Source organism: Squalius cephalus, assembly GCF_949319135.1.
Source record: "Squalius cephalus genome assembly, chromosome: 12".
Classification (NCBI taxonomy): Eukaryota; Metazoa; Chordata; class Actinopteri; order Cypriniformes; family Leuciscidae; genus Squalius; species Squalius cephalus.
Genome location: NC_137133.1, coordinates 28,933,905 through 29,037,288, shown reverse-complemented (window position 1 = coordinate 29,037,288; position 103,384 = coordinate 28,933,905). Strand labels below are relative to the sequence as shown.

General features: G+C 35.6%; 8 protein-coding genes across 13 annotated transcripts; 3 read left to right on the top strand and 5 right to left on the bottom strand.

Moving 5' to 3' along the window:
- Nucleotides 1–624: 624 nt before the first annotated feature.
- flvcr1 (FLVCR choline and heme transporter 1) lies at nt 625–13,213 on the bottom strand. The gene is made up of 10 exons (XM_079888663.1): nt 12,254–13,213; nt 11,543–11,687; nt 10,974–11,114; nt 10,195–10,262; nt 9,154–9,257; nt 8,671–8,781; nt 8,223–8,328; nt 5,264–5,375; nt 5,112–5,176; nt 625–1,828 (listed from the first exon to the last, which is right to left on the bottom strand). Exons 1-10 carry the CDS (start codon nt 12,911–12,913, stop codon nt 1,745–1,747), a joined length of 1,596 nt encoding a protein of 531 aa, XP_079744789.1. The 5' UTR covers nt 12,914–13,213; the 3' UTR covers nt 625–1,744.
- A 985-nt stretch (nt 13,214–14,198) lies between these two features.
- On the bottom strand, nt 14,199–19,353 carry tatdn3 (TatD DNase domain containing 3). 3 transcript variants are annotated; one of them, XM_079888666.1, is made up of 13 exons: nt 19,250–19,329; nt 19,131–19,190; nt 18,681–18,713; nt 18,506–18,579; nt 18,256–18,337; nt 18,095–18,157; nt 17,253–17,362; nt 15,953–16,008; nt 15,759–15,871; nt 15,239–15,319; nt 15,071–15,140; nt 14,528–14,615; nt 14,199–14,415 (listed from the first exon to the last, which is right to left on the bottom strand). In XM_079888666.1, the coding sequence occupies exons 1-13, from the start codon at nt 19,253–19,255 to the stop codon at nt 14,277–14,279; spliced, it is 975 nt and encodes a 324-aa protein (XP_079744792.1). In that variant the 5' UTR covers nt 19,256–19,329; the 3' UTR covers nt 14,199–14,276. The 3 variants fall into 3 exon arrangements, with proteins under 3 accessions (XP_079744792.1, XP_079744790.1, XP_079744791.1); XM_079888664.1 differs by having other exon boundaries at nt 19,131–19,345; XM_079888665.1 differs by having other exon boundaries at nt 14,220–14,339; nt 19,131–19,353.
- Nucleotides 19,339–23,049, top strand: nsl1 (NSL1 component of MIS12 kinetochore complex). The gene is made up of 6 exons (XM_079888667.1): nt 19,339–19,563; nt 20,012–20,090; nt 20,179–20,306; nt 21,249–21,303; nt 21,403–21,470; nt 22,408–23,049. Exons 1-6 carry the CDS (start codon nt 19,396–19,398, stop codon nt 22,645–22,647), a joined length of 738 nt encoding a protein of 245 aa, XP_079744793.1. The 5' UTR covers nt 19,339–19,395; the 3' UTR covers nt 22,648–23,049.
- A 421-nt stretch (nt 23,050–23,470) lies between these two features.
- Nucleotides 23,471–25,285, top strand: batf3 (basic leucine zipper transcription factor, ATF-like 3). The gene is made up of 3 exons (XM_079889045.1): nt 23,471–23,692; nt 23,935–24,039; nt 24,235–25,285. Exons 1-3 carry the CDS (start codon nt 23,618–23,620, stop codon nt 24,418–24,420), a joined length of 366 nt encoding a protein of 121 aa, XP_079745171.1. The 5' UTR covers nt 23,471–23,617; the 3' UTR covers nt 24,421–25,285.
- A 5,197-nt stretch (nt 25,286–30,482) lies between these two features.
- On the bottom strand, nt 30,483–34,284 carry atf3 (activating transcription factor 3). The gene is made up of 4 exons (XM_079887771.1): nt 34,171–34,284; nt 32,559–32,809; nt 32,225–32,332; nt 30,483–31,973 (listed from the first exon to the last, which is right to left on the bottom strand). Exons 2-4 carry the CDS (start codon nt 32,799–32,801, stop codon nt 31,716–31,718), a joined length of 609 nt encoding a protein of 202 aa, XP_079743897.1. The 5' UTR covers nt 32,802–32,809; nt 34,171–34,284; the 3' UTR covers nt 30,483–31,715.
- A 12,717-nt stretch (nt 34,285–47,001) lies between these two features.
- pex3 (peroxisomal biogenesis factor 3) lies at nt 47,002–55,369 on the bottom strand. The gene is made up of 12 exons (XM_079888203.1): nt 54,932–55,369; nt 54,430–54,561; nt 54,265–54,346; nt 54,132–54,175; nt 52,933–53,054; nt 52,779–52,845; nt 52,603–52,657; nt 52,346–52,496; nt 50,372–50,442; nt 49,434–49,556; nt 48,500–48,596; nt 47,002–48,401 (listed from the first exon to the last, which is right to left on the bottom strand). The coding sequence occupies exons 1-12, from the start codon at nt 55,002–55,004 to the stop codon at nt 48,318–48,320; spliced, it is 1,101 nt and encodes a 366-aa protein (XP_079744329.1). The 5' UTR covers nt 55,005–55,369; the 3' UTR covers nt 47,002–48,317.
- Nucleotides 55,303–80,034, top strand: adat2 (adenosine deaminase tRNA specific 2). Of its 4 annotated transcripts, none has more exons than XM_079888212.1 (7): nt 55,303–55,412; nt 55,699–55,803; nt 56,471–56,621; nt 57,349–57,455; nt 57,670–57,742; nt 57,838–57,899; nt 79,795–80,034. In XM_079888212.1, the coding sequence occupies exons 1-7, from the start codon at nt 55,320–55,322 to the stop codon at nt 79,894–79,896; spliced, it is 693 nt and encodes a 230-aa protein (XP_079744338.1). In that variant the 5' UTR covers nt 55,303–55,319; the 3' UTR covers nt 79,897–80,034. The 4 variants fall into 4 exon arrangements, with proteins under 4 accessions (XP_079744338.1, XP_079744337.1, XP_079744336.1 ...); XM_079888211.1 differs by lacking the exon at nt 79,795–80,034 and adding an exon at nt 58,054–58,836 and having other exon boundaries at nt 55,699–55,785; XM_079888210.1 differs by lacking the exon at nt 79,795–80,034 and adding an exon at nt 58,054–58,830.
- On the bottom strand, nt 58,832–101,874 carry aig1 (androgen-induced 1 (H. sapiens)). The gene is made up of 6 exons (XM_079888214.1): nt 101,535–101,874; nt 96,217–96,372; nt 91,253–91,354; nt 70,325–70,440; nt 67,575–67,738; nt 58,832–63,889 (listed from the first exon to the last, which is right to left on the bottom strand). Exons 1-6 carry the CDS (start codon nt 101,673–101,675, stop codon nt 63,855–63,857), a joined length of 714 nt encoding a protein of 237 aa, XP_079744340.1. The 5' UTR covers nt 101,676–101,874; the 3' UTR covers nt 58,832–63,854.
- Nucleotides 101,875–103,384: the final 1,510 nt, after the last annotated feature.

Below are 103,384 nucleotides of genomic sequence, written 5' to 3'. Positions count from 1 at the left end.
TTGATGAACGAGAAATATCCTGTATGGTCACTAGAGGGCGCTAGAATTCTAAACTCAAAATTTCTCAAATTAAAGGTCTGCATTTCATTCAACCCGCACGTGCTTAAAGACTCAACTCAAACTTTGATATGTAGATAATTTCAAGTTTATCTATTTTGATTTACTTTTTAAACATATTATTAATTGAAAACCACAATCTGTATGTTCGACTTAGTAATATCTGAATTCTGAAAAAGTTGCTTTCTAAAACGTGCTTCAAGAAATCTTATAATAGTAGCCTAGCAAGGGAGCGCTAAGAGATCCGTGAAGAAAAACAGTGTAAAAAAAAAATAGATAAAAACAAGATTAAATTAAACAATCAACAGATTAAAATAAATAAATTATTAATCTAACAGTACATTACGATAATTAGTAGGAAAATTTGAATAGGAATTTTCAGAATCATATAGTAGACATTTATATAAATAAATCCACAATATAAAGTGGGTCTTTGTAGAAGAAATTATATAGATGCCTTTTAAAAATTTGCTAGAGAATGATCATATTTGTGCGTCTGTTGCATCAAAGACTGAAAACCCATGTTTTATATAACATATTTGCAATAACAAACAAACTGCATATATTAATTTTTGCAATTTCCTTTTTATTTGAAAACAGCAGTGATGGAAACATGAGTCCCTTCCAGTCCTTTAAAGCTCAGAGTGTATTGCAAATGAGTTTTTTACTTTAGTGAATTTCCTAGCATCATTTTAATATCACATCATTTCACAATCGTGTGAAACCCCAGTCTGCACAGCTGCCTTCATTATCCAACAAGTATACCAAGTAGAAACAGTAGAAATTCAAACCAGAAATGTATAAATACGAAAACAATCCGGAAAAGGCCATCTTTCCAATAAATATGCATCAAAAGTAAAAAAGCAAATTAGTTAAAAGCAAGTAAACCTAGACATATAAACCATTAAAATAATAGTGCTCTTTCTTCCACACTTTTGAGGAATGACATATTCATTAAACCTCACTCTTATAAATATATCACATTCCATTCTTAACGTGGTACAAATGCTGAAAGGTTCATTTGTGCTTTCTGGAAAAGACTAAACAAGCCTTCTCCTAGTATATGTATGTGTTACAGGTCAAAAAAAGTTGCATTTACACATATTTGATTTTATCGTGCAATGACAGCATACGCACTTGAAAAGATGTCACAGTTTCATAATGGTAGGCGATTTTGCTAAAGCACTCACATACAGGATACACTACAATTTTGCATACAATGTCTTTTTAGTTCAAAGAACACTTCATCGTCCTGAATAAATAAGATGGGAATTGATGTTTTTTGTGGAATTATTACATGTACACGTAGACTTTAGAAACGTCCTAGCAGCGAACAGTCAGACAGGTCCTTTGAGACGAAGCAAACAAACATATGCTGTTCCAGTCACACCAACATGATTGTGCATTTGGGCCTTACAAGCCATGTTAAAATCCTAATATTTGGTCCACAATTCTTGAAACAATAAATAACTCAAATAATTAAGAGACAGATTGTATATACAATTAGCCTAGATTCAGAGAAATTCATTTACAGCATATTTGTGAACATATGTCCGTTTCCACTGAAAATGGTGCTATAACATGATTAACATCATTACATTACATCAAAATAAGGAGATTTCAAGTCATCTCAGGAGAGTCTGTAATCTCTTGGGATTTTCGATGTGCTGTTGGAAACGTTTAAGACTTATATTGAAGTCTCGCGAGGTGAGCTAGAGGACTCCAGCTTGGCATCACTGGACGCTTTATCAGAAGGCAGCTCAGTGGGAACCTTCAGGGGAGAGAAACACGTGTTCTAATTAAAATCTCATTAAGACATGGAAATCTTTTTCATGTCCCTTAAGACGGCAATTCATTGATCAAATGGTTATCTTGAACACCAGGATATCGAAGGCTAAATGCACTACCAATCAAAGGTTTGAGATCTGCAAGATTTTTTTAATGTTTTTGAAAGAAGTCTCTTATGCTGAGCAAGGCTGCATTCATATGATCAAAAATACAGTAAAACTAAATAAAATAATTATTTACCATAGTAATATATTTTACAATCATTACTCCAGTCTTCAGTGTCACATGATCCTTCAGAAATCATTCTAATATGCTGATTTGGTGCTCAAGAAACATTTCTTATTATTATCAAATGTGCTGCTTATCATTTTTGTGGTAAACCTGATTCATTTTTACAGGATTATTTGATAAATAAAAAGTTCAATAGAACAGCATTTACTTGAAACAGAAATCTTTTGTAACATTATAAATGAATGCACCATTGCTGAATAAAAGTATTCTAAGTGGCTTTAAGTAGGAATTAATCATTTGATACAATGGACTTAAAGGAGAACTCCGGTCAATTTTAACATTGAGCTCATTTTTTTGTAAATTTGGAGTGCTGTCAGTACAGAGAACAACGACAAAAATCGGTGTTGCCTACACCGTGTTATCCTCTTTTTAAAATTTGCACCCTGTTGACTTCAATGGGGCAAGTTTTAAACCTGCTTTTAGCCTCTTAACATCCTTGATGTGTCATTACAAGTGCCCAGCCATGTGAGTGATTCCTTCAGAGTGAACACGGTGAATCTGACTGCAGTAGATGTGAAAGATATGAATAAAAATGATAATAATTCAGCCAGCGCTCATACCTGTATTTACTTCCTGTTTTCGGTCGAAGTCCACAGTAGTCGATTGTCGAGTTCACGCGCGTGATAACCTATGCTCATGAACTCGACAATCGACTACTGTGGACTTTGAGGCTAAAGAGTCTAAAAGCAGGTTTAAGACTTGCCCCATTGAAGTCAACAGGGTGCAAATTTTAAAAAGAGGATAACACGGTGTAGGCAACACCGATTTTTGTCGTTGTTCTCTGTATTGACAGCACTCCAAATATACAAAAAAATGAGCTCAATGTTAAAATTGACCGGAGTTCTCCTTTATTGTGTACATGCATGTTTTTACGATGTACTTATATTTTGAAAATACCTGCATGTAATTACAGCTGTAATTAATTTATGCAATTACATTTGTAATTACACTGTTGACCCTGCCCTGGCACCTTAACCCACCCTTAAACCCACCCATACCACCACACTTGTCCTAACCTTACCCGTATCACACCTCAATAGCAGCACTAGTGTTTAACAATACAACCTGAACACAATAAGTACATTGTACTTATTTTTCGATGTAAGTACATAGTACTTAAAGCCACTTAATATAAAGTGGGACCCTTTTTTTTGTTGTTATTGCTTTATTTTACATGTACATACTATATACTTTTTATAGTAATTACAATAACTGTGTAATAACTAGGTACTAACCCCTAAAACTAGTAATCTACCCCTAAACCTAACCTTAACCTATGTAGTTACCTTACATTCCCCAGTAATTTATTAGTTAAGTACACGCAAGTGCACGTACTGTCAAATAAAGTGCAACCAAAAAATCTTATTGAGCCCAAACTTTTGAATGGTAGTGTACATTGAAAAACAGAGAACAAACATAAAAGGTAAAATAACACTTCTTGACATTACATTTTACTTTCAAACATGTCAGGCAAAATCCTTGAACTCTCTGTACCTGGTTTTGTCACTTCGGTCTGTTTGTTCTTGGCTTTGGTGTGTGATGGATTTTAATTAATCAACTTTAATTAATCAACTAACATTTGTTTTTCTTGCCGGAACGACATTCATATGCTTTTAAATGTTTCCAAAGTCTTTGGGGAAAACTTGTGACTTTGTGTGTGTGTGTGTGTGTGTGTGTGTGTGTGTGTGTGTGTGTGTGTAAATAACAGAAAGGGGAAGTGAAACTAGACAGATGACTAGTTCTCAAACCTTGTGATAAGTAATCACAAAATCAGAGTTTGCTTGTGCCACTAGTGACAGAGGAAAAAAGGTTGGGGCTTTTGAACCAATTGAACCAATCATATTGAAGGTGACATGTTAGTCTTATTTGTTTTCTCGATTCTATTAAAACTGTTGTATCTGTGTTTTACGGTGGGATTCTCAATGGAATTTCTCTGAGATCCTCCGGCCTTGCTTCTTGGGAGAGATTCCCTGAGAACTGCTCGGGAAGATCTCCTGGCCATGATTAAAGCATTTAAAGGACATTTGCAGGTCTGTTCGTCGATTATTCCTGCGCAGGAAGCTAGTTTAGGAAGGAAGCTAGTTTAGGGGAACAAGTTAGTTAGGTGCTATTATTGAATGGGGACGTCGATTTGTAGACGAGACCCAGATAGTTAGGTTTAGGAAAAAATCTGCCACAGGTGACAGAACTCTGACACTGCTATTGTCTTGTCCTGTCTTTTGTCCACATAAATAGTTTTGTGTGCGGAGCGTTGTGTTCGGATCCCAGCGCTTCGGTCTAGTTTAGTTTCGGTTGGGGGTTCGGACATTCATGCTCCGTGTGCTTGTATTCTGTTCTTTATCTTGTGTATACGCACTTCTGTCTGTGTGTGGTGTTGTTTTCTGTGTAGCACGAGGTTCGTGTTTACATCAGCCATGTGCTTTCTCGGGTTTTCGCACAGCTTGCTTGTCTGGTTCTTTGTGCCATGTGCTTTCATGTCTATTGTGTAACCCCACCCTTCCTGTTATCTTTTTATTGGTTCATTTGCCCAACCTGTTCTCTTTCATTATCTGCCTTGTTTGATCCCTATTTATTCGGATTGTGTTTGCAGTCTTGTGTCAGATCGTCCTGATCCAGATCGTCCTGTTCCAGAATGTCTTGTGCCAGAATGTTTCCTCTCGTGTGTTTCTGTGCCTTGTTGTTGGTCAAGTCAAGTCAAGTTCTGCTGCCGATTGTTTTTTATTAAATAAAAGACCATAAAATTCTGCATTCTTGAGTCCTCGACTCATCCCTCACCTCAACCTTGACAGTACCAATGAATATTCACTTTGATTATAGCATAGTTTGGTCTGTATTCTCAGGCAAACATCTTTTTGATCCTAAAATTTTACTTTGATCTACTTGATACTAATTGTATCAAGATTTGAATGGTTGAGCATCTCTGTTTGGCATATTTATTTTGCAAATGTGATGAATAGCATAAAAATGAGACTTACTGCTTGTCCTTTGTTTGTATTGCCCACATTGACGTCGTTTCTTTTGAGGTCTGATTTAATCAGAGCTGTAGGAACAACACAAAAGTTTCTTAATGCTGTTCACATATAACACTGATCAATAATAGGAAAGGCCTGTAAATAAGAACAGTAACCTGTTAGAACAATGCCAAGGACGATCCAAGCACACAAGAAAATGTTTCCGCTGAGTGGGCCGTATTCTGTGGTCAGCTTCCCTTGTATGAGAGTAAATATGATGCCGAACACCTAAAAATTAAAGATAGAGTATGAGACAGAAATACTTAATTACCAATGACTCATTTAAAGGGGACATATCATGCTAAATCCACTTTTTTAGCCCTTAAATGCATTTTGTTGTATATTTGGAGTGTTTAGAAGTACAGAAAAGTTGAAATTATTCTCTTCAGGTGCTTCGTTGATATCTTTATATTCTGTTTTGGCCTTATTTTTCAACCTGTTCCGATTTTTCTGTTATCTATGACGTTTTGTGAACTATTACGTCACAGTATTTGCAGCGGAACTGCCAAATAAGGACATTGACTTCCAGCCCAACACTTCGAGCAATCCGCCATTTTTATTTCTCGCTGTAATTTTGTAGTCCAAGCTAAAAGATGCAGAAGTTACGAGAGGGTAAGTTAAAATGTTCGGTTGTTGGATGCAGTAACCCACACGCTTCATTACACCGTCTAATGTAGATGAACTGCCGCGCTTGTGACAGGGCGCATGTTTAACTGAAAGAACGAGCAGAGAGAGAGAGAGAGAGAGAGAGAGAGAGAGACCCGGTCGCGCGCACACTCTCTCTCTCTCTCTTCGGAGCCAGGCGAAAATGTAAACAAGACACCGTCTCCAAACTAGACACTGTCTTGCTCTCTCTCTCCCTCGCACATATTAATCAAAATAAATCGACACGGTGGTAAAAGGTCGGAAGACCAAAGTTTCATGTGTAAATACAGTAACACACCATTGCGATACATCCATATGAAGACGTTGTTCTGTAGGTTCGTCGTCTTTATTTTCATCTCGCTCCGGCTCCGACTCTGGCTCGAACATGTAAGGCTGGCTGGACAAGTCTTCCGTTGTTGACATTTTGTTAATAACGTGTGAATTAGGGATGGGCGATATCTTATCGTTTGCGATATACCGCTGAAAATTCTCCCCACGATAAAAATTTGTCTCCTCGCGATAATAACGATAAGTCTAGTTGATGACGTAGTTTTGTGCGTGCCCGATTCACTGTTCACGTGCGGAGTGAAGCATGGCGGAAGGCGGACGTGAGGCTGAGGAGAAGCTTGTTGTTAAGCGAGGAGCTACCTCCACAATTTGGAACTGGTTTGGTTACAGAAAATCAGAAAGCGGGAAGCGGCATATGAGGCGCCGGACTGGACAAAAGCGAAACGAACTGCGCGAGCGAGCGACAGTGCGCGAGAGAAACCGAGTGTGTCTGCGCGCGCGAGCGAAAGTGCACGAGAGAGACCGAGTGTGTCTGTTCACCTCACGCGAGCAGGGCTTATATGCTCCGAGAACGGACACTGCACGGACACTGCACTAGTGATATAAAACACACACACACACACACACACACACACACACAGGTCTGTTAACTTAAGCAATACTTTTAAAAAGGTAGTCTAATATTTTTCTGACTAACAAATTACTGACACAGTAAAGGGTAGATTTAAATAAATAAAAACGAAATTTAAATAAATAAAAACGAAATTTAAATAAAGAAATTGAAAAAAATAAAGAGAAAAAAAAATGGAATTAAACAAAACACAACACAACTTAAACATAACAATCTGATATTTTACAGAAGAAAATAATTTATCGTCATGTGTATCGTTATCGCAATAAATACCTGAAATTATCGTGATAAATTTTTTAGGCCATATCGCCCATCCCTAGTGTGAATAAAAAGTTTCTGTGCCGCTAGATAATCGTATCTCTGCTATCAAACTACAAAAATGGCCGAACGGGGTGGAGTTGAACCGAGTGTCACCTCTGCAACCTGGAGAGGGGGCGGGGTATGAAGTGTCTCAATTGTATTTAAAGAGACCGCACCAAAACGAGTTGCTCTCAGATGCACATCAGAAAAGGGGTAGAAAAGGGGCCTGTGGAGCTATAATAATGAGGAATTCAGACCCAAGCATTGCAGTTCCGCTTTATATAGACTACAAATGTATGATTTATATGTAAAAAGGAACGATTTAAAAGCATGATATGTCTCCTTTAAGAATCATCTAAACCTGTTCTTCAACATGATGGAGATAAACAGAGTAAATTAGGAAGGATTAAGCTTGTCAAATTAAATGTGGATGTGTATTTCTTTCACCAGGCTGTTCAAACTGAAAGTGGTTACCAGGGCGTGTATGGAAATTAGGGGAGTAATGGTTCTCGGTAAAAAAAATATAAAGTACTGTTCTCCACCAAGGGTTCGGCACCCACTTGCACCACGTTTATCTAAAATCTGACGACGCATACACATCTATAATATGGTTTGTTGAAAATAAATAAAACAGACAAACAGAGTTAGGCTAATGTATGTTACTGACTGTCGATGGATACACAGTTTGGCGTCCACTAAACTTTGTTCAATGCGAGTGCCGTATGCTCGAATATGACGTGCGCAAGAAGAGATGAAAGAAAACTTGCGCACACGCTGTGAGAAGATTTGTGCTCATCCGAAGCACACACACGGAAAGCCTTGAAAGTCTTGCATTTGAACGGACAAATTCACACAAAATGTATGTCAACATGCCCGTCTTGTCGAGTATTCTAGCAAACATAGTAGGTTATATCTCAAGACTTAAGTTAATGTTAACAGTTGAGAAAGACAATGCATTTTTTCAGTATCAGTGTACAACAAAAGACAAGGAAATCATCCTTGTATCTTTGCTCTATTGTATTTACTTGTGCTGTTGCTTGTAGTTTGATTATTTGTTTTTATTTGACAGTATTCCTTTTATCCCTGAACATAGCACAAACCGAACCATACCGAAACCATGACCCTAAAACCGTGATATAAACCGAACAGTGAGTAATACAAACATGCTTATTACAAAAATGAAACAAGTTGAATGAGCAGACCACACATACCTGTGCAAACGCATTCAGAAGACCAGATGACGTGCCCTCGGACTCAGGGTATGTGATTTCGACACCGAATTCAAAGCCAATGGGAAGGTAACCAGTCATAAAAAACCTTTTGAAAAGAATAGTAGTAACATGAGTCAAATGTACCTGGCTGGTAGAGAACAATTTTAATGGGAGAAGATAATGTACAGCATGTACAAACATGTATCAAACAACAATAGGAGACCCGAAATATTAAAAAAACTATTCAAATTATTAAAAACTCATGTTTGATTTGACAAAAATGTGATTAATTAGTTCATTTTTTTATCGATTGACCACTAAAAATAAGATATACAATCTATGCTTGGGAGAGAGAATAAAGGAATAGTGATCTGTCTGGACTTGTGAATCAAGATACTAATTTCAGAAGTGACGGGCACAATAAGTTGAACTTTAATGGCAGGCTTACCCTAGAGCCCCAGCAGTGAAGAAGATAACGAGCAGATATCCAGCGTTCAGCGTGAATGTGAACACCACCATTCCAATAAAGGACAGCACGTAGACGATCAATGTTGTCAATCTAAAGGGTGAAAGGAAAAATTAAAAACCTTTGACAAGCTGCTTGTCTCAAATTTTTTTGTGTGGGGACAAAAGTTTTCCCCAGGCAGATTTCGCAATGGGTTCAAGTTGGTCCGGTATATTCAGTGTAATGACCAACAGAAAGCTGCTTGGCTTGTAAGTGACTTCTGTGTGAGCTGTAATTCATATATCGCTACACTGTTGACAACAGAAAATTGACTTTTTTGGTGAAAATTTTGCTAATGTGGCGGCACCTTAAATAAAAAATTAGAAAGAAAATAAATATACTCAACATAGTCAAAACAATTTATGGATTAGCAGCTGCTAATAATGAAAATCTGGAAAATTCCACTGGTTTAGCAGATATACATACTTATAGGATTTAGTACGATCCAACCAGACTCCACACAGTATTGAGCCGAACATTCCAGCCACCACCAAAGTCAAGCCGATTCTGCCTGTGTTAAGCTCTTCACCCTAAAAAAAAAAAAACAATTTTAGAAGGTTTAAAGGTGATTTTAACATTTCTATCACATTTAAACATACAAGTGATACTGTCCTCCAGTGAGATTTGATCTCAGGATTTTGGTATAAAGAGCTCACAAAACCAAGTTCAATAGGCCTCCAGTTTGTTAACCAGCAGCACAAAATTATTTTTTTACGTTATCATATCGATATTAGACATTTCAGTATTGTGACAACACTAATTTATTTATAATTATAACTAATTATATTCTTAGCTCAAGAGGTTTGTTGCAACTGGGCCCAGAATGTATTTTGGGCCTCATCTACTGCAACACTTTTGACTAAAGCTGGGTGCACACTGTACGATTTTGACCACCATTTGGACGTCTGAGACAACTTTTTGTGAATCCATACTGCACATCTTCTTTTTTCCTTCATGCATCCCTTTTTAACAACTCCTGACTGTCGCACAGTGTGACATGGTTTACTGCGGGGATCATGTTTGTACAGTATGACAAGCAAACATGGTAAAGGACTATTATAAATCGTACAGTGTGCCCCTGGCTCAACTTTCATTAATTTGTCAGTGACAACTGTTTTTAAAAGATCTCAGGACCAGATAAGGAAGTGAATATCACAGTAAGAAATATCACATGGTGTGTGCGGTCTCTAAACTGAAGCCTTGTGGGAAAGCCTGCAGAACATTCGGACAGATCAAACTTGGGGATGTACACAGAAGAGCTTGTCTTTTCATTTGGGCTCTGTCATGAGTAGCAGGCATGCATGAAAAGCAGCTAATGAACTGGACAATAAATCGGTGACCAGCAACCCATTCCCGGAAAAGAGTACCGTGGTGCGCCTGAGACGGACCCAGAAAGACCCCTACAAACATGCACATGGCATAGTCATGCTAAAGCGGTAAATACAGAGTTTATCAAAGGTCACTTACCGGGTAGTAAGTAATTATCATTTGATTGAGAAGTGTAGATACAGAGTAGAATGATCCGGTCATGATGCCTAAAAACATGATCAGATATTTTGAAAATGATGCTTAAAAAAAAGTTGACAATATTTGCTGAAGTGCAGAACTTTCTATATAATAAAACTGAAATTTTAGGTAGCATTAGAGAAGGTTGATGATACTGTATAATTACAGTATTAATTTAATAAGCCATACACAAAATAAAATAACAGAAATCATCTCATAATGATTGGTGTATGGTGCTCTATTGAAAGCACTTGGAAAATACTAAGCTTCGATTAAAGGAACAGTGAACCCAAAAATGATCATTTAAAAAATAAACAATAAATAAAAAAGTATTTAATGAAATACATCATATTTTTAAGAAAAATCAAATTTTGCTTTTGTATTCCATGAAAGTAAGTCATACAGGTTTAAAACAACATACGTGTGAGTTAAGGCTTATTCACACCAAGGACAATAACTATAAGGATAAGTTTATAGTTCGAAAAATTGTTTTAAATATAAAGGAATACTTTTTCCAGCTTATAAATGATAAAAACACTGACAGCCAATCAGAATCCATCCTGCCACCTCAAGCATTTAATGTGTCAGACCACATAACTGGAGCGTGTGCTAAGAATAAACAGAATGATGTGGTGTGGTTATCATATAGTTAATATAGTTATCTTTATAGTTACCGTTCTTGGTGTGAATGGCCTTAAATTATGACAGAATTTTCAATTTTTGTATTGAATAATTCTCACCATAGCTGATGAGGAGCAGAATGAAGGGCTTGCTCCTAAAAAGGTTGATGATTGATCGTTTGTATGAATAGTCTTCAGCTGGACCAGTGGAGAGAACAGCTTGGGCTTTGCTGGGTGGGAGTGGAGGTCTATCCTTAATGACTGAGAAAGCAAGTGAGAATGAGACACACATGAACATGTACTTCTGATAATCGGATTACTAAACATGTCGTGAGGGATTAACATACAGGGATTCATTTTGATACTCTTTAAAATATGAATCATTGTTGCATACAACTCTCTCGCCCATGTTTATAAAACAGCCCTTTTCCATATTCTGATGACGGATGACACATCAATGCAAAGATAATTTGCAAGTTGCTCCAAGTCAACTAGTTGATTGTGTATTGTTAACCATAATGGCAAAAGCATAGCATGCAGAAGAATGAATGAGAGAGAATAATATTTTCCATTATTTCTTTAGACTACATGCATCAGTTGTATTATTATTATTTTTATCTCCATGCTTATTTCTTTATCTCCTTTATCTTAAAAAGTTCTAAGAATGTTAAATGTATACAGATTCTTACCAAATACTGTTAGAAGGAAGAGCAGAGTTGAAACTCCAGCTGTTCCATAGAACATTATGCTGATGTTGTGGCCCATGAGATCTTTGTCGTCTGCAGTGTTGGGAACCAGTACAGGTGGGAGCAGGAAACCTATGGCTACACCAAGCTGAATGGAAATAAGAAGACCATTAAGTCGCCAAAAATAAGCACATTAAACAATAATAAAACACTACACCCTTAAACAATAATAAATACACAAATGTTAAATATGTATGGCCTCACTTTAAATTAGTGTTTATATCACTGTGTATTTAAATACCAAGTACCCTAACACAATGGTTACCATAGCTCCCGCCAAAATAATAATAACAACAGTTAAAGTCAATGGGAAACGAAACTGTTTGGTTACCAACATTCTTCCAAATATCTGGGGACCAACTTTAACTTGAGGAATGCGTGAAAGACCTATTTAGAGCTACTTATGATCATTTTAGACATTCCAAATCACATCTAAAACTGAATTTTCCAGCAGTTATTTTAATGGAAACTTTTGTAACCATGGCGTTTTTGGTAAATGCTACAACATAAGGTGAAATCATTTAATGAAGCTGTCCTGACTGCACCTATTCGTACTTTTAAATACCAAGGCAAGTGACATTCGTACTATGTCCTATCAATGTCGGGTAATATTTAACTAGATGTATCTCTAATGACATAATTTACAATGCACACCTGGTTGCCCAACACCGCTGTGGCACAGGCCGTGGAAACTTCTTTCGGGCCGAACCAAACCGACGCGATTCTGGAGGGGAGACCGAGGATGAACACCTGTGCCACAGAGCATATGATCTGTGCGGTCATGGTGACCCAGAACAGATTGGGCCCCACACTGGCGCACTTTACCCACGCACCCAGAGCATTCAACCCGGCCCCTAACAACGCAGTCATCCTCAGCCCCTTCTTATCCAACAGCCACGTCGCGGGGAAGATTAAAGGCACATAAGCGACCATATAGACCACGGAGAGCCAGTCAATCATAATGCTTGATACTTCATAATACTCCATGAAGATGTTCGTAATGATGCTGTACTGGATCCACTGAAAGGCGTTGACTAGCGAATAGAGGCTGAACACGGCGAGAACGGAGAACCGCCTCCAGCAGAGTCTCGTCTCGAGCGCATCGTTATTGTGCTCGGCTGGAAGCATCGCCTCTTTTTCATCCGGTGGTGGAAGCTCCTGTTCCAGCACCTTTGGATCCAATATTATATGGACCGATCCATTGGAAAGCTCCTTGTAGCCGCTGTCGTCGTCTGTATTTGCTTCCGTGACAATGCCGTCAGGTGTGCTGTCAGGCAGAACATGCTGCTCTGGAAGAAACTCACCTGCCACCATTTCGGCTAAATTAACCCAGTCACTTAAATTCTAATTCATATCAAATCTGACTAGATGTGTAATTCTCTGACTGAACGTTTCCTGGGGCGGTAACGTTAAGTGCGTGACACAAAGAGACAAGGATGCCGTTTTCGGAAAGTCCACTTGATAATAACGCAAATAAAACGCTGTAATTTAAGATGAATTTGCTGATTTGGGACCACGTTTCCTTTCACTACCGGCTTCAGCAGCATGTGAGAGATGATGATGGCGTGATCTGCGCATCCACTTCGGATTTGCTCCCCTTTTACTCACTACAGTAAGCTGATTATACGTTTGGCAAGGACCAATGAGACTGCAGAAGGGGCGGGGCAAGTAGGCGAGCCTTTCATTTCTACTGTAGACTAACGTTACTCTCTATGAACAATGAGAGCTGCGTCAGCCACTTTTTTCTCTTTCCCCATCAACACACAAGACTGCTCTTAATTTGCAAATTTCTTATATTTTATAAACGACTTTTAATTAGAAATAAACATTTTAAAGACACAAAAAAAAAAAAAAAAAAAAAAAAAACCCGCTGAAAACAATGTTTTAACAGTACTGACATTTATGTAGCTTTTTTGGCAGTTCATATGTAATATGCCTTTTTTTCTTTATTCATAAAATGTTTCATTTATTTAATAAGCACACTGTACAAAAATGAATATGTAAAGCCATTTCATATAGTAAAATACTGTGAAATCTCTGTTCAAACTTGCCTGGGGAACCGAGTAAAATTAAATAAAGCGCGATGATGTAAGAAAGAATTATTAATAACACATTTAGGCCTACTAAATTTGGCGGTACAGTTTTAATTTTGCTTTATAATTATTCTTTCTTAAGTTCAACTTATATTTTATTCTACATTAAGTGCCGAGTTGTGGCCTGCGTGGAAAACAAACAATTTTGATTTATACATCTCATTTATACACATATGTCTTGACTTATATGTCTTGTTTATACTATATCAGTGAAATGTTAAAATGAATATAATATAGGCACGCGATAGATAGATAGATAGATAGATAGATAGATAGATAGATAGATAGATAGATAGATAGATACATAGATAGATAGATTGATAGATTTCTGAAATTTAGGGGTTTTTTTTTATATGGGCAGAAATTACATGCGTGGTTACCATGGTTACATCTTTCCAAACATTAACGACTGAACTGGCCATATGCTATTGCTATTTCGACTGTAGTAGCCTACATATAATGCATACCATGTCAAAATCGCAGCAAGACCAACTGTACAAGTTGAATATGCAGAGAGAGACGTGGTGTTGCGTAGAGGCAACCAACAGGTCTTGGAATTTACCAGAAAGAAAGCACTTCCGTCGTCACCTCAGGAGCAGCTGTGAGTTCAGCGCGCTGCAGACTCCGAGTACCGAGCAGCGGTGCTCCTGGATGGGCAGCAACAACAACACACATCCCGAGCGAAAGCATTTCGAAGACAGCTGTAAGATGGGCCTCAACTCTCTTTTTTAAAATTGTTGGGAAAGTCAACTATACTTCAAATAGCATTATGGTAACATTTTCCATGATAAAGTAAAATATGGTCTACCTTATCCTTCCAGATAGTAATGCTCACCTGGTGTGACTGTGAGGAACTGCAATCAACCACTGTGCAGAGCAAATGGTTTTCTCCAGACAGCAATAAACATGTATAATGAACCAATCTGGCAATAAAACATAGTGGTTTATTTTTTTATTATTTAAACTATTTTACATATAAAACAATGATATTACAAAGTCATTGGCAATGGCATACAATGAACGTTTGTCATTTGCCCATCATACTTATATCAAAACCTGTGTGAATTTCTTTTTTAAAGAAACAGAAAAGAAAAACTTTTGAATAATGTTTTAATGGGGAACATTTTTTATCAAAACAAAACTGTCCAGAAAGATTTACTCTCTAATCTAATAGATCCTTTTATGATACTTTTACAGTGATTTTGCATCATTTTTTGAAGCTTAAAAGCTCCAGACTCATTTTAAGTGCATGGATAAAACCAATTGGTTTTTGAGTGAGATCTTTATTTACAAAATTAAATAAGATAATATTAACTCTAGGTTTTTAACCTCGAAAACAATCGAAGGGCATTTTGTGTTGTGACTTCCATTACTACACCTGAAGATATTCCCTTAACTTTTGCAATGTATTCACAGCTGATCGTTATGTTTCCGGGTTCATTTCTAACCTAGAGCAGTAAAAAGAAAAAAAAAAAACACAGGCAGTGAGGTTCAAAACATCTCAGTCATACAGAAAATCTGATAATTATAACAGATTAGGACTTACATGATTGTCAAGCCCCAAGGCTGGAGAGTCTGTCTCAAGGCAAATGTGTTCCAGTGGAATCTGTCTGATTAATTTTGCTCTCTGCATTTAAAGTACAGCATTAATATATTAAAGAAAACTAAACTATATGTCTGTCACATATACACTCTCAGAAAAAAAAACATACAAAAGCTGTCACTGAAGCGGTACCCTTTAAAAAGGTACACCTTTGTACCTAAAGAGTGCATATTAGTACCTCAAAGGTTCATATTATTACCTAAATGGTACATATTAGAACCTTTTTCAAGTAAATTGTCCAGTGACAGCTTTTGTACCATTTTTTCTGAGATTCTACAGTTAAATCGTACATATATTTCCAGTTCAAACATTCATTCTGTGTACGGGATGTGCGACGTGGAACAGGGTCATCTGAGATTCTTTAATTTATGTTTCATATCTTTATTGCATACTTATCATACTTGTTTATGACTTTATGGCAGATGAGATGAGCAAAGTTATTAAAAGAGAATCCTTATCAAACCTGCTCGTTTTTGCTGACGGCAGGCGGAAAGGAGAAGGAGAATCCAGCATGAACCCCTTCCATGGCAACCGATGGCTTCCCAGCAAAATTATGCAACAATGCTTGGCTAATCCCTGAAGACATAAAAGCAGAATTATGCAAGAAATTCAGAAAGGTCACAGAGACACAATGATTTGCTAGCTGGTAGCTCTTACCTAGTTCTTTCATTGTGGCTATGGTAACCTTGGCTGCTGAGCGGGAATGTACATTCCTTCAAGACAAGAGATAAGAGCGTCAAAGAGACTGCAAAAAGAACTGTCAGTTCAGGATGTACAATATATGTTGCTATGCCAGGGCTCCACATTAACATTTGAGGGCTTTAGCACTGGTGCCACTAAGCTCTACAGATGGTGGCACCAGCACCTGATCTGGTAGCAGGAGTTTTAATCATGAAGGTAATTTAATCATAAAATTAATATTATTTTGCATTAATTAGTGCAGTAACTAATAATATTACACATTTATTTCTTGGAAATGCACATTTGACAGTAAAGCACTGAGCTTGAGTTGAGATGCAGATAAAATGAACTTTTATCAAGAAGTCATATGTTTAAAAAAAAAAAAAAGTGTACTTGCAGTGTACATCGTATGTACATGAGGAACAGGACAGTAAAATAAAGTTCTTGCAGAAAACTTTAAATATTTTGGTAACACTTTATTTTAAGTTTCCTTGTTACAAATATTTCATGTAGTTTCTATTGTAATTACTATAAATGATGCATAATTTCATGCAACCAAATCTAATCCTAACCATATACTGTAGTAAGTACATGTAGTTAATTAATATTACTCAGTACTTAAATGTATAATTACACTGTAACAAGGACCCCTTAAAATAAAGTGTTTTATCACATTAAAAATAACATTTAAATTTAATTACATTTAGAGCTTTGAAGTGCTGGAAAAAGTGTGAAGCACTTGGAAAGAAGTACCTGAATTTCACTCTCACAAACCCTGACATGAATAATGTAAAAACTATTCAACTATTTCTGCCACAATACCATGGTAACAGTTAGCGTTACTACATTAAATCCGTAGCTTGTTTGTTCATGGAGCAATGTTTCTTCTGGATTCCACGTCAGCGCTGTTTGATCTGATATCTATGGTTTATAACAGAGAATTCTGCGCCGGATTTAAATGTTTCTCACTAGATCTCGCAGCAATGTTATTAATACTGTGGAGAGAAGCGCGGTTTCGTTCTTTGTTTCATTTGCCGTTTGATGTTTTTCATATGCAACAGAAATGGCAGCTCTTATCATTTGGGCAACATGGTAGTGGCACCAGTGCCACCTCTAACAAAATTTAGTCGCACCGGCAAGAAAAAAGATTGCAAAATGTGACAATTAGGTCGCAGTCTGGAGCCCTGTGTGCAAAGTAATGTTAAAATGTCAACATATCTGGGCGGCTTGTATGGTTGCCTGTTACTCTATAGTAAAATGTAATGTTGCCACTCACACGGGCAAATCCAGTTCTTTAGATATTTCAAGTTGTTTTGTAAAGACTTTTATCTGTTCATCACGCTCTTGATTAGTATTTGCATACCAGGGGGTAAAGTCAAGACCAATCTGTTGAGAAAAAAAATAGTTTAGTTCAAAATTCGAAGTCGACTTAAATGTGAGGCCTAGCTCTACTAGTCTCGTACAGTTTCATTATCCCAAGACCAGTGGTTCTCAATCTTTTTGACTCCAAGGCCCTCCATTATATACAACAATATTTGAAGGCCCCATGACTTTTAAGTTTTTATGATTTACTGGATAAGGATTAAGGATATTGTTGTTGTTTTTTCCTGCAAATTTCTACCTTGATAAAATATGTTAGAGCTTTTCACAACTAGAAAAATTTATTTTCAGTAAGACAAAATAATGCGCATTGAGTTACAAGATTTGAGTCATTTACATGATTTTTTTTCCAGGTCGAGAAATCACACTTTTGAAATTAGACTTGCTATGGGAATTAGATTTCTTCATAGAAAAGAAGGACATGTTGTTGAGGACATGAATTAAAATAAGAAATATGTATTTAGTTTGCTAAATATCTTGTGTATATTTACTTGTTTAGGCTTATTTTAATGCTCATTCTGTCTTATTTTATAATAATTTGAAGTCATATTGAGGCCCCTTTGGAAGTCTCAACTTCTATGCTACAAGACTATAATATCCATTAAAAAGGTATCAAAACTATGTAATTAAAGTAAGCTTAATGTTTTATTTTGGTTTGGTAAATGCTGGGTCAAATAATTCAAAATAATATTCAAATAATATTATAAAATAATTTTCCAAGACACTATCATACTGTACCTCTCCAATGGCAATGATATTATCTCTGTGCTTTTGGAACAAATGAAGGAATGGCTCCAGGTCCTGTCAAAACAAAACTAATCTTTTAGCACCAATAGATCATAATATAGCATATGAAGCACAGTAAAACTATCTTTCTTTGTTATTTTTGTCATATTCACCTGAACCTTGACACTGTGTAAGTCTTTCCCTGACCCTTGAAGGGGATGAATGCCAAAACAAGGGAACACAAAACCAGGATAGCTATAAGAAAAATATTAAATATTAGTAAAGCTGCATGTGTCCGGTGCTGTGTAAGCACACTATAACTTAGTCATTCTAAAGGCAGCATGATGCTTTTGAGATTCAGGAAAGTGAGAATGTTCTCACCCAAAACTTTTGTTGACACATGAGAGGTTGTGTTCAACTTACGTTTTTGACAACTTAATAACTTTCTCAAACTCACTGGCTCCCTCTGTAACTGCCACAAGAGCTTTCACTCCAGTCTAATATTACATTAAACAGAAGAAGTCATTGTTGCAACATTTGGATCTTGTTTATTATCAGTTTTTATTTATTTATTTTCAGAGGCTTGACAAAAGCTTACCTGTTTAGCTCTCAGAAGTACATCATCTATGTCCTAGGGAAAAACATGAAAATAACTAACTTCTGTATCACTGTGAACTTGATTTCTGCTTGGTGTGGCAACAAACCCTTTATCTGTATAAAGTTTAAACACAATGATACTGACGACATACATAGCCAGTTTACATAAAACACTATTTGTCTTTGATTATTGTAACTTCATTTGGGACAAAAAGTGGCCTAATTTACTGTAAGTACCTGTACCATGGCAAAATAATTCATTTAGTTAACTCCAGTCTGCTGAAACAAACCTAAACCAGCTGAGACCAGCAAACCAGCTTAGTCTGGTTTAAGTGTTTTTTAATCTCTCAGTACGGTTGTAACACATTTATAAAGAGGTGACAGATAAGACCATATTGCTTTAAGATAAGTATTTCGCAATTGAATTTGATGACTCCATGAGTTTTCTTACCTGTGTAAACTCATTTGCTGAAAGGTGACAGTGGCAGTCAATGAACTCTCTTGCCATGATTTTAGTGTAGCCTATATAAAATATTTTTTTAAACCACTCGTTGGTTTGGTTTTCATGATCAGCATTTTCCCATCTGTCCGTGTGGCGTCTCACGATTGCGCGAAGGGTGGAACGTTTCTTCAGCATAATTGTTTTTCAGGGTTTGTTTCGTAGTAACACATTCTGCTTCCGTTTCCAGTGTTATTTTGAAAAATAAGCGGCAGTCATGGAGGACGACCGTGCGAGTGGGGCGGATTCGAGAGTAAATGTCAAGTCGAAAAAAATTGTTCGTGATCAACTTGAAAAGTATAAAGACTTATTTAAAAAGTTGTTCGATGGCCAATGCCATATTTCTCAAGAAGATAAGGCCAAACTGTTGCAAGAAATGGTTGTGGTAAGTCTAGTAGTAACAAAAAAGATATGTCAGTTGGATTATTGTTGTCCATATCAAGTTTACCATGCTTTTGTTTTGTTTTTTGTTTTTACTATAGTAACACCATCTGTTTTCCCTGTGGTATTTTTGTGATAATCATAAGTTACTTAAGACATTGACTTTTATTGCAACTGTGGCTGTAGTTATCCCTTACGAAAATAAACCATGGTTTAACGTTACTACAAATAAAACCAAAAAAACATGGTATTTGTAGTAAAAATGTGGTTATACAAATGGTAAGCAATCCGCCAAAAATGACATGGTTACTATACTTTTACTATAACGAAACTATGGTAAATTTTTGTAGTGGTAAATGTGTTTAGACTAACTCAAAAGTGTTTTTCATCATCTTCGTTGTCATAGTCTTTGTTTTTTCTCCCATTCACCTTATTTGTCTCTTATCTTTTAGAATTTTGAGTTCACAGTACAAGAAAATATAGTTATTGGTGGCTTGTCATGGGACGAGGCGTCAGAGGAATATTGTGAAGGTAAGTTGCTGTCACAGTTTCAGAGAACTTATTTTGCAAACCGAGGCCACAACATAATGAACCTTTTTTTATATATATATATATATAGATGATGAAAGCACTGTAAATGACATTCTGGATGAGAAGATCGTAGAGACCGCCTGCAAACGCAACTCTTACCCAAAACAAATACGCAAGCAGGTTGTGCGATCATTAAGAGCAGAGAGGAAACTTCTGGTGAGACATGCTGTTGTTCTTTTCATTTGAAACTCCATTACACAAATAATTATGAATTACGAATGGTTATTAGAAGTCTGTATGTACTGTGTATGTATAGACTATACTTGCATAGATTTACAAACTCTTATGTTAGATGCGATTAATCGATTTGACAGCACTAATAGTCTATGATTGGATCATTATGGCAGTGATTATTATGCTTCTAGCATGTTATATGTTTGGCAACAGTTATTCTAACCCTAATTAATGAAATGTGATAAATCTTGTGATGTTATTTCCATCAAGAGGTGCATAAATTTTTTGTCAAGACCTTGTATTGACAATGCTACTCCAGTAAAGTCTACTCCAGCACATCCCAAAGACTTTCAATGAATTTTTCTCCCAACAATTCTTTCACAATCTGAGCCTGATTGATCTCGACATTGTCATCCTGGAATATGGCCATAGTGTGTCTTCCTACATGGTTGTTTAAGAAATGAAAAGCTACACACTCCATCAATTAGGGTTAGAAGAACTGTTGCCAATCATACAATAAGCTAGAAACATAATCACTGCAATAATGATCCAATCATAGACTCCTAAGCATTTGCCTATTTAAATCCAAACTGTGATGTTTCTAAGGAAAACATAATCAATCAATGAATTCATTATTATTAACATAATAATTAAATTTGAACTATTTTGGAACACCCATCACACTGTAAATGAATTATGTTAAACATTTAGATGTTCCGCCTCTGGCCACTAGATGTCCTAATATATTCAATAATGGTCTATTGTGTTTGCTGTAACTCATATGAGACACTGGGATAAAAAGTGCAATAAACGTTTATGCTTTTTCTGAGAACAGCTCAGCTTGATTTTCTAGAAAGACTGAATCCCCTGATGTTGCTGTGTGTATGTAGTTCATATGTTTTTACTGTTCATCCATTATTTTAGGGTTTGTATGAACAGGCAGTGAAGCCACAAGACATAAAGCCGGATCCAGCTCAAGGTGTGTTCCCCCATCCTTTTTTTATTTGCAAAAGTACATTGTGATACAAACAGTGCTTTATGCAATATTAATAATACCTGTTAAACATTGTTTTCACAGACACTATCATCAGAAATGTTTCCGATGCTGCACCTACAATGTTCAAACAAGCCAGTACGGTTATGAAGGTACAAATCAATGTTATTTACCGTCATACAGTTCTTCTGGATTGCATGTTACTATGTGCTTGTCTATTTGAGCTCAAAAATCTTTAAGTATCCTAACAAGCTGAAAATTTCAGTAATAGCTATAGACAAAAATACATTTGTATTAAAGGAGAACTCCGGTCAATTTTAACATTGAGCTCATTTTTTGTACATTTGGAGTGCTGTCAATACAGAGAACAACGACAAAAATCGGTGTTGCCTACACCGAGTTATTCTATTTTTAAAATTTGCACCCTGTTGACTTCAATGGGGCAAGTTTTAAACCTGCTTTTAGCCTCTTAACATCCTTGATGTGTCATTACAAGTGCACAGAAAATGTGAGTGATTCCTTCTGAGTGAACACGAGTGAGTCTGACTGCAGTAGATGTGAAAGAAGTGTATAAAAATGATGTTATTTAAGCCAGCGCAAATACCTTTGTTTACATCCTGTTTTTCGGTTGAAGTCCAAAGTAGTCGATTGCAGAGTTCACACGCATAGGTTTAATACCTATGATCACGCGCGTGAACTCTGCAATCGACTACTTTGGACTTCAACCGAAAAACAGGATGTAAACAAAGGTATTTGCGCTGGCTTAAATAACATCATTTTTATACACTTCTTTCACATCTACTGCAGTCAGACTCACTCGTGTTCACTCAGAAGGAATCACTCACATTTTCTGTGCACTTGTAATGACACATCAAGGATGTTAAGAGGCTAAAAGCAAGTTTAGTACTTGCCCTATTGAAGTCAACAGGGTGCAAATTTTTAAAATAGAATAACTCGGTGTAGGCAACACTGATTTTTGTCGTTGTTCTCTGTATTGACAGCACTCCAAATGTACAAAAAAATTAGCTCAATGTTAAAATTGACCGGAGTTCTCCTTTAACATTCCCCATTTTCCTTCATTCTATTCAGTCTCTGAAAAGTCTGAAGCAGGCAGCTGAGGGCTTGCGTCAAGTTCTCGACATGCAGACTTCAGCGGAGACTGTGGAAGTCTACAGAGAAGTGTTCGGCAGCTCAGTAGGAGATGTCTGTCCGGACCCTCACCACAGGCTTCCATCCAGCATCAAAAGAGCTGCTTCTGATTCAGAGTACAGTTCAGACTATGTTCCTGCTCCAAAAATCATCCAAAAGACTGATGCAAATGCAATTTAATGTGTATGTGTTTGTGTTTGTGCATTCGTGTGGAGAAGGGCAGTATGGGAGTGCATTGACACCTGCTACTAAATAAGTGTTTTTTATCCTGATTCTTACCCATTTAATGTAAAGAGATATTCTGGTCAGAAATCCTTTGTGCATGTAGTTTCAAAAAAAAAAAAAAAGTGTTTCATCACTTTCTTTTTCCATTAAATCCATTAAATTACATTTTTAGAGAACTGTTGTGCTGATGTGGTCCAGGTTCATACCACAAGGTGTTCTTGGTCTACCAGTGTTGGTTTCCAAATGAACTGGCATTTTTTTATTATTATTATTAAACACGTGGACTAATTAAACATTGATTGAAAGGGTCCCTCTTTTGTATCCCTCATGAATAAAGATGAAAATCTATATGACACTATTTTTTTTACGTCTCATTTTCTCCAAAAGGATGGAGGAATACATGTACATATCAAGTCTTTTGGTCATTAAATTGACAAAATTGTAAAGTAAACGGATTGAAAAGAATATCGGGGTTAATTTATATTTCTATCAAACCCATGATAGTGTCGTAACTTAATTTGACCACAAGGTTAGTAATTAAATTAACTAAATTAACTGTCAAACATGTTACCTTTTATAAGTCATGTTACGTACATGTAACTTAGTTGATTACCCCATAAAATGTTTAAATAATTATAAATAAAAAAAACACCTTTTCAAAACGGTCATTTCGGGAATGACCCAAAAGCGAAAACCGCCAGAAGTTAGGCTACTGTGGCGTCCTAGAGAGCACCACGTGACTTCAAAGAACATCCGCCGACGGCATTTGCAAGAAATCACTAATGTCACTGTAGCACGTTGACTGACAGTTTAAAAATGTCTACCTTTGCGCTAATTAACACGGCCTCCTAATTCGCTGCTTTAATTTTCTATCCAGTTTAGTGGGCGTAAGTCTTCATTGTGCTCGTGCTCTCCTGCACCTGTCATGTCACTTTTCAATGCGACAAGTAACTTTACTCGAAATGATGCTCCAGCTTTACGGTTGTTTCGAAAGAGTGAGGTATGTTACTTTTTATGCTTGTTTCTTTTCTTTAAATTATTACAAACGCATAAACAATGTTATAAATGAGTAAAAATGTAGTCTACATACTTTACAAACTACTTTCTAACATCTTTCTCATCGATGGATCAGTGCCACCCAAAATGATTTTATGGTTTACTAATACATTAATCCTGCACAGTAATGTAAAATGTACAAGAAACGACTCAGCATAACTTCTACAACATCTGATTATGATTCAGAGCTCTGATGATGATGAGAAAAGGTTGAAAAGAAGAGAAAAGAACCGAGTTGCTGCACAGAGAAGCCGCAAAAAACAAACCCAGAGAGCTGACGAGTTACACGAGGTTTGCAACCTGCTTATTATATATAGCCTACTTTATAGAATGTAAAATATGTTGATTTCAGCACTGATAAACTGCAGGTTTAGCTTTTTTTTTTTTTTTTTTTTTGCCTCATACAGACATATGTTGACAATTGTGGGTGAAAATACACCATGTGATTGATGTGGTTTTTGACATACTGAACTTTTGTGTAACCAGGAGTACGAGTGTCTGGAACAGGAGAACAGCATGCTGAGGAAGGAAGTCCAGCTTTTGATTGAGGAACAGCAATGCTTAACAGATGCCCTCAAAGCCCATGAGCCTTTATGCCCTGTCTTGAACTGTGGTATGACCTCCACGACACGGTCCGCAGGCACAGTGCCACCCGAGTTTATGTCTAGATAAAGACATTCACATCTGATGCTCATGATGTCTGAATTTCCATTTAAGGATAAATGAAGTATCCTAAATGCAAGTGATTCATGCAGACTTGCGGCATGAAGTTTTTATGCTTTTTATTTTAAAGTATTAACCCGTGAGTTCAGTATGCTGTGTTTTCCGTTAACATGCAGTTGAAAGATTAATTCACGCTCAAACATTCTCGTTTGCATTTTGACAGGTTCAGAATACAGATTCTCTGTAGTCGTATGTTACTTTTCCCATGGGGTTATGCCTCACGTGAATAAATCCACCATATTTACTGTGATAGAGTCCATAACCACTAACTAAACCATCTGTTTTACCACAGTTAGTGGGCTGTGAATGAAGGACATGCGAGAAGGGACTTCTGCTTTAAGAGAGCGTATCCGACCAAAATACCTAAGGTTGGTTTCAAAACTCTGTTAGCAGTTTTGTTATGGCTGCACTATTAAAAATAACCACAACAGCTTAATTCAAATGTCAATGTTACTATTCTGTCTTGCAGAAATAGTTGCAAGATTATTATTTATCTGCCTTACTTAGGGTGGCCGATGACACAATTTTCTTCTAGAAACAAACTTTGTTGTATTTTCATGTTATCAATGTGAAGCTGCTTTGGTACAATCTGTGTTGTAAAAAGCGCTATATAAATAAAGGTGACTTGACTTGCATGTTCATGGTTTGCTGTGGGTGTGTATCGTAAGTGTTAGGAGAATTATTTTATTTTAATAAAAAGGAATCACTCTGTTTTTAAACTCTATGACGCAGATTCAGGTTGAAATCCAGTATTACTTAAATTGTAATAGTGATACAATTTCTATTAAAATGAGGTCACTGAACCAGAAAAGGACCAAATGTGTGTTTTTTTTTTTTGTCTCTCTCATTTGTGTTGAAACCATATCTGGGGGTGGTTGCGGTAAAGATGGTGGTCAGATTTTTTTCTTGTATGTATCACTTCCTCAAACTCCCATGGGCTTACCTTCCTAACCAGTGCAGGGTACACACTTCTATATTTCTCTTCCAGTTTTCTCTTCTCTTCTGAAAAGTCCTAGCGTTCCTCATGGATCTGTTGACTTTCGTTTTAAAACGTTAAAGCTGAAAAGCATTGTTTGAGAATGTAAAAAACATTCGAGTATAATTTGTTCATGACTATGCTAGTGCATATGGAATTGTTTAGAATGGCTTTAGTGTAAAGGATTTCTTCAGAAAAAGTATTGCATTATTTTTGATTTGGGAATTGTTTAGCGCACAAGTTTAAAATGCAGATTTTTTTTTTCACAGCAATTATAATGACGCATAGCCTCATTATACTGTTTGCAACGATATAAAAAGGTATTATTTTATACGTGATGCATCACAAATGGGTCATCTGGTATGTAAAGTACAGTAAACCATATGAATGCAAATGGCAATGAAACTAACACCTCTATTAACTTTCTGGTCACAAAGGTTTGTATTCCTTGATTTGAATGTATTACCTCTTCCCAAAATATCAGAGAGTTTCAGTAACAATAGACACAGAGCAAGTTCCGTATAAAAATGTCTTCTTTGGATGAAATAAAAAAAATACATTCATACACTCTCAGAAAAAAAGGTACAAAAGCTGTCACTGTGGCGGTAACTTTTCAAAAGGTACACCTTTGTACCTAAAGAGTGCATTTAAGTCCCTCAAAGGTACATATTGGTATCAAACGTGTACATATTAGTACCTAAATGGTACATATTAGAACCCTTTTGAAGGTTACTGTCCCAGTGACAGCTTTTGTACCTTTTTTTCTGAGTGTACATACCTTTCACATACATACATACATGTCTACTGTCACACTCATACATTCTCATTTCACATGCATACATTTCTACTGTCACACACATACTGTACCTATTACATACATACATTTCTAATGTCACACTCATACATTCTCCTTTCACATACATTTCTACTCTCACATTCTACTCTCACATTCACATTCATTCTCCTTTCGCACATACATTTCTACTCTCGCACACATACATTCTCCTTTCACATATGTTTTACAGAAGCGTGATTTATTCGACTTATTTATTGAGAATTTGGTTCAGAGAATGGGATTTAGCGTTTTAGCAATTAAAAAAAAAACGATGTTAATTTGGAAGTTTGAATATAGGGGAGGGAGGGATTTACAGTTTTTCTCAGTCGCTTTGGTGCATTTCTCAAATCATCCTTAATATTTGCAAAGAAGTATGTGCATTCTCAAAACAATTCGTACAAAACAGCACCACACATTGGATTACCTGCAAAAGCCTGTAACATACTCAAACTCTTTAGTTCATCTCTCTGGATAGGATTCACAGTTACACTTTTAATAGTGGTCTGACAAAAAATAACATTACAATATTATTGTGATATAGAAAAGAAAAAGAAAGAGGGGCACAAAGGCGAAAATGCAACATTAGAAAGGCAAACACAGGAAAGACTCCTTAAGCAGAACTTTGCTTTTGCATGCAGCACTGTATGCTTGCCAACTGAAGGTTCATGAGATGAGATGAACTTTGAGCTATTTCAGAGAACTGATTTCTCATTGGTTGATCTAGTGAAAGTCAAGATTCACCTGCACAATTCATCAATTCATGGCACATTTACAAAAAGTCTAATAGAAATGTGTAGAAAATATGCTTGACAGTTTATGACAACTAGATCAACCATTTTGCATTTAATGGCTTATACGATGAACTAATGACTAGATGTTTTGAGGGGTAAGACTATTGCACAGAGAACTGTTTAATACATTTTGAGCAACATGGCATTAGCACTGATCTGAGAAATGCACCAAAGCGACTGAGAAAAGCTGTAACGTAGGCTAATTATATTTAAAAAGCTAGAAAACCCAGTATATTTTTAGATAGATAGATAGATAGATAGATAGATAGATAGATAGATAGATAGATAGATAGATAGATAGATAGATAGATAGATAGATAGATAGATAGATAGATAGATAGATAGATAGATAGATAGATAGATAGATAGATAGATGGATGGATAGATGGGTCTTTTGTGGCCTATTACAATTCCTTGATTGCCATGCCCTCTAGTGGACACATTGTCAATGAACGTATCGAAATGTTATTTTATCTAAATATTTTATATAATCAATTTCTTTAATCTCTGAAAAATAGATATAGTTTGTATATAATCAGTTTAATCAATATTTGCAACAAATGTATGTCTTCTAGGCTAGGCTACATCGTAAAAGTTCAGGCTGCGTCTCTTCTTGTCACAACACGAAAATAGAAGGAAGTAGAAAAGATTATCAGAAACTGTTTATCATTTCCTTTAAAGTGGACATGTTTTCAAATCTGAAAAGAGGCGAATGCAAATTCCCATTTTGAAATGGGAAATTAGGGGTGTGTCTTCGTTCTGTTATGGTAACTCTTCCTTCCTTATCTGTAAGTTCCTGGTATGGACTGTTGGTCGTTGCCCTTGGGACTCGCATCTAAAAAACTCTTGGAAACCTAACAGGAACTTAAAGAAGAATGTGGACATTGAAGTTCCCACTGAACCCACGCTTCCTTGAGCTCCCTCATAATAAAAAGAAGGGCATTTCCATGTTACTGGGCAGGAAGTTGTCTAGACACTTCGCTGAATGCATCCATTAATCTACGAAAAGAAACTACAGGGTAGTGAAGGGTACTTTTTGTTTTTACCCTGAAGGAGTAAAAAGCAGTCCTGCCATCTTACAGGGTAAAAACCTGTCAGTCTGGAATGCATTACATCAAAACTTTCAAATCATTACAATCACATTCAAAGGTTATAACACTGGAGTTTGAAATAGCATTACAACACCCTTTTTGACATCTGAAGATTCCATTGCAACAGTTTTAAATGGTTGCATCAGAATGTGAAGTTTCCGCTGATTGCATTTGCCAAGGGCTGTAACCATGTTTGTTCACATTCTGATAGGGCAAAGTGCACTTGCATTACTGTGAAAGTCAGGTCAAGGAGTTAGAATCGGGGTCACTTCCGGCTCACAGTAAGATGTCAAAGGAATGCAATGTATTTTGTAGGCCTATCTAAATAGAAAATTCATTTCACATTCAAAATATTTATGTCCCACGTTATGCATTCTGTGAGGTGATCATTTAGTTCCAAAGGTGTATTCATACCTGGTTGAATTATTTTAATTACAAACAGTGATTCATTTTAGTTCACTGATTGGGAAACAAATGTGAACAAGGAGTGTTTGTTTCCTGGTGATGGTAATACAGCGTTTCTTTATGGGCGCTTTATGTTTTCTGAAAAGAGGTGGAAGTTATCCGGGAGTAATTTCTGAGAGTTTATCATCACATGTCTGACATCAATCTGCATCAGCGATGATGAAGCAATGAGTAGCAACTCGGACTTGATTGCCCCATAAATATGTTTTTCTACTTTAAGGGATGAGCACAAACATAAGAATGACTCGAGTTCAAACTGAACTGGAGCATAGCAAATAAAAAGGCCAAAAGGGATGTTTTTTTATTGTGGATCACGGAAAGGGTGGCGTGCAAAGCAACGATGGCACGAAGGTTTTTAATTTAGGTTTTCAACAGATTATCTATGCCTTATAAGATTTTATATTTAACTCACCTTTGACTCTGGCAGAGAACATCAACCTTGGGAGTTGGATCCTTGTTTTTATTTAGTGCCATATTCACATTAAAGGCTATTTTTGTTTTGTCAGTAGACAAAAAAGCCTCTTATAATATAATTTTTTATATATATATATATATATATATATATATATATATGGTAGAATTTCTACAACATTGCCTGGTTGCATCTTGTATTTGTTATTGATAATCAATGACAGTTATGCAGTCTTTGTTAATGAGTATTTTTATCCCTATTAAAACCAGTCATGCTAAGTTACTCCCTCTCAAAGAGAAATGTTTAAAAGGTACTTTTAGTTCCTGTACAACCACGTTTCTTTTTTCTTCTAGAAATTATTTTTGAAAACGAGGCAATTATTTCAAATTCTGAATAATTCCTGCATTTTTCCCCAGAAAGGGAGTTACCAAAAACTCCAGGTATGTTCCAGGGAATTTCAGAAGACTTTTTCTAGAAGCCTTCCAATCCCATCCTCATCTTTAATCAATTACAAATCATAATACGTGTTTGCCTTGTATGAAACCACTCACTTCAACAGAAATAATTAAAGAATTCAAATTAAAATCAGCAGAAAATGCTGAATCATTGCTCTCGGGCTGCATGAACTTGATCACCTCAAGGGTTTACAGTCAGCACGTTTCTCAGGTTATACATGTGCGGACTTGCCCTATAGCAAATATCTCAACACAACTGCTTTTTGAACACCTCAAGAATATTTTAAGTAACAAGGTGTTGCCTCTTCTGATGCAATCAGGTTGATTTAATCCTATTTAAGCACATTTGACCTCAATAAAACCAGCAAAGCATGACTCAAATGCAAGTGGTATCTTTTTTTTTATTAATGAAGTATCAAAAACAAACAACAGACAGTCAAAATGAAGCCATAATTTATATAAATATGCAATTGAACGTTACAGCCCATTATCTCCTCAATCATGACTTCTGACAGCAAGTGCACTTGAACTCTTTGACATGGACAGAAATGACGTGATGGATAAAACCTGGTATAACCACAAATAGAAAGCATAGCTTTGTTTTCATTGCACATTTAATGTCAGTAGTACCACATTTTGTGGCATGCCTATTTGAACAACCTAAAATAAAAGGAAAAAGCTACCTGACGCCTGCGTCACTTAACCTTCCAGTACATACATTTAGACTATAGTCAAAAACAAGAGGCAGAAGTTTGTGAAAAGATTAGGGAGTTTCCTCCATTTGGTAGAAATGGAGTGATTTTTTAAAAATTTCTAACACCTTTCTGTAATATTAGGCAATGCAGTCACAGGGCCTGATCAGATGTCTTGTGGTATGTGTTTCTTCACTAACAACATGGCGTGACATTAAAAGTGCTTGACACATGATCCAGGAACATAGCCAGACAATTATTAAGAGCTTTACGTTGAATATTTCAAGGTTTGCATTGAATATTTTAAGCTTTTTTTTTTTCTTTTCATTTAGGATAAGCTCAGCTAACAATAATATTCTGAGAACGTTTTGCTAACATTCCCATTAAGTTATGAAAACGTCATTTCTGAATGTTCTCTGAAACGTGGTTATGCAAACGTTCCATTTGAAACATTTTTGCAAACATTATGAGAATGTCACTTTTGAATGTTCTCTGATTGTTCTGAAACAAGTAGCTAGTAACATGTTAATAACAGAAAAAGATGTTGCATGAACAATGTATTAATAACGTTTTGAAAAACCAGATAACTTTGAAGGAACATTCTATTAATGTTACTGGAAGAACATTTGCTCATAACTTTAAGAGAACCTTGTCAGAACGTTCCCTGTTAGCTGGGAGTGTAGAGGTTTGTGCATCTAGACAATAACAACACACAGCTACAGTATACATCAGAAAATAAGTATGTCCTTGCTAAAAGCACAAAAAACACTTTCTTTTTTCTTTTTCTTTTTTACAGTGGGCTGATAAATGCAGACCCTACTGCTCACAGCATTGTAACATCAACAGTCAGATGGTTGAGGTGATAGACAGGCTTTCAGTGGCGAAGGGTAGAGACTTCCTTGTAAGCGGTGTCTCAAAGTCCACTCATCGTCGACTTCCCTGTTATTTAATCTGTTTTAGCATGAGTTTCCTGTAATATTTAGAGCCCAAGTCCTGAGAGATTAGTAGCAGCTTGAAATACTTCACATGGCATGTTATGTGGACACTTAACAAGACAGAGGCCACAGATACATGTAACTAAACTAAACAACTTCATTCCTCACCCTGTATGTCTGCCAAAAAAAAAAAGAAAAAGATACACACAAATCACTAGGTTTCCCCCCGCTCACTAGAATAGTACTTGCTGTCAAACACACCGCCAGGGTTTCATTTAACCAACAAGCCGATAAATAAAGAGAATCATGTTGTTCTAGCATCAACATGACATCAAGCTTTGGTGCATACAAAAAAAGCATATCATGTTAAACATACATTTACGAACACGTTTAAATAAGAGAAAAACGCATCAGACGTCCCTCAACACTTTAGTGCTTTAACAGTCTCCTTCTTTCAGTGTACATCAGACCGACCTTGAGCGGCATCATGGCGGGCACCCGTGTTTTAGTCCTTTATAACGTGGGTGAACCTTCCAGTGTTCCTTGGCGAGGGCTGCGGAGCCATTAGCTTCTTGCCTGTACAGTTTGTGATTCAGAGATGCCCACAGCTAGTTGGTATCGCGGTGTGTGTTGGTCCATTTATGGTTAGATTCAGACCCTGCAGGGTGGTCTCTTTGATTTGCTGGATGAAGAGCTTCCTTTCATCTTCAGGGGTCTGGCCGTTCTGAGCGCGGACGATACAGGTGGGCCTGTGCAGGTTGAGCATGTAAACTAGCTGCTGCTTTTGGTTCTTCAGCTCCTCAATCTGGGCTTTCAACTCGGCATTGATGGACTCCAGCTTCTCGGACTCCTGAATCAAAAAAAACAAAAGCCATTCATTAAATATGAATGAGTGTAAAATGTTTGTAATATTTTAGAAATATATATATATATATATATATATATATATATATATATATTAAATTATGTATACTTTAAATACACACACACACACACACACACACACATATACATATATATATATAAAATAATTATATCAATTATATTATATCATTATATATATATACACACAATATATAAAGAGAAAATAACAAAGACTACCTTTTGTAAATGATCAGTTTTCTCCTTTTTCTTGTTTCGGCATTTTGCTGCTGCAACTTTGTTTCTTTCCCTCCTTCTTTTTCTTCGTTCAGTCTCCTCTGGAGTGGCCTAGAATTAAAATATTCATCACATACATTAAACATATGCCCACATTGTGTAATGAATATGGATTTTACGAAAAGATCTAATGATTCTGAATTAGGTCCACAAGTGGATGAAGAATGAATTGTGCAAGCATGGCTTTTCTACGTGTGTGTTACTCAATATAACTAATGTGAAATAGAAGAAATTACATTCGTTTTAAATGTTATAACTGTAAATGAGTCATTCTTACCACTCGCTTCATTACAGGTTGCTCAGTGGGTCGTTCGCTGTTCATACACGCTCGATCAGTGGTCGCGGTGCTCATGCCGTTGGACATGCGTTTGTTCTGGATGGCGTAGCGCAGCTCCTCTTTCACTAATGGAGTGAAGTTGGTGAAGTCGTCCAGTGTGAGAGAGCCTGGCGGGGAGAGGCAGGGAACCAAAGCCGATGCACTGATCTCCAAGGAACCCAAGCCAGGATGCTGAAGCATCATTCCGAAATCTATGACATATGAAGCAAGATTTAAGTCATGGTCTTAATAAGGAAAGATAATATCAAAGTTTTTGTAGTCAGTAACAAACTATCAAACTTCTCTATAAAATATTAGACTGCCAACTTAACTGTAAAAAAGTTAGTTGGTAAAATAGTTAGAATGTAAAAATGCTACTGTAAAAACCTACTGAATGATTAACTGTAAAAAATAATAATAATTAAATCAATACATGTAATTGCACTGTAAAAATGTATTCTAGAAATAAAAAGTATGAATTTATATAATTGTATTAAATATATGTATTATTTCAATATATTATTTACAATTGAAAAATATATTTCACAAGTCCATAAATATACTCTTAAAGTAAAATACTGTTATGATTTAGTGAGAAAGGGGTATTCCCAGACTCTCACATTTAGTTCATTTACATTTAGGTGCTTTTTGTTTGTAAATCTATGCTCTGTCTTATTATTATTATATCATAAGGCCACAGTTGCTACAGAGGCAAATTTTCATCAAAGTAAAGTTCATTAAAGCCTTATATTGTACCACATATTCTCTTATTCTCAATAGCCTATATTTACAATGGCAAACAGATTTGAATAGCTCAAACAAGTTAGTAATTTAATAGTAGTAATGCTTATAACATCACATTATTTTTTAAAGGGTTTCTTTTAGGTTGCCCTAAAAACCACAACCACAGTTGTCAATATTTTACCGTATTTTTTTTTTTTTTACAGTCACAGTGACGTAGTGCATTTAGCTTATTCAATATAGCCTATCACACTTTCTTTATGTTATCGTTTTTTTCAAAAGTTATGCGACTACATTCAATTACCATACTCAAATGTTTTGTAAAATATATGCTCTAATTATATGCATAGCAGGTCTACAATCATAATCAGTAGCCTATAATCCTGTAAAATCATCTTTAACTGTTTAATAAACTCTAATCCGGTGACACCGTAGCCTAAAAGTTGATCGCTAATATAAACTGTTATTGATGTAAATATTTTTTTTTCAAAGATTCGCCAACAGAATATCATAATCAGTTATTATTCAAATATTACAACACGAGTTACTGCAGCGCAGTTCCGCACGTTTTGCAACTACTCTTGAGAACAAGATAACTTAGATTATAAAATTAAAAAATTTGAATTAAATATAAATACATATAGTAAAATATAAGATAACGTTTTGAATAGCTATTATAAACAATCGCTAGATCCAAAAACACAATTATATTGAATTCAGTCACCGGTTTAGTTGATTTATTACAACATAGCCTCGACATTTTCCACAGTGTGTTATAGAGCAGGTACAACAAAAACCCATAAATAACAAGTGAAACAATGTTGTCACTCACCTTGTTTTGGCTGAATAAAACGCGCGTGTTGTGATGCTCTCCACCGGCTCGAGTGTTCTCGCTCTCAGCTGGTAAAGTTACTGTTGTCGCCCGGTTCGTTGCATCACCCCTTTTAATAGCTGGAGGACGTGAACTACTACAAGAGGCGGAGCGAGTGACGTCACCCTATTTATAGTATCAGGAAAGCTGTCTTTGCGATGATGCAATCAGGCAACCCTTCTGCGCGCACCATAACTGGGCATGCTCAGCCCCCCGCCCTGTCTGTACAATGGAGTAATCGAAATCGTAGCAGGATGACATGTTAACCTAATGAGCAAATAAAGACATACCCGTATAATGACATGGGATCTCTGGTATGCTCTAATGTCATGTACTGAATAGTTTTGAAAAAAAAAAGACTTGGGAGAGGGGAGATTGACTGGCTAGTTGGTCAGAATGAGACCAGAAAAGCCTTCTCACTCTGTTAAACACACTCTTTTTTTGTCTGTAAATGGAGAAATTGTAATGAAGATGGAGAGTTGATCCCAAGGTCAGTGTATCGCTGTGTTTTATAATGAACATTTTGTTATCAAATATTATCATTTGGGTTTGCATGTGTACGGCAGTAAGGTTTTCACCATTTAACATGCTCCTGTTCAACCATTTCACTTGTCCTAGTGATTTCTGTGATTTATACTTAATTTTTATGGGTTATTAGAGGTTGATTCATGATGTTTTTCTTCATTAAATTTGTAGATTGAAAAGGTAATTATCAGTGAAACTTTGGCAGCACTTCGAATTTACAAACGTTTCAATTTAAGTGAGTTGACATTTTACAGTGTGTCCGACTTTTAAAATATAATCAAGGTTGTAAATAAACCTGGCTTTATTATGTTTTAATTTGATTGTTGTGAACCTCTTTTAATGTCCTGTTTTATCTGTGGGTTAATCAATGTTAAAGGGAAGTTCACCCAAACCTGTATGAATTTCTGTCTTCTGCTGAACACAAAAGAACATATGGGTAACTAACACTTGATGGATCCCATTGACTTCTATAGTATGGGGGGAAAACACTGTGGAAGTCAATGGGGCCCATCAACTGTTTAGTTACCGACATTCTTCAAAATATCTTCCTTTGTAGAAATTAAGAAATTCATACAGGTTTGAAACAACTTGAGGGTGAGTAAATGATGACAGAATTTTCATTTTTGAGTGAACTATCCCTTTAAGCTAGTGGAAATGTTGTTTATGTTCAATTAAAGCTGCATTTTATTTAATTGTTAATACAGATGTAGTTGTTTTAGAACAGATATGCATATTATTTTTGTAATAGTAAAAAAAAAAAAAACATCTACAAAACGTATGACTGAAATAATCATATGAAGACAAAAAGTGCTGAAATAAACATTAGAGCTCATAGCATTTGTCTGTTTATTTTGAGTTGTGGATGGATATTTAACGGAATAATTTTGGAGTGATTTTAGGGAGTGGGCAGTCTGTCTGCATTCCTCTCCTGGACGTGAACTGCAGCTTTCTTGCTCTGGTTGGGTCATTACCCACCCCAGTACACGCTCTGTGTTCTAGAAATTTCCAGTGATTTTTTCTGATGCAATCACTACTAAAACACTCCCTTATTAATACAATTGTGCTTGAACACAAAATAATGTTACCATGGAGCTGTGTCTAAACCTGACACAAAGTCAAAACATGGCAATATTTACTTTTCCCGAGATAAATGATGGCTGTCTGGCTCAAAAACTATGTTCTCCGAATTAATGAATCTGGGTAATGAAGGAGTTCCATTTGACTCATATTAAGTGCATTTGCTGTTGATGTTGTTTTGACATCCATCGATAAAGATATTTGTTGATTTATGTTTTTGAAGTATTCTATTCAGCATTTGATGTGGTTTATTTTTCCATATTTGCATCTTGCAAAGGCTCAAAAACATACTTTAAAAATGAAGTACTATAAAATGAATTAGTTGTTTATCCACTGATGGCCTCAAAAAGTACATGGACAGATAAGCAGTATTTATAAATCTTTTAAAATCCAAACCAAATAGGATTATTATACGTTACAATTTTTTCAAGCTAGTTGTTTTTTTTTAGAAAAAGAAGTTTGTTGGGTTTAAAAACAATAAATGTACTGTTAAATAGGATAAACAGCATTGGAACGCTTTCTTTTCAAAACAACATGTCCATATAATGTAATCTGCGGTTATTAACAGCTGTGTGAACTTGAGGGGAACTGACTTTATACATTCACTATCACCTTGACGCCAGTTGGTTAGAAAAGGGAAGTTAGTTCTGAGAAAATGTCTCGTATTGTTTGCAGATGCAGTATGATTTGATTTTATGTTGCTCAATGCAATGAAATTCATACATTATTAAACGTGGCTTATGTGTCCAAATGTTTCTAAATAATTGCTGATGTATGTTTGATATATGTATTACAGACATAATATCCTATGAAATGTATTCATTTGATGTGTGTATTCAGTTTTTAAACTGATTTAAATTTTTAAGTACAATCAACTCAATGTTTTCAATTTCAACTTAAATTACATTAAACTGACTTAAATAGTTGAATCTTGTATAACTTATAAAAAAGTTGAAAATTGCTTAACTTACTTTGATGAGTTAAAACAATGTAAAAACTTATGTTGTCATAGCTTATTAATCAAATGCTTTTTTAGAGTGTAAGTGTAAACCAAAATCACAATAACAACAGGTGCTGCTGAAACTAAAATGGTGCTTGTGATCAAATGCGTCCATAATTAAATAGTCACTCCACAATATACAAATTATTGAGATAGATGTGTGGACATGTGTGGACTTTTCCGAATGATCTATATCTAAAACCTTACACAGAGCTTAATATAGAAGTATTCACCATCTTATCATCTCTTTATCATATCTGGCAGGGCAGAGTCGCGTCATAGAGTTCTGCTTACGCTCCATCGTATAAAGTCAAACAGGTGTTTAAAGGCCTGTGGCCATTTTGTGTCTGCGACATGGATACAGCTGTTATGATGTCAATACTGACCTGTTAGCTATTAATACACTGTGAAGTTTCAGGAGAAGGGATTTCACTCTTCCATCTGTTGTAACTTGTTGATCTCCAAAAATGTGAAAAGTTTGAGTAAAAGAAAAGGCACTTGTACAAACTGTGTTTAAGATAAAGGTCCATGAACAATGGATGTGAAGAGCAATTTACAGTCATCTGTCTTTCAGTTTTGTTTTTATGACGCATCCACTCAAACAATCTTATACGTTTATTGCAGGTCTTAGTCTAATCAGTTTTTTGATAAGAATTCTTATCAAAATTCTGTTAACAGTCCCATTTTTAAAGGAAGTAATTTGTATGTTTGCACTTATTTAATCATTTAAAAGAGTATAAACCATCATTAAACCACATTAGAATAACTTTATGAACATTTTACATGTGGGTTATAAATATGATTATAATAATGTTTCATATATCTTTCATTTAATAATGATTAAATATGATTATAATAATGTTTTACCAATTATGGTAAAAACAAAAGTGATAGATAAACACTTTGTGTGAAGTGAAATGAAAGATATGCAACATTATTAATAATGATGATTATATTGATGATGATTATAATGCTGATTGTGAAGATCTAAATATATTTAGATCTTCACAATCAGCATTATAATCATCATCATTATAATCACCATTTAAATATATAATATGTCCTAATTATATCTAGTCTCTCTGTGCCATTTATGTACTAATTTCTGCAATACAAAGAATTTTGAATGTAAATATATTTACACACAGCATACATACACACACACACACACATATATATATAGAACACACACACACACACACACACACACACACACACATACTCACACACATATGTATTCTTTCTTCTCCATCCAATTCGGTTCAAATGTAGGCTACTTACACAAGTTTAAAACGTCCCCTGGGGCATGATGAAAAACCAAGGCTTGTGGTTTTAAAGCGATATGACAATATTGCAATATTCAAACATTACAATTACAATATTACAATATTCCTTTCCATTCCAAGTTTTTTCTGATGTAAAGAGCATCATAAAGAAAAAAATCTCCCTCCATACTATGTCTGTTTGGTTACCCATATTCTTCAAAATATATTCTTTTGTGTTCAGCAGACGAAAGAAATTCATACAGTTTTGGAACGAGTAAATAATGACAGATTTAGTTCAGACAAGAATAGGCCTATAGTTTGTTCAAAATGTGACAGTCAGATTATGTTAATATTTCATATACTTTTATTTATTTATTGATTTATTTCTAACACCAGGTGATGTGGCTTTTGTGTCACAGACACAGGTTAAGTGGCGCACAAAGCACTTTCAGAAGAAGCACAGAGTGTTTCTTTAACACTAGCCTACTCGAGTATTCTCGCCAGGGGAGAATACGTCACCCTTCCGGGAAGTTGAGACTACAGTAATCCTGAGACTGTCCGTTCGTTGTTTTCTAGGCTTGGAGGTGAGAAGACAAATCACCCTTTTCCCAAAAACACCACGCGTTAGAAACGAAACCTACATTGCTGGAATAATGAAAGGTCGGGATCGATATTTTGATTTGCACTTTCGGTCTGACACATCGCATTCCAGTCAAACGTTAGTCATCGAGAATGCCTGATGGTTTCTCTCTCTAGATGTTATTAAACTTACAAATCTAATGAACGAGTACAGTATATAGTAGTACTACAATATATAGGCTAGTATACTATGTAGCACACTAGGTACAAGGTAAACACATTTACAAACATCCTAGTTAAGCTACTACAGTAAAACAGTGGTAGCCTGGTATTATTGTCATCAAACCGCATATTATTAAGCCATTAGGTTTTACAATTCCAACAATAACTGTGTTAACTATGCTATTTTGGTGAAAGTAAGTATAGTACAGTATAGTAAAGGTTTAATTTGCCTCGCTCTTTAGATTTATGCATCAACAGACTGCAGTTTCAGAATAATATAATCAAAAATATCCATATTCAAACATATTGAACAGTATCCAAATTGTTTTAGCCTATATATTACATTGAAACAAAAAAGAAATAGTGTTTTTCATATCGCATTTATTTTATTAATAATGTGGCAAGATGTGGTGATGCACATTAAACTCTGGTTTATGCTTTATGAAAAACTATATGTAATGCTATATGAAAACTAAATAAATGCTATATGAAAAACACTTTCTTTTTTGTTTCAATGTAATATATAGGCTAAAACAATTTGGATACTGTTCAATATGTTTAAATATGGATTTTTATATTTTCGATTATATTATTCTGAAACTGTAGTCTGTTGATGTATAAATCTAAAGAGCGAGGCAAATACATTAAGTGATTCTCAACGGGTGTGTCGTGACCCAAAAATTGGTCACAGGTCTGATAATATTTGTCCCCGTGTTTGTTCTGTGTCACACTTTTGCTGTTGTTTATGTGTTGCTTATGTATGGCTATATGCAGTGCATGGTCACTTTAAAAAATGTGTGATTTTTAGACATTAGATATAGATATTGATTATATATATATATATATATATATATATATATATATATATATATATATATATATATATATATACAGGGTGGGCCATTTATATGGATACACCGTAATAACATGGGAATGGTTGGTGTTCCCTGTTTGTGGACTTCTAAATGGCCACCATGGTCACCACCCATCTTGAGGAGTTTGCCCCCTCACATATACTAATGTGCCACAAACAGGACTTTAATATCACCAACCATTCCCATGTTATTACGGTGTATCCATATAAATGGCCCATCCTGTATATATATATATATATATATATATTAGGGCTGTCAAAAGATTAATCGCGATTAATCGCATCCAAAATAAAAGTTTGTTTTTAATAATATGTGTGTGTACTGTGTATAATTAAATTTGTATATATAAATACACACACATGCATGTATATATTTAAGAAAAATGTGTTATTTATATATATAAAAAATATATATTTATATATAATATAAACTATATAAATATATATACAGTATATGTATGCAAATATTTCTTAAATATATATATGCATGTGTGTGTATTTATATATACAAAATAATTATACACAGTACACACATATATTATGTAAACACAAACTTTTATTTTGGATGCGATTAATCGCGATTAATCTTTTGACAGCCCTAATATATATATATATATATATATATATATATATATATATATATATAATCAAAGCTAAATTTTCAGCATAATTACTCCAGTATTCAGTGTCACATGATTCAGAAACCACTCTTATATGCTGATTTAGTGCTCAATTATTAACAATTTTTTTTTTTCATGATTCTTTGATGAATAGAAAGTTTAAAAGAACAGCATTTATAAGAAATATTATTATTTTGTAACATTATACATATCCTTACTGTCAATTGAATCAATTTAATGTGTCCTTTATGAATGAACTTACCCCAAACTTTGAAATGATAGTGCATCACGGTTTCCACAGCACAATTGTTTTTGATAATAATGAGAAATGGTTCTTGAGCACCAAATCATCATATTAGAATGATCTGATAATGGATAACATCGAAAGGTAAATTGTCTTAAATGACTCAGCAGCAATGGGGCCAAAATATTCATAGCATCACTTGCTCAGTATAAATGTTGACACTGCTTTCTCTAAATAATGGTTTATATAGCTTTCCTTTTACATATGTGACATAGACAGCTGTAGGACTCATAGTTATTTATAAAGTCCCAGTTAACTCAGTGCTACCTTCACACTGCTCTACCCCTGCTACACGCACCAGAGTACTGTTTACATGTTTACACCGGCTGCGTCCATAGTGACGGACTCCCGCCCAAAGGACTTTCGTCGCAGACAGGCGAAGTAGGGAAAGCCAGGATTCCCATCCCTGTCACGGGCCGTGACCTCATTTCTAACTCCAGCAGGCCTCCTAGGTTTTGTCATTTCTGTCATACGTGCAAACGGCATGTAGGATGGGAGCAAATACCTAAAGGTCATTCCTCACTAAACCATAAACGCCTTGCGTAATTCAAAAGGAAACCAAACTGAATCACGCTCAGAACGTAGTACTAATAGTAATGAAACAGTAACGTAGTGGTAATGAAACACTTTTAGCGAGGACTTCCTCTTTTCCCGGCCACTCGTTTTCCTTTCTTCGGTTTCTGGATGTCATTTTACACCGAAACTTCTTTTTATGGTAATGTAAACGTGCTCTACTATCCGCTTCCTGCAGATGTGAAAGTAAAACGCTGCTCTACAAATTTCGCAGTTCTGTGACTAAGGAAGTTTCTAGGATTTTTTGCTTTTGTTCTCATTCCACATCCACTCGGCATCCGAGCAATACCTCAGGCAAACCTCATTTTCATCATTCATTTCCCATTCCTCACTTCTTCAATTTGCTGTAAATTCTAAGAAGTGCGTTAATTGGGACTCTTGGCTTCTTACTGGCACATAGCCTCTAATAATTTCTGGTATTTTATTTCAAGCAGGGAATTGAAGCAACACAGGCCTCCTATAAAAAATTAAAAAAAACACACTGCACTTAGTCTTTAAGGACCACGTCATATTTAAGAAGTCATGTGACTGCCTGTAAAGGATCTTCGAGTGATATAAAACTGATACGGTGAGCACAGAGCTGCGAGAGAGGCTTCATCCAATCAGCTTGCTAAGGTGAGATGACATCATCTCACTGCTCTGTGGTGTGACTACAGAGCATTGCTTCATATAGGATTAATAGTTAATGATAATCCCTTGAGATCAGCCAATCAGAGCGGAGGAGAAGGACATGGTCAGGGCATGTCCACAACCATCAATTCAGTGCAGGACTGGAGCCAAATCACTACTTGTGATACCTGTGATATCTACATAATAATAGTCTGTTATAAATATATACAGTGTGTGTGTGTATATATATATGTATATATCTTAAGGTTATACATGCTTATTTTTTACAAGAGCTTCAGCACAGGTGACATGATATCAAGGACAAAGATTTCTAATATGTCTCTAAAAATGTTTCATCTGAAATTTCAAACCATAATAATATTCTATATTGATTATCAATCAGCACATATTGTATTCAAACCTGCTTATGTCATAAACCACAATTTGGTTGAATATTAACTTGCACATGCTCATGTGATGATGAGTTCAGTGTTTTGCAGTCTGACATCAGGATGAGTCAGAGAGTAACAGGACTCTGGAAATGCAGGTAGAGGCAGATGAGTCATAATCTTACAGACCAGCAGCAAAACAAAAACACCCTGTCCCAGCATTTCCTTATTATTATATAAAATAGAAATGCAAACGTGTGTATGATTATGCACATTCACATGTCTTTAACTGTTTAACTGATCAATCTATAAAGCTTTTTTTTTCTATTCAGGTGCAGTGAGGTGACTGAATTAGAGGTACGCTTTCCCTTTATTAAGGGGAGTTTTGCATTTTAAAATATTATGTTTAATATCATGTACACTCACATGGAACTCCAGTCATATGAATAACTTAATAGATGATTTATTTGATATTTTTACATGTTGCAGTCACATGACGAAAAGGGATTGTTGGTGCATTTAAGTTCAGGTGAGTTTATTTGGGGGAAAAACTATTGGGCAATTTCATATTTCTTTCCCCCTTCATTTACTGACAAACATGTGAAGATTTTCTTAACACTACTGCACCACAAGGAAGTGCACAGGATGTGCATTGGATGTGTAAATTATGTTTTATCATGGATTTATGGGAAGTTTGGTTGCAAAAGCCAGGGGGTCAAAATGAGTCATGGGAGTCTGTAGAAATGCATGTTTTAAAAAAAACTGTTTGAAAATTGTAAAAATAAATAAATAAAAAATATTATATATATATAAAATCTTTTATTTATTTATTTTTACAATTTTCAAACAGTTTTTAAAAACATATAACATAGTTATTCAGTATATATATATATATATATATATATATATATATATATGTATATATATATATATGTATGTGTATGTATGTGTGTGTGTATATATATATATATGTGTATGTATATGTGTGTATATATATATATATATATATATATATATATATATATATATATATATATATATATATATATATGTATATGTGCAGGGCCTGAAGTTAACTTTTTTGACCACCAGCCACTGTGGCAGGTGGATTTAAAAATCCACCCGCCACAGTGACTTTTTACCAGCCAGTTTTTTTTTTTTTTTTTTTTGCCTCATAAAAGGTGAAAAAAAAAGGAACTGCACAAACATTTGTTCTTTAACTTGTAAGAATACACATTTAAGTGCTGTCAAGTTATTAACGAGATCCATACAAGTAATAATAACTCTTAGAATACAGATATAGACCGAGTGCAGCTCGTACTATGTAAACAAATCACACGCGGCTGTGTTGATCGCTGGGCAGCTGTTAGTTACAGCGTTCAGGAACCGTTATGTTGCGAATAGCGCGTCAGGCGCGAATTTAGACGCATATTCGCGTTTGGTGCGTATGGCTGACTTCGTTTAAATGTCAAATAACAACAGTTGCAAAAAAACAACAAAAAAAAACAAAAACAAAAAAACCGCAAAGACCCAGCCACTGATCTATATAGAATGACCCAGCCGCTTTAGTTACTGTTGCTATGTCCGACAAGCTACACCGCGCTCACGCCAAACCATGATCTCACGCAATGAAAAACACATCGCGCAGCAGAGAGGAGGACACTGACAACACGCTGACAGACAAGACAGTCCTGGTTACTTTGAATTTAAACAAAGTATCAACGTTAAAATTTGGTCATTTTTAAAGAAATTTAGACAATAGGCTACCGTTTTTGTGGCTCTGTAATGTGTCTTTACAGATCGCTGTGGTGCCTGCTTGTGAACCGATCATCTCTTCTTTCTAGTTAATTTATAGCATAAAATAAACATGAATGAACATAAGAAGGAATGAAGTTTTAACTGCGGAAAGATGTCAGTAGGTCTACTCAGTACACTCCGTTTTTTCAAGTTCAAATCATCCAACGTTGAACTCTCCTGACTGCTTTGTCGGACAAAAAAAAAAGGCGGATTCGGCGGATTGTGATTGGCCAGATAGCCGTCAATCAAACTCCCCGCGAAGGGTCGATTCTTATTGGCTACCTGCCAGTGTGGCAGGTAGATTGACAGTGTTACCCGCCAATTGCAGAATTCACCCGCATTTGGCGTGTGGTCGGGTGTTAATTTCAGGCCCTGTATATGTATATATATATATATATATATATATATATATATATATATATATATATATATATATATATATATATATATGTGTGTGTATATATGATAATATATTTTTATATGTATATATAAAATGAGGTTAAAATAAGCAAATGAGTAAATAAATACATTTATTTAATAAAAAAAATACCTATATGGTATAGATGACTTTTAAATTTTGTCCCATGCACAATGATGGTCATATTAAGGGGTCTTTGGCATCTAAAAATTGAAACCCACGGTTATAAACCAGTTAAATGAGTCATATTTCTCGACAATTTATGCTCTTTATTAACAATACGCAAAAAGCATACTAAATACATTGTACTGTCAACAGTCATTACTACAGTTTATTACGACCATGGCTTTTTCAAAGATGAAGTGTGTAATTTCTGAACTGAATTGCAGAAAATAACTGTTTTCAAACAGGTATAAAACACTCATCCCATTCTTAAATATCCTTTTATATTCTTTGTCAGGCACTATAAAAAAAAAACTAAAAAAAAAAACATTTTACCAAATGTTACATTGAGTATTTTATTCACAAGACGAGACCAAAACCTTATAGCCTTTTAGAGAGCACTTTAAAAACCATACATGAACCATAAATTGCTCAGTCCTGGAGTATTATGTAGGCTATCATAACATATGTTATTCAATCATTTAATGATTACAAGAAGATGTTTCCATTATATTCCTGGACTTGATGTAAACAGTTTCGGTAAAAAAGGTCACGGGGCAGAACCAAAGACCCAAGTCATGTGATGAAGGGGAATTTCCTGTTTGCTGGTGCAAAACAAAGAGCACGCTGAGCACAGCGAGTCATGTGACTGGAGGTGCTACATGTGGAGTGTGCAGTGGAAAACACCCACATAGTTATTCAGCACATTCAAGCGGCTTATGCAACAATGAGCCTATTTTGCTCTTTACTCTATATATAGCTCATCCCTTGTCAAACAAACTGTCAGAAGCATTAAACCAGTGCAGTTTCAGTTGTCTAGCCCATAATCATTGGCGAATTGACGTCATATTTTTTATAACCTTTACATCACTACCTATTAGATCTCCTTTGCTTGTACTTAACTTGTCTGTTGGTATCGACAGTGGTATTAGCCACAAGCTGACCTACATAGCTGTCCGAATGATGCCTCAATCTGATGTCATTTACTTGTTTTCTCCAAATGCTTGTGCTCTGCACTGTCGACTGGTCCTTTCACAAGACAGCTGACCTCTGACATTACATCCAACAAACGCTGCCGTATCTAATGCAATTTACAATTTCAACCTGGTAGTTAAACCAAAAATAAAATAAAAATCTGTCATCGTTTACTCACCCACATGTCATTCCAAACCTTTTTTCTGTGGAAGACAAAATGAGATTTTTTTCTTTTTAATGTTGGTGATCATTGACAAAAAAAAAAGAAAAGAAAGAAAGTAAGTCAAACTATTCGTTTAATTGCTTCAGGGTAATTATTGTTAACTAAAACCGAAACTAAAATTATATAATAAAAACATTACTTGAAATAACAAACTCTAACTGAAATTTAATAAAATATTAAAGACTAATTTTAATTTAGTTTAACTTGATGTCCTAAAATAACAAAAACAAACAAAATTAGAAAGAAAATTTCAAAGAATTTAAAATTTAATTGGAAAATATAAAAATGAATTCAAAATATTAATAAAAACTATAGAAAGGATGCATTAAATTGATTAAAATTGCCAGTAAGGCTGTCCTTTTGAACTTTCTATCCATCAAAGTATTCTGGAAAAAAAATTCCACAAAAATATGAATCAGCACAACTGTTTCAACATTGATGATAAGAAATGTTTCTTAAGCAGCAAATCAGCATATTAGACTGATTTCTGAAGGATCATGAGTAGGCTAATGAATTATTACCAACATAGGAATAAATTACATTTGAAAATATATTCAAATAGAAAGCAATATTACTGTTTTACTGTTTTTTTGATCAAATAAACGCAACCTTGGTGAGAGAGACTCTGAGACTTCTTCAAAGACATAAAAAAAAAATCAAATCTTAGCCCGACCCTAAACTTTAGCCCCCGGTTTCACAGGCAAGGCTAGTCCCGGACTAAAAATGCCCGTTTGAGCTGTTTTAACTGAAAGCAACTTGCCTGACACATCTTAAAATATGCCAGAGCCATTGTTTTGTCTCGAGATGCAAACCAGTAGGCTAATGTTTTTTCCTGGCACGTTTATAAAAGCTACTTAAATGCCCTAACTGAACTAAGGCCTAATCCTGGCTTAATCTAAACCCTGTAGAAAATAAATATACTTGATTTAGTGGCCATAAACATGCTTAAATTTATACAAATATGATAATGATATGAATTGACAAATAATAAAAAGATTATGCAGTGTCATGATGTGACCAATTAGTTATGTAAGGGATAATGTATAGAGAGGCGGTCGTTATAGCGAATAACAACCCCGACAGGCTGAACAGGACCCCGACGCGAAGCGGAGGGGTCTTGAATCAGCCTGAAGGGGTTGCTATTCGCTATAACGACCGCCTCTCTATACATTATCCCGCTTATTACATGGCTACCTACAAAATAAATAAATAATTTGACACGAATTATTGATTTAAAAAGGAGTTTATTGATTTAAAAACGAATGTATTGCTTCCGCCAAAGAAAATAGTCCGTTCCGCGTCCATAGCAACGCGCTGTTTTTCATGGCAGCGGTCTGTTATCAAGAAATAACAGACCGCATTCTACATTAGAATTCAACTAAGCCATGTAATAAAGTTTCTGAATGTATTAATTCATTCACTTCCATTACATGACGCAAGGAGTGGCATATACTCTCATCCAAAGCAGACTAAATGACAACGTTTTTTTTTTTTAGTGTATAAGGAAGTTGCGCCAGAAGGGTAGTGTTCTGTGCAAGAGCAGTCGTCATATGCTTCCCTCATGTTTAGGCACCTCATTGTGTCATATTACTTAACTTTTTCCTTTTTTATTTTTGTACTTTTACTGGTGAGAATGTTTATTGTTAGACCACAATGTGACCTAATTGTTTAGTTGCTATGAGCTAAATTGTAGATATGTGCTGCCCTCTAGAGGAACCCGGGACGTCTACTTAACATACGAGGAAGAGAAGTACAAAAACAACATTTATTTGACAGTAATATAGCAGCCTGTTGGTACAATTTCAATTATTAAAAGCCAAACCAACATGCGGTAAATATTGTGTGTCAATTCAATGAATAGTTCCAGTATTATTACTCACATTATTTATTAACATTCATGGGTCATTTTACAAAACAGAATAGCATACTACGAACCATTTGAATATTAAAGTCAATACAAGTCAAAATACTCCCAAAATATGCATTTGTTAACCAGTAGCAGTGCAAATGCATTGATACTGTTGCAAAGGTGGGCATGACTGAGTTTTGGTCCAGCGTCTACAACATCAGATTCAGAGATATATTAAACAAAATGTCTACAATTTACTCTTTGAAGTCTGATACTGATTTTTTTCGCTAGCCGTGTTGTGATATTAGTTATTAAAGAGTTATATAATGAGAATGTTATGCTACAGGGATTAAAAAAATAAATAAAATGTACTACAGTTTATTATAGCCTGTAAAAACCTTGGCATGCCTGGGACAAGGTTAAGGGGGGGTCACAACATACAGGACAGGACAGCTAGCAGGTCATGAGAAGCTATCTGAACTCCATTACACCCTCGTCTCTCAGAACAGCCTCGAGTTCCTTTCCCCGGGTCGATTTTAGTGTGTGCACGGAGAACAATTCTGTGCTGCACAGCATGAGAGTTTCTTAAAAGTGGGTTTGTAAGGTGTTCGACTTTCACAAGTTCACATTTTTTCTCAGTCTCGTGCTCACTTCTGAAGTTCCTGAGGGGTGCTGAACGTTTCATACACGTTGGCGGCAAACTCTTTCACCTGGTCTATCAACAGGAGATCCTAAGACATGAAAGAAAACAATATACGTTGGTGTGTATGGGGGCAGCTTTTATGCCACATGGAAGTCAAAATGTGTCAGTGCATATGAAGGTTCTCACCTGGACAAAGTGACTTGGTATTTCACTGCATATTGAATGTATCTGTCCGTTGATGATGGGAATGATTTTGGCTAGCGGTAGGCTTACATGCGATAGTCTGGAAGACAGGCATGAAAAGCAGGACTGATTATCTTTTTTTCCAACTTAATAGTAATATACTGGCCTTAGGAAGAAAGTGATAAAAAAAAAACCCTGGTACATCTGATATTCTGACATTAAAATGTGCTAAAACACATTTTAAGACATTTTCGGACTGTATACTTTTTGCTTTAAGAGTGTTTTTCTGATATACAGGGTTCATACACATATTTACCAATACATTTTCCATGACTTTTACAACATTTTCTGGTTTTATTTATTTTATTCCAGACCTGGAATATGGTTATGCTACTGCTCATAAAACATTCACTACTAGGCTTAAGAGATATAACCAGTTTAGATGGAAAGGATCTCAAGATGACTAGCTGAAGATGTTACTGTAGCTATTCCCATTAATAGACACAATACTTCCTTGAAAATAAATTCCAGCACAGCAGGTCTTAATGAAATGACCTTTGACAATAGAGAATGTTTTATACAATGAATTTTGTTAGAAAGCTACACATGGCTATTTATCTGTTCAATAAAATACCTTATTCACCTGTTGAGTGATAAAAACGCCATCATTAGTGTACCTTTAAGCCACAGAGTAAAAAATACTTCTTACAACTAATCTAACAATTTTGAAAAACGTCAGTATTGCAAGATGTAAACTCGCAATTACAAGTTTAGTCGTAATTTTTTTTTTATTCCACGGCAGAACCGAGCTTCCACAGGTTTGTGATTTGTTATTATATAAATGCATTTTGAAATGTGGCTTAATTGTGCAAATTTAACACTTTTTGGGGTAACTGTATATACCTTCTTGAATAAAAATAAATGCATGTACACTGACCGATCAGGTGTACTGGAGGGGGTGGAGTCTCCCTGCGGGGGTCGGAAAAACTCTGCCATGTTGTCTAAGAATCGGATAAAGCCTCTGCTCAAGCAAGTACGGAGTACAGTATTGAAGTCTGGACTGAAAAAAAAAAAAAAAAGGTTAGATGTAATTAGTACCCAGCTACAGAGCTCAATGATGTGCCTATGCTGAAGTGATGCACTGTGTCATTTAGCGGCATCTAGTGGTGAGGTTGCGAATTGCAACCTACAGAAGTTACGATGGCCAACAAGAAAAGATGTCTTCGTCTGAGACAGCAGAGAGTAGCCAGTTAGCAATGAGGTTTCTTTACAAAGATAAATTAAGAAATTAGGTTGACTTAATTATTCAGTAAAACGATGTTATTGCGAATATTATTGTTACTTGTTCATCATTGTGTCAGTGTTTTATTCACTGACTTTAGCTAGTTCTTTGCAAGAAGAACAACATAGTGACGAAATGCGTTTGTCCTTTTAGGGCCACTGTAGAAACATGTCGGTGCATTTCAATGGAAGGGGACCTGCAATGTATGTAGATAGAAATGGCTTATTCTAAGCCTAAGGTAATACAAATGTTTTTATACACCACTGAAAACATAGTTATGTATATGATATTGCATTTCTGTCAACAGATCCTCCTAAATATTACACAATACACCTTTAACCTATTGATTTCAACCAATTTAATCTTGTCTGCTTCATTTTTTTTCTTTTATCATAAATGCTCTTTGAATTCAGAACTGTGTTTCTTAATACTCATATTATACTGTATACAATTAACTGAATGTGTTAAGGCATTCAGTACAAAAATAAATCATGAGATTAATTGTGATTAATTACTTTAAACTTTTGAAAGTCCTAACCTTTTTATTTAAAATTTTAACTATATAGCTATATCGGTGCCTTGATTTCCCTCACCTTTCAAGCATATCTCTGGTTTCATTCAGCAGCTTTATTGTTGTGACATCATTTTCTGTGAGACCACAGGCCTGGGAGAAAAAAAAAGAAAAAAAGAAAAGGAAAATAATAATAATTACATACATACACACATATACATTATATATATATATATATATATATATATATAAACAGACAAAAAAGGAATAACTGATACATAATACATATTTATTTATAAAATATTTAAATTACATATTAAATAACATGTAATTTACTAGATTTACTAAATTAATTTACTAATTTACTGACAAAATATAAAAATATATTTAATTAATATGAAAGAATTGTTACTTTTTTATATAAATCGATTTTGAACGATTGATTCAATGATTCACTCGTTTCATTACTGGATGAATCAGTGTTTTTGAAAGTCTCTTTCCATGACAAATACATTTTTTAACAGTCACTTGCCGCCACCTACTGGCTTAATTATGTAATTGACAATATTTATTTGAAGCATCAAGTTACTTCAATTTATTATTTTTTTGATTGCTTTCGTAGACCAGTACGGAAGCCCTGAACCGCAATGTAAAAAAAACAAAACAAAACAAAAAAATATGTAAAAAAAAAAAAAATTATGTAAAAAAAAAAAAAAGCTATCATTTCGAGATTAAAGTCGAAATGTTTCGAGATTAAAGTCGAAATGTTTCGAGATTAAAGTCTAAATTTTTCGAGAATAAAGTCGAAATGTTTCAAGATTAAAGTCGAAATGTTTAGAGATTAAAGTAAAAATATTTCGAGAATAAAGTCTTCCGTAGAAGTTGCGTGTGTGCTTGCCGTTATTTCACATTGCCGCACAGGCATTCATGCGTGTGCGTGCGTGTGTGTGTGTGTGTGTGTGTGTGTGTGTGTGTAAACTGGATCTACACAAAATAATAGCTTTTTACTTTTATCTGGGCTTTCAACAAAGGGATATTCTACAGGTCTACCAACATGGCATTAGGCTATAGGACGTTATAAAATATACTGTCAGACTGGATCAAGATATCCAGCTTTATGAATGAATGAATGAATGCATGAATGAGGCATTTATATAGCGCTTTCATATGTCGACTCTACTGTAGGCCTACACTTAAAAGCGCTTTACAATCATTTCAGGGAATCTCTCCTCAACCACCAGTGGTTATTATATTTGAGGAAATCACGGGATCCGGCCAAATGATTGGATACAGAATGATGCACTTAAAATGTATCCAGAACGTACGGTGCCTATTATAGACGGCAGTTCGACTTCAAAAGCGCATTTCTTTACACACACACAGACACACACACACACACACACACACACGCACACGCATGAATGCCTGTGCGGCAATGTGAAATAACGGCAAGCACACACGCAACTTCTACGGAAGACTTTATTCTCGAAATATTTTGACTTTATTCTCGAAACATTTTGACTTTAATCTCAAAACATTTCGACTTCAATCTCGAAACATTTCGACTTTAATCTCGAAATGATAGAATTTTTTTTTTTTTTACATTTTTTTTTTTTTTTTTTTACGTAATTTTTTTTTTTTTACGGATCTTTTTTTTTTTTTTTGCATTGCGGTTCAGGGCTTCCGTAGACCAGTGTGTACATTTGAACTGTAAACTTTTACCCCAGTACTTTTGTGATAATATGAATCACTGTAACACTGTGTGGTTGAAAACACTGTTTGTGAAGCCGTTTCATACCTACACATGACAACTGCTCTCTCTGGGTCAGCAACAACACCAACACAGATTTTATTGTTCCGATCTGATCGTACTTGTCAAAGCTTTATTAGACAGAGCCGAATCGTTGTCTTTTAGGAATAAAATTGCGTGTCTGTTTGAATCGAGATTGTGATCTTTTAACGATTAATCGTGCAGCTCTAATACTAATAAATTATATAAATAATAATAATAAATTACTAATCATTCACAAATAAATGATATATTATATATATGTACCTGTGAGGCTAGCGTGTTCTCTTCATCAGGCATCATGTACCAGGAAAGACTTTTGTGTTTAGAGGAAGCACAGCCCTCCTCCACTAACTGTCTGATCTGAGTTAACTGTTGCTCCAACTCTTGTAGGGACAAACTCTGCTTCAGAGACACCCTGAGGAGACATGAACAGCAGTTAGTTGAGGATAACTGACATGGCTCAAAGCCACACGTATGGGATGACTAGATTCATTCATCATCCAATCAAACACTCAGCGTACAGTCCAAGAACTTCCTGGACAGCTTTCTTCACCACAGTTATCAGTTCAATGAGCCCTGAAAAGACAGAAAAAAAAGGAACATCGATATAAACTATAGAGCATATGGCCTGTATGAACAGAGGATTAAACTATAATACAGATTAGACGCTCTTATACAGATCTGACATTGTCCTCACCTTCTCCAAGAAGGTGTTGGATACTTGACAGATATTGTTGTTGAACATCAGGAGGGGCGAAAGGGGTCTAAAGTAGCAGTATATGAGAATTGTGGTAAAAATGACATGCGATAACATAATAAAATGACTTTAAAACACCAAGCCCTTGACATACCGTTCCATTCTTTGTCACAGAGTTGTCCAGGTACAGGTAGCCACCAATTATGTTGAGCTGAACTCTGAGTAACACCACCAGCATGCAAGTGCTGTAAACCGCCACAATGCTGCGGGTAAAACCTAGAGGGCGGAGATCATTTCTGTTCATAACTCATTTTACTTCCATAATGTGATGTATTGTCAAACAGGACATTCAGCAATAAATTGTAAGGTGGGAATTTATCCGATTGTGAAAAACGGGTGTTCCAAATCAGAATCATCAAATCAGAATTCAGCCAAAACAATGCCATAATTATTTGGTCATTGCTCAACATTTTCCAGTAATCCTCATGACATCAATGGAAAAGAACATTTGTTTATTACATTTTACCAAATTAAAAATAAATAAATTACACTACCATTCAAAATTTTGGGGTCGGTATAAGATTTATTAATGTTTTTGTTCGAAAGAAGTCTTTATTTGTTTCATCGAAAATATTGTGAAATATTCTTACAATTTAAAATAACTTGTTTGATATTTTAATATATACTAAAATGTAATTTATTCCTGTGATGGCAAAGCTGAATTTTCAGCAGCCATTATTCCAGTCTAGGAATTATGCGTTTTTATATGACAGCAGCATCAACGGCAATATGAATCTGCAGCGGTCAGGTGGTTCAAGTCGAAGCTCTTAGAAAATTCCCAGTTTACAAGTTGGAATTACGATTTCTTTGAGGAATTAGGACATGGCATGAACCACAGTTGGTGCTCAAGAAGCAATAATTATTATTATCAATGTTGAAAACAGTTGTGCTGCTGAATATTTTTGTGGAAACCAAGATTTTTTTTTTTTCAGGATTCTTTGATGAACAGAAAATTCAAACCATTTATTTAAAATCGATTTTTTTTTGTAATAATGTAAATGTCTTTACTGACACTTTTGATCAACTGTTGTGGGTTTTTTTCTTAAGAAAAAGCTACATTGAATTGCCATTACTGTTCTATATATTTAAACAACAAACACTTTATATAGTTATATCAATAAAATTATTAATAAATTACAAAGACACGTTTTTTTTTCTTAGGAATAAAGTACACACATCGCTAGTTCACAATAAGATTAAAAATGTGCATTAACAAAATAAATAGGGTCAATTTTGAGTTCATATTGAATACATCTGGAATACTATTGAAGTAAAGAAACTTCTTGAACTCACTAATAATCTTTAGATCCTCCCAGATTTCAAGTTTATTGGCTGGCCTGTGTGGGAAGACATGATGACTTATGTCAGTTATATTCTTTTATATAATGCAGATAGTCCTCTATAATTTACATGAAGCATGACTCACTTGGTCTTCAGCAAAGCAGTAAGGCTCTCTGAGTTCAGGTGATGGATGATTGCCTCTCGGAGAGTGGGGAGCATTGATAACACTACAAATAAAAGACACAATTATATACATCAGGCAGAAGAAACATCAGTTTCATGAACTGGTCATGTAATTGTTTTATTTTACCTGTCATGTTACATGTCCTCTGGTTGCTTTCGAAATGAAACTGTCTCCGAGCTTGAGCGATGTATTCGGCTGCCTCTCGCTCCTGCATCTGCTGAATTTTTCTTTGTGCATATTTACCAAGTAGATAGACACCTGTGCATGAAGTATGAGGTTACATTACAATATAATACACAAGAAAGTGATATGCAATATGCAAGATCTATTCAGTAATATAAAATCGTTCTTAAGGTTAAAAATACCAGGGTAAAGTCCATATCGACTTTGCTATGACTGTGCCAATAGAAAATCTAGGTGACAGGTGAGCTTAGATTAATGAGTTGAATGTGGAAATAAGAACTAATGCTTGGCAACACTATAATAACATGCTAAACTATATACAAGATATTATAGCTACAAGTATTTTTATTCATCTATTAAAAAACAAGTAATATTTAATGCACAGTCACTAGCTAACAACCTCTGAACTACTATAAGCATGCAGGTGGTCTAGTTGGCCACGTACCTCCAACAAAAACCCCAGTGAAGATGAATTTCCTCTTATGGCGTTTGATGAAATTCCATGTAGAACTCAACATTTTAAAAACAGACTTGACACCACAAAAACCACACTCGAAAAACTAGATGCAAGTGCGTGTTTGGACGTAACTTACTAGCTAGCACAATGCTACATGGCAATAACTTCTCATGTTAGCAGCAAGCAGGCGAACTACAGATAACAGATCGAGTCGATTGATCGATTATGCGCTCGATCCACCGCCCTGGAAGGTCCTTCAAGTATTTCGCTCCCCCGTAAACACGTGCGCGTGTAAACAAAACGCCTCTATCCCCCAGATTTGTGCTGCTTTTTTTTTTTTATACGGTTATACCTTTTGTTGAGGATACTGATAGATATGCAAACAGACAGTTTTTATCCCGAGAAGAGTGAATTTCTGCAGCCATCAGAAAGTGAGATACAGACATGGATGTCAAAGGCGTTTGACATGGTAAAGACTCTCTAATGTTTTCTCTTACCATTATTTACCATGATAAGTGTCATTTCCTCTCTAATACCATAGTAACTGCAGCACTGTATTATTACTTTTACTGTGAGACTGCCTTGTAAAAGTGTGTATGTATGTATATCTTGTGTGTATTAACTGTAACGTTAGTTGCTGTGGTATTTTCATTGCCATAAATGTGTATGGTAATGGTGAATTGTACTTTGGGTTGTTTTGAGAAAATAATATTAGCATATGACATATTAATATGACATATGAATGACTTTTAAAGGCAATTGAAGCCCTTGAGAATGGTGAGGTTCCAGTTGGCTGTCTGATGGTTTATAACAATGAGATTATTGGAAAAGGAAGAAATGAGGTGAATGAAACAAAAAATGTAAGTGACTTCACAATGCAACATTTAAAGAATCATAATTTATTATTGTTCAGTTTATTATGGTAATTGAAATTATGTCTAAGCTAACAACAATCCTTAATCTAGCTGACTGTCCCTATGCTCCAGTATGTATCGGCAAATGATAATTTATCAATTACAGGACAATCATGTTTTTTTGGATCTGTTAAGTTATTCAGAAATACATAAACAATGCGGTTCATACAGACCGTGATGTGAATACACCTCTCCTATGATGGACATGTTTTCCATTTCTGAATCTAAATTCTTTTTGATATTTTTTTGTGAGGCTTAAAGTCTAAATGTTTAGGTGGTGTGACAGTTCAAAGATTGTAAAAAATAAAAGTCTCACTGCAAGGCTTATTTTCTTGTAAATGATTCATGATTAAGATGTATACACTCAAGGTGTAAGGAACATATTTGTTTATGTTTCACTTTAGTGGTTGCATAAGTTTCTAAGAACATTATGAACTAGATTTTTAAAAGAATTTCTTCTTTTTGCCATCTTAAACGTCCTTATTTGCCATTGACCCATATATTATAGTTTATGTTATGTCAAGGCATTTTGATTAACGGTTCTTCCTAGTAAAGCAGGGAGAAACTTCGGACTAGACGAAACACCCTGACGTCTGTGCCTGCTTTGCCCAAGGCTACTCGGCATGCAGAGATGGTAGCACTGGATCAAGTGCTGGATTGGTGCCGTTTCAGAGAGAAGGACCCGAAGGAAGTGTGTGAACAGACTGTACTGTATGTGACAGTGGAGCCATGTATCATGTGTGCAGCCGCTCTGCGCCTGCTTCGTATCCTTGAAGCCAAAATGTGCTTCACTATTATTGGATTTACATTTACACATACACTACCATTTAAAAGTTTGGAGTGGCTAAGGTTTTTTTTAATGTTTTTGTAATGAAGACTCTCTTATGCTCACCAAGACTGCATTTATTTGATCAGAAATACAGTAAAACAGTAATATTTTGACTATTATTACAATTTAAAATAACTGTTTTCTATGTGAATATATTTTAAAATGTAATTTACTTCTAGGATGGCAAAGCTGAATTGTCAGCATCATTACTCATCACGATTCTTCAGAAATCATTCTAATATGCTGCATGATTTGGTGCTCTTATTTTATTAATGTTGAAAATGTATCATTATTGTTAATGTTGAAAACATTTGTGCTGCTTATTATTTTTGTGGAAATAATTTTCTCTCTCTGATTCTTTAAAGTTCAAAAGCACCACATTTATTTGAAATAGAAATCATGTGTAACGTTAAAAATGTCTTTACTGTCACTTTCAATTAATTTAATGCATCTTTGCGGCATAAAACTATTAATTTCTTTTTTTTTTTAAATCCTACCAAACTTTTCAACGGTAGTGTAGATCTTTGTGTCAGTCACAAGCCTTCCTTTTATAAAACAATTACTATCAAAAGTAGATTTTGAATGTGTTATTATGTTTACCACAGGATTTTATTGTCTAGTAGTCATGTCATCGCTTAATGGATACCTTAACATTTAGACAGACATACCTCTTGTTGTATATGGGTGCAAAAATGAGCGGTTTGGAGGCTGTGGCTCCGTCCTGGACATCTCATCAGATCATTTACCACACACTGGAACTACATTTAAGGTAAAAGTATTCCCTCCAATTCCTATCCAGTTAAATTAAAATTCCAGCTCATGCTCCGATTCAAAAGAAAGCCAGTTCCTTAAATTCTGAATTTTGCCCAACCGTTCTGTGTGGCTAGAATATTTTTCTTGTAGAAACTTCCACATTCCCTCGATTTTAGTCCAGACCACATTGCATATTTTTGCTGTAGCACATGCTTATTTGCTCATTACAGTGCATCGCAGGCTATAGAGCGGAAGAGGCGGTTGAAATGCTCAAGGCTTTTTATAAACAAGAAAACCCAAATGGTAAGGGAAGTCTTTTTAATGTATGCATGTTAATCTCCATTGATGTTTTCATCGACATGTTTCTGAAACATGATGTTTTTTCTCCCGTTTGTCAGCTCCCAAACCTAAAGCGAGGAAAGATTTGGTTAGTCCACCAGGTGGCGCTGTAGTCATTCAGGTAAATCAAGGACCACAAGATTGAGGAGAGAGAAACAATTGCCCCTTTGAGCTGAAATGGAAAATATTTGAACATTCAGACGATTACATGACCTTGTATCTCAATGATTTTGCCATCTTTTTGAGATCATTGATTTAATCTACTTCTATTTGAGGAACCACATTGCCTCATTAGCCCGACCACATCGCTCGTAAACCTCCAGGCCTCTTCTTCTCTGTGGCTGGACGCTGTGAGTCTCTTCACAGCATGTAGAAGCAGAAGACGAGGCCTGTTCTGCATTAAAGCGCAGGTTCTTCTCCAGCTCTTGCTCTCTATGTGTCCTTATATAACCCAGAACACTGGTTCTGAACTCTCAATGATCTCAGTCTTGGGCTCACTTGCAGATGCAGGGCAGACCCAGGTGGAGTTTCCACTTACTTCATTGCCAGAAACTTTAAAGGGATAGTTAAAAATTAATTTCTATCATTACTTTCTCACCCTACATTTTCTTCCATAGAGCAAAAAAGGTGAAGATTTTTTTTAAGAATACCAACCTAGTTTTTTTCAATATATTGAAAAGATAAAAAATACAATAAAAGTATCATAAAGCATAGCTTTGTGTTGTCCTTTTGTGTTCCCTGGAAGATGGAAGATGGTTTGGTATGACATTAGGGTGAGTAAATAATGACTAAATCATTCATTTTGGGTTAAATATTCAAAGATCTTCCTTTGGTTTGCCAGTAATTTTTTTTTTTTTTTGTAATATCTCTCACACACTAGCTTTCAAAAACACTGAACATTTGTTGCGTCCTCACTAGTGTTGTTTTAGTATTATTTCTATACTGTTATATTTTTTATTAATAATTTCAGTTAACCTTTTTTTATATTTCCTTCTTTCATTTTCATTTTAGTTAGATTTTTTGTAATTTTGTTATGTGCTTTTGTCATTTCAAGATAGTAACTTTAGTGCGTCAACTTAAACGTATTTCAGTTAGTTGCCAAGGCAAAATTTCTAAAGTTGTTTTCATTTTATATTTTCGTGAGTCAAAATGACCCGATGCCCTAAAATTATACTTTTTTTATCATTTCATAAAAATATATCATTATATCATTTCATTTTTATAATATTTTCTCTATTTTTCTATTTATTTACCTTTAAATTACTAGATTTTTATCAATAAATAATATAATTTAAGCACATCCTTCACATTCTTTCAACTTAAATTCAAGTGCGACAAAATTCCTAAGGTCTTGGACCACTCTGATGAACACAAAATGACCCGAGGGAAGGATGAGGTTAATTCCATAGTTAACAAAAAAAAAGTTTTTAATAGTTTTAGTTAATAATAACCCTGATCTGCTCACTTCCACTTGTGAAATTATTCATGTTATGTTGCGTTTCTGGCTATTAAAGTATAGCGTATCTCTCATGAGCGATATTATAATGGTTTCTAAACCCCACATTATTAAATTGCCATGTAATGTGTTATTAGTGGCTGGAAGTGGGCTTCTGTGGGTACGTATGAAAGAGAAATCAAGCGGTTTTGGAAGTAGATATGAGATGTCTGAGATCTTATGTCTGTCATTTTTCAGGCCCTGTCGTCTTACATGGTTATGGGTTCTGCCGGCCATATCAAATGAATTTGAAACATTTCAGTTACTGCTCTGTTAATGTCATTGTAAGTAGAGGACCCATGGGTTTAATTGTTTAGTGATGAATGATCAGACATTGAGCTCACAGCTGGCTTTTTAATATGAATGTATACTATCTTGATGTTGAAATGACAGAGGCTGTCATTAATAAATAAAAATAATCATTTAGATTCATTGTGTAAGTAGTATGATCTTAGTAACCGATTCAAAACAACAGAGCACTGGTCCCACACCTGGTAAGCATTTGACAGGTGTTATGCCCTGGCAGCGTTACGCCATGAGTCAGTGCGAATAAAGAACATCGTAAAACAAGCTGCACCCACCTACGCAGCCCCTGTTCACATGGAATGAGAACAATATTTTGTCTCTAACTCTTTATCCATAGACGGTATTTCATAATGCTTCATTCATAGAGTGAATCGAACTTTTTTTTTTTTTTTTAACAAACAAACAAGCCCAACCCAGGGTGAGAAAAAGTAACGAAAAAGTAACGGAACTTGTTACTTTCCATAAAAAGTAACTCAATTAGTTACTTTTTTGAGGGAGTAACACAATGTTGTAATGCATTACTTTTAAAAGTAACTTTACCAAACACATTTCATAATATATTTTCCAATGTTATTGTTTTGAAAATTGAGGTGAAATTGTAGTTTTGTATAATGCCAAAGTGTACCACAAATTGTAGAGTATGCTAAAACGTTTTTAATATTTCATTCAATTAAAAGGATAGGTCACCTCAAAAATGGAAATTCTGTTAACATTTACTTTTTCATTTTGAATTATTTTTCACATACAATGACAATCCGGGAAAAAAAACCTCCAAAAAAAATTCATCTTTTGTATTTCACAGAAGTCAGTCATATAGGTTTGGATGACAGAAATATTCCTTTAACAACAAATAATAACATATGTTAATTCTGTTCAAATTGTTCATTGTAAGTTTATGATCCTTAATGCTTTAACCAATAACAAATTAAACTACATTAGAAATGTCACCACATGTACCACTGAGTGGTTCACAAGACCAAGAATTAAGAAAGTAAATGAGGCTTAGACAATGTGATCCAAAGTGTTAAAAGATGTAGTAATTTATAGATTTGTGAAGTCCAGGCCAGTTGATTTATCATTGAGCTGTCCTTCCAATGCATCCTGCACACCATTTGCACTGCACAAATTCAGCTGTACTCACCTCATTTACATCTTTTTTTTTTTTAAGGTTGTTAATGCACATTAGGGAACTGTTCAGTTTGGTACTTCTACGTGCAGGAGAGGCAGTGTTAATGAGGAGACTATGAAGTGTCTTGACAGAGAATTTAAGCACGCACACACTTTCACTCTCTCCACACGCTGCCAAACACACATCGCCCAGACTAAATTGTCAACACGACTGTTGTCAGGCAGACCTATCTGAATTTTAAGTGTAATATTCATGATGGATCATAATGAAGTTTAATTGCCAGTCGTTGCATCTATTTTTTGACGATTCCTCCGAGAATGAAAATTATGCATGACAGGGTGTGAACGTGAAACAGGAGAGTATTTTGACAGTTTTGTCTGAAAATTTAGATGTGATAATACAAGGTTTCTCGTTATCGCTTTTCTTTGCTCCTCACAAATCCGCTTTTATCCCATGGCATTTCACTGTTCTGTTGCACCAAATTCTTTTTCTTGGCTGTTCGGGACACACATTTTGGACTTTAAGGGGACGGGGTTCTGCAGGGCCTGGTTATTTGGACTTTTCCATCAAAAGGTGATTGTTATTCCTTGTCGAGCAAACTTTTTCCTCAGGCCTGAAATGTGTGTGTTTCTCATTAAAAGAATGTCCAGCTCTGCACAAAGGAATTGTTATGTTTGGGCAACATCTGTGTCTTAAAAGTCCAGGGCGAAAAGGCCAGAGAAAATATAGGACAAACATTAAATCATAAGTACAACAATTTTTTCCTCTGTAATTGAACGGTTGGCTCTACTTTTCCCACAGAATTGTGGTGCGTCTGTGTGTAAGGGGAGAAAGAAAATAGCTGAGTGAAGACTGTAGGTTTCATTTCACCATTCTTCTGCATCCACAGCTTCGGAAGAACATAAAAATCACAGTGAGAAAATATGATTTTCAAAGGTTTTTTATTAATAAAAGAAGAAAACAAAACATATTAGTGAAGTAAACCAAAAAAATATCCATGAGATATAAAGAATTTTGCCCCTTTAAGATTAAAAAAAGTCATTTAATTGGGAAGAAACACTTTACAATAAGGTTCCATTTGTTAACATGAACGAAAATGAACAACTGTATTTTATTAACTTGTTACCTGTCGCACGTCTTGATTTTGCCAAGTTCGACACGTTCCTGGTTCAACATATTTTGTCGATACTGGAACAACATTCCTGTCTGAAAATGTAATTCATAACCACCCATATCCCTAAAATCAGAGGGAAATGATAAGCGATTAACACTCATGTAGAAGCACCTAACCCTGGTTGTAAGCCCAAACCTGACATAAACTGTAAACTTGTCCCTCAAATCTGATTGGTTGATTGGAATGTTGTTCCAGGATCAACAAAGATGTTCATCCAGAAACATGTTGCACTTGGTGAAATCAGGTTCTGCGTTACCTGTCACCCCCCTCTTTGAGCATAGATCTGAAAAGGTTGTAATTCATAAATGCTAAAAGAAGACACTCAACAGATTATTCCAGAAGTGAAAGAAGCTTTAAAAAACTCAGGGTTTCTGCGAGTCTTAAAAAGTCTTAATTTGCCCTTACACAAATTAAGGCCTTAAAATGGTCTTAAATCAGAGCAGAAAATGGCATTAAATGTAAAATAAATAAGATATTTACAAGGTATTTTTTGTCCTGTTTTCCAATACAAATATATAAACATGTTTAAGCCTTGAAAAATATAATAACATTTAAGTGAGTTTATATCTGTCAAAACTTCTAAATTAAGCAGATTGTACTGGAAAAAACAAGAAATACTGAGGAAACATCACTTTTTTTGCAGTTTGTTCAGAAGGTAGAGTAAAAGTTATTTTCATATTGTAGTGGTTTTAAGCAAAATGATTCAAGCTTTCTTTTTTTTTTAGTAAAATGAATTAAAAAGTAATAGATATCTATTGGAGATTGTATTTTCAAATTCTAAAGCGTTTCTCCTTAAAAAAAAAAAAAAAATTTTTTAGAGAACATAATTGATATATTGTGTTCCCTTCAATTTATTTCTTACATTTTCATTACTTGGTCTTAAATTTACCTTCATAAAATCTGCAGAAACCCTGAAAATTAAAGTGCAAAAAAGTTATAGTTTACGTTTACTGTAAAGCAGATATATTTCCCACAAAATGTATATTTTACTAAATAAATTGGATTAAAATAAAAATAATAAAATCAAAGGCAAAATTGTGGTCCAAATTTGAAGTTGATATCACAAAAAGTTAAAAAAGGTCAAAGTTAAAAGGTAAAATATCAGAGTAAAAGGGGAAAAATGTGGGGCGGGACTTGATTTTGTCCATTGGAAATTGATTGGATGCTTGTGGTTTGCTATTGGGATCTCATGTGAGTGACAGGTTCTCGTGCCAGAAAACATTAGAGTCATTAGAGAAGTGGTGTCACTGCATGAGGGAGAGGAAGTTATTTTAAAATGAATTTTCAAAAATAATGATGTGCACAAATAAATATTTTTTAATAAATACTGCAATATTGCATGGAAAAAAAAATTCATGGTGACTTAATAAATGTATATATATATATCATATATTTTATATTGCTTACTCTTCATCTAACCTATACTGTTAACAAATGAGGCCTTATTGTAAGATGTTATCAAATATGGAAAGGCCTTTCCATCAAGAAAGTTTCTCTTCTGACAATGTTTGGATTTCATGCGGCAATATCTGCTCAGCTTAATCTCAAAACTTCTATGGCTTCAGAAGGACCACAAACAGCCCATGGAATCAAATTATCTTGTGCTCATTGTCGTTTGCCATATGCTAGTGTGGATATAAAGGTGTTGCTTATTTGTTTTACTGGGGCATATAATGACACAGTCCCTCATAAATCATCCCTTGGTAAATAAATAATACCTGACATGAGTTATATATGTAATGTGGTTGTTTGTAACACTGGCTTTGAACACACGAATAGAGCATGTGTATAGTACACGTCATTCAGTGCTCACACAATGCTTGAGGTATTCTGAAATACGGTAACATTCATACCATAAATTAAATACATGAATTATTCAATTTAATGTTCAAGCCAATGCAGGTCTGTGCTTTAATTAAGTAATGAGGATGAGATTAAAGAAATTGGTTGGAACAGAACGAGCCAGTGGTCTTCAGTCAGTTTTGGTCTTGTCTGATTCCAAAGAGCCTAGAAAAAGAAAAGAAAAAAAGTATATATATATTTTTTTATATAGATATCATTAGGCATGTAACCACCATTAAAATCATGTGGTTTTTTTTAATTATTATTTTTATTAGTAACACTTCACAACAAGGTTCAGTTTGTTAGAATTGGTTAATGCATTAGGTACACTACAGTTTAAGGTCAATACATTTTTTTTATTATTAATACTTTTATTCAGCAATGATGCATTAAATTGATCAAAAGTGACAGTAAAGACAATAAAAACTGTATATTTCAAATAAATAATGTTCTTTTGAACTTTATTTATCAAAGTATCCTGAAAAAAGTATCATAGTTTAAGCAGCACAACTGTTTTCAACATTAATAATAAAAAGAAATGTTTCTTGAATCACCAAATCAGCATATTAGAATAATTTCTGAAAGATCATGACTGAAGACGAGTAATGATGCTGAAAATTCAGCTTTGACATCACAGGAATAAATTACAGTTTAAAATATATTAAAATAGAATATTATTTAAAATTGTAATAATATTTCACAGTATCACTGTTTAACAGTATTTTTTCTTACCGACCCCAAACTTTTGAACAGTAGTGTATCTTTTTTAAATAAATATACCATTGTTCATTGTTAAATCATGTTAGTAAATAATACATTAGCTAATGTTAATTTATTCGACATGACTAACTGTATTAGTATAATTTATGTAGAAATTAACCAAGATTAATAAATGTTGTAGAAGTCTGAAACCTATGCATTAACTAATTATAACACATTAAACCTTATTATAAAGATTTGCCATTAAATGATCAAATTAATTTTCAATTAGTAATAATCATTATCAGTACGTGGTCACATTCTTCAGCATAATGCTGATAATTAAAAAGCAGTAACTGTAGCCGATGCCATATATTATGCATCCCAAAATGTTAGTATTCTCTTCAACGGTTCCTTTAGTATTTTTCTTTAATATTTTAGCATAATTGTTGCATACTGCAGTGACATATTCAAGATCTGTGATCTCTTGGCAAACGATTGTGCATTTCAACAAGCTGTTCGAACCGTGAGTCAGAGTGAACGACAGCTCAAAGCATTAGTGACGGAAGTGTTCGTGGTTAGTTTATCTTGAGGGGCTGTTGCACGTTACGATATTGCTGCTGTGGACATAAGAGGGAGATCTTGTACTGAGGACAAAGGGACAAAGATCAGCTCCATAGGAGAGTGTGTGTGTGTGTGTGTGTATGCTGCCTCGGTGATTTGCAGGTCAGTGTCAAACAGGTGGGAGGAAGAGAAGCCTTCGCCGTCTGCTGCTCTCAGACTGCTCACGGGCTCTGTTCCCATCTGCTGTGCACTACACCCACGATGCACTGCTCTCAGTCTATAGCGTTAACAGGTGGAGGAGTGTGCGTGGGCGCATCAGGAAGCTAAGCGGGATGTATATGTACCTGAGGGGAAGTGTATAATGTCTCTAGCCGTTATCCCGGCGTGGGTTGGGGAGCAAGAATATTTGTAGCTAGACATTATAAACATTCAACTCGCACATGTAGCCAGTCAATGGTGGAAAACACAAAATCAGAAACGCACGATCACTTAAAGGGGCCGCCCTGAAAATCATCTGTAATCGATATAAAACACGCAAGCCAAAATAGCTTTTTCTATGGTGTTTTATTGTGCTTTCTCACGTTCTATGGAAAAGAGGAGTGTAAACACCATCCTTTTGTGTCCCTAAATAAAGCTAAATAAAGTCGTACAGGTTTGGAATGGAAGTCTTCTGCAAACACACAATATATTATTGTGAGGAAAAGTTGTTATTTACTGAAAATCCTCTCCAGTAAGGCTGAGCCTCTATGGTATGAATATATATATTGTGGGAACGGTATAAAGTATCTATCATTATGCGTTAACACTTTAGTTTAGGGTCCAATTCTCACTATTAACTAGTTGCTTTTTAGCATGCATATTACTAGGATACTGATTCTGTTTTTTTCGTGCCTAAAAACGCATAGAAAACGCTAGGCGCGCCGCGTTCTCCTTTTTCCAAAGCGCTCGGGTGGTTGCGCTCCGGAAGCGTCTGTCGTTGCTAAGCAACCATCAGCTGCGCTCTCCGATACAGCAAGGAAATTTCAGCAATGGATTTCCACCACAGAAAATCCCTGGACTGCAATGATGAGCTGCTCCTCCATTTTTCTGCTGAGGAGAAAAGGTAAGGAAGCTGATTGGTTGGTTCTTGTCACGTGACCTACGGTGCGCTTGCGGCATTCTGAAAAGTTGACATGTTTTTATCTCGATGCGGCGCGGACGCGCTTGGAAAAAACGAGCGCGTCGCACCGCGACCGCGTCGCTTCCATTATGAGCGCGCATACCGCGCGCCTACATTTGAAATAACGAACTTGCGCGCGCAAAAGACGCGATATGTGAACAGGCTTATTCTGCATGACCATATTTTACACCCCTTAATCCACCCTACCTTACTAACTATTAATAAGCAGTAATTAGGAGTTTATTGAGGCAAACGTCGTAGTTAATAGTTAGAATTGGACCCTAAACTAAAGTGTGACCAGTTTTGCTATAGAGCTGGTAAGTCCCGCCCATCCGTAAAACCCCAAGTGGACCTCTAGGTTGAAAAATCGTCAATGCAAGTGAATGGGAGAAAATAATTATTTTCTGATCCCGTTTGAATTGTGCCATGAATGTGAACATATGTTGTCTGTGAATTTTTTATATAATTTCATGTTACGAGTTTGACAGTATATTGTATGATTCTTTGGCTAGCAGTTGTGGAAAAGACATAACGAGAAAGACTACATGTCGCCTATGTGACGTCACCCCATAACACATTTTCCCTCCACTTGTCACATAACGGGCTAATGCTGCGATAATCTATGGAGACAGATCGAGATGCCTGTGTGTTTTGTACCCAAATGTCAACATTCAAACCAAATCGGCTGTTCTTTCTTCAGATTCGCGTCGAAAGCAGCGAAGAGTTGTAGTCCACAAAGTGCTCTCACACAAAGTCTAACAGTATCAAACTTCTACCAGCTAAATTGTAGCATTCTTTACACGAAAAATTATATTAAAAATTCACAGACAACATATGTTCACATTCATGGCAAAATTCAAACGGGACCAGAAAATAATTATTTTCTCCCATTCACTTGCATTGACGATTTTACAACCTAGAGGTCCAGTGGGGTTAGCGGAAGGGGCGGGACTTACCAGCTCTATATGGCTTATATCACAGTATGTAAATATATCCACGTAGCGCAGTACTACTTTAAAGTTATAGACACTTTAGAGTGATAAACATGGAAGCTTGTTTCCACCACGGTAAAAAAAAAAAAATGTTATCACGGAATTCGTACTTTATAACTTTATATCTCACAATTCTAATAAAAAAGTTTGAATTGCTTGATATAAACAAAAAAAAGCATTCATACTTGCATTATTATCAGCTATAAGATAAAAATACATGTTGGCTTATCAGTATCAGCCAGATTTTAATATTAGTGCATTCTGTTCCTCACACAAAACCATTGTATAGCTTCAAAAGACTTGAAATATAGAGCATGAATCATAAGGACAACTTTTATGGTGTGTTTTTTTTGTGTGTGTGTGTGTGCGTGTTCCACAGTAGATACAGGTTTGGGTGAACAAATGATTTTTTATGTGAACTATCACTTTAACTTACTCTTTGAGGAATCCCAGATGTAGTTGTTCAGGATTTCTCCCAAGACGTAATAGACATTGATCAGAGCCGTGAGGCAGATGAAGAAGGAAATTCTGGCCATGGGCCCGATGTGCTCCAGCAAAGGATAAACCCACACCCCCGTCACGCTGTGCACCCAGCACATCCTATGAGAGCGAGACAGAGAAAATCTGTTACCTTTGCACCCGTGATCTGTCTAATGTGTTTGTCCTTCTGTCTGCTAAACCCAGCGTTTGAAAGGCTGCAGAAGCAGTCACCACACTGTCAATGTGTCTACCATTCATGTCTGTGAATGCTAGACACTGCTCTTTTTGTTACGATCAAGTGCTGCTTCAATCCTTTTTTTGATGCTAGAGCAATTTTAAAGCAGTCACATGGCTATAATCTACAGCCTGACAGTCCGTTTATGTAATGGATTGTGTCCGTTTAATCTACTCCTGCACTCATAACCTTAGCTTTAATATTTGATGAATATGAAAGAAGGCCCATCTACCTACTTTTCAAATGCCTTGTTTTCTGAGACTCGTGAAATAGAGTATATAAAAGCTGTATTTGGAAGGTAATCCTCATGTAAAGCTGCCCATGGATTTAACAACTGCAGGCAAGTCTTATTCCCTGACTAAATAAAAAGCAATGCCTAATCAGCTTAATTTAGGGAAGGGAAATAAGACAGAGGTGTGTGCTGATAATCTTGTACCGAAGGTGATTTTGACAGACGCCTCCTACGTGCCGTCAGACTAGTTTAGTTTAGCTCCAAGCACTTTCTTAACATTGCTAATTAATCTGTTATATGCAAGCCTAAATAAATCCTAGGCGGTTTATTTTCCAAAGGTTTCTGGGGCACTGAAATTGGGGTTGTATCTTTCCATGAATTGTGTACAAAACAGGGCTCGCAACTCTTAAAATATTTTTTTTGTCAACCTCAGGAGGTCTGTTTTATTAAGTGTTTTATTTTCTATGAGATTTACCATTATTTCCAACCCTGTTGCCAATTTGAGACTAATTGGGTCTAAATGTAAAAGTCCTGATTTACAGTGTGTGATCTTGTTCATTTTTTAGCCAAAAAGTATGATTATATTATATACTGTGCATATAATAATTATGAATATGTATGATTCATCTTATTTATTACATATAACATAACCTAATCATTAATCATAATATTATTATTGATGATGATAATATATTTATTAAAAAATAAAATAACTATTAATAGCTATTATTCATCTTGTTTATTAATTTGTCCATTTATTATTAAAACAGTATCATATTAATATTAATAACATATTATTAATAATAATATTAACAACAATAACAATTAAATACACATGTATTTGTATAGCGCTTTTTACAATACATGGGCGATTCTATAATTGCAGGTTCATTTGGTGTTTTTAAATAGTTATATTTTAAATTATTTTAATAGTTTGTTACTCATTGTCATGGATCACAAGATGTTACAATATTTTCAGTAAAAAATGTCTTATAGCTGAAAATCATGATTTCTTGTTGACCGAATTAGTCAGTGTATTTTTTCCATCATGTATCATTGCGGAGTCAAAATATTTCTTTTGGTAATATTTCATTTATTTTATTTATAAAAGCCCTAAATTGTAATTTTCAACAACATTAAATTGTTTAAAAATAACTTTTATATTACAAAAATGTGTGTCCAAAAATCTAAGAAAATATTTTTATCTAAAAAGTTCTTACACCAAGAGTTATTTTGTTAAAAAGTCAACATTGTTACCAATTTTAAAAGGAAAACAGAATTTATCACTTATCAAGTTTTAATCATGATTTCATTAGTGACATGTGCTCTTAGCATTTATGCTAGCAAGTGGAGTTTTTGGCTAAAAAGTTTAAAATTGTCAATCCTGTTTCCGTCAAACTCGGTTACTAATGTGATTTTTACACATTGCCTGATTTGTCTGTAACAAAGTTGACAAACAATACTATAAAGAAATAACTTTTTTTGTTAAAAGTAAAAAAAAGGAAGTAACTTGTGTTTGGCAAGCACTGAATTATTAAATACTGGAAAGAATCAGATTGTCATAGAAGTACTGGATAAAAGTTTCTAAGCACTGATGCCAGTGATCAAGTAACTTGCGTTGATTTCATCGTTATACCAGTAGGTGGCGACAAGTCACTTGATATTTGTCATATATTATTTGTCATTGAATTATTCATTCATTCAACAATACTTATTATTATACTTTTTGTTGTTGTTGTTTTTAAACAACACCAGAATGTGTAACAGGGTAGCAGATATAGCCTAAAGCTAGTTAACCAACTGTTAGTTTGTAATTATTGATAAACTTTAATGTTTTATAAAAGGAAAAGCCATTTTACAGGGACACGTCTCCATTTTAAGTGGGGATACAGACATTTTATGCGTTTAAAACCACCTCCCTTTGCTAGGTTCATTTCATGTTAAATGATAGTTTACATGGGATTTGTGCCTCTAATGCTTTTACAATGTAATGTGAGACCAAAGTTTACCCTATTCATGGAAAGTGCCAGAATTCGAGCAAATTAATTACTGTGCAGAAAGACGTAAGGGAATGATTTGGAGGTCATGAAGATCAGGTGTCCAGATGGAATCTATCTTTTGATTGACACTATAGAACAATGCAAAGTCAATTTCCCCTGATCATCGTACCTTCAGGGAGTCCTTTGTAAATTAACCCAGTGTGAGATTAAAAATGACTGTGCTGGAAGGAGAGATTTACCATACAACATATCCAACAGCAAACGTGCACACTGCCAAGAGTCCACAGGACCTGCTGGGATATCGATGGTGTGTTGTTCTCATCTCAATTATGATGAAAGGAAGAACTGTTGTGTGCTGAAAAGGACATAAATACAGCACAGTTAGCTTTACAAATGATTCTAAAGCACAGAATCTCGTCAAATTTCAATGCGCTGGCTCTTGCAAAGACAAATTGTCTGGTAAGTTTTTAAATGTTCACTTTCTAAATGCCATTTCACTGTAGATTGATAGTTATTATATGTGCAGTCTCTGTCTTTTCTCTGTTACTCTGATATCCTATTGATTAGCTTATAAATAAGACATACGTTTGAAGCTCTTAAAGGAGAACTCCGGTCAATTTTAACATTGAGCTCATTTTTTTGTACATTTGGAGTGCTGTCAATACAGAGAACAACGACAAAAATTGGTGTTGCCTACACCGTGTTATCCTCTTTTTAAAATTTGCACCCTGTTGACTTCAATGGGGCAAGTTTTAAACCTGCTTTTAGCCTCTTAACATCCTTGATGTGTCATTACAAGTGCACAGGTCATGTGAGTGATTCCTTCGGAGTGAACGCGGGTGAATCTGACTGCAGTAGATGTGAAAGATATGAATAAAAATGATATTTATTTAGCCAGCGCTCATACCTGTATTTACATCCTGTTTTCGGTCAAAGTCCATAGTAATCGATTGTCGAGTTCACATTGGTTTAGTACCTATGATCATGCGCGTGAACTCGACAATCGATTACTATGGACTTTGACCGAAAACAGGATGTAAATACAGGTATGTGCGCTGGCTGAAATAACATCATTTTTATTAATATCTTTCACATCTACTGCAGTCAGATTGACCCGCGTTCACTCCGAAGGAATCACTCACATGACCTGTGCACTTGTAATGACACATCAAGGATGTTAAGAGGCTAAAAGCAGGTTTAAAACTTGCCACATTGAAGTCAACAGGGTGCAAATTTTAAAAAGAGGGTAACACGGTGTAGGCAACACCGATTTTTGTCGTTGTTCTCTGTATTGACAGCACTCCAAATTTACAAAAAAATGAGCTCAATGTTAAAATTGACCGGAGTTCTCCTTTAAGAAAGAACCACCTGCAATCAAACAGCAGCTCTATACAGAAAATAAATCATTTCTTGGATACTCCAGTGAGTAGTTCCTTTGATAACGCCAACAAATTATAAAATGGTTATTGCGAGGGGGCCAATGATAATCATTACAAACTCAATTGTTGAAATGTAATTTACAAGTGGAATGGGGGTCACCTTTACATCCAAATGCTAATGAATCTGCACAGAATGAAACCCAAATCCCAAAGTGCTGCTATAATCTGCTTAAATCATCTGATTTTAGTCAGATTTACTGAATCAATAGAGCTGTTGTCACTGCGTCTGTATCACAACTTGATCAAACCCAATAGACATCTTTTTCCAAACAATGGGTAATTCTATTTATTTATGTTGCTTCACAAAAGCCTAGATCAGAAACACTTGTTGATAAGGACATTTACATAGCAGAATAGCAGAACTTAAAAAAAAAAAAAAAAATAGTCCATGAATAATGTGACTGTCAAACAGCAATTTTTTTTTCAGCCATCTCGACTAACTCGCCGTTCCAACCATCTGATCACCTGTGGACCAAGAATAGAACGGTTACACAACTTCAAGCAAATTGCTCATCAAACAAGATACAAGAAGTGAAAAGGAAGCTGGGTGTGGACTGAAGCCGAGTGTTTGACAAACACGCTGACATGGTTTCATGCAGCTGAAAACATGGAGGAATGCTAGGCGAGCCAGGCCTGGGCGGGAGCTTCTTTACCATGTGAGTGATGAGAATGGGTGAGCTATCATCATTATAATCATTACTACCATTATGCAAGCCAATACAAACATTTCATGTCAAGGATGGTAACATAAAGTTAGTTTTTTTTTTTTTTTTAAATGTAGAGCTGAACATCTGTTTCATTTTTATGAGAGTGCTACTATGTGCATCGTGCATGAGACAATATGCAGACTGATTTCTAAAAGTTCAGATAACATTTTACGTTAGGTCAGTAAGGCTAAAAATTTTAAAACAGACATTTATTGTGTACTTAAAGGGATAGTTTTTCAAGCAAAAATGAAAAGTCTGTCATAATTTTTTATGGGGAGTTACTCACCCTCATGTCGTTCCAAACCCATAAGACACATTTTAAGATTTTTTTTTTTGTCTCTCCATTGAAAGTCCAGGTAACCAAAACTTAAAAACTCCAAACATGTCATAAAGGCATTGTAAAATGAATCCATTAGAGGTTTAATAGTCTTGTGAAGAGATATGATTGCTTTATACGATGAACAGATTAAATTTAGGCTTTTATTTACATCTAAACAGTGATCGACACATAGAGCACATCACATATGGTAATAAGAAAAATAATGTATGTGTTGATCATTGTTTACACTCTTAATAATAAAGGTTCTTTATTGGCATTGAAGAAGATATTTTAAAGAATGTTGGTAATCAAACAGGTGATAGTAGCCATTAACAATTGCAATTGCCTAAGGCTAACGTCACCGTTCAACGTTCACCAGAAGAAAGAAACGATCACAGGTTTGAGAGGGTTAAAGGGTCACAGTAAATGATGACAGAATTTTCATTTTTTGGTGAACTATCCCTAGTTATCTATCATGGGACTCCTTTCATTGCAGGTTCACTTCCACTATTAGTCAGCAGATGGCAACCTTCTTACATGAAGACAGTCAAAACACTCGCTCCCTGCAGATCTAGCCTCATTTGACCACACGTCTGTTCTGGAAACGCCATCCAAAAGAAAGACTTATGAGCCTTACCGAAAATTACATGACATGTTGATATTCTGATATGCTTTTAACATGCCACCACAGCTCTTATTGAACCCGCTTTTGAAACACATAATCATATTTCCACGGTAAATAAAAAGCAGACCACATTTACTGGGCTTTCCCTAGATATGAATGCGCCAACCCGCTTAAAACTCGGATGCTGGGTGTTTTTAGTCCTTAGCGCGTTGACGTCTCATCAGATCGACAGGTCTGAACTTGTCTTTGACAAGTGTCGGGAGTGAGATGTACAGTCAGTGAGAAAGCAGCTTTTTTTTTGTGTGTGTGTGTGTGTGTCATCCTGTGACTGAACCCATGATGAGCTAGTTGCCAGTTATGAGTCACATTACACTGCTAACCAAACAGATACTGTAATGTTCTAGAAAAGCAGCCACTGTCAATCAGACTTCATATACTGTAAGTTGGTTGATCAGCTCTGATTCAACTGTGACTCAGTTTTCAGCATGTACTGTAGTTGGTGTCTTCATCAGTGTTGCTCATGTTTACAGAGTATAATAAGCACCTCACTGTAAAAAATCAAGGCAGTGTGATGCATTTTGAGTCTTAACATCTGTTCTCAGTGACACTATTTTTTAAAAGTCTACTAGTTTAGGCTACTTGTTTCGACTAGTTTATCCAAGTTGAATTTGTTTGTTTACTAAAGACAAAATGTCCCAAATAGCATATAAATGTATGTAAGTGTCAAAAAGTACTTTATGTATGGCACATATCAGTGGACAAAAAGGATTTTCAAAATGATTCTTCAGTCACTTCCTCCTAAACCTAAGAACTGTTTGACGACTATCATCGTCACTGAGGTTTGTGTGAAAAGTGTTGCGGTCTATGTGCATCCTTGTGCAACTTTTGCACCTAATGCCTTTGCTTTGCAATATGTTTTCTTTAGATTATTAACTTGACATTCAATTTTTTGCTCACCAGCCACTGTGGCAATATATAACATTGCAATATAGCCTATATATATATATATATATAGTGTATCTATATCTTTATCTATCTATCTAGATATCCATCTATCTATCTATCTATCTGTCTATCTATCTATATAATCTATATATATATATATATATATATGTATATATATGTATATTAGTGCTTTCAAGTCGATTAATTGCGATTAATCACATCTAACAGAAAACAAGAGGCTTAAGCCCTGTCAGTATAAGCAGGCATAAAGATGGTTTTACAAACGTGTTGTGAGACCCCTGCATTCTGTTCCTCAACACGTCCTGTGTGAATGAGTCTATGACTCATTTTGTTCTGTCTGCTCTCAGTAAGTCTGGTTTGACACGGTGCATTTAGTGGCTGCTAGTCTGACTGCAGGCTACAAAGACATTAAGTTGGTACATGAGACGTTTATTGTAGTTGTTAATTTCTTTATTATTAATATAAATTATAAAGATTACTTTGTCATTAAGATTGATAATATAAAATAGCGTGTTAATACAATTTTATATATACATTCAAAGGAGAATCAAGCTGTACATAATGTACTTTTTCACCTTCTTCTTTTTTTTTTTTTTTTCTCCAGTGCAGTATTATTGGATACTCTCTCTAAACTTTTGTGTTCTCTATTCTTCTTGTGTGCATGTGTACGTCTTTCTTCACCATAATGATTTTTCCCTAATCGTTAATTGCCCTCAAATATTTACAAAACATGTTTGCGACAAGTTTGCGAGATTCAGAAAACCTTTTCATCGGTTCCCAGAAGCAAGTCAGGGAGTCAAAGTTGGCACTTGGATAATAGATGGTTATTCTGTTCATTACGGTGATTATAGTCTAATTGCTATAATGCCAAACCTCTGCAGAAAAAACAAAGAACGTGTGCTTCTAGAGGTGTGGAGATGTGTCTCGGCACGCATGTAACACTGAAGTATTCTTGAAGGAGCTCATTCACCCACACACATTCCATCCAGCAGATCACAGTGAGGGCTAATCATTAATGCCCCGCTATCAAAACCCCTCATGATCTGCTGGAATGACTCTCAACCTCTCCAGGCTGATCCTGAGAGACTTGTGGCTGTACTTGAGCACTTGAGCAGGCAGCAGAGATTGGCGTGGGTTTTGAAGCTGCATACCAATAAGTGAATTGTAACTAGCAAAAAACATATTTACACAGAGATGACAACAAAGAAGGCCAAAAATGTTTCATTGGACACAGTATGAGGCCTAACTTGATAATGATTTGCCATTGCTCTTCAGAGTTCTTTATAAAATTCACCCTAGTGGCTGGTGCTTTTTCAAAAAGTTTGTGTAAAGTATTAATACATTTTAAAATGTAATTTATTCCTGTGATGGCAAAGCTGAATTTTAAGCAGTCATTACTCCAGCCGTCAGAGTCACACGGTCCTTCAGAAATCATTCTAATATGCTGATTTACTGCTCAGGAAACATTCATTATCATCAGTGTTTGAATTTTTTTGTCACTGCTTAATATTTTTGTGGAAACTGAGATACATTTTATTGCAGGATTTTTTGATTAATATAAAGTTCAAAAGTAGATAGATAGATAGATGAGTCTATGAGTCTCAGAATAATTTTACTTTTCAGATTAATCTCTTTCACAGGGATTCTGCGTTATCTGTCATTGGTTATTCAATTATTCAACTAAATTGCCAAAATTCATTTTTAAATAGAATAGCCAAGTTGATTATGAACATTTTTCTTAAGGGGGGCATCTTCCCCCATGTTTCCCTGTTATTAATGTTATTGACTCCACATGACCTCTGGCATAAACCATTGCTTCACTTTATTAGTTTCTTACTGCTTGACTATCTTCATCATAAAATGTCTCTCACACTTTCCTTCACAGACCGAGCGCAGCCTTGCTTCTGGGAATAGTGTTTGGCTTGACCCCAGGACACTATCTTTACATACATTGTGTCTGTTTCATTGGAAATTATCATAATCATAACCTCACATGCAATTATAAGTTGTGGTAATGGATGCACAACTGCCAGATCTCAGAATAGACCAAATTTGGCCAATGTGGGAATAGCGAGACTAAGAGAGATTATATCTGTGGGTGCAAAAAGCTAAAGCTCTAAGAACAGCCCTCTGCCTGCACGGTGATCGCACTTAATCCTTTGTGATCAATGATAAGCTATACTTTAATGCTCACTGACACTGATAGTTATTTCATGATATGGAGAGCTCCAGATGAATATGCTCATTGGCAGAACCTTTGCCCAAACCTTCCAGCTCCTGGAGTCTGTTAAGCAGCACAATTCCTTGGTTTTGTTTTCTGACAGTGGTGAGACGGCGTATGCGAGGATTTCACAGCTGCGTCCTGGTTGGGAATTCAACCCAACACTCTGTGGTCAAAGTGTCAAGGCTTCAGCTACTGCCACATTAGCATTTGGCTCTGGTTTGCCACTTTGTACTTGAACCAAGGACATAGTTTGTCATGAGGGGTATAAAATATATCATGATGCATTGATTTGGTAATAAAACTCAATGCATTGATTATGGAATTTAATAATCGATTATGATGACTATAATAATACCCTATGCTTTACAGATACCGCCTCAGATTACTTTCACTGAGTTTGGGTTTCTGCATACCTTTTTATTCATAAATGCCTGACTCCATTTGACCAAAATAAGCTGTTGTAGTTTTCTTTCTCAAATGTGACCCTGGATCACAAAACCAGTCACAAGTCGCATGGGTATATTTGTGGCAATAGCCAACAATACATTGTATGGGTCAAAATTATCGATTTTTCTTTTATGCCAAAAATCATTAGGATATTAAGTAAAGATCATGTTCCATATTTTGTAAATTTCCAACCATAAATTTATATAACATTTATTTTTGTGAGTGAATGCAGCACAATCGCGAACATAAATGGACAACTTTAAAGGAGATTTTCTCAATGCTTCGAATTTTTTGCACCCTCAGATTCGGCTAAATATTGTCCTATCCTAACAAACCATGCATCAATGGAAAGCTTATTTATTCAGCTTTCAGACGATGTATAAATCTCAATTTAAAAAAAATTGACCCATGTGAATGGTTTTGTGGTCCAGGGTCACAAATGTGATTTTTTTTAATTTATTATGTGTATTCTGGAATATTTGCACAACAATATACTTGTAAATTTGCTGTAAATTGCCAGTAATAGTTGTTAATTCTACAATGTAGCTTGAATTAGTGACTCAATATTAACTTTCTTATTAGATTAACATGTATCTAAAATTATACTACCATTCAAAAAAAAAAAAGTAACTAGGCTGCATTTATTTGATCAAAAATACAGTAAAAAAAAATTGTTGCAATTTAAAATAAAATTTCTATTTTAATATATTTTAAAATGAAATGTATTCTTATGTTGACAAAGCTGAATTTTCAGCATCATTACTCCATTCTTCAGTGTCACATGATCCTTCAGAAATCATTCTAATATGCTGATTTGCTGCTCAGGAAACATTTCTTATTATTATCAAAGTTGAAAACAAGTGCTGCTTAATATTTCTTTCTGAATAAAAGTATTCATTTATTTTAAAAAATTTGTACTGTCCCTAAACGTTTGAACGGTATTTATGTATACAGCAGCATATTTTTGAAAATAATCATGAATCATTCAATAATCAAATGGGACTGAATCGGATTTAGTGATTTTTCATGATGTATAAGGCAAACAATCGTAATCAAATTGAATCAATGTCATCCATTTACTAGGGCTGGACCCGAATATTCGAATAATCGTTTGGTGGGTTGGTATTCGATTTGAAAATTTTGACATTCGAATATTCGTTTTTTTTTTTGTTTGTTTTTTTGCACACCTGGGATCCCCCGCGAAACGGTTCTCATTCGCGCTTGAATAAGGCCGGCGACTCACTGGCTGTGTGGCGTGTCCGTTTTTACCGGCTCCCATGTTAACAGGTTGGAGTTTGCACACTGCCTGCGTGAGACGCGTCTCAGCCGCGGCTCGAGCCACGCGGAAAACGTGCATGCTAGAAATAGAACAGACACCAGTGTTCCAGCAATGGGAGTGTTCTCTGGCTAGAGCGCAGAACAGCGGAGTTTGTATGGACCGAAGTGCATGCCTGAGCTTGTGTTTTGGGTTAAGCTGCGTTGCTTTGACATTGTGGAAAATAGAATAATAGAAACAAAATGTATTAGCCTTTTTACCCGTTATTATCAATCTAAATTAATCTCGCTTTTAATTTAACTTAATTTCGTTTTTCTTTATTTAAATTTCGTTTTTTCTTTATTTAAATTTCGTTTTTCTTTATTTAAATTTCGTTTTTCTTTATTTAAATTTCGTTTTTCTTTATTTAAATTTATTTTTTTCTTTATTTAAATTTCGTTTTTCTTTATTTAAATTTCGTTTTTTTTATTTTTTTATTTAAATCTACCCTTTACTGTGTCAGTAATTTGTTAGTCAGAAAAATATTAGACTACCTTAAAAGTATTGCTTAAGTTAACAGACCTGTGTATGTGCGTTTTATATCACTAGTGCAGTGTCCGTTTTCGGAGAATATAAGCCCTGCCCGTGTGAGGCGCGCCGCTTCCCGCACGCGCTGTTCTGTAGTTTACTAAAAGTTTAAATTCTGAATGTGTCGCGTCTCGCGTGTCCATCTATATTGCACCAAATGCGACACTGCACTCCTGTGTGAAGTCGATTGGATGAACGGTTCTCGAAATAATAATAATCCAAACGGACAGACAGACACATAGAGAACACTGCCTTTATTAGAGAGAAGAATATGTTCAGCCCCCTCTCTCCGAAGCTTCGAATATTCGATGTTTATTACTACCGAAGCTTCCAAGCTCAAAAAATGGTATTCAGACCAGCCTTACCATTTACATCCCATTTACATCCCTTTACTAGTCATTGCTGACAAAAAAGACAAAGCATATAGAATGTAGAAAATATGCCATTACAAAGAGGCCTTAAAAATGCTCTTCTTGGAAATCCTGAGGGATTATTATTTGTGCAAAGAGAGCAGACTTGTTCTTTTTGAAAAGACAAGACAAATATGATTAATGGGATGTCATGAATACACCTACTACAGCTTGTTTGGTATTGTGGATAGAGTTACTTGTGACAGATGAGCCAGTTGGTTTAAGGCCCATGATTCACTTTGCACTGCTGTCTTATCACAGACCAGCTTGCCCCGACCTGTCAAAGCATCAGAGCCCAGTGGAATCCGAACGGGAGATATGCGTGCTAACTGTGTTGCGGGCCGCCTGATAGAAGGCTCACAGAGGGTATAGTGTGACGGAGAGAGTGCTCCCAAGGTCGGGTGTTGGGTTTCCCTGCTTAACCTCCCAGGCTGGTTGTGACATACTCCCCACGGTTCCCAGTCAACATGGGCTCACATGACCTCTTAGCCCTTCTCCCCTTGGCAGCGTGAATCCCCACTAAATACCTTCCTGAGCTGCACCGCAAACAGCCACTACCACAAGCAGAGCCTGTTTAGGTCCCCGCTCAGCTGGATGGGTATCAGTAGATTTGGCCTGACGGTGCATTTTTTTTCCGCTTGAATGTGACCCAGACTTGTTTTATTTTAGCTTGTGTTTGTGGGCCCTTGTCTTAATTTAACATGGCAGCTCTCTTTCTCTGACCACCAGGCTGAGAAGCTCTTGGAGTCTTGTGGTTTTGGCAAGCGTGCCTGGACTGTCTGCGGAAAATCCCCTCCAACAAAACAGCACAACTCACTCAGAGGACCCTGAACTATAAGCAAGACAGGCCTTGTCAAATACTCCCAGGATCGACTCCATATCCTCCCGTTCCAGTGAAAGTGTTGCATGCACTTCACATTGATGTCGCTCGAGTGTCAAACACTCGCTCTCTGATAGCAGAACGAATGGTGAGATACAATTACTGAAGTACAGATTGACATATGTAGTATTTGTATGATATATAATCTATTATGTTATTTATTCAGTCTTAATATTAAAATGAATATCATCATCAACCATTAATCGATATGCAAAAATGATTTATGCTTTAAAGAAATGAGACTGCAAAATGTAATAATACAATTATTAATAATAATATATTAATTTTAAAATCATTGATAATCAATATGCAGAAATGATTTGTATTTGTTTTAAATAATTTAAAAAATATATGTATTATGAGTTTCTTCTTCTCCTTCTTCTTCTTAATATTATTATCTATTAATTAATTTCCCAAACCGCTTTAACCTTTGCAGGGTCACAAGGATGCTGAAGCCTATATTATTATTATTATTATTATTATTATTATTATTATTTATACAAAGTTGTTTTGCAGTGCATATTTTTCATCTTTGTTTTGGGGTATATCATTTTTAAGCTACATTTCTTTCTTATAAATGAGAGTATTTATTAAAACAATCAAAACATTAAGTTACTTATAAATACTGTTGTTGTCACCTGCTCCATGATAACAGAACGTATAGTGAAATAGAATTACAAGCCAGAAAACTGTGAGCTAGTTTTGAGCAAGACCAAGTGCAGAAAAAAAGCATAATGCGTGAGACTACTTTTTCGATGTGAGGAACATGACGAGATTTCACAAGCTCATTATGCACTGCCGATCGCACTTCACTGGCAGCCTGCTATACCAAAACTGGTGTGAACACAGATGTTTCTATGCACAAATTAAAAGCAGGGGTTACTGTCGAAAATTACTCCAAGAATTCTGAGCTAGAGATGTTTTCCAGCTCCTCCAATGTCAAAACGTCTTCGCCAACTTTGTCAACAATGGGCAAGAAAGCAAACTACAAAACGGCCGTCTTTCACTGGTTTGAGATGGGTAAATATTTTCCCAGTTGTTAAGGATGAGCTAGCGAGCCAGCTATGCACTCGTTTTAATGACGGGGTTTGGATGGAGGAACTTCACCTAGTAACTTTTCCAGGCTCAACATGGCAACTCAATCATGAGTGCAAGGGTGACATTGTACACCGCCATGCCTTGAAATATTAGCGTCCAGAAAAATGGACCGGCAATTATTGATCTTTATAAAGTAATCTGCCAGCACTTATGGAAACCAAAGGAAATAGCTGAACAGAAAGCACTTCACAAGACTATTTGCCGGTAGAGAATCAATATCATTGAAAATAGTAGCGTTTGCCTCTTTGCACCAGTTGTTTAACACTTTGGGTTTGTTCTGTGAAAACCCAATCTGTCTCTTGATCTTAGCAGAAAAACACATCTGTTTCCTCTGCTCCATCCATGTAAAACCTGTTCAGACCACATCGAATCACACTGACTGTCAGATGAAACCTCCCGGTTCACCCTGATGATACGCACATGCACAGCTAATAATTTGAAAGAATTCACCGCTGACCTAAGTGTCTGCATTTACTCAGAAAGGTCAATGTGAGGCCTCCATTTTTCTGATTTTACTGTATATAGATATTACAATTTTTATTAGTGTAATTACTAGCACATCTCAAGCCAAAAATGTAAGTGCATGATATTTTAAGTTGGAGTAGGGCTACAATGTGAATATCTAAACATCCTTACAAGTCTTGTTTTCAGAGAAATCCATCTAAATAATAGTGTAATTTTTAATGCTTAAAATGAAGGAAAGAAATGGCCAGTGAGAAAAATAAAACTTGTTTAATTTTTGTTCCTTACCCCATTACAATTTTTTTTTTCTTCTTTTTTTAAGCATAAATCTCGCTCAAGTTACATTTCTCTGAAAACAAGACTATGGCTATGTTCAGACTGCCTGCAAAAAACTGTTTTTGAAAGTCTGGATTGCAAAATCTGATTCAAACCCCATTTGGAGGTGGTTTGCGATTTCAATCATATTTTTACAGATGCTTCTCAGTCTGGACGTTCCGCCTGCTCAAAACGGATTTCAAATTTGTATAACTCTTAATGTGACACACAACGATAACGTCAAAATCGGGAACGGAAATGGCGTATTCATACAGTATTCAACCAGTATCTTCAAAGATTTCAGCCGTGACTACAGCATGGAACATCACTATACTCCAGGTGTTATGCACCGCAACTCAATAGGGCGCTTATTTGGAGAGCGAAATGATGCACCTCCATTTTTTTCTGCCTCTGTTTCGGAAGCCTCATCATGGTACGCCTATGTCATCACCAAAGCAACCCATGTAGATAGGTTGGTTATGTCTGGACACTCAATTAATAGTGCAGAAAGTCGGGCTGAAAAAATCTGATTTGAAAAAAATAAATCAAAAAATAAATCAGATTAGTCTGAATCTAATATCTTATCTCATTTTGCCTCTAAAGTTTTTTTTTTTTTTGTAAATGGATTCATGATAGCCCTTGAGTGGCCCCTCAGATGGGGTATTGTTAATAGGACCCCTTGGTTTGGTTGAAAGAGTCACTGTTCATTGTCTTTCATGTCATCATCCACAGGTCTTGTTCTTGTTCAAAGCAAACCTTAAAGCACACTGAGTATCAATGAAAAACGGGTCCAGGGAAGCTAGATGAACCTGCCCCTGATGTAGTTGTCAACTAGACACCTGTCGTCTTGATGAAAGTGTCGGAGAAAGTTACTTTTAAAAGTAATATATTACGTTGCTCCCTAAAAAAGTAACTAATTGTGTTACTTAGTTACTTTTTATAGAAAGTAATGCATTATGTTACCTTTGCATTACTTTTTCTCATCTGGGCTGGGCTTGCTTGTTTGTTTTTTAATAACAAAAATGGTTTTGGCTATTTTTGGCAAATGCAAAAGCCCTTTCACACCAAAAGTGAAATGAATAAGTCTCAGGCTGAAGGAAATGCAAATTCACACCTATACAGTAGAGGGCGCAGCTCAAACAAACCTTTCAGCTGTGTAGCCATTCTGGACTGCAGAAGAATAGGATGCATAAGAAGACCCTGTCCCAGATGGCACCCTAAGCACTCACGGTCTTCCTACGTGTCCACACTTACGTGACGTAACTCAGCTTTGACTGTTGGGAAGAAGTCTGCTGCGGAGCTCGCTTCAGTGCGGGTTCGACAAAAGTGCACAACGAGGGGGCATATCGACCGCAAAGGGGGCGCTTGCGAGCAACCCTCTTAAACCTAAAATGACAAATGGGGCACTCTACGGTCTCATGGACTTAACGGACACGCGCGTGCACACGGCAGCCATTGCAAGTCCACAAGACCTTAAGTGCAATGAAGTGTGCCATTTGGGAAAAGTTCAACATTCTTACTCAAGCAATAAAAAAAAAGAAACAGAAATGTGATGTTTATCTAACAGCAAAGACATTGGGTAATAAAGTGAGCTTAAATACATTAAGTTTATTTGTGTTATTTTAATATTGATAAATAAGAATTCGTGCACATCTGTATGTGTAAAAGTTGTTCACGTAAATAATTAATATTTTACTGCAGTCAATATGTCTATATTGTACGTTTCAGTGTGCATGAAAACGTAAGTAAATGTATGTTTGGTAGAACCACACTTTACGTAGAAAATCCACACAAAAACTCATGAGATGAGTTTGAACAATTGAACAATTTGTAAAAATAAATCATAATATGTTTTTTCCCTGTCTGCTTGATTAGAGGCAGTTGTGTTTTCGCGTTTGAACAGAACGCTGGATTCTGCTGGCAGTCTCTAGGGGAGATGATCTCTTGTTATGACAGGCTATTTTGGCTCAGTATACGCCTGGCACAGCTGCAGGGATGCTCTCTGGCAAGCGTGGATACACTGCTGGCATGATGGGCCTTTTTATTTCCCTGAGCCAAGAAGTGTGTGTTGGTTTGGTAGTTGCTCTTTGGCCTATCACATGACAGGATGCTGATCTAGGCTTAATTTGTCCCTCAACACTCTAATGCAGAGCACTGATCCTGCTTTAATTTGCTCTCCATCACAGCTTGCTTTAATTTAATCCATAACGCATTAGGACCTGACCATTGTAATCAGATATAATCAAATAGCATTTGCAAAAATCCAGCTTAAGAGCCCTTCGATGTTGCATGTCTTTTTGGTTTTCAAACAAAATGTAACAGGTCTGTGATAAAACATCAGGATATTAGAATTAATTTGACTTCACTATGCTGGGTTACTTGCAACGCAGCCTCATTGCATAAGACCTTAGCACATTATGTCCTTAGTAAGTGGCTGGAGGCTTGCCAGACAAAACAACCAGATCCCTCCTGTCAATCTAGAGATTTAGTGAGTGAGATGGTTGCCAAGCAAAAAGATAACGCTAACACCACAGCACAATGACAGAGAAAACAAGAGCAGCCGCTCTTTAATGCGGAACAACGTACATGGTGAAATCACAATGAGGGGAATTTACAGAGATGCTGTCATGTTAATAGAATGCTTTTTTAGTATTCTAACAAGCATTCTTGACCAATACAGCATTCGCATTAACAAACACACTTCAGACGTACCACCCTTTTCACTGTTTCATTGTTGTAATTGTTTTTTTTTTTTTTTTTGTAGGGCTGCCAAAGACACTAATGCACTAGCTGGTATCATTTAAAACTCTTTAACAGCATACCTTTTTTTCCAGCACAGTATATTTATTTTATATTAGATAGTATTGAAATAATGAAATAGTCGTTCATGTTTTCTGGTTTTGTATTTAGTTGCACTGTTTTTTATTATAGTACATTTATAGTACATTTAGTACATTTAGTATAGTAAGTTTTTTTTTTTTTTTTTTAGGGCTGCCAAAGTTAATATGCAAGCTAAAATGTTTGTTCTAAAATGTTCTAGTATTATTGCTGTCTCGTGGCATTTTAATTTTTAATGTAAGAGAGTTGTAAAGGTTTCAAGGTGTATCAAAAAGTAATATTGAAATAATTTCTGTTATTTTTATTATATTTTAGTTAGTCTTAAAGTCATTTTCTAGTTTCTTATTTAGTTGCACTGTTTTTTAGTATTTTGTTTCTATTTTAGTCCTTAGTTAAATTTTTTACGGCCGCCAAAGTTAATATGCTATAGTAAAAAAAAAAAAAAATTGACTGTGTTTTTTCAGCACAGTCTAGAATTATTGCTACAGAGTAGCATTTTCATGTTTAATGTAGAGATTTATAATCTATTATGTATTAAAAACTAATCCTGAAATAATGTATGTTATTTGTATTTTATTTTAGTTAGCATTTAAGTCATGAAAATGTTTTTATTTCAGATAAGAAAAAAAAGTTTTCCCCCAGTTTGTTAACAATATTAATACTGACCTCTCCTTTATGTTCAACAGTGCAACCACTGACTGCACTACGCTCTTTGCAACAAAACTGAGACACTTTGTTTCTCTGCCAGCCTGATATAAGATCAAAGCGTGCGTCCTCCGGCGATGCATGAAAGAATCCGCGGGTAAATGTTCTATGGAAGATGACGGTGGCACTCCACTGTGGAAAATACCACAAAAATGATGATTTATTTTGCTTCACTTTACTTCATTGCATATGAGGAATTGCAAGCCATGGGACAAAGGCTTTTGCAGGGAAACCTCAATGGCCATAATGAAGGGGAGCCTTGTTTTAACATGTCATTAAAATGATTCTGCATCTTGCAGCAATCTGGGGAATTACAGTCTGAGCTTGTACGCTACCAGTACCCAAGTTGGCAACGACCACCAGGTGGCAATCTGTCAACAGCCTGACTTACTGTATTTTACATTAATGGAGACTAATACATTCAATAATACACATATGAATCAGGTTCTGGCCATTGCAAGTGATTACTAGCCTGCATAAATTGTAATTTCTAGTTGTCAGGCAGCCATTTTGGTTGGTATACTTGGCCAGTTTAATAATTGTGGGTAGTTTCCATCCAGTTTATGCCAGAATAATATTGAATTTAGGTGTATTTTATCATCACTTACTCCACTGACTTGGTTTGGGCAAAAACCAAGCGTTTTTTTTTGTGTTTCACAAAAGTCATACAGGTTTGGATTGACATGGAGGTGAGTAAATGATGAAAGATTTTACCAATATTTACCAAAGTACCAATATACATCCTTTACGGTTAGATAAGGTAACAAGTGACACCTTGTCCCAGTGACTTGTCCCTGTACCCCTAAAGCACTGTTTGCAATTTTTTTTATTTATTTATTTTTTTATAAAAGTGTAAAGTGAAACATCCTGAAAAATAATCTAATATGCTCTGACATCTGGTTCTTATCCTTGCGGTATCCTAAAGACGGTCTGGGTAATACCATTGGTTAAGTAGAAACTAGTCTGTCTGAGGTTCCTCTGACAGTGGCAAACCAAACATGTTATTAGATGCAGAGAAAACACCACTGGAGTCCATCAGTTTAGCGCAGCCATGGACTGTGGCATTGATCGATTTCAGTCACATGGATGTATTTCTCCTCTCTCTCTCGGAGGATGGATTCTTGTTACTGTAAATGGTGAAACACTTATCCCCACAGTCTAAACAGTGGGAGCATACAGTTAGAGACAATTTTCGGAGGAGAGCACTCTTCAAATTGGCCTGTGGGCACAGCTATTTTCTTCTCTAAACAACATCCCACAAATTCAGAAGAAGGAATTGTTGAGAAATGCCACTGACAGGTTGAGAGACAATTAGAAAAAGAGAGAGCCTGTGAAGTCTGGTTCCTCCTCTCAGTGTGAGTTTTTCTTTACAGGCCAAGAGAAGCTGGAATTGCAACTGGAATTCACTGCTCAATCAATCAGTCAATCACATTTATTTATATAGCACATTTAAAAACAACACATGTTGGCCAAAATGCTTTACATACCATAACGGACGTAGGCCAGTAAGAGCTGTGCGTGTAAACCTCACTCCTCTGGCCTCAAGAGGCGCGTTAGCGTTTAGCGTCCTTGTTAGCACGCCCGCCCCCCACACCATGGTTCGAATCCCGCTCAGGGGTGCGTTTCCCATACAACGACGTGACTCGCTGCTTAACAACCATAGTACGATGCATCATTGAAGAAATCTACAAGCTGGTCACAACTGTTTCCCAAAACTGTATTGTCGCAAATTGGTCGCTCAACTATGCTTCTAACCATAGCTCGAGTCGAGAGCTGTCATTCCAGACACACAAATTTGTGATGCTGTTTGCGAACGTTCGTTAGAACTATGGTCTCGGGAAACACCGACTCGTTGAACTATACTGATAACGACGGAATTTGCGACCACAGTTGGCTAACGATGCTTTTGGGAAACACACCCCTGATAACGACGGAACTTGCGAATATAGTTGCCGAACGATGCTTTTGGGAAACACAACCCAGAGCGGGTTACATTTGGTGCCGTGACCGGGCCCATGTGAGGTTTACACTAACACATTTATACAGTCTGAATCTAGGATAATGAAACCAAGTTTAAGACAAATACAAAATGACACAAAATGAAGTACAGTAGAATGCAAGTGAGAAAAGACTTTTTCAATAAACAATGAGCTGCAACAGAGAACCTCCTTTTGATTTTAGACGACTTGGGAATAGTTAACTGAAACCTTTGTACAGATCTTAATGGCCTAGAGGATGTAACTAATATAACTGGGTGCCAACTGACCTAAAATGGAATACTTGCATAAAAATTCCTGTTCTCTGTTGCAGCATGGTTTTGAAACTGTTAGTCAGTCATAAATATTGATGACATTCTCTTTGAACTTACTGCATGATTAATTAGCAGAACGAAGTACGTTCAAGGTCATGCTGTGGAAAAGGAATTGCTGTGTATCGTGTTTGTTTCCCTCGAACAATTAGCAGTGTGAATAAAAGAGCGACGGAGAAGTTGGGGTTGTTTACCACAGGTAATCAGTCATAAAAGCCCCCGTGCACAATGACCTGTATCGCTTAAAAGCTACCGTGAACCTACCCCCTGAATTAAATATGAGGAAAGTTAACGCTAAGAGCTCAGACTGAGCAATACGTAGGCTAGTCCAGAAAATACCTTCACGTGGGAAGTCGGCCTCTCAGGTTCTTTTGTACTTTTATTTTGAGATGTGCAGCAGTGGTGTTTTTTCTAAGTAGGAGTAAGATGTTTATTTGTGGTACGCATTTGGAGCGAGTGGCTTTGAACGTGGGGGCTGCTCAGCGGGAGGCCACTGGCATTAACATTAGAGCAGTGCAACGCTCTTCTGACAGGCCCCTCTCTGCAGGCGGAGTAATCACAAAGCAGAGACAGGATTATTGTCACAGATACTTTGACGCAGGTAAACTGCCTCCCGATGATGCCATGAAAGTTTAGTAGTGGCCTCTTTAAGTCCTATTGAAGTGGCTCTGTTTCGATTGTTATCACCACATTATGAGTCTTGATAAGCTTGCCAAATATACAACAACGCTGCTGACAGCTTCAAAACAGAGAAAATGTCCTTTCCCTTGTCACTTGGGGGAAAGTATTGTTTGTTTGTTTTTTTATCTTTTCATCTTATCACTTCCTGTCTGCACTTACAGAGGCAAAGTTTTTAAATTCTAGTGATGTGATTAATATGCACAAATTTTTGCATGTGTCTACATATATCTAGAGAGTCCCTGACAGTTTCAAAGGACTTTGTAGCTATGAGCTGTATGCACCAGCATAAATATAAATATGTCTAGTGTATTCAAATACAATGACTTAAAAGGAGCAGTCACCCATCTCTATTGTAGTTTGTCTATTGTGGCCTAATTTCTAAGGAAGCCTGTGAAAAGCAGCCTCTCTCTCTTTCAATGCATCAAGGTGTAAATGATTCATAAATGCCCTGCTGTGGGGGTTTCACTGACAGGCACTGGTATAAATTAAAGATAGATTGATATATCCAAGTTTTTGATACCAATATGCCAAATCGATTTGTTATATTTGTGTTTTTTGACACAATAACTAAATGATCATTAGACTACAATAATACAAAATATAATAATAATAATTATTATTATCTTAAAATAATAATTCTCATATAAACATTGTAATCTATTAATCATTTAGTTAATACTATAATTTTGTTGTTGATAGTTCAAATATCAATATAATAATTTTAAGAATATTATTAATTATTATATGTATTGTTGTTTTGCTTCTAAATGGTCTTCATTTTCTATGTTTTTCATATTTATTTTTTAATATTATAAATTTTATTGTTATAATATATGTTAGTTGACAAATATAATTTTAAGAAAATAATTATTATTATTATCATTTTTATTATTATTTCTATTTCTGAAAAAGTTGTTTTGCAGTCTAAATGATTTTTGTATGTTTTAATATTATAGGCCTAATTGTATTGTTATAATTTAAGTTAATAAATTGTGCAATTTTAAGAAAATTATTAGTAGTAGTATTAATGCAAAAGTTGTTTTGCACTCTAAATGGTCTTCATTTTTTAAATAGTTTTCATATTTATTTTTAATATTATAATTGTATTGTTATAATTTATGTAAGTTAATAAATTGTTACATTTTTAGAAGATTATTTTTTATTATTTCTATTTATTTAAAGTTGTTTTGCAGTCTAAATGGGCTTCATTTAAAAAAAATCATATATATTTTTTGTATAATTTTATTTTTAGAATTTATATAAGTTAATAATCGTATCATTTTAAGAAAATCATTATTATTATTATTATTATTTATATTTCTGCAAAGTTGTTTTGCAGTCTAAATGGTCCTCATTTTTAAAATATTTTTCATATTTATTTTTTCGTGTGAATATCTGTAAAGAATATCTGTCACATTAACAATCTGTCTGTCTCTAGAACAAATGCTTAGGCCACAGCTTTTGATTGTGCTTGATTCTGCCTAAAACAGTAACGAGGCTTAATCACTGTTTCTTTGTCAGAGCAGCCAGTGAACAGAAGGAAGTTGCCATGGCAGCATGGGTAAACAAACAAATGTGGTACCATGGAATGCTTCAAAATATTTACAATGGAGTAACCCTCTCTCGGTCGCAGGCGGGACAATCTGGAACGTTTTGCATAGCACAAATTGTTCTCAGCTGGAAGGTAGTTCTCTCCCGTGGGTCAACCCTCAGCAGCCCAACTGTACTGATCTCCGGCTGGAGAAAACCACTGACTAGCAGGAAAGAGCATTCTCTTCATTTTAAAAACCCCCAATTAGCATTATCAGCTCAACCAATGATGTAAATTTGGGGTTGAACCCTTTTTTTTTTTTTTTCTATCCTAACAATGTGATCATAGCTTTAACGTTTGCATTTAGTTTTTATTATTTGCATTGCTTTTTCCCCAGCTGCCTTTGACTAGAACAGGCTCTCAACACATTTTTGAGTCACAATCTACCAGTTGATAATCACTGATCTAACATTAGGGAAAAATGAAGCAAAGAAATATAAGTTTTTAGCACATACATACCTAACAAGCACACCTAAAAAAAGCATGTACTCTCTAATGTGTATTAATGACAAATGTTGAAAGGTTTAAAAACCCTGCGGAAAATCCAATTGCATATGATTTCACAATGCCACTGCACATTAAAGATAGAGGCGATTTCTGATTAGGCTCAAAGGTTACATTCATTTTGATTAATAACCGAGACATGTTTCCCTAGCAACTGCTACGTGTGTTGTCATTGGCCCCGGGCTATACCCAAGTCAACTGAATACATCCTGTGATTAGCGACGACTGAGACATCCAACCACGTTTCCAGTAATAGCCTCATTCTGAGCAGTATTTCCTATCAATCTATCAGAAGCCTCTAGGTCCCAAAACCTCTTTCGTCAAGGCCACTTCAGCAGATTAAAAAAGGATTCAATATGGAAGCGTTTAGGTTATTAAATATTTCTTGTGGAGACTCAAGAGACTAATTGCAGTGAAGTCTTTTCAGTTCTGCAGATACTTTAATGATGCATTCATAACAATATGTTTATGTACACATACTTGCTCATTGATGCCAAGAGAGCCACATTTGCTATTTGCTTCTGAAATTACACACCAGACAATAATGCAGCCACACTTCAATTCAGAACACTCACCTGTCATAAAAACAAGACCTGCCACTTTTTGACCCCACCTTAGAGTTTTTGTTCCAGCTGACTGAAATGAACGATTGCACAACAACTGCCATTTTCACATCTGATGTCAATGTGGCCCAAGAGATTATAAAAAACAAAATGTGCTTTTTTTTCTTTTGTTCCAGGCTGAGAGTGAATTATATATACAGTCTTGTACTTTCTAGAAAAAAAAGGGGGGAAAAAGCACTCACCATGCCATGGTTTAGCCACTGTGGTATAAAGTTGTCCAGGAGTCTTGGGTAAACCAAATCTCTGTCATATAGGTAAAGAGCCCAGAACATAGTCACCACAAACTGCAAAACGAAAAGAAAGAAAAACTGATAATCATCAAATCACAAAAAAAAAAAAAAAAAAAAAAAATTCCGTTAGCAGTTTGAGTTCATTTTATCAGCATTTTATCACAATAGAACTTTTACTTTTTAAAGTATTTTTTTATAGCAATCCCTTAATATTAATGAGATGAGTAGACTATATGTATGGAATGTGATATGACCAAAATCTTGTATCAAAATACAAGTATTTTTATATCATGATACATATATGATATATGACATGATATAGTTGTTTTTGCTGAAAGTTTACCCCAAAATTGTTCTGTACTAGATTGTGTAGTAGTACTACATATTTTTGGATAATTCAGTGAACTAAATAGACTCTTCTTCTTGTTTGATTATTATAAAGAATTGTATGTGTATATATTTATTTTCTATTTCACATTTAATTTATAAAAAAAGAAATAAAAAGGTAATATAAGTTTATATATATAATTTATATATTTATTTAAGATAAACAGTAAAGCAAAATCTAATTCTACGGTCACATTGCCAATACCACACAGCTCTGCTCCTAAACATGCTAAGTGGACATGCTTGTGATTATTCCTGAGTTCTATAAGAATCAACACTGCTAAAGCTCTTTCATATGACTCAATATATATGATTCAGCACAAGCTTTACAATAATACTTGATTCTTGTAGGTCTTGTATGTCAGGTGTCAGCCATCTCAGGTGTGGACTTTCTTGAAATGTCCTTCTTGAAAAAGGGAAACTGCAACTATATATTCTCTTCAGAGGAACTTCATAACTTTTTAAGACCTCACTCCTCACAAAGACTTTAAATTGAGCCCAGTCTTCGCCCCCAGATTCCCAGCAGGTCTTCGGGCAGACTGCCTAACTCCTGCCTCATGCCGGCACATCTCATTATGCTGAAAAGTCTAACTTGTCTAATATCCTCTTTGATTCCCCATCTACAGGACACAATCTCTGCGCAAAAACCTGACAAGCACTAAAACCAGCCATGAGCACAGTGAATCAACACACAGAGCTCATATTTTCATATCAGTATACCATAATTAATCCCTGAGAGCTGACTACTTCTTCCTTGCTTTTATCCAGCACTTACTTGGAGCTACAGATGCCTTCTGTGAAAAAGGACAGTGTTAAGATGATGAGGGCATCACACATGCTGTTAAAAAACAGGCACGTTGGTGTGGAGCGTGCAGGCCTTGTGAAAGAGCGTTTGAAGTCCCAGGCTCTCCGAGAAGGAATTTCACTTCCCCTGCTGTAATCCTGAACTGCTCAAACGTATTTGCATTAATGGGTCTCATTTATGGGCGTGACAGATTTCTGTTTGGTTTGGGTGTCTCCGATTATTTTGCAGGATTCTTGTTTCCAGTAAGGGCTTGGATGATGCTCACCGTACCCAAATAAACGGGCGGCACTGTGAGGATAGGCCTTGTGAAAGGATCTGTTGTGCTTTTGAAGCATATTTCAAGTAAACGTTGGGCTTTACTTTGAAAGCGCAAGTTAAACAAGTTCACTGCCGGACAGGTGGTTTATTTGGATTTGCCCGTTCCGTGCACTCTCATTGGACACTGTGGATGAACCACATAGCACACGGCAAACCTTCTCTATTATCCAGCCAACCTAGCTGGACTGGGAGACTTCATCCTGTGGCCTGACATACAGTATAGACTAAGGTTGTTAGGCAGATGGAGCAGAATTCGGTCCCATTGTATCACACGCCACTAATAGGTGTCAGGAAATGACCTGGCTAAAGCTAACAAAGTATGCATATCACTCAAACACAGTAGAGCCCGTTTCCCAACGTCAGCACTAATGATGCTCATTGTGATGGCTGTAAGCTGAGCCTGCCCACTGCCCAGCTCTTACACTGAGGGCCAGGGCAAAGTCAAGCATCTATTTCGTCTTTGTATCATGGCTGTCTGGCTTCTAAGTTTTTTACAAGCTAACAAGGAAGCATCCTCTGTCTGCCATCTCGTTAAGCCCCGCTGAGAATCTGCAACCGCAAGTTCTGCAAATATCCACAGAATGATGCAACGGTCAAAGCTGCATGTCTATGTTTATTATATTTTATTATTGTATTTAAAAATATATTAAAATATATATTACATACACTGCCGGTGTCACAACGTGTCACATGACCTTTCAGAAATCATTCTAATAGTTCTTTCTATTTCAAATACAGTGAATGCTGTTGTTTTGAACTTTCCATTCTTCAAAGAACCCTGAAAAAATGAATCATGGTTTCCAGCAAAAAGCAGTTTTCAACATTGATAATAATAAGAGCCGTTATTAATAACCGAGCACCAATAATAATTGAGAATTGAGAAGCAAATCAGCATATAACAATGATTTCTGAAGTATCATGTGACACTGAAGACTGGAGTAACCGCTTTTGAAAAATCAACTTTACCATTACAAGAATAAATTACATTTTGAAATATATTAAAATAGAAAAAGTTCTTTTAAATTCAGTAATAATATTTCACAATATTACTGTTTTTACTGTATTTCTGTATTTTCTGACCAAATAAATGCAGCCATTTAGACTTCTTATTCACATTTTTTTTAAAGTAGAGTTTATTTTTTAATATAATATAAACACACACCAGTGACCTTTAATATAAACATAAAAATAAGCTATTTTAAATGTTATGCATATTTGTTTTTAAATGTTTAGCAGAATTCCCTCCAAAAACAGTAAGGAAAATGATGGGAAAAAAAGTGCTGATTCAGTCTGGTCAGAATTTATTTAATATTTCCACACTTTGCTTTATTTATATTAAGAGAAAAGTTATATTGTTAGTGCTCCCTTGCAACGTAAGGAGATTGCTTGTGTCTCTTTCATTAAAATAAAATGAGCAGAGTCGATTTTCTTCCCACTTAAGGGTTTAAGTCACTTCGACACTGTCATTTGACATCTTAAACTCCTCACTAACATTGTGCCATGCAATATTAAAAGATCTTTAGCCAGCCAGAGACATTTGTGAGCCCAATTTAAATATTTTCCATGTAATTATCTGATGGTCATCACGGACACACACAAAACAGAAACAACACTGTGTTTCCTTCTCCACTTTGCAGGACGGAATTTTATTGCACAGTTGATTTTGTGGCAGTGTCAGATAGAAGACTGGCGATTTGCAAAGCAAATGAGATGTACATTTAAGACAATGCGTATTGGTGTCTGTATAGTCCCCTAATGCAAAGCAGCATGTGTTGATGTGTCCAGATATAGTGGTACTGTATGTGCTAAGAGAATACAGATGCTGTCTGACCTGACCTGCAGGTTTATACCTTTTAAGGAATGCGATGATTCACTGTTTTGATGCTCTAAATACAGATCTAAAGGCACATAGTGTTTATTCTGCCCTACAAAACACAGGAAATGTTTGAACTGGATTGCACATATGCTAATCCAAAACTCTGGACAATGCTATTGATTTTATGTAATATGTATCTTGTGTTTGTTATTATTTTTACATTTTGGGATCAATAGGATTAACAAATAACAAGAATGCTCTGGCACTAGTTTTGGATGAAGAGATGTGTTATCATTGTACAAGCAGGATGTGGCATTTGGGCGTTGTGATTCCTTCCTCCACTGTGATTCGACGGCTGGGTAAAAAGTGACAGTGATGAGCGCTTTGTTTTACCCAAAGTTGAACATTCTTCAACTTCAAAAAATGCTTAGCACTTAGTGCCTCGTCCTGCTACTGGTGTTTTAAAAACACTGCGCTCCCATTGAAAACAATCGGGAAAAAATACACTAGCCTCTGGGAAAAAATGCTTTGGTGGACACATTGACTTTCTATTCAGTCCTGAAAATGTATCATGGTTTCCACAGAAATATTAAGCAGTAAAACCGGTTTTCAACATTGAATATAATAAATGTTTGATGTTTGAATGATTTGATAACCAAATCAGAATAACAGAACGAATTCTGCGATGTCTTAAATATATTTTAAATATATTTATTGTAATAATTTCACAATATTACTGTATTTTTGATCAAATACAGCCAGCCTTGGTGAGCATATGATACTTTTTTCAAAAACATTTAAAAATGTTACCGACCCCAAAGGGTTGAAACAAAGTGGCATTGAAAATTGCTAAGTTGCAAAAATATTAAAACATTGCTCATGCATTTGCAGCAAGCAGTATTTTACCTTTAGCACCCTCTATAAATGTGCTCAATACACAACCCTCCTTAGATCCAGTGAATGATTTCTCGAAACAAGTTTTGAACAGTGGCCTCTGTTTTCCTGTGGTTTCAGACATCTTAATGTCAGTGACATGTGTGGGAGGGGAAGGGCAGCTTCAGACAAAGTATTGCATTCATGTTCCGTTACAGTACTGTTTTTTTCTTTCCCACACATTAACAATTGAACTTGATGGCTCAGAGAGTTTACGGGAGGTTCACACACTTTAAACTAACCGCACCATAAGTCACTGCCAGCCAATTACTTTTTCTGATTTTCTGTATACAAAAACTGCAATGTTTGCGTACGGGCTTATATAAAAGCTGAAACCTTTCCAAACTTTAGTTTAGAAAAAGCTAAACCGCTAGGCTAGATTGTTTTTGCACTGAAATAATCTGGATCGCTGCATTATCTTGCTTTGAAAATTGGCCATATTGGTGTTTTTATTCAATTTCAATCCAATTTTCAGTGTTGATTCTAAGCATTGATGTTATCTGAACATCAACATACATCCTTACTTAGCCAGCAGCACTGCTCATAATCTCCAAATGTAGGTCCAACAAACACAAATAAAGTGTATTTTTATGGATATACTTGGTCAGTTAGTGTACATATGCAAAATGAGAAATCTGATTGGTGATTTATACGTACCACACCAACGGGAAAGGCCAGAACAGCCATCATCCAGTCTCGTAAGCCAATCAGCTTCCTCAACTGTCTTTCTTGCTCCATACTGGCACTGCCTTTTGTCAAAAGGCTTGAGAGGTCCGTCAGGACACACACTCCAAAGAAAACTGCCTGAATGACCTGAGATAGAGAATCATAAAATGGTTAGGAAAGCGTAATGTCGTATACCTAAGAAAGGGGGCAGATTTGTAAGTTGTAAAGAGTACCTGAAAACCATAGTTAAGTAAAGAAGAGATACCTTACAGCAAAAATGACTTCATTATAAGTTACAAGTCACCAATTCCAATACGACTTGAGTAAAAGTTCTTTACAGACAGGACTTAGATTGAGCCAGGATTAGGCCTTAGTTCAATTAGAACATTTAAAGGAATACTCCACCGTTTTTTCATATTAAACTATGTTATTCCCTTAACTAAGACGAGTTGATACATATCTCTCTCGTCTCAGTGCGTGCACTCAATCGCTCTGGCGCGCGGCGACACTTTGATAGCACTTAAGCCCAGTTCATTCATTAGGGACCAAACAGAGATGAAGTTAGAAGCGACCAAACACCTCCACGTTTTCCCTATTTAAATACAGTTACACGAGTAGTTACACGACCAAGTATGGTGACACAAAATAAAACGTGGCGCTTTTCTAAGAGGGTAAAAAGGATAACTATAATGTATGGCGGAATAGCACTTGGGAGCACTTCGACTCGGCGCAGTAAAAAGTCACGTTGGTTCTAATGACAGAAGTGAGAGGGAGAGGATTTTTCAGGCGTGACTTTTTACTGCGCCGAGTCGAAGTGCTCCCGAGTCCCAAGTGCTATTCCGCCATACATTATAGTTATCCTTTTTACCCGCTTAGAAAAGCGCCACTTTTTATTTTGTGTCACCATACTTGGTCGTGTAACTACTCGTGTAACTGTGTTTAAATAGGGAAAACGTGGAGGTGTTTGGTTGCTTCTAACTTCATCTCTGTTTGGTCTCTAATGAATGAACTGGGCTAAGCTAAGTGCTTTCAAAGTGTCGCCACGCGCCAGAGCGATTGAGTGCACGCATTGAGACAAGAGAGATATGTATCAACTCGTCTTAGTTAAGGGAATAACATAGTTTAATATGAAAAAACGGTGGAGTGTTCCTTTAAGTAGCATTTATAAAGGTGCCTTAGGAAAAAAACTGGTGTGCATCTTGATTTTAACAGTACTTAAGTATTTTACTTGTACTGAATGTAGGCTCAAAGATGCAATAGTCCTCAACATCTAAGAGACATGCCAGTGAAAAACAAGAAATAGTTGATTTGTGAGGAGAGCAATCATATGTTTATTTGCTAAAATAAAAATAAAAAAAACAGATTTATAATTCAATATGACAGATAAATTAAATATTAAGTACAATTAAATATTCAAAGGCCATTTTCATTGGGTGTGCTGGTTTCGGCCTCACCCCCGGCCGCAGCAATGTTCTCATCTCATATATGAAACACCTGCGATTCAGTTACTCACTAATAAACTCACATTCACGTTGACAAGTTTGGGTGAGTAAGGGCGAAACGCACAAGATATAGTACATTCAATCCCTGTAGATGGATTGAATCACCACTTTTGTAGCAGAAAAAGTTAGGTGCCATGCAAAATGTAATGAGCAATTGCATTATGCCTGCTCTAGACTGTGCGTTTTCGGCTATCCTGTAAGATCATTACAAATCACACTGTACGACATGGATCTAACAAACTTGGGTACGACATGTTTGTAGACTGTGTGATGATGTCACCCATTGAATCGCAGGCTACGACGCAAGTTAGTATAGAGGAATATAATGTCATGCGCTAGTGGTAAACAAATAGAGCAAGATGAATCACTCTTTGGCAATTGTGGTTTTTATGTGCGTTGAAAAAAAGAGGAGAAAGCGAAAGAGCACCATGTCGCATTGATCAATACGCCATTTCATGTTGCATTTTTATTGGCTAGTCAGTATACGTAGGTCGTAGGAGCAAACACACTGTGAGATGATCATGCTACATTTATGACACTGTCAGAAAATTATCGCAGGACGTCTTTGGTCGCAACACTGTGACAACAGTCGTCTTTGAACCTCTCTCACTGTACGACATAGGACCACCGTTTAGGAGCCATGACCACAGAAATCACCACGATTGGTTATCTTTCATCTGGGACAGCCCAAAATCGTATATTTACCGGGCATAACTCATTACAAATGTATTGGAGTACATAAACTTATTTAAAAATGTAATCAAGTAGCAGTGGTACTACTTGAGAACATTTTTCAAGTTTATCTTTACTTTTCCTTCACTACATTCCAAAGCATAGTATCGAACTTTTAACTCCACTACATTTCATAAAAACTTTAAGAATTTTATTCGTGAACAAAGTGATTATTTTCAAATAACCTGTTAAATCGGTTTGCAAACCTCAAAGAATAATTAATTTGTGAATTGGACCAATCCGGTTGCATCCGTTCTTTAGTCAACAACTCACTGAAATAAGAAGTCTTGCTCAAAATGAGCCAAGAATGGTAGTTTGTAGAAAATGAACTGTTTATTTTGGAGGCCCTAACGGAAAAGAGCAGGTTAAGCTTTTTTATAAATAAATAAATAAATACAATTTCCTTTTTTTTTTCTTTTTTTTTAAGGCCTCTCATTGACATACAAATCAAAGCTGTCTTTTAAAAGGAACACAAGAGGGAAGTTGAAGAGAAACTTGATGAAAGCCATGCATTCATCTTTGGTAGTCTGAAAATAGAATATGAGTATTTCTAAGTGCCATCATTTTTCAAGAGCAAACAAACTCACATCACAGAAAACAGAACAATATAAAGATACAGTTGACATGCTTTAAAATGTTACAATGCATGACAGGCTGCAAGAAAACTGGCATTGAAATGATTTAATACACAACCTTTCCTCCATAACCTATTTCTCGTCTTAAGCTAATATGTCTTTTTTTAGTCCATTTTCCATTAGTGAACATTCGTGATGAGAGTGTTAGGAGATTGCTTTGACATTAATTTACGATGGAAAGACATTATGGAATTATGAGAGGTTTCTTTATTATATCTCCTCCACAGATATCCAACATGCAAAAAAGTCTCCCATTAATACACTCTTTAATATTTCATTCCTCATTATCTTTCTGCTCCTAAATTTGTTTCCTGGTGTCTGAAGGCAGGAGAAACCCTGCTAAGGCTTCATATAAATGTTAGATTTGTCCAAAACCAATCTTTTATTGGAAAAGTCTTAAAACCCTATTACCAGCCCCCTAAAATGATCTATTCTTCTAACTCGACCCTAACTAATGCTTTCGATCTTTACTTTAGCTGAGCTAAAAATGGACGTTGTTCCTTTTCTCACATCATTTGAGAGTTAAAAAACAGCCTCGGTGCGAGGACATGAAGCCAAAAGAAGCATAAAATCATTTATTAGCTATACAAAGTCTTCATTTCTGCTTATAAACAACCACAAGGGTTCCTGGACTGAGATTCAAGTCTCCATGAAATCTAGTGAATTGCTTGTTTGAGGCTGGGAATAATAATAATTGGGCTAGGAAACCTCACTTCTTATCAAACAACAGACTGCTAGTATACAGCAGAAACAGTAGCTTGCGAAACAGTCCTACTAGTCCTGCATTCATGTTCAGATAAATGTCATAAAACTATGCACTTGTATTTGTTCAGACGCTATGCATTCAAATGCATCCTTTCAATTTATAATTAGTTGCAAAGGCAATTGCAACATAGCAACTGCTCTCATAAAAATATAGACTGCCTTTCATCACAGTAATGATACACTCGGAAAACCTGTGCATCTGTGCTAATTAAACTCTGCTAATTAATCCATGGGTATCTCATTGTCAGATCACTGAAAGCTTTCGGCCACACTTGACCAGACACTTTACGTTCAACACCAAGAGCTCAACTCTATGCCAGGCTCCTCGAGTGTCCTATTGTGACAATGGAAAGCCAAATCTAACCCCCTAAATGTAATAATTAATGAGGCCTGATGAAAACATAAATGGCTGAAATCAAAGTGGCACAGTTAGCACAATGATAGTTAGTGTTAATAAATATAACAATGCCACAGTGGAGTGTGGATATTACAGTGCAAGTATTTGATCCAGACGTACTTGCATTTCTTGTGCCAAGATGAGATAATCTGCTTTTCTGAATGTGACATGTGTTTATCGTCTGTTCTAATATTAGTTTCACACAGCCAGGTTGATTGGTGTCAGAGGTCCTTAAAAGCTGTCATAATTCATTTTTACACTATAACACAAAGCAGCACAAACAATAAATCACTTTCTTATCTCTCTATGGTTGTGGTGAACGTGAGTGTTCACAAAGTGAACATGCCTCCGTACTTGCTCTGTGTTTACAGACAATGAAAGAGTTGTTACATTAATAGTGTCATTGTGTTATTAAAAGTATAAAAATAACAATGAATTTTCAATGTATAAATCAATTTTACAGTGTACTTTTCAAAGAAGTTTCTACTGCAGGCTGTATTTATTTGATCAAAATACAGTAAAAACAGCAATATTATGAAATATAGTTTATATATTTTCATTTTAGTGCAGTCGCTAGAGAGTTAGAGAAAGCATCATAACAAGTGTTATGAAACAGAATAAGTTTTAAAAAGCTCCATCTGCAATAATCTGTACGTAAATAAACATCTGTACATGAGATTATTCCAAGAATGAAAAAAAGCAACAAAAAAAAACAGCAAACAGTGCACTGAACAGATGTGCAAACGTGAAGTGTATAACAAAACAACTTTTATTGCTATTAAAAATCACTGTTCGAAAAAAGGGGGAGAAAATGGGCTGTTTATGTGGAAAACATGAGTCACTGGCTCACAGACTGTCATAACAGTCAATGTGTATGTGTGTGTGTTCAGATGCTGGTGCAGACTGCCATAACAAAAGACAAGGTTGCTGCTATTTATACTTCAAAACTGTGTATGCATCCTTAAATTTGTTCTCCTAATTGTTCAGAGAACAGATCATAATTCAGCACAGCCCTTCAAAATAATATGAATTATTAATGAGGATGTGAGATATGAAAATCATGACATCATCGTTAGAGACTTAAAAAGTCATTACGTCATGTGATTAACGTCTAATGATCAGTACATATGGCGTAAGACAATTTGTGGTGGCGTTTGTACTCCTTTTTGTAGGAACCTGGCATATTTCAGCATAACAGGGGCCTGTCTACGAAATGTAATGCATTATGGAGATCTCATATAATCAGGCACTGCATGGGAACGATGCACATGCACTTACCAAATCTATGAACGTAAGAAACTTCCAGCTACCGCCGTATGTTTGATGCGCGGGCATGTCTATGGCTTTGTAATTGCAGAGGATAGAAAAATAAGAGAGGAGTATCGCTACTCTGAGGATCTGTGATGGGATGAGCGCCATTTTCCTTCCCCCGTCGTATTTCCGTGTCAGGGAAATATCCTGTTGACAGAGGGATGTTGTTATTCGGTGGGGAGGAGGAGAGGGTCGCGCGGATCCGTGCGAGACGTTGGTGGAGGCGGCGGATGTGCGCGAGAGGTTGTTGCTATAGGAACAAGCATCGCTGCCTGTGCACAGCAGCTCGTGCGTCGCTGTTCTTTGTGCTCGCGCATGCCCATTGTGTAGAGGGTTTGGGGGGTTTGGTGTTTTTCGTTTGTCTCTCACTTGGCGAATCATTGTCTGGATTTATTTACTTTCCTAATATAGTGTCAAATATTTAAATGAAACGTATAGCTTAGGCCTACTATTTATTAAGGTCATTTTTATGTCACACTTTTATACTCAGTGACTATTTCGCAGGTTTGTTTTTTATAAGTCCTATAGCCTAGCCTAATGTAAAAAATAAATTAATAAATAAAAGTTACAAAAGTGATTGCACATTTCCACCATTATTGGCTGAAATAAAAGATGGACTTAATTTAATATATGGTGATCAAGTAAAATGGTCCTAGCTTTTAGTTAAAAACAAAATCACAAAAATGTAAAAAATGAAACTATATATTACCTGTCAAAAGTTTGGGAACATTACTATTTTTAATGTTTTTGAAAGAGGTCTTTTATGCTCATCAAGCCTGACTTTATTTGATCAAAAATACAGAAAAAACGAATATTGTAAAATATTAGGCTATTACAATTTAAAATAATGTTTTTTCTATTTTAATATACTTTAAAATATATATATATTTTTTTTTTCTGTGATGCAAAGCTGAAACTTCATCAGCCATTACTCCAGTATTCCGTTTCACATGATCCTTCAGAAATCATTCTATACTGATTTGATACTCAGTTATTATCAATTTTGGACATAATTGTGCCGCTTAATTTTTTTTTTTATGACCTGTGATACTTTTTTCAGGATTCATTGATGAATAAAAAGTTAAAAAGAACAGCATTTATTCAAAATAGAAATATTTTCTAACAATATAAATAAATATATTATAAATAAATAACTTTTTTTAATCAATTTAACACATCCTTGCTGAATAATAGTATTATTTCTTTCAAAGAAAGAAAGAAAAACAAATACTAACCCCAAACTTTTGAAAGGTACTGTATATAATGATTTATATTTTGAAAAAATGCTGTTCTTTTAAAAAAAAATATTTGTCAAAGAATCCTGAAAAAAAGTATCACAAATTATTAAAAACATATTAAACAGCACAACTGTTTCAAAGATTGATAATAAATCAGCATATTATATGATTTCTGAAGGATTATGTAACTGAAGACTGGAGTAATGGCTGATGAAAATTCAGCTTTGCATCACAGAAATAAATTATATTTTAAAGTATATTAAAATAGAAAACCATTATTTTAAATTGTAATAATATATTTTTCTGTATTTTTGATCAAATAAATGCATGCAGGCTTGATGAGCATAAGAGACTTCTTTCAAAAACATAGTAATGTTTCCAAACTGATAACCATTTAAAAACATAACCCTTTCTCACCTAGCCATTTTGAACAATATTACTGTAACCTATAATTGCCCATTTGAGTCCATCACTGTTTGAGAGATGTCATACAGTAGCAGACACACAAAAAATGCCCCTGTAAAACTTACATTATGATACAACCAGGCAGCCAAAGAGGTTTACAGTGGAAAATCCCTT

What these genes read in the sequence shown, in the direction of transcription:
- batf3 (XM_079889045.1), top strand. Translation starts at nt 23,618, where the DNA reads ATGTCACTTTTCAATGCGACAAGTAACTTTACTCGAAATGATGCTCCA. An exon ending in GGTTGTTTCGAAAGAGTGAG is followed by an intron (nt 23,693 to 23,934) that starts GTATGTTACTTT and finishes ATTATGATTCAG; the next exon opens with AGCTCTGATGATGATGAGAA. An exon ending in GAGCTGACGAGTTACACGAG is followed by an intron (nt 24,040 to 24,234) that starts GTTTGCAACCTG and finishes TTGTGTAACCAG; the next exon opens with GAGTACGAGTGTCTGGAACA.
- tatdn3 (XM_079888664.1), bottom strand. Translation starts at nt 19,316, where the DNA reads ATGCTGAAGAAACGTTCCACCCTTCGCGCAATCGTGAGACGCCACACG. An exon ending in TACACAGTGTCAAGGTTCAG is followed by an intron (nt 18,158 to 18,255) that starts GTGAATATGACA and finishes TTGTTTTGACAG; the next exon opens with GACCTGGAGCCATTCCTTCA. An exon ending in ATATCATTGCCATTGGAGAG is followed by an intron (nt 17,363 to 18,094) that starts GTACAGTATGAT and finishes TTTTCTCAACAG; the next exon opens with ATTGGTCTTGACTTTACCCC.
- aig1 (XM_079888214.1), bottom strand. Translation starts at nt 101,675, where the DNA reads ATGGCGCTCATCCCATCACAGATCCTCAGAGTAGCGATACTCCTCTCT. An exon ending in TGGCCTTTCCCGTTGGTGTG is followed by an intron (nt 91,355 to 96,216) that starts GTACGTATAAAT and finishes TTCGTTTTGCAG; the next exon opens with TTTGTGGTGACTATGTTCTG. An exon ending in GCTGTTGGATATGTTGTATG is followed by an intron (nt 67,739 to 70,324) that starts GTAAATCTCTCC and finishes TCGCTCTCATAG; the next exon opens with GATGTGCTGGGTGCACAGCG.
- atf3 (XM_079887771.1), bottom strand. Translation starts at nt 32,801, where the DNA reads ATGATGCTTCAGCATCCTGGCTTGGGTTCCTTGGAGATCAGTGCATCG. An exon ending in AACCTGTAATGAAGCGAGTG is followed by an intron (nt 32,333 to 32,558) that starts GTAAGAATGACT and finishes TTTTAATTCTAG; the next exon opens with GCCACTCCAGAGGAGACTGA. An exon ending in AAACTGATCATTTACAAAAG is followed by an intron (nt 31,974 to 32,224) that starts GTAGTCTTTGTT and finishes TTTTTGATTCAG; the next exon opens with GAGTCCGAGAAGCTGGAGTC.
- flvcr1 (XM_079888663.1), bottom strand. Translation starts at nt 12,913, where the DNA reads ATGGTGGCAGGTGAGTTTCTTCCAGAGCAGCATGTTCTGCCTGACAGC. An exon ending in CTTCCTTCTAACAGTATTTG is followed by an intron (nt 11,115 to 11,542) that starts GTAAGAATCTGT and finishes TTGCTTTCTCAG; the next exon opens with TCATTAAGGATAGACCTCCA. An exon ending in GATCGTACTAAATCCTATAA is followed by an intron (nt 8,782 to 9,153) that starts GTATGTATATCT and finishes TTCACCCTTTAG; the next exon opens with ATTGACAACATTGATCGTCT.
- nsl1 (XM_079888667.1), top strand. Translation starts at nt 19,396, where the DNA reads ATGGAGGACGACCGTGCGAGTGGGGCGGATTCGAGAGTAAATGTCAAG. An exon ending in TGTTGCAAGAAATGGTTGTG is followed by an intron (nt 19,564 to 20,011) that starts GTAAGTCTAGTA and finishes CTTATCTTTTAG; the next exon opens with AATTTTGAGTTCACAGTACA. An exon ending in AAAGCCGGATCCAGCTCAAG is followed by an intron (nt 21,304 to 21,402) that starts GTGTGTTCCCCC and finishes TTGTTTTCACAG; the next exon opens with ACACTATCATCAGAAATGTT.
- pex3 (XM_079888203.1), bottom strand. Translation starts at nt 55,004, where the DNA reads ATGTTGAGTTCTACATGGAATTTCATCAAACGCCATAAGAGGAAATTC. An exon ending in GAGGACATGTAACATGACAG is followed by an intron (nt 54,347 to 54,429) that starts GTAAAATAAAAC and finishes TTTTATTTGTAG; the next exon opens with TGTTATCAATGCTCCCCACT. An exon ending in ACCAGAGATATGCTTGAAAG is followed by an intron (nt 49,557 to 50,371) that starts GTGAGGGAAATC and finishes TTTTTTTTTCAG; the next exon opens with TCCAGACTTCAATACTGTAC.
- adat2 (XM_079888210.1), top strand. Translation starts at nt 55,320, where the DNA reads ATGCAAACAGACAGTTTTTATCCCGAGAAGAGTGAATTTCTGCAGCCA. An exon ending in AGGTGAATGAAACAAAAAAT is followed by an intron (nt 55,804 to 56,470) that starts GTAAGTGACTTC and finishes GCTTTGCCCAAG; the next exon opens with GCTACTCGGCATGCAGAGAT. An exon ending in AGCCGCTCTGCGCCTGCTTC is followed by an intron (nt 56,622 to 57,348) that starts GTATCCTTGAAG and finishes ACATTTAGACAG; the next exon opens with ACATACCTCTTGTTGTATAT.